Genomic DNA, 133,840 nt, shown 5'->3' with positions numbered 1-133,840 from the left:
CTCCTGTCTTCCTCCAGACTCTGGGACCTCGATTTCCAAAGGAAATGCAAAATTTGCATGGTTGGGTGATGGTTTGGGGTGCCATGTCATCTGCTGGTGTCGGTCCACTCTGTTTCCTGAGATCCAGGGTCAACGCAGCCGTCTACCAGCAAGTTTTAGAGCACTTCATGCTTCCTGCTGCTGACCTGCTCTATGGAGATGGAGATTTCAAGTTCCAACAGGACTTGGCGCCTGCACACAGCGCAAAATCTACCCGTGCCTGGTTTACGGACCATGGTATTTCTGTTCTAAATTGGCCCGCCAACTCCCCTGACCTTAGCCCCATAGAAAATCTGTGGGGTATTGTGAAAAGGAAGATGCAGAATGCCAGACCCAAAAACGCAGAAGAGTTGAAGGCCACTATCAGAGCAACCTGGGCTCTCATAACACCTGAGCAGTGCCAGAAACTCATCGACTCCATGCCACGCCGCATTAACGCAGTAATTGAGGCAAAAGGAGCTCCAACCAAGTATTGAGTATTGTACATGCTCATATTTTTCATTTTCATACTTTTCAGTTGGCCAACATTTCTAAAAATCCCTTTTTTGTATTAGCCTTAAGTAATATTCTAATTTTGTGACACACGGAATTTTGGATTTTCATTTGTTGCCACTTCAAATCATCAAAATTAAATGAAATAAACATTTGAATGCATCAGTCTGTGTGCAATGAATAAATATAATGTACAAGTTACACCTTTTGAATGCAATTACTGAAATAAATCAAGTTTTTCAAAATATTCTAATTTACTGGCTTTTACCTGTAAGTAAGATGTATTTGAGCGTGGTAAACAAGCTGCAGTCATTCACACACTGCAAAAACTGAAATCTAAGTAAGATGAAATATCTCAAACAAGGGTGATATTTTCTTTTCTGTCCGATAAGATAATTCTTCTCACGAAGCAGATTTTATGTTAGAGTGTTTTACTTGTTTTAAGGGTTTTGGTCCTAAATGATCTCAGTAAGATTTTACAGCTTGTTGCTGAAAAAAAAAGATCCAGTGTGCTTCCAGTTCAAAGATGGCTCACCAGGTCACCTGACCTACTCTCGCTCGGCACACAGATATCAAAACTAATTATGTGAACAGGCGTGACCTATATTGAGTAAAACATGCTTAAAACTAGAATATCAACTGTTGCAAAGCTGTGTCATCAACACTCACAAGTATAAAACTACTTTTTTAAAGTAATCATTTCTTATTTCAAGCATAGAAAAAAAAAAAAATCATGATTTTGACACAATTGTGTCTCATACTTAAAACAGTTGCCAGCCAAATGGACTTTGTTGTTTTATTTTTAATGAAACAATAGAAAACATGTACTCATTTAGTAGTACAGTTGGCACAGTAGAGTAAACTGACATTTGACATTTCAAACAATTTTGAACAGAAATAGTTCATGCACATTCAGATAAATTCCTCAAAATTACAATTAAAAAAATAGGTCTGTATATGCGAAACTAATTGACTGAAAGAGCACGCACTTGGCGCGATGATGTCATGTTATCCATGGAAAAATGCATTTTTAGACCATATGATTTGCCTGAGCGGCTAGGAAACGTGTTGCCTTTCCATTAAGAACAATGAATTAGTTTTTAGTATAAGTTTGCTGGTTTCAAGAAATGTAATGCCGAGCGCATATCATTATGTCAAGATAATGGCACTAGCATTTACTTCATTTAAGAATATTTTTCAACATATTGAGTAAAAAGGTCTCTTTTTTTTCTACCAAGAAAAGTGCACTTGTTGTTAGTGTGAATATACTTATTTTAAGGTATTTTTGGGTTCATTGAGGTTAGCTACGTAATTTTACTTGCTTTGGAAAGTTTTGACAAGCCAAATTTTCTTGTTCTATCGGCAGATAATTTTGCTTAATTCAAATAAAATACCCCTCATTTTTGTATTTTTTTTTTTTCTTGTTTTTGAACACTGACTTTTTGCAGTGCACATTGTGCCTCACTTGCACGTAATTCAATCAATTCATTTGTGCGACGCTTTTATGTAAACTGGCTTGTTTGGCGTTCATACCGGCACGACTAATGAGGTTTTAAAGAAGGAGAGTTGGGTGGAAATCAATTAACATATTTGACAGCGCATTCTTGGTACAATTATGTCATTAAATAAAGTAATTACAGAAAATTATAACACACGTATTCTGAATGTTTGTCTGGAAAAAAAAAAAACTCTTTAATGGGAAAGCAGTGGATTTGAATTAAAAAATATGGTTTCACCCCCTGCATGCTTATAAAGCACAGCGCTCCAAGTGTGGTGTGAGCTTCCACTCCAGCTGCACTCCTGCAACAGGTACGCTTTTCATTGCTTTGCGTCTTTTGTAAGCTTTATCAACGGGAGGACACGCGGATGATAAATCACTGAGATCAAACATGAGAATGCTTTATTAGACTCCCGTTTGCCTTTCGTCTTTAAACTCACTGTGCACATGAAAATAGCTAACAGTGTTTCCCACAGGACAGGCATCTATTTGTGGTGGTGTGGTCGGGGGGCGGGGGGTGACGGCGGCAGCGGCGATGACCAAGAAGAACGCGGAGTTGGAATATAAGTACAACACTTTATGTACATATTTAGCTCATTAAAATTACCGACAGGAAGGCGAGAAACACTTTATTTCAACAGACTCTGGCGCCGTACCTGTCGTCAAAACTCCAAAGACCGACTGCAACAGTTGCGCTAACAAAATAAGAGTCTCAGAAAGCTGGCATGCACAAGCTAGCAAGCTACAGAGTTTGCCGACAATGTATTTCTTGTAAAGTGTATACAAAGGAGTACAGACGCTGGACAAATAAGATGCCAAAAACCAACCACTTTCATGTGGTATTGGACAGAAAGGAGGACTTTTTTTCTCCTCCATTCGAAAATGCGGACGTTATCAGCACCACTGTCTGATTCCAATCAATGCAAGTCATCACAATCAGGTAATACACCAACTTATATTCTTGTCTTCATGAAAGAAAGGAATCTATATGTGTTGTATTATTTTTAAACACCTTTAACTTGTTAACAATATTAACTATATGTGTTAAACATGCTTGTATTATCTTTAAACACCTTTAACTTGTTAACAATATTAACTATATGTGTTAAACATGCTTGTATTGTCATTAAACACATTTAACTTGTTAACAATATTAACTATATGTATTAAACATACTTGTATTATCATTAAACACCTTTAATTTATTAACAATATGTGTTAAACATGCCTGTATTATCTTTAAACACCTTTAACTTGTTAACAATATTAACTATATGTATTAAACATACGTGTATTATCATTAAACACCTTTAATTTATTAACAATATTAACTATATGTGTTAAACATGCTTGCATTATCATTAAACACCTTGAACTTGTTAACAAAAACATATATTTTATAAATAAGTAAATATAATTTATATATATGAATGAGGTAGATCCCCACGACTTGATCAATTGAAAAGTAGCTCGCCTGCAGAAAAAGTGTGAGCACCCCTGAGTTACACCCATCTGAACAGGTCAGCCACCTGTTTAAAGCCCGATCACAGTTGAAATCTTGAAATGAAGGGCCTTTAATGGCCAAAACATTAACCTGGACAACATTTTATCAGCTGGTTGGCTCAGATTTTATTCTTTTCATTGCATTCACATGCTGCAGTGGACAGTGGACAATTTAGCTTCATTATTAATGCAGTATCTGAAGCACCGTCTCCACGTGTGTTTATTGACAACAGGGTTATAACCTGGACACGTTAGCTCGTCGGTATGGTAACACGTGACGTGACAACAGCGGCGGTGTTAATGAAGCAGCGTCAGGCTGCTCACCGTCAGTGAAACACTCAGTGAAATCGCGGATTAACGTTAAATATATGAAGAGCCGCGAGCGATGCAGCTATAACTTATCTACCTACAACCTATATTACCCTCGTATTTTGATCCGGTCGGTCCGTTCTTTTACTTCGTCTTCTTCTTCTTCTTCTTCTTCTTCTTCTTCTTCTTCTGGCCCACCAGGTGAATTAAGTGCTATTGGCGGAGTTACAATGCATAGTAGGCTACCGCCACCTACTGCACCGGAGTTGTAGCTACAAGCAACATTCACAGACAGTCCCATTGCTTTTATGAGCGGTCGAGCGAGTCAAAAGCCGAAAAATCCATTTGTGGCGGACGTAATTCTTTCGTGGCGGGCCGCCACAAATAAATGAATGTGTGGGAAACACTGGCTAATACTTAGGGGTGTAACGGTGCACAAAAATTTTGGTTTGGTACGTACCTCGGTTTAGAGGTCACGGTTCGGTTCATTTTCGGTACAAAAACAACAAAATATAAATGTTTTGGTTATTTACCAAATTTGTAAACAATGGCTTTATCCTTTTAACATTGGGAACACTATAATAATTCTGCCCACGTTAATCAACATTAAACTGCCTCAAGTTGTTGCTCAGATTAAATAAAATGACAAAACTTTTCTTCTACATATAAAAAGTGCAACATTAAACAGTTTCAAGTCAACTCATCATACTTAATTTATTACAGCATTTGGGAAGCCTGTAGTTGATTTTTATTATGTAAATGTTATATTTGTATCAACATGTGATAGCAGGGACCCTGCCATTCAAAACTAGGCTGCTGCATTACTAATGATTAATGTAACTATAGCTGCAAAAATGGTACAATAGCAATAGGAGAGAATATTCATCCCTGAACACCATGGCGTTCATGTAGGCTTAATGATGCACTTACATTATTATATCAACTATCAGAGATAGAAACTCTTCATTTAACATAATGTCCTTTTTTGCTGCTTCAACACAGCTCAACACAGAAAAAGGTAAAGTGAAATAACAGACAGACAGGGCTTTGCTGTCCGTAACACACACACCGCAAAATGAGCTAACATTATGCTAAAAGCGAATTAGCCTTCACCTCAAGCCAGGACTGCGAGCGAGCTGAGCTGCCGTTTATGTTTCTAGCAGGTCAACGGGCTCATAGTGATGTTACTAGTAGTTGACTGGGAGGTGTTTATTATCATTTGGGGAGTCCGCTGCCTGATGCTTACCTGCTAAACGCTAAGCACTGACTACATGTGCTCTGAATACGCACTGCTGATTGGCTGTTACCGCTCTGTTTGTAACCAATCAGATGGTTGTGTGGGTGGGACAATGCTGGGTGCTGTGTAGAGGACTGACAGAGACAGGCAGAAGGAAGCGGAGACGGCTACTTAATATGTTCTTGTGGAAACTCGTTCGGTACACCTCCGAACCGAACCGAAACCCCCGTACCGAAACGGTTCAATACAAATACACGTACCGTTACACCCCTACTAATACTGCAATAGTGCTTGTTCCATGAAGATGGCCGTGCCTGGTGGTTGCAGCGAGTGTCAGGTGTCTCTTTATGGGCTGAAGTACATCCTGAAGGAAGAACGGCCGCATTGCTACGAGATGCTGTGCTGCAACAACTGTGTGGCGTGCCACAAGCTGATCGGCCACACGAGCAAGGCAGGACCCACACACCCTCCTGCACACCCAACCTCTTACCCAACCTCTTACTCTGCACCGCCTTCGCCAGGATTTGTCTTTCAAGGACCTCCACTGGCACGACGACTGCTTCACCTGCAGCAAGTGCAGCCAACCTCTGGTCAATCAGCCGTTCGTCACCAAGGACGATATGCTGATATGCACGGCCTGCTACCGCAACCAGTTCTCGGCAAAGTGTTCCGCGTGTCTGAGGACTATACTGCCAGGTGAGAGCGACCTCTTTACGCGATTCCTTTCACTGACTTCAGTTCTCATGGGTCACTCGTCACAAAGCCCAGGCGGAGAAACTCGCACACGTGCGACAAGTTAGCCCCGCATATGTGAGTCTTGATTAAATTACCTGTTAGAATAATTGTTTCACCGATTCTGTTCATAACCTTTATGGACAGAATTTCTAGGCGCAGTCAGGGCGTTGAGGGGATCTGGTTTGGTGGCTGCTGGATTAGGTCACTGCTATTTGCAGATGATGTGGTCCTGATGGCTTCCTCCGGCCAAGATCTTCAGCTCTCACTGGATCGGTTCGCAGCCGAGTGTGAAGCGACTGGGATGGGAATCAGCACCTCCAAGTCTGAGTCCATGGTTCTCTCCCGGAAAAGGGTGGAGTGCCATCTCCGGGTTGGGGAGGAGATCTTGCCCCAAGTGGAGGAGTTCAAGTACCTCGGAGTCTTGTTCACGAGTGGGGGGAGAGTGGATCGTGAGATCGACAGGCGGATCGGTGCGGCGTCTTCAGTAATGCGGACGCTGTATCGATCCGTTGTGGTGAAGAAGGAGCTGAGCCGGAAGGCGAAGCTCTCGATTTACCGGTCGATCTACGTTCCCATCCTCACCTATGGTCATGAGCTTTGGGTCATGACCGAAAGGACAAGATCACGGGTACAAGCGGCCGAAATGAGTTTCCTCCGCCGAGTGGCGGGGCTCTCCCTTAGAGATAGGGTGAGAAGCTCTGTCATTCGGGGGGAGCTCAAAGTAAAGCCGCTGCTCCTCCACATCGAGAGGAGCCAGATGAGGTGGTTCGGGCATCTGGTCAGGATGCCACCCGAACGCCTCCCTAGGAAGGTGTTTCGGGCACGTCCAACCGGTAGGAGGCCACGGGGAAGACCCAAGACACGCTGGGAAGACTCTCTCTCCCGGCTGGCCTGGGAACGCCTCGGGATCCCACGGGAAGAGCTGGACGAAGTGGCTGGGGAGAGGGAAGTCTGGGCTTCCCTGCTTAAGCTGCTGCCCCCGCGACCCGACCTCGGATAAGCGGAAGAAGATGGATGGATGGAATAATTGTTTCTAAATTATCACAAAAAACTTTGTATTACATTAAGTTCCTGACAAGAAGACAAAAGCTGTCTTTGAAACCTACCAAGGGTAAGGCTCGTAAAACTCCACTGTGTAGGGGGAGGGAAGCAAGATGAAGGTGTTCCTGTTTTCTCTCATGTATGGTAATCAACAGAAAGATATTGTTCTAACCCAAGGACTTCAAAGCGGAGAGAACCAAGGATCTGCCCAATTTCCAGACGACCTCTTTTTGAAGTATTTTACGAACTCTCTTTGAACTATTTTATGGAACTCTTTTTGAACTATTTTACGACCTCTTCTTTTGAACTATTCTGTAACCAAAGGCAACGCTGTTTACGACCCACTTCCCTCTGGAAGTGGAAGCGGTGGTCGGAGAAAGTCAAATAAAGAAGGAGGAGTGCAATCTTTTGGAGACTGTACAAGAGTACAGTGTGTCCAGGCGTCCGAACTTCTTAGAGGGACAAGTGGCGTTCAGCCACGCGAGATCGAGCAATAAGAGGTCTGTGATGCCCTTAGATGTCCGGGGCTGCACTCGCGCCTCACTGAGTAGCCCAACGTGTGTCTACCCTGCGCCGACAGGCGTTGGTAATCCGATGAACTCCACTCGTGATTGGGATTGGGGATTGCAACCATACTTGCCAACCTTGAGACCTCCGATTTCGGAGGGTGGGAGGCGTGGTCGGGGGTGGGGCGCGGCGTGGTTGGGGGCGTGGTTAAGAGGGGAGGAGTATATTGACAGCAAGAATTCACCAAGTCAAGTTTCTAATACATATATATATATATATATATATATATATATATATATATATATATATATACATACATCCTGAAAATATGCAAACAAAGCTGTGTTTAGATAATTGATACTTCAAACTTGCATAAATAAATATTAAGGAATATAACATAACTTGGCTTCTGAGAGCTTCAAAATGTAATGAATAAAATGCTAAAGTTGTTGATAAACAAGCAATTATTTTAATAATTAAATATGGTCATTTTAAATGAATTATTATGACAATTTAAAATTAATTATTTCAAATATGTTTATTTTAATGTATAATTCTATGGCTGGATGTAATAAGGAGTCAGAAAAAATAAAAATACAATTAATTTTGATGTTTTTAGCAAAATATAGTAAAAATGTATTAAGTTATTTAAAAAAAAAAGAATAAATATATTTATTTTTAGGTAAGATAAACATAATAATACAATTTGTCTCTAGTCTGGATGATTTAGTTCTTGTCACCCTGTTGTCCTCCCGTCGTGAAAAAAGGCTGTCCTCACTCAGGTCCTCATGGAGCTGGAGGGGGCGTGGCCTCCAGCTCCGGCTGAAAATCGGGAGATTTTCGGGAGAATATTTGTCCCGGGAGGTTTTCGGGAGAGGCGCTGAATTTCGGGAGTCTCCCGGAAAATTCGGGAGGGTTGGCAAGTATGATAGCAACTGGGTGCGTTATGGACATTTTGGGCATCCCGGAACTTGCGCGGCCGGCGGCGGGACTTGTGGGACTCGAACCTGGGTAGGTATTTAGAAAATTTTGGGGACTTTTGACGACTTTTCTCACTTTTTCTCCCCGCCTTCCCGTGCAACTTTTCTGACAAAATTGAAAGAATGCAGAAAGTTGGGGTGCTTTATTAAGCCAGGCTTTTTAAATCGGTTCCTTTTTTAATTGAGACATTGGTAGCAAAGGTGAGTGAGTTCATGGAGATCTGTGAGTCTCGATTCAGCAAAAAACAGAAGTTTTGAACAACTCTTGCATGAGTACTCGCACGTCCGTATTCTATACTGTTTAATTAACCAAAGCCATTATTACTTTTATTGGCTGTTTCATCGCTCGGTTTTTATTCCTCGTGGCTTTTAGTCCAACCTCCTTCAGTACCTTGAAAAGCACTTAATAAATAAAAAGTGTACTACTCACTGTGTGTGACACACCCTCCAAGGCTCGAAGAAGATGGAGCATAAAGGCAACAGCTGGCATGAGAGCTGCTTCACTTGCAAGTCTTGCCAACAGCCAGTCGGCACCAGGAGCTTCGTCCAGAAAGACGCCAACGACTACTGCCTGGGCTGCTAGGAGAAGCACTTTGCCCTGCAGTGCGTCCACTGCAAGAAGGTAAGAGAAAACATGCACGTCATGAAATAGTGTTCGTGTCGTAACATGGCTATGGCTGACATCTGTCAGCCCATCACCACAGGCGGGGTCAGCTACTACGATCAGCCCTGGCATAAAGAATGCTTTGTCTGCATTGGATGCAAACAGCAACTTGCAGGCCAGCGTTTCACCTCTCGGGATGATTCCACCTCCTGCTGTTTACTAAGAAATGTGCTTATTGCACCACCCTTATAAGTGGTGAGTCAAGGAATTTCATCGAAATGCTTATCAACATACTTGCCAACCCTCCCGGATTTTCCGGGAGACTCCCGAAATTCAGCGCCTCTCCCGAAAACCTCCCGGGACAAATTTTCTCCCGAAAATCTCCCGAAATTCAGGCGGACTCAGGTCCATGCGGACCTGAGTCCGCTTTCCCACAAAATAAACAGCGTACCTGCCCAATCACGTTATAACTGTAGAATGATAGAGGGCGAGTTCTTGGTTTCTTACGTGGGTTTATTGTTAGGCAGTTTCATTAACGTCCTCCCAGACCCAGCGCGGCAACAACACACAACAACAGCAGTCACGTCTACCGTAAAGCAGTTTGTCTGCCGTAAACAGCAATGTTGTGACAAATAAACAGGACAATACTGCCATCTAGTGCATTTGATGAAAGCACTTGTGTGCGTGCCACACATCAATTCATCATCAGAGTTCAGCATGGTTATAAAAATAGAGACAGAGAATAGAACAAGGATGGACAATTCAACCCTTAACTCAACAATGAGTAGATGAGTGGTATGTGTGTGTATATGTGTAAATAAATGAACACTGAAATTATATATATATATATATATATATATATATATATATATATATATATATATATATATATGTATATATATATATATATATATATATATATATATATATATATATATATAATAAAATAAATATATATATACGTATATATATATATATATAATAAAATTAATATATATATATATGTGTATATATATATATATATATATATATATATATATATATATATATATATATATATATATATATATATATATATAGCTAGAATTCACTGAACGTCAAGTATTTGTTATATATATATATATATATATATATATATATATATATATATATATATATATATATATATATATATGAAATACTTGACTTGGTGAATTCTAGCTGTAAATATACTCCTCCCCTTTTAGCCACGCCCCCAACCACGCCCCCCTCCCCCCGAACACGCCCACCCCACCCCCCTCCCTCCACCTCCCGAAATCGGAGGTCTCAAGGTTGGCAAGTATGATTGTCATTCAAATTTGAACTTTACAGTACAGATAAGAACGACATTTCGTTGCATTAGCTCATGGTAGTGCAGGATAAAACAGCAGTAAGGTGCAGATATAAATAAATAGATTACTGTACAGATAAATATATTGCACTTTTGCATATGCATCCACGTTTATGAATGTATGTTATATTGTCTTTATATTCCAGCCAGTTAATCCGTTTTTGGAGGGGAGTTGAGGGGATTATTTTGATGCGTTCAAGAGTTTCACGGCCTGAGGGAAGAAGCTGTTACAGAACCTGGAGGTTCTGCTACGGAGGCTGCGGAACCTCTTTCTAGAGTCCAGCAGTGAAAACAGTCCTTGGTGGGGGTGGGAGGAGTCTCTGCAGATTTTCTGAGCCCTGGTCAGGCAGCGGCTTTTTGCGATCTCCTCGATAGGAGGAAGAGGAGTCCTGATGATCTTTTCCGCCGTCCTGCAGAGACTTCCAGTCTGAAGTAGGGATGTCCCGATCCGATATTTGGATCGGATCGGCTGCCGATATTTGCCAAAAATTGCGTATCGGCAAGGCATGGGAAAATGCCGATCCAGATCCAGTTTAAAAAAAAACTCGGGTCCGTGTTTTCCAACGCACCTATTTAAATAATACATTCCACTTTTCTGCTGCTCCGTAATTTCCGTTCCGCATTTTCCAGCACACCTTCAACACATCCACAATTCTCACGCAGTTGCTTTTAGCTGCTGGCATTACACGACAGGCTCTTCTCACTCTTTCCTGTGTCTCCCTCTCACAGACAGCGAGCGCACCTTCTTACACACGTCACATACTGTCAGGTCATACGTCACATACTGTCAGGTCATATGTCACATACGTATACGTCCTCTCCCAGCAGAGACGTAGCAGCATGGCTAACATTAGCTGTGATGCTAGCGCAGCCGCTAAGGTGCGCGCCTGCTCAAACGTCCTCTGCGCACGCCAAAGCTATGCCACGCACAAAATCAAATAAAAAAATAAGCGCATAACAATTTTCGACACACGGACACGACAGAGACAACAGTTTTCGTCATCATTGTTCAAATATTGTGACGTCTGTCGAGACGCTTATCTCCATTCGGTGCCACACGTCCACACCATCAAAATGGCAAAAATGTCCACAACACCGTATGAAAAAATTTGTGATTTTTTTAGTTGTGATTTCCTTCTCTGCATGAAAGTTTAAAAGTAGCATATATTAATGCAGTATGAAGAAGAATGTTTTAATGTAGACATGCAAGCCTTGAAAGAACATTTTGAAAATCAAGACTACATTTCCTGCAAATGGGTGCATTTCTACCCTATATTTTAACTTTAGATTTATTCTCATATCAAACTCTTTTGGCTGTCTTTTTGACACTTACATCCGGCGCCCCCTTCCACACCCTGGATTATAAATAATGTAAATAATTCAATGTGATTATCTTGTGTGATGACTGTATTATGATGATAGTATATATCTGATATTATATATCTGTATCATGAATCAATTTAAGTGGACCCCGACTTAACCAAGTTGAAAAACTTATTGGGGTGTTACCATTTAGTGGTCAATTGTACGGAATATGTACTTCACTGTGCAACCTACTAATAAAAGTCTCAATCAATCAATCAAAACACATAGAATCATCATACTGCTGTGATTATATGCATCAAGTGTTCATTCAAGGTTAAGGCAAAATATCGATATATATATCGTGTATCGCAATATGGCCTTAAAATATCGCAATATTAAAAAAAGGCCATATCGCCCAGCCCTAGTTCAATGATGCCATTTCTGTTTGTCATGTATAATTTTGTCTCTTTTGTGTTTATCCTTGAATAAACAGGTCAGTTTCTTGTTACCAACCATTGTGTATTATTCAAACTCCCCTAATTCAGCTGGCTAGTTGTTATCAAGAGTACTAAAACCCTTTTCAACATGATTCTGACAACTAAGTAGGCTAAATAACTTTAAACTTTAATACATGCTCGGATAGGCCAGTATCGGTCAGTATCGGTATCGGTCAGTATCGGTATCGGATCGGAAATGCAAAAACAATATCGGTATCGGATCGGAAGTGCAAAAACCTGGATCGGGACATCCCTAGTCTGAGGCACTGCAGGCTCCAGTCCAGACAGAGATGCAGTTGGTCAGTAGTAAAGGTGTTCCTGTATAGTATTTCTCCAGCAATGGTCACGTGGTGACATCAATGATGGTGTTTTGAGAGGTAATCTTTGAAGTCGGACATCACTGAAGGCCTAGGTGGGAAACGCACGGCCCGCCACTGTTATTATGTAACTAGTAAGTTGAGGGTGTGATGTCATTTTCTAATTGACTTGTGACATGAGAGCACATGCTTCCTTGTGGGCAAAATGTCAAATTAGAACTTAATTATATTACCCTGATCAGGAGATGTTTTTTCCCCCTCCACATTTTTATGCTTTTGTTACAGGCATCGGAGGCAGCAAGTACATTTCCTTCAAGCAGCGCCAGTGGCACCATGACTGCTTCAACTGCAAGAGGTGCTGCGTGTCTTTGGTGGGCCGAGATTTCCTGTCATGCAACGAGGACATCTTCTGCCCTGACTGTGGCAAAGACGTCTAGACAAAGACAAGCCCTATTATTCTTCAAACCTTCATATTTGCCTTTTTTTGTCTCACACACATTATATATATATATTTTTTTTTTTATTTTTTTTTTAGGGTTTTTGTTAGTCATTTTTAATTAAGGAAATACACTACAAAGATTGGAAAAATCTCTAGAAACTTGAAAGATTCTCAACAAAGTACAGAGTACAATAAGCAGCAACAACTGAAATATAGAGCATAGAACGATGTAATGTAAAGATATAAAGGTATAAATATATAGATATACACATCTATATATCTTTATTTATCTCTCTCCCTCTCTCTCTCTCTCTCCCTCTCTCTATATATATATATTTGTGCAGTATATATATATATATATATATATATATATATATATTCGTACCTATATAGATAGATAGATAGATAGATAGAAATGTACCAAAAAAATAAATATACATATATATATATATACATACACACATACATATACACATACACATATATACATATATACATATATACATATATATACACACACACATATATATACATATATATATATACATATATATATATATATATATATATATATATATATACCGTATCCCCTGGACTACAAGTCGCAGTTTTTTTTCATAGTTTGGCCGAGCTGCAGTGCGATTTATATATGTTTTTTCCTTCTTTATTATGCATTTTCGGCAGGTGCGACTTATACTCCAGTGCGACTTATACTCAGAAAAATGCGGTATATATATATATATATATATATATATATATATACATATAACATGAATGTGCAGGAAATGAGTGTGTGGTGAAAGCTGCGTAGTACATGCAAAAACCTAATTTAAATAGCTCCCGTTGACACCAGTTCCAACTTGTGGGGCCCAAAACGGGGCTCCAGTTCCAACTTGTGGGGCCTAAAACGAGGCTTAATTGAGAGAGGGCCTTCTCTGTTGTTGGCCCTAAACTTTGGAACGTTCTGCCCCCTCATCTCAGAATGGCCCCCACTGTTGAATGTTTTAAGTCTCGTCTTAAAACCCACTTTTATTCTCTGGCTTTTAAATCGGCGTGAGTCTTGTGGTCCTCTGTGTCTTTTTTTTTTTTTTTTTTTTTTTCAAATATTTTTATTGAATTTTGCAGACAGTACAGTATGATGGATCATGGCAACAGCAAGTTGAGGTATCTGCACATTTTACAATATGTAACATAGTAAGCCCCACCCCTTACAATACCCACCCACTTTAATTCCCAAGGTAATTGTCACCTAGTGCCCACAACAAATATAGACACACATGAATATATGCAAACTTAGATTCAATCTAAAAAAATATATTAAAGATAAACAAAAGATAAATAAGGTAAATAAGTAAATAAATACTAAATTTTAAATGTGCTCTATAAATAAAGTTGATTTGATTTGATTTGATGTGCAAAAAATAAATAAATAAAAATATAACGTAAAAGTAAATAAACACAAGGAATGAGGGTCGGGGGGGGGGGGGCTTCAGCGGTCAGCTCTGTCTAAGTTGTGTTACACATTATATTTTTAATGAATTATTCTGTATGCACTGACCCTCGTTCTAATAAGACATTTTATATTTGTGTCTGGAAAAATAATATATCTGGCTTCATATTCCCCTTAATAGAATACAATACAAAAATATTAGTGGGCTGGGTTTCATTTTGAGTGCATAAGTCACAAATATACAATAACTAGATATGTTGCACCCCTTTAAGGTGAGCCGAAGCTAGTAGGGATAAAGTGTTCTGATAAGATAAGCCATTAAGACAAGAAAAATAAGCCATATTTTAAACAAGTACACTTGGAATAATCTTTGACAGCTAAGATTTTTATTTGTATTTTTACTAAAAAATAAAATGTTACTAAATAACACGTGTTTTACGTTGTCAATAATGTAAACCGCATACAAATCGATCAATGAATACGCAAGTTTTGATTTATTGTCTATGTACAGTATTGCATTGTCTTATAAGCAGAGGTGGGTAGAGTAGCCAGAAATTGTACTCAAGTAAGAGTACTGTTACTTTAAAGATGTATTACTCAAGTAAAAGTAAGGAGTAGTCACCCAAATATTTACTTGAGTAAAAGTTAAAAGTATGTTGTTGTCATGTCTGTGTGATCATGTTTTTGTTTTGGTCATGTTCGTTTTGGTTTTTGGACTTTTTGTGCACTTTTGTTTTGTCACCATAGCAACCATTAGTTTTCACCTGTCACGTCACGCACCTGTTTCACATTTTGAGTCACGCGCCTGTTTTCGTTAATCATGTCTATAGTATTTAAGTTCATTGTTTTCAGTTTGTCGTTCTGACGACATCTCCACATTTATGCTTCTGCACATTCTCCACACAGCCTTAAGACCCTTGCTGCTATTTTTTCATGTCCATCCTTCATGCTGCTACTTGTGTCCAAGCCAAGTAAGTTTTTGTTTATTAATGCTATAGTCTTTTGGTTTCATAGTTTGTTCTCCGCCACTGTGCGTGCTTTTCGTTTGTACTTTTTTTGCTATAGTCTTTTGGTTTCATAGTTTATTCTCCGCCACTGTGCGCGCTTTTCGTTTGCACTTTTTTTTTAAATATATTAAATCATGTACCTTCATTCCCGTCTCGCCCGAGCCAACTTTCCGTTGCATCCCAGAAAAGCATACACCCAAGACCAAGTCATGACAATTGTGAAAAAACTACTCAAGTACTGAGTAACTGATGAGTAACCTGTTCGTTTAATGACGGCAACAAATAATGCACAAAAACATAAAAATAGCAATGAGCAAATTCAGAGCCAGGAATATCTCTTCAGCAACTAAAACAATAATATATATTAAATAATAATACATTAACATAAAAAAAAAATGAAGGCAAATTGAGCCACAATAATTTAACAGCACCATAGGTTCAGTAGGCAGAGATTACAAAGGAAAATAACAAGTTAGCCTTTACGCAAACCATAAACTGATAGGTGTGGGCTGCACCTGAGAACACACTGTGCACTTCTGATTGGTGTTTGTATGCATGTGTGTGTGTGTGTGTGTGTGTGTGTGTGTGTGTGTGTGTGTGTGTGTGTGTGTGTGTGTGTGTGTGCGACTGTGCGTGTGTGTGTGTGTGTCTCTGTCTGTCTGTCTATGAGGCTGCAGCAGGCCCGGCCCTAACCAATCTGGCGCCCCGCTTGTCCCTTTTGGGGTGGCGGGGGGTGCTGGAGCCTAGCTCAGCTGCATTCAGGCGGAAGGCGGCGTACACCCTGGACAAGTCGCCGCCTCATCGCACAGCTGCACAAATAATAGACAAAATGGAAAGTTTAACTAAATAAATCAGTGGTTCTTAACCTTGTTGGAGGTACCAAACCCCACCAGTTTTATTCACCGAACCCTTCTTTAGTGAAAAATATTGTTATATATATATTTTTTAAATTCAAGACAGTTATGGTTTTTTTACTGGTGCACAAAATTAACCGTGCATGAACATCACCTTGTTCCAAGAACAAAACCAACACAGTGCATGAACTCACAACAAATTACTGTCAGGTTCAAACACCGAACTATCTATTACACAAGACAAGAAGAAAGGAATCAAGCAGAGACAGAGTTGAATTTTAGTCATGAGGAGAGACGTATTGGGCTGTACACCCAGTTACAGTTTCACCCTACGCTCTAAGGTACAGTCCCACATGCTCCTCTATTTATTCGGGAGGTCCCTAGTTAACATCACTGAGACTGCTTCTGAAGGTAGGGGTAATGCATGCAGCCCCAGGAGACACACTACATGATTATTCAGAATGGAAATGTGCTGACACTCATGATTTTGCCCAGTCTCTGTTTTGTCTGCGTTGAGGTACTCGATGTCCGTCAAACAAACTGCTGACACGAGACAACTCGCAAAGCAAGATTACAAGTTGTGCCTTTGCACAGATAGAAAAGTACAACTTTAGCACAATTGATAATAACTATAGCAACGGCCTTTAAGCATAAGAGTTGTGTGATAACTATTACATGATTATTTTAACATTTACACACCTGCAAATCATATGGAAAATTAAAGGGAACATTGTTTTGGGGGCAGGGGCGCCGAAAAGGGGGGGGTAAAGGAGATGGATTCTAGGGGCCCATGATGGAGGGGGGCCCAGAGAGGCCCCTAATGATGATGAAATTATAATACAGAAAAAATAATGACACTGTGTTGGGGGCCCTGTAAAGACTATTTTCATGGGGCCCAAAATCCCTAGCGGCACCCCTGTTTGGGGGTATCCATAACACGGGATAGGGAGAAGTTTTTACTTACACGATGAGTCGGGGTGTGTCTTGACCTTCGCCGAACCCCTGAGACCAACTAACCGAACCCCTAGGGTTCCATCGAACCCAGGTTAAGAACCCATCCATCCATCCATTTTCTACCGCTTATTCCCTTTGGGGTCGCGGGGGGCGCTGGAGCCTATCTCAGCTACAATCGGGCGGAAGGCGGGGTACACCCTGGACAAGTCGCCACCTCATCGCAGAGGTTAAGAACCACTGAAATAAATCAAAGACTCAGTACAGTATCATAGGAAATCATATCATAGGAAAATAAATGAGCAATAAAAAAAACGTTGGTTTTTTTTGTTGCATTTTTTTTTACAAAATAAATCAAAAGACTCAGTACAGTATCATAGGAAATCATATAAAAGAAAAACAAAAACAAAACAAAAAACTTTTTTTTTTATTGCTTTATTTATTTTCCTATGATACTGCACCGAGTCTGTGATTTATTTTGTACAATTTTCCATTTTGTCTATTATGTGTGCAATTTCATTTTTTGAAGTTGTTCTTGGTTTATTGTTATGTCAATCGATTGAGCACAGCTGTGCCTATTTAAGGGCATCACTTCCTGTTGGAAATTGCACGCTGACGAAGACAGGTCTGTTTGTTAGCGCCTGCGCAGTTTGTATTGAAATTATTACGAAGGACACGAGTGTTGCTTTTTTCTTTAAGTACACGTTTTGCCGTGCACCTCTTTTATTTTTGTTTTATTACGTTTTTTGGAGAGTGCGTGGTTTTTTTTCTGTATTTTTGTACCACGTCATGTCCATAGATCAAACAAGACGCCGACAGAGGGGACGCAAGTTGAGTGACGTAACCAGGCTTTATTGTCATTGGCTGCTACAGCGCGCTGACGTAGCTACCCGTGTTTTTAATCACGTGTTACGCTGAGAATTAAAAAGGAATATATATGGGCGGATAAATGTTGCGTTTGTTAAAATTGGGAAAAGTAAATTAAAAAATATTGCGATCATTTCTGGTAAGTAAGAGTTGGGCCAGAATAGGTTGAAAAAGGTACGGAAGTGCGCATTTTGAAAGACAGCCTTTGTATGTATTATTCGAAAAAAAAGCACTAAACGTAATGTAAGGACGATTTCAATGACGACTCACTCATCATTTTTGCGAGTTTCTGCGTCATAAACGGGGAAGAAAGAAAGACGAACATGTACACAAATACGCGATCTTTGATTTTTCTAACCGGAAGCTCGCCTCTGAAGCCGCCGGAAGTGATTCCTACCGTCATTCCTCGGTCTATTCCAACGTATTTGCAGAACGAGAAGCAAGAGACGGTAATTTTTTCTAACATAAAGACATTTATAAAGCCTTATATTGCAAACATGTCATTTTCCTAGATCTTTTGGCTGTCTCCGTTGTTTCGGCGCTGTCACGTTAGCTAGCATGTTTAGCGAGGCGGCTACCCGCATTAGCAAGCATTGTTACAAATATTCGGCGGTTAAGCGGCTTCCCGACAGATTGAGGGCATCCATTTATTTTTTAAATGTCATCATTCTGTAATTCGAAATGAAATATACTGTACAATGTAATTTAAAACGGTAATTGTTCAATTTTTTTTTTTTTTATTTTATAAACCTTTTATTTATACATTTCAACATTTACAAACAGTTGAGAAATAATAATCAAAGTAAGTACAAAAAAAACCAGTACAAAACAGTAAATTCAAAGTAACTAAAATAGAATGCAAAATATTAGGGGTGTACCGGTACACAAAAATTTCGGTTCGGTACGTACCTCGGTTTAGAGGTCACGGTTGGGTTAATTTTCGGTAAGAAAACAACGAAATTTTGGGGTTATTTGTTTACCAAATGTGCAAAATCTTCCACCAAAAATATTTTTCTTAGTGGAATATTTGATGTGAAGTCCATCCATCCATCCATCTTCTTCCGCTTATCCGAGGTCGGATCGCGGGGGCAGCAGCCTAAGCAGGGAAGCCCAGACTTCCCTCTCCCCAGCCACTTCGTCCAGCTCCTCCCGGGGGATCCCGAGGCGTTCCCAGGCCAGCCGGGAGAGATAGTCTTCCCAGCGTGTCCTGGGTCTTCCCCGTGGCCTCCTACCGGTCGGACGTGCCCGAAACACCTTCCTAGGGAGGCGTTCGGGTGGCATCCTGACCAGATGCCCGAACCACCTCATCTGGCTCCTCCATGTGGAGGAGCAGCGGCTTTACTTTGAGCTCCCCCCCGGATGACAGAGCTTCTCACCCTATCTGTAAGGGAGAGCCCTGCCACTCGGCGGAGGAAACTCATTTCGGCCGCTTGTACCCGTGATCTTGTCCTTTCGGTCATGACCCAAAGCTCATGACCATAGGTGAGGATGGGAACGTAGATCGACCGGTAAATCGAGAGCTTTGCCTTCCGGCTCAGCTCCTTCTTCACCACAACGGATCGATACAGCGTCCGCATTACTGAAGACGCCGCACCGATCCGCCTGTCGGTCTCACGATCCACTCTTCCCCCACTCGTGAACAAGACTCCGAGGTACTTGAACTCCTCCACTTGGGGCAAGATCTCCTCCCCAACCCGGAGATGGCACTCCACCCTTTTCCGGGATGTGAAGTAATCACATCAATAGGTCAATAATTCATAATAACATTGATTTTGATTCAATTCAACAGTCTTACTGTTCAAACTGTGTGTAAAGTTACAGGGGCCAAAATTAATAAATATACTTGTGAAATAAAACCTGTGCCTTGCTTTTAATGGATACTTAGGCCTACTACGCTACTGTATTTTAATGTCGGACATTATGGTGGTACTTAGAGCAGCGGTCCCCAAACTACGGCCCAAGTAAAAAAAAAAGTTTTTAATATCCATCCCATCCGTTTTTTACCGCTTGTCCCTTTTTATTTTTTTAAAATCTGTCCTTTCTGATCCATTTTTGACCACTTGTTACTCTCGGTGTCTCCTAGCCGCTCAGGCAAATCATATTGTCTAAAAATGCACTTTTCCATCGATAACGGGACATCAAGTGCACACTCTTTCAGTTAATTATAGTGTGCAAGGAATATATATATTTATATATATACAGGTAAAAGCCAGTAAATTAGAATATTTTGAAAAACTTGATTTATTTCAGTAATTGCATTCAAAAGGTGTAACTTGTACATTATATTTATTCATTGCACACAGACTGATGCATTCAAATGTTTATTTCATTTAATTTTGATGATTTGAAGTGGCAACAAATGAAAATCCAAAATTCCGTGTGTCACAAAATTAGAATATTACTTAAGGCTAATACAAAAAAGGGATTTTTAGAAATGTTGGCCAACTGAAAAGTATGAAAATGAAAAATATGAGCATGTACAATACTCAATACTTGGTTGGAGCTCCTTTTGCCTCAATTACTGCGTTAATGCGGCGTGGCATGGAGTCGATGAGTTTCTGGCACTGCTCAGGTGTTATGAGAGCCCAGGTTACTCTGATAGTGGCCTTCAACTCTTCTGCGTTTTTGGGTCTGGCATTCTGCATCTTCCTTTTCACAATACCCCACAGATTTTCTATGGGGCTAAGGTCAGGGGAGTTGGCGGGCCAATTTAGAACAGAAATACCATGGTCCGTAAACCAGGCACGGGTAGATTTTGCGCTGTGTGCAGGCGCCAAGTCCTGTTGGAACTTGAAATCTCCATCTCCATAGAGCAGGTCAGCAGCAGGAAGCATGAAGTGCTCTAAAACTTAGTGATGACATGGCACCCCAAACCATCACCCAACCATGCAAATTTTGCATTTCCTTTGGATATCGAGGTCCCAGAGTCTGGAGGAAGACAGGAGAGGCACAGGATCCACGTTGCCTGAAGTCTAGTGTAAAGTTTCCACCATCAGTGATGGTTTGGGGTGCCATGTCATCTGCTGGTGTCGGTCCACTCTGTTTCCTGAGATCCAGGGTCAACGCAGCCGTCTACCAGCAAGTTTTAGAGCACTTCATGCTTCCTGCTGCTGACCTGCTCTATGGAGATGGAGATTTCAAGTTCCAACAGGACTTGGCGCCTGCACACAGCGCAAAATCTACCCGTGCCTGGTTTACGGACCATGGTATTTCTGTTCTAAATTGGCCCGCCAACTCCCCTGACCTTAGCCCCATAGAAAATCTGTGGGGTATTGTGAAAAGGAAGATGCAGAATGCCAGACCCAAAAACGCAGAAGAGTTGAAGGCCACTATCAGAGCAACCTGGGCAACACCTGAGCAGTGCCAGAAACTCATCGACTCCATGCCACGCCGCATTAACGCAGTAATTGAGGCAAAAGGAGCTCCAACCAAGTATTGAGTATTGTACATGCTCATATTTTTCATTTTCATACTTTTCAGTTGGCCAACATTTCTAAAAATCCCTTTTTTGTATTAGCCTTAAGTAATATTCTAATTTTGTGACGCACGGAATTTTGGATTTTCATTTGTTGCCACTTCAAATCATCAAAATTAAATGAAATAAACATTTGAATGCATCAGTCTGTGTGCAATGAATAAATATAATGTACAAGTTACACCTTTTGAATGCAATTACTGAAATAAATCAAGTTTTTCAAAATATTCTAATTTACTGGCTTTTACCTGTATATAACAAAGTGCAAAGCCATAGGCTCACTCAATTTAATGAAGTCAGTATTTTTCAACCACTGTGCCGCGGCGCACTAGTGTGCCGTGACATATTGTCTGGTGTGCCGTGGGAAATTATGCAGCTTCACCTAATTGGTCCAAAAAATATATTTTTTGCAAGTCAACAATTGTATGTGAAAGTTAAAGTACTAATGATTGTCACACACACACTAGGTGTGGCGAAATTATTCTCTGCATTTGACCCATCACCCATCACCCATCACCCTTGATCACCCCCTGGGAGGTGAGGGGAGCAGTGGGCAGCAGCGGTGGCCGCGCCCGGGAATCATTTTTGGTGATTTAACCCCCAATTCCAACCCTTGATGCTGAGTGCCAAGCAGGGAGGTAATGGCTCCCATTTTTATAGTCTTTGGTATGACTTGGTCGGGGTTTGAACTCACAACCTACCGATCTCAGGGTGGACACTCTAACCACTAGGCCACTGAGTATGTTGTCTGTCTATCTGTGTTGGCCCTGTGATGAGGTTGCAACTTGTCCAGGGTGTACCCCGCCTTCCGCCCGAATGCAGCTGAGATAGGCTCCTGCAACCCCAAAAGGGACAAGCGGTAGAAAATGGATGGATGGAATAATTATAATCTGCAAATAATGTGCCGTTGCTTAATGTCTGTGCTGTGTAGAACTCGGCAGGGTAACCACGTAATACTCCATGTCAGTAGGTGGCAGCGGGTAGTTCATTGCTTTGTAAAAGTTGGAATGTGTCGGGTGAGACAAGGATGATTTGTTGTGATCCCAATATGCAGACCGCAGCGGGAGGTAGCGTGTAGGGGGAAAAAAGGTGTGCAATGCTTAAAACAAAAATGAAGAAAAGGGAAAGGAAAAGACAATGGCTATGCAAAGCGAAAGTAAAACCGAACTGGCTACAAAGTAAACAGAAACAAAATGCTGGATGACAGCAAAAACTTACGGCGGCCACAAAGTACATCCGTACATGACATGACAATCAACAATGTCCACACAAAGAAGGATAGCAACAACTTAAATAGCCTTGCTTGCTAACACAAAGCAGGTGCGGGGAATAGTATGGCGTCACATTAGTGCCAAAAATCCGAGCGCATAAAAACTGTAATCGCGCGCTGATTCTCCACTTCGTGCGCGCGCGCGACACCCTTTTGCGCGGGCGCTGTGTACTCCTGGCATCTCTCCTCGCGCTGTCATGTTTCTTTTTGGCACTTTGGGGGCGGGTATGCTTAGACGGCCCCTCCTTTCTGATTGGCTGTGAGCATTTTACATATGACCAATCATTCTCCAGCGTAGCAACGTTGTAGCCATCTTACCTCGGACATCTAGCCTCAATCATTACATTGATGTCAATGGTACATGTACTAATTAAATTACCATAACTTGCTCGATTTTCGACCAATTTACAAACGGTTTGCCTTGTTACAAATCTTATTACCGTACATGTAGATATGACATAGGATGCTGTACCTGTTGAAATTACCTCTTTCGCTTTAAAAAAAAAAGACTTAATTGTGCAACATAGTTGTGTAGGGTCAGTGTTAGTCAGTTCTCTGATTATTTTAAACTGTTTCAGAATACATTATTAAAAGCTATTTTTAACATTTTAAAAACAAAATTCAAAGATTATTTCATTAATTTTATTCCTGAATCAAAAGAAATTCCATAAATTAGAAAACAAATGTTCAAGAAGAAGTGAAAATATAAAATAATGTTATGGTTGGATGTTATTGCTGGTGGACCAGTTCTGGCTGAAAGATGTGATTATGGTGTTTGTTGTCTTATTATTTATTTGGGTCACATTTTGTATTAGCCTGTATTGTGTTTATGTGGTATGAAATAACCTTCATCAGCGCGCGACATTTTTTTATCCACTTCTTCCTCTGTAAATCTTGATGCATATTGACGATGACTCGCCCTGCTATACCGTATTTTCCGCACCATAAGGCGCCCTGGGTTAAAAGCCGCGCCTTCAATGAACGGCATATTTCAAAACTTTGTCCACCTATAAGCCGCCCGGTGTTGTAAGCCGCATCTAACTGCGCTAAAGGAATGTCAAAAAAACAGTCAGATAGGTCAGTCAAACTTTAATAATATATTAAAAACCAGCGTTCTAACAACTCTGTTCACTCCCAAAATGTACGCAAATGTGCAATCACAAACATACGTATATCAACATGGACAGAGCTGCGTGAAAAAAGCCACCCGGCCTCTTCGCGTAAACTTAAACTTACCTTAACCACTCGCTCATCTTTTCTTCATCCATCCCTTCGAGTTAGCTTTTATGATGACGCCGGCTGGAAAGGTCTCTTTTGGCAAGGTCTTCCTTTTGAATATCACCATGGGTGGAAGTTTCTGGCCATTAGCATGGCAAGCTAGAACCACAGTGAAGGATGACTTCTCATTCCCTGTGGTGCGAATATTCACCGTACGTGCTCCCGTTGTATCCAGTGCGGTTCACAGGAATATCAGTTGCTGTGAAATAGTAATCCGTGTGCGGATGGAGAGATTGCGTCTTTTCATGAACCGGATCCCTGACGCTTAGTAGGAGCCATTTTGTGGTCTTTACAGATGTAAACACACAAAGGAAATGAAACGTACGGTATATCCGCGCGCTTTTTCTTCTTCTACGCGGGCGGGTGGTTGCTTACAGTAGAAGAAGAAGCGCTTCCTGTTCTATGGGGGCGGGTGCTTACCTTGGCGGTTGCTTGCGTAAAAGAAGAAGCGCTTCCTGTTCTACCGGGAAAAAAGATGGCGGCTGTTTACCGAAGTTGCGAGATCGAAACTTTATGAAAATGAATCGTAATATTAATCCATATATAAAGCGCACCGGGTTAAAAGCCGCACTGTCAGCTTTTGAGTAAATTTGTGGTTTTTAGGTGCGGCTAATAGTGCGGAAAATACGGTACTTCTGATTGGCTCTGAGCATTTTTCAGCGTTTTTCGCCTGACCAATCAGAAAGAAGGGGCCGTCTAAGCATACCCGCCCCCAAAGTGCCAAAAAGAAACATGACAGCGCGAGGAGAGATGCCAGGAGTACACAGAGAGCGCGCAGAAAGGCGTCGCGCGTGCGCAGAAAGGCACCGCGCGCGCGCAGAAAGGCACCGCGCGCGCACAGAAAGGCACCGCGCGCGCAAAAGGGTGTCGCGCGCGCACGAAGTAGAGAATCGGCGCGCGATAACAGTTTTTATGCGCTCGGATTTTTGGCACTAATGTGACGCCATAGAATAGCGCTCAAAGGAAGTCATGAAACTGCTACAGGAAAACACCAACAAAACAGGAAGGGCCACTAAAATAACAGCGCGAGGCAAGAACTAAAGCACTACACACAGGAAAACACAAACAAACTCAAAATAAGGCACGAAGACCTGGCGGAGTTAAAAAATGTTAATGTTTCCTGCTGGTGGGTGCCTCCGTATTTTTTAATGAAAAAAAATGTGCCTTGCCTCAAAAAAGGTTGAAAAACACTGCAGTAAATAACTTAAATTTGGAACACGGTGTCATTGTTTTCACAGCTTTTTGGTCGTTAGAGGTAGAGAGTGTTTTAATGTAGAGTACTAATTCTTTTTTTAGAGGCACAAAAAACAGGTCGGGTATTGAGAAACTTACATTTATGAATATAAAACTTAGCCAATAGTATAATGAGGTTGCAAAGGTATAACATTTTTTTCATACAGTAAATCCAAATAGCACATCTTTAAAACAAAGCACAAATTTGTCATGAATATTGTCCAGGATGAAAGGACAGATGCCCTGTCATAGTGAAGGAGTGCTTTCACAAGTCCAAAACAGGTGGTAAACAGTCTCTGGATGCATGTTACATAAGGTGCAGGTAACATCAATGTCCTTCTTGTATCTAACCATCACAGTCTTCATGAATGATTTAGAAGATAATCTCTTTGACTTTGTTGGTAAGTAAATACCTGTTAGGAAGGGACCACGTTTTGACCCAGCAGATGTCATTCACAACAATATTCCAGAGCGCAATTACATAGATGGTAATTGTTAAATATAACGTTCTGTAGTTTAACAATGACATATTTCCCTGTCCTTCCTTTTAGTAACGGTTATATTAATGGTATTGTTCTACAAAAAACAAAGTAGTCTTCTTACTTAGACAGGGTACACTCTCACTACCAGTATAGTACTTAGTAATATATTGTTAAAAAATAATAAATGGCCATTTGATGGTCTCCTGCTGGCCCCACTATGGACTGGACTCTTCACTATTATGTTAGATCCACTATGGACTGGACTCTCACAATATTATGTTAGATCCACTATGGACTGGACTCTCACTTTTATGTTAGATCCACTATGGACTGGACTCCTACAATATTATGTTAGATCCACTATGGACTGGACTCTCACAATATTATGTTAGATCCACTGTGGACTGGACTCCTACAATATTATGTTAGATCCACTATGGACTGGACTCTCACAATATTATGTTAGATCCACTGTGGACTGGACTCTCACAATATTATGTTAGACCCACTATGGACTGGACTCTCGCAATATTATGTTAGACCCACTATGGACTGGACTCTCACAATATTATGTTAGACCCACTATGGACTGGACTCTCACAATATTATGTTAGACCCACTATGGACTGGACTCTCACTATTATGTTAGATCCACTATGGACTGGACTCTCACAATATTATGTTAGACCCACTGTGGACTGGACTCTCACTATTATGTTAGATCCACTATGGACTGGACTCTCACACTATTATGTTAGATCCACTATGGACTCGTCTCTATCACACTATTATGCTAGATCCACTATGGACTGGACTCTCTCACCATAATGCCAGATCCACTATGGACTGAACTCTCACTATTATGTTAGATCCACTATGGACTGGACTCTCACACTATTATGTTAGATCCACTATGGACTGGACTCTCACAATATTATGCTAGATTCACTATGGACTGGACTCTCACACTATTATGTTAGATCCACTATGGACTGGACTCTCACAATATTATGTTAGATCCACTATGGACTGGACTCTCACAATATTATTTTAGATCCACTATGGACTGGACTCTCACAATATAATGTTAGAACCACTATGGACTGAACTCTCACAATATTATGTTAGATCCACTATGGACTGGACTCTCACTTTTATGTTAGATCCACTATGGACTGGACTCCTACAATATTATGTTAGATCCACTATGGACTGGACTCTTACAATATTATGTTAGATCCACTGTGGACTGGACTCTCACAATATTATGTTAGACCCACTATGGACTGGACTCTCACAATATTATGTTAGACCCACTATGGACTGGACTCTCACTATTATGTTAGATCCACTATGGACTGGACTCTCACAATATTATGTTAGACCCACTGTGGACTGGACTCTCACTATTTTGTTAGATCCACTATGGACTGGATTCTCACACTATTATGTTAGATCCACTATGGACTGGTCTCTATCACACTATTATGCTAGATCCACTATGGACTGGACTCTCTCACCATAATGCCAGATCCATTATGGACTGAACTCTCACACTATTATGTTAGATCCACTATGGACTGGACTCTATCCCTATTATGTTAGATCCACTATGGACTGGACTCTCACACTATTATGTTAGATCCACTATGGACTGGACTCTCACACTATTATGCTAGATTCACTATGGACTGGACTCTCACACTATTATGTTAGATCCACTATGGACTGGACTCTCACACTATTATGTTAGATCCACTATGGACTGGACTCTCACAATATTATGTTAGATCCACTATGGACTGGACTCTCACAATATTATTTTAGATCCACTATGGACTGGACTCTCACAATATAATGTTAGATCCACTATGGACTGGACTCTCACATTATTATGTTAGATCCACTATGGACTGGACTCTCACACTATTAATTAGATCCACTCGACATCCATTGCACCGGTCCCCTCCAAGGTTTCTCATTGTTATCCCATTGGGTTTCGGTTTTTCTTGCCCTGATGTGAGATCTGAGCCGAGGATGTCGTTGTGGCTTGTGCAGCCCTTTGAGACACTCGTGATTTAGGGCCATATAAGTAAACATTGATTGATTGACGTTGATTTTGTTCTTCAGATTTGACTATGAGTGCTGTTGTACCCAACCATCGACGGACTAAGCCTGGAGGTAATAACTTATTTCATGCATTTCCTGGTCAAAGCTAGCAATCATGATTCAAAATGTCAATTCTGTATCCATTGCAGGCATCAAGCCAGCATCAGCGGTCAGTGGCGCGGGAGGGCCGACGTCCCAGATCCCCGGTCTGTCCCAGAGTGCCGACCAAAGTGCCCCAGCAGAGAGGGTCAGTGGCCGGCGTGTTGGGATCTTTGCGTCAGACTCAGATTATACCAAGCTTGCAAAGCAAGGTGGCCACAAAGGTAGTCATTTCTCAGATCTATGCTATAACATGTTGCACAATTGTAATGTGTTGCTCTGCCCTCGCCCCTGAAGGACTGTTGAGCCATGATGCTGATGATGAGGACCAACCTAAGAAAGCCTACAGTCCAAATGACTGGTTTGCAGGTGATCACTCAAACAGGTAAATAAATCAACAGAAAGTCTGGTTTAGTACGGTTGTTTTGCCACATTTTGGCGCCTCACCGTTTCTATCTGGGAAAAAAAAAAAAAACAATACAGTAGAACCCGTTCATGTCGACCAATTCATTAAGTCCTGGTCCTCTTGTGTTTTTCCAAAAAGTGTCAGTTTAAGCGGACAAATTTGACAAACATTGTCGACCGCTTTTGTCGAAATAAAATATGAGACTCAAATGAGTCATTTCTATGGAAATACGTATGTTTTTGACGACATGTGTTGAAACTATACATATATATATATATATATGTATAGTTTCAACACATGTCGTCATATATATATATATATATATATATATATGTATATATATATTAGAGATGTCCGATAATATCGTACTGACAATATTATCGGCCGATAAATGCTTTAAAATGTAATATCGGAAATTATCGGTATCGATTTCAAAAAGTAAAATGTATGACTTTTTAAAACGCCGCTGTACAGAGTGGTACACGGACGTAGGGAGAAGTACAGAGCAGTTGCGTCTCCCAGTCGTACTTGCCAACCCTCCCAATTTTCCAGGGAGACTCCCGAATTTCAGTGCCCCTCCCGAAAATCTCCCGGGGCAACCATTCTCTGGAATTTCTCCCGATTTCCACCCAGACAACAATATTGGGGGCGTGCCTTAAAGGCACTGCCTTTGCGTGCCGGCCCAGTCACATAATATTTACGGATTTTCACACACACAAGTGAATGCAATCATACTTGGTCAACAGCCATACAGGTCACACTGAGGGTGGCCGTATAAACAACTTTAACACTGTTACAAATATGCGCCAAACTGTGAACCCACACCAAACAAGAATGACAAACACATTTCGGGAGAACGCCCGCACCGAAACACAACATAAACACAACAGAACAAATACCCAGAATCCCTTGCAGCACTAACTCTTCCGAGACGCTACAGTATGCTACCCCCTACCACCCACCCGACCGCAACCCCGCCCACCTCAGCCTCCTCAAGCATGTCCCAAATTCCAAGCTGCTGTTTTGAGGCATGTTATAAAAAAAAGAATGCACTTTGTGACTTCAATAATAAATATGGCAGTGCCATGTTGGCATTTTTTTCCATAACTTGAGTTGATTTATTTTGGAAAACCTTGTTACATTGTTTAATGCATCCAGCGGGGCATCACAACAAAATTAGGCATAATAACGTGTTAATTCCACGACTGTATATATCGGTATCGGTTGATATTGGAATCAGTAATTAAGAGTTGGACAATATCAGAATATCAGATATCGGCAAAAAAGCCATTATCGGACATCTCTAAAATATATATATATATTAATACTATGATCAATGTTAATTACAAACTAAATGTGGGATATAAATAATAATGGAAGTATAATTGTTTGTATATAGCAGGGGTGCTCACACTTTTTCTGCAGGCGAGCTACTTTTCAATTGATCAAGTCCTGGGGATCTACCTCATTCATATATATAATTTATATTTACTTATTTATGAAATATATGTTTTTGTTAATAAGTTAAAGGTGTTTAATGATAATACAAGAATGTTTAATACACATAGTTAATATTTTTAATAAATTAAAGGTGTTTAATGATAATACAAGTATGTTTAATACATATAGTTAATATTGTTAACAAGTTAAAGGTGTTTAAAGATAATGCAAGCATGTTTAATACATATAGTTAATATTGTTAACAAGTTAAGGTGTTTAAAGATAATACAGGCATGTTTAACACATATAGATTCCTTTCTTTCATGAAGACAAGAATATAAGTTGGTGTATTACCTGATTCTGATGACTTGCATTGATTGGAATCAGACAGTGGTGCTAAAAACGTCCGCATTTTCGAATGGAGGAGAAAAAAGTCCTCCTTTCTGTCCAATACCACATGAAAGTGGTTGGGTTTTGGCATCTTATTTGTCCAGCTTCCGTACTCCTTTGTATACACTTTACAAGAAATACATTGTCGGCAAACTCCGTAGCTTGCTAGCTTGTGCACGCCAGCTTTCTGAGACTTGTTTTGTTAGCGCAACTGTGCAGTCGGTCTTTGGAGTTTTGACGACAGGTACGGCGCCAGAGTCTGTTGAAATAAAGTGTTTCTCGCCTTCCAGTCGGTAATTTTAATGAGCTGGCAGCAGCCAGCGTCATCTCAGAAGACCCTCGGGTGCCGTGAATGTCAATCAAGTGACGAAAGTGACGTAATAGTGAAGATTTATGATCGCTCATTTTTAGGACTATTTTTTTAATGCCTGGCTGGTGATCGACTGACACACCCTCCGAGATCGACCGGTAGCTCGCGATCGACGTAATGAGCACCCCTGGTATATAGTATATAATTGGTACAAAGGTTTAACTAACACGTGTGCAAGGATATTTCACATGTCTTCACTGTGTATATAATTGAACAGTGTTTATGTTGTGTACAAGGTGTATTTATAATATGTTGTGCTAAGGAAATTTCATAATTTTTGGAAGCTCATCTTGTATTTGACATTGTTTATAGGGTTAGGCGCATTAAGGGTTCAACTTCAGCCTGAACCCTTTCGGTCTGCAACATTTTCAATGTATGAATGTACAACTGTTTGTTTATGTAGAACTGTTTGTTTATTTTGTTGACCACTGACCGAAGAAATAATAATAAACTAAGCTAAACGTGCAACAAAATTACCGCAGCAGGTCTGTTAGATAAAAGTTGGGTTGCGCGATACGTCTCATAGATCTAGTTTTGGCCAGCAATACAGCTACAGTATCAACACTGTTGTCATATCATGGTAGTACATTTCGACGACACATTCGAGCTGTGTTCCACAGAGAGGACAAAAGCATCCTCAGCACAATTTATGGTGTCAGCAGCTCATGTCTGTCCACAGTGCGAGTGACAAATCTTCACCTCTTTGGCGGTAAATAACCTACTTAAATTACAAGTTTCATCATTGGAGGACAAGGAACAGCTCAACATGCATCACTACACTCCGTAGGAGGATACAGGAAGCCATGCTAAGCTAGAGTTTGTGAATGTAAAGGGGTGGGTGGATCGATACAAATATTAACAGTAACAATACCAAGTGTAGAATAAGTATATGGTCAATAGTGATTAGATCGATACTTTTTACTATCACAAAATCTTTTTTTTTGTCATTGTTTACAAACTAGGGAAACAAGTAATCTGACTCTCGCCAGATCCTTGTAGTTCGCTGAGCTCCACTCAAGGATCTGGGACCGAGGGCAATGCAAACTCCTTCAAGATAGCAAAAAATAATGAACCAATGAGGATCGCCGGGCGGGATTTCATAGATGTGACGTAGCGCCGAAGCGACTGTTTGATTCAAACAACAATAGCAGCACGCAGAGAGGAGTCGTGTGCTGACGTTGATTCTGCTATTGCAACTCTTTTGTCAAATTTATCGAATATTTAATATAACATGATATATTTAATGTAACTTTTCGCTCTGTCGTTATCCAATATGTCAGCTGTTCTGTTTTAGATTTCCCAGCGTGGCTCTCATCAGCGTCACGGGTTGATTTCCATGTGAGTGGTTGAAGGAGCACCTCATTCAACATAACGGACAAGTGGTTTATCCAATCACGTACAATGATTTTTTTTTTTACAAAGCCCCACCTTCTGAAATACATCTCCTATTAAGAAGTCCCAGATCCTTGTGTGGAGCTCAGTCAACTACAAGGATCTGGCGAGAGTCAGGTTAGGAAACAAGTCCATGGACACAGTAAAAAACAAAGGATTGAAATCAGAGTTGTCGTAAATCAGTAGTTGTTGCTTATGTTAGCCATTTTTGCACTGTTGATAATATGCTGAGATAGGCTCCAGCGACCCCAAAAGGGATAAGCGGTAGAAAATGGATGAATGGATGGATGGATGGATAATGTGATACATTTTTAAAACAAAAACGAATAAGGAATTATTAAATTAACGTTGTTCTAAAGCCATACTGTGTGTTTAATTATAATTGTGATCAAAAATGTATTCATTCAATAATATTGAAAATTTAAAGTATAACTATTGGTATGGCCGATACTGCCCCTATAATTACTTGGTATTGGATCTAGACCAGACCTGGGCAATTATTTTGCCTCGGGGGCCAAATTTAGAGAAACATGTGTCTGGGGGCCGGTATATCTATTTTTAGGAACACTAATATGAAACCGCACAATAATGTCTGATTGAATGCTAAAAACGTTGTGACAGACCGCCTTAAAAAAAACACAATGGAATTTTAAAAAATTTTTACTGAATGAGACACCAAGAATGTACATGAAAATAAAGAATGTTGCAATATTAACTATGAAGGATAAAACACTGAATATTGACACCATATGAACGTCACACCCCTTCTCCATCGACATATTTTACAATCAAGCGAAACGCAACAAACACAGCAAAATACGAACGCGAAGGGTAAAAAAAACCTCATCTACAATCTGATATATGTGATATATCACTAAGCTTTAGAACTTTGTTGTAAAAATCTCCTTCCGCGTCGGTCCCTGACACCCACATTTCAGGCTGGCCTGTGTGGAAACGCTCCCCACCCACACCGCTTGGTGCCTCGTCTGAGCTGCTGTGACTTAGATTACCATAGTAACTAATTCGATTACCAAAGCACCAGATTCCAACCATTGAAATACTTTGTATAGTTGAAGACTTACGGTCATTAGAAAACATCACTGCACATCATAATGGCAGCTACACTTTCCATCTTAAAGATCTATAAAAATGTTTTGGGAATGTCCGGCGGGACAGATTGAAGAGCTTAACGGGCCGCATTTGCCCGGGTCTGATCTAGACCCACGTTTGTAGCATCGGCCAAAACTAATAAAGTTAAAGTTAAAGTACCAATGATTGTCACACACACACTAGGTGTGGCGAAATTATTCTCTGCATTTGACCCATCACCCTTGATCACCCCCTGGGAGGTGAGGGGAGCAGTGGGCAGCAGCGGTGGCTGCGCCCGGGAATCATTTTGGTGATTTAACCCCCAATTCCAACCCTTGATACTGAGTGCCAAGCAGGGAGGTAATGGGTCCCATTTTTATAGTCTTTGGTATGACTCGGCCGGGATTTGAACTCCCAACCTACCGATCTCAGGACGGACACTCTAACCACTAGGCCACTGAGTAGGTACCACTAGGCCACTGAGTAATGTTAAGTATCGAAACAACAGAACAATAAATGGTTACTGAATTTTAAAAGTGTATACCGTATTTTTCGGAGTATAAGTCGCACCTGCCGAAAATGCATAATAAAGAAGGAAAAAAACATATATAAATCGCACTGGAGCCCGGCCAAACTATGAAAAAAACTGCGAGTTATAGTCCGAAAAATACGGTATTTGTTTTTGGTTGACAAAATGTTTGCGGCATCACTTGATTGGATAGGAGAAGTATTTGTTCATACAATATGTTACTGCAATTTGCTTTCACGTAAAAAAACAAACATATTTAAGGTGAGGCACATTAATGTTGCCTCGGCGGTGCCGACGGATCAATGACGTGTTGTGGACATTTTAGGTCATATCACCCATCCCTCTAGATAAGAGTATAAAATATATGAAAACACAAGAGTCAAGTCGACTTAAGCGGGTTCCACTGTAGTGCAAGAAAGTGTCATCCTAAAACATCGATTAATTCCAAAAATGAGAAGCCCCAGAATGCAATGCGTGCGCCTCAATGTGGTTTTGTACTTGCAGCGGAAGCAAAGCAACGTCTCCCAACAGCCAGCTGAAGGGCGGCAGGCAGCCTTTGCTTGCACCGTTTGGCACTGATAACAGTTCGACCTGGGAAAGAGAGACCGATAGCTTTACTCATGATAAAGATAAGGTGAAGCCACCAAGAGTCACCATCTTTCTTTATTTTTTTTTATCCGCTCCCCCCTTTTTCTTGCATCACGTTCCATTTTTTTTTTTTTTAACTTTGCTCCATCTTTATGGTGTCATTACCGGCTGCTTTTCCATTAGAAGCAATTTTCATTTGTAGTCACATCATCATTTTGTGGTCCACTCACCACACAATGCATTCCGCTTTAAGTTCTCCCTTTTTTTGCCGTGCAAGTGTGCGCGTTTCTGAGACACTTAGTCACCTGTTGTCCTGCAGATGTCTCCTGACCTCACCGCCGCTGAGATGGAGCAGCTCTCTTTGAGCAACAAATATAAGAGAATGTGAGTACACCCCGTAGCGGCGCATGTGGTGGCGACAGGGTGGAGGTGTGGCTTAAGGCCACCCGCTGTGCTCTCTCTGCAGGTGTCATGATAAGCGGACCCCGCCGGTCAGCATGTCCAAGCTGCTGAGTCATGGCTACGTGGAGGACAAAAAGAAGTCTCCCAATGACGACGATGCCTCAAGTACAGTACTTTACACACAGACTTCTGCTATGTCTCAAGTTGCACATTAGCACCTACACTTTGTCTTTCAAGTGCAAACAGTAAGTGCATTCACACTGAAAAGTATGGGGAAGTTTGGAAATAATGACCATTTTTTGATGATTTGAGGTTGGACACCGTCCATGGAAATTACTAATAATAATAATAATAATACATTTTATTTATAAGGCGCCTTTCTGGGCACTCAAGGACACCATACAAAATCACAACAATAAAATCAAATTGGATAAAAAAACAACAAAGTGAAAAGAAAAGATGATTACAATGAATAAGCAGTCAGGAATAGGTGTGTTTTGAGTCTTGATTTGAAGAGGGATATTGAATCTAAGTTGCGAAGGTCTGGTGGTAAAGAGTTCCAAAGATGTGGGGCAGAGCGGCTGAAAGCTCGGGCACTAGAGATGCGCGGATAGGCAATTATTTCATCCGCAACCGCATCACAAAAGTCGTCAACCATCCGCATCCACCCGAAGTAACATTTAATCAAAACCGCACCCGCCCGTTGTTATATATCTAATATAGACGATGCAAGGCATTAGTGAGGTTATAAAGCTTTTGCCTGTTAAAGAAAGGAGACTGATCCAATGCAGCAGAGACATTCAATGCGTGCCACGCTGTCACGGCCCAGACGCACACCAGTGCGCAATCATCTGGGAGCCGCGCTGAGCGCACGTCCAAGCGCGTGGAGGTGCGATGTCCCTCGCACCCGCGGCGGCTCCACCCGGGCTCGCGCCCGAGGCTTCAGCGCGCACCGCGGCGGCCATCCTACTCGTCGCGGCCTAGCCCTCGCGGCTCTCGCTGCCGGCGACGGCCGGGTATGGGCCCGACGCTCCAGCGCCATTCATTTTCAGGGCTAGTTGATTCGGCAGGTGGGTTGTTACACACTCCTTAGCGGGTTCCGACTTCCATGGCCACCGTCCCGCTGTCTATATCAACCAACACCTTTTCTGGGGTCTGATGAGCGTCGGCATCGGGCGCCTTAACCCGGCGTTTGGTTCATCCCGCAGCGCCAGTTCTGCTTACCAAAAGTGGCCCACTCGGCTCACCAGGGTGAGCCCCACCCCTTTCGTGAGCGCACTGCGCGCGGAGTGACCCCTGTTACGAGCCCCCGGCCACGGGGGTGGCGCGCAGGTAAGCTGCTTACCTGCTGCGCGTGACGCCGGCCGCGGCGGGGTGTCGGTGGTGACCCTGGACGTGCGTCGGGCCCTTCTCGCGGATCACCTCAGCTACGGCTCCCGGTGGGGCCCTCTCGGGGGAAGGGGCCTCGGTCCCGGACCCCGGCGAGGCGTCCCTTCTCCGCTCCGTAAAAGTGTCCATCTCTTTTTTTTTTTCTTCTTCTGTTGTGGCATATGCTGCAGGTGCCTGCTCGTTTTTCGTATGTGGGTAACAACATTTAACTATGTATATACAGGTAAAAGCCAGTAAATTAGAATATTTTGAAAAACTTGATTTATTTCAGTAATTGCATTCAAAAGGTGTAACTTGTACATTATATTTATTCATTGCACACAGACTGATGCATTCAAATGTTTATTTCATTTAATTTTGATGATTTGAAGTGGCAACAAATGAAAATCCAAAATTCCGTGTGTCACAAAATTAGAATATTACCTAAGGCTAATACAAAAAAGGGATTTTTAGAAATGTTGGCCAACTGAAAAGTATGAAAATGAAAAATATGAGCATGTACAATACTCAATACTTGGTTGGAGCTCCTTTTGCCTCAATTACTGCGTTAATGCGGCGTGGCATGGAGTCGATGAGTTTCTGGCACTGCTCAGGTGTTGCCCAGGTTGCTCTGATAGTGGCCTTCAACTCTTCTGCGTTTTTGGGTCTGGCATTCTGCATCTTCCTTTTCACAATACCCCACAGATTTTCTATGGGGCTAAGGTCAGGGGAGTTGGCGGGCCAATTTAGAACAGAAATACCATGGTCCGTAAACCAGGCACGGGTAGATTTTGCGCTGTGTGCAGGCGCCAAGTCCTGTTGGAACTTGAAATCTCCATCTCCATAGAGCAGGTCAGCAGCAGGAAGCATGAAGTGCTCTAAAACTTGCTGGTAGACGGCTGCGTTGACCCTGGATCTCAGGAAACAGAGTGGACCGACACCAGCAGATGACATGGCACCCCAAACCATCACCCAACCATGCAAATTTTGCATTTCCTTTGGAAATCGAGGTCCCAGAGTCTGGAGGAAGACAGGAGAGGCACAGGATCCACGTTGCCTGAAGTCTAGTGTAAAGTTTCCACCATCAGTGATGGTTTGGGGTGCCATGTCATCTGCTGGTGTCGGTCCACTCTGTTTCCTGAGATCCAGGGTCAACGCAGCCGTCTACCAGCAAGTTTTAGAGCACTTCATGCTTCCTGCTGCTGACCTGCTCTATGGAGATGGAGATTTCAAGTTCCAACAGGACTTGGCGCCTGCACACAGCGCAAAATCTACCCGTGCCTGGTTTACGGACCATGGTATTTCTGTTCTAAATTGGCCCGCCAACTCCCCTGACCTTAGCCCCATAGAAAATCTGTGGGGTATTGTGAAAAGGAAGATGCAGAATGCCAGACCCAAAAACGCAGAAGAGTTGAAGGCCACTATCAGAGCAACCTGGGCAACACCTGAGCAGTGCCAGAAACTCATCGACTCCATGCCACGCCGCATTAACGCAGTAATTGAGGCAAAAGGAGCTCCAACCAAGTATTGAGTATTGTACATGCTCATATTTTTCATTTTCATACTTTTCAGTTGGCCAACATTTCTAAAAATCCCTTTTTTGTATTAGCCTTAAGTAATATTCTAATTTTGTGACACACGGAATTTTGGATTTTCATTTGTTGCCACTTCAAATCATCAAAATTAAATGAAATAAACATTTGAATGCATCAGTCTGTGTGCAATGAATAAATATAATGTACAAGTTACACCTTTTGAATGCAATTACTGAAATAAAAAGTTTTTCAAAATATTCTAATTTACTGGCTTTTACCTGTATATTTCCGAATTGGTTTAACTGCCACCCGCCTGAATCTATTTAAAATCTAATTTTTTTTTATTTCAACCGCCCAACCCGACCCGGTGTTCATTTATTTACACATATACACACAGATAACACTCATCTACTCATTGTTGAGTTAAGGATTGAATTGTCCATCCTTGTTCTATTCTCTGTCACTATTTTTCTAACCATGCTGATGATGCATTGCTGTGTGGCACCCACAAAAGTGCTTTCATCAAATGCACTAGATGGCAGTATTGTCCTGTTTAAGAGTGTCACAACATTGCTGTTTACCGCAGACAAACTGCTTTACGGTAGACGTGACTGCTGTTGTTGTGTGTTGTTGCCGCGCTGGGTCTGGAAGGACGTTAATGAAACTGCCTAACAATAAACCCACATAAGAAACAAAGAACTCGCCCTCTATCATTCTACAGTTATAACGTGATTGGGCAATTACGCTGTTTATTTTGTGGGAAAGCGGACTCAGGTCCGCATGGACCTGAGTCCGCCTGAATTTCGGGAGATTTTCGGGAGAAAATTTCTCCCGGGAGGTTTTCAGGAGAGGCGCTGAATTTCGGGAGTCTCCCGGAAAATCCGGGAGGGTTGGCAAGTATGATACTATCCTCTGGACCCCCTGTCAAAAGCTTCTTCTAGCTTATTTGGGGGACCCTTTCACGTACCAACATCTTTAAATGATGATATTTCACTACTATTGTAATTGTTATATGGTATTGTGAATAAACTTGAAACTAAACTAAACTAAAGGGTGATATGAAAAAAATTATGATCATTTTTTTTGCCATATCTTAGCCCAGCCCTAACTCAGACCTGTTTGTCTCCTTCTGTGCCTGTGAGACAGTTTGATATTAACTGTCAAAGAAATCAATCCAATCAACATTATATATGTATTTTCTATTAAATACTCTCATAGTTCAATAATGGCCCTTTGGTTGTGTGCATGTTAACGTCTGTTAGTCCCAGGATGTCCAAACACAGCTGATACACTTTGTGCTGTGGTCGCGCTCTTCTCTTCCACTCAGAGACGAAGCAACATTTTAATATCTGCTGGTCAATACAGAGTGGCATCATGGTCCTTTCATCTTCCACTCAATGGATGTTTACAAGTGTCTGCTGAGGCGATCAGATTACATTTGGTCGCTTTCTGGAAGTCTCTTCTATCATTTTATCAGGTGCAATATAACGTTACACCTTCCAGGAGCGTTGGACTTATTGCAGCCTCCAGAAGCCAATAAGAAAAAAAAGTACATGGGGAATATGCATAGACAGATTTGACTGGAAACACCCACATTTAAATGTTGCTGTACCCATACTTGCCAACCCTCCCGGATTTTCCGGGAGACTCCCGAAATTCAGCGCCTCTCCCGAAAACCTCCCGGGACAAATTTTCTCCCGAAATTCAGGCGGAGCTGGAGGCCCCGCCCCCTCCAGCTCCATGCGGACCTGAGTGACGTGTTGACAGCCTGTTCTCACGTCCGCTTTCCCACAATATAAACAGCTAATGATCGAGGGCGAGTTCTTGGTTTCTTATGTGTGTTTATTGTTAGGCAGTTTCATTAACGTCCTCCCAGCGCGGTAACAACACACAACAGCAGTCAAGTTTTAGTCCCCTCGTAAAGCAGTTTGTCTGCCGTAAACAGCAATGTTGTGACACTTTTAAACAGGACAATACTGCCATCTACTGTACATGCATATGTGACCCACCCATAATGTGTCACATTTTTGTGTTGATTTATTTATTTTATTTTGTGGTTTGAATTCGTTTTTGGAGCTGTCATTACACATTTATCAGTATTCACATTGGTCAGTAGGGGGCAGTAGGGCGTTTCTTCCCAATTGAATGCTATCACCTGCAGACCGGAAGTGTCTTGTCATTCTGATGAGCGCAACCAGTCTGTGAACAATTGAAACGTCCTGTGTCCTTTTTCCTCCTGTATAACAGGTTAGTTTTGGTGAATCAACTCACTGAATAATATCCATGTGATCTTTATAAGTTTAAGTACACATTCTGATGGTGGAGCCTAACTCTAAAGTGTTTGTGAGTTGTAGTTTGTATTTGTGAATGAATCCAGTGCACAGCTGCAGTAATCAATACAAAAAGGCGACGTGAGTGGCAATGTTTATATAGGAACTTCTGATCCTAATTCAGACTCCCAAATTAGAGCTCCTGTTTTCTTATTGATTTTATAATGTATATTTGTATAATGTGTGTGTTCTGAAATAGTGACAGAGAATAGAACAAGGATGAACAATTCAACCCTTAACTCAACAATGACTAGATGAGTGTTATGTGTGTGTACCGTATATGTGTAAATAAATGAACACTGATATTCAAGTATTTCTTTTTTATATATATATATATATATATATATATATATATATATATATATATATACAGGTAAAAGCCAGTAAATTAGAATATTTTGAAAAACTTGATTTATTTCAGTAATTGCATTCAAAAGGTGTAACTTGTACATTATATTTATTCATTGCACACAGACTGATGCATTCAAATGTTTATTTCATTTAATTTTGATGATTTGAAGTGGCAACAAATGAAAATCCAAAATTCCGTGTGTCACAAAATTAGAATATTACTTAAGGCTAATACAAAAAAGGGATTTTTAGAAATGTTGGCCAACTGAAAAGTATGAAAATGAAAAATATGAGCATGTACAATACTCAATACTTGGTTGGAGCTCCTTTTGCCTCAATTACTGCGTTAATGCGGCGTGGCATGGAGTCGATGAGTTTCTGGCACTGCTCAGGTGTTATGAGAGCCCAGGTTGCTCTGATAGTGGCCTTCAACTCTTCTGCGTTTTTGGGTCTGGCATTCTGCATCTTCCTTTTCACAATACTCCACAGATTTTCTATGGGGCTAAGGTCAGGGGAGTTGGCGGGCCAATTTAGAACAGAAATACCATGGTCCGTAAACCAGGCACGGGTAGATTTTGCGCTGTGTGCAGGCGCCAAGTCCTGTTGGAACTTGAAATCTCCATCTCCATAGAGCAGGTCAGCAGCAGGAAGCATGAAGTGCTCTAAAACTTGCTGGTAGACGGCTGCGTTGACCCTGGATCTCAGGAAACAGAGTGAACCGACACCAGCAGATGACATGGCACCCCAAACCATCACTGATGGTGGAAACTTTACACTAGACTTCAGGCAACGTGGATCCTGTGCCTCTCCTGTCTTCCTCCAGACTCTGGGACCTCGATTTCCAAAGGAAATGCAAAATTTGCATGGTTGGGTGATGGTTTGGGGTGCCATGTCATCTGCTGGTGTCGGTCCACTCTGTTTCCTGAGATCCAGGGTCAACGCAGCCTTGTGCATCTTGAATGAAGGCGCATAGTGACAGACTTCAGTCGAGGGGGAGAATGCATCGCCGACACAGTCTCTGTGCAATTGTGCAGCTGTTTTCCCCTAAGCACCCAGGATTATAGGGCCCACAAAGAAAAAGGTGAAAAGAAGCGGGTAGATATTGCAGTGGTGTGCACAGTACACTACAGCCATGGTTGCCAAGCTTTTTTTCTTGTCTGTTTATCTGTGTTGGCCCTGCGATGAGGTTGCGACTTGTCCAGGGTGTACCCCGCCTTCCGCCCGATTGTAGCTGAGATAGGCTCCAGCGCCCCCCGCAACCCCAAAAGGGAATAAGCGGTAGAAAATGGATGGATGGATGGAGATTTTATTTGTAAAAAAAGCACTTTACATTGAGTAAACAACCTCAAAGTGCTACAGTGTATTAATAAAAGAAAATACTTGGCTCTCCAAGTACCACCATATTAACATTAAAATAGAGTAACCTAGTAGGCCTAAGTTATGGGTTATACTTGTATAGCGCTTTTCTACCTTCAAGGTACCGTATTTTTCGGACTATAAGTCGCTCCGGAGTATAAGTCGCACCGGCCGAAAATGCATAATAAAGAAGGAAAAAAACATAAGTTGCACGTGGCGTGGTTGGGAGAGTGGCTGTGCCAGCAGCCTGAGGGTTCCTGGTTCAATCCCCACCTTCTACCAACCTAGTCACGTCCATTGTGTCCTTGAGCAAGACACTTCACCCTTGCTCCTGATGGGCCGTGATTAGGGCCTTGCATGGCAGCTCCCGCCATCAGTGTGTGAGTGTGTGTGTGAATGGGTGAATGTGGAAATAGTGTCAAAGCGCTTTGAGTACCTTGAAGGTAGAAAAGCGCAATACAAGTATAACCCATTTACATTTACACTGGAGTATAAGTCGCATTTTTGGGGGAAATTTTTTTGATAAAAGCCAACACCAAGAATAGACATTTGAAAGGCAATTTAAAATAAATAAAGAATAGTGAACAGTATGTTAACGTAACATATTATGGTAAGAGTCATTCAAATAACTATAACATATAGAACATGCTATACGTTTACCAAACAATCTGTCACTCCTAATCGCTAAATCCCATGAAATCTTATACTAGTCTCTTACGTGAATGAGATAAATAATATTATTTGATATTTTACGCTAATGTGTTAATCATTTCACACATAAGTCGCTCCTGAGTATAAGTCGCACCCCCGGCCAAACTATGAAAAAAAACTGCCACTTATAGTCCGAAAAATACGGTACATCATATAAAAAGATGATTCTTAGTTTTTATTCTAATTCAGGTCCAATAAGCCCAAATAGCAAAGAGAAATTAAAAAAAAGCATGTAAACAAACAGCTTGGGCCTTAAGAATTAAGTACCGTATTTTCCGCACCATAAGCCGCCCCGTGTTATAAGCCGCGCCTTCAATGAACGGCATATTTCAAAACTTTGTCCACCTATAAGCCGCCCCGTGTTATAAGCCGCATCTAACTGCGCTACAGGGAATGTCAAAAAAACAGTCAGATAGGTCAGTTAAACTTTAATAATATATTAAAAACCAGCGTTCTAACAACTCTGTTCACTCCCAAAATGTACGGTAATGTGCAAATGTGCAATCACAAACATAGTAAAATTCAAAATACTGCAGAGCAATAGCAATAACTTAATGTTGCTCGAACGTTAATGTCACAACACACAAAATAAACATAACACTCACTTTCTGAAGTTATTCTTCATTCATAAATCCCTCGAATTCTTCTCCTACGGTGTCCGAATTAAAAAGTTGGGCGAATACTACGGGATCCAAAATGGCCGGCTCCGTCTCGTCGAAGTCATCAGAGTCAGTGTTGCTGTTGTTTTTCCAGCAGTTACGTGAATCCTGCCTTCCGGAAAGCTCGGACCACAGTTGAGACCGAAATATCCGCCCAGGCATTTACGATCCACTGGCAGATGTTGGCGTATGTCGTCCGGCGCTGTCTCCCTGTCTTAGTGAATGTGTGTTCGCCTTCGGTCATCCATTGTTCCCACGCCGTTCGCAGTCATGCTTTAAATGCCTTGTTGACACCAATATCGAGCGGTTGGAGTTCTTTGGTTAATCCACCCGGAATGACGGCGAGTGTTGTATTTGTGTGCTTCACTTGTTTTTTGACACCATCTGTGATGTGGGCGCGCATGGAGTCGTATATCAACATGGACGGAGCTGCGTGAAAAAAGCCACCCGGCCTCTTCGCGTAAACTTCCCTTAACCACTCGCTCATCTTTTCTTCATCCATCCATCCCTTCGAGTTAGCTTTTATGATGACGCCGGCTGGAAAGTTCTCTTTTGGCAAGGTCTTCCTTTTGAATATCACCATGGGTGGAAGTTTCTGGCCATTAGCATGGCAAGCTAGAACCACAGTGTGTCGCTTAGTAGGAGCCATTTTGTGGTCTTTACAGATGTAAACACACAAAGGAAATGAAACGTAATACCCGCGCGCTTCTTCTTCTATGGGGGCGGGTGCTTACCTTGGCGGTTGCTTACCGTAGAAGAAGAAGCACTTCCTCTTCTACGGGGAAAAAAGATGGCGGCTGTTTACCGTAGTTGCGAGACCTAAACTTTATGAAAACGAATCTTAATATTAATCCATATATAAAGCGCACCGGGTTATAAGCCGCACTGTCAGCTTTTGAGTAAATTTGTGGTTTTTAGGTGCGGCTAATAGTGCGGAAAATACGGTACAAGTATGGAAGTGAGCAAAGTGAGAGACAGCTTGTGCGTGTTGTAATAATTTTTAAAACGTTTGCTTGTTTTGCAGGCGTGAGCTCGGAGCAAACGAGCACCGTGGCGACTGAGGACGTGGAAGAGCTGGAGTAGTCCTTCCCACATTCACTCTCTCCTTGTACATCCACTGACTGTTTGTACTCACGTTTATGCAGAGGTACGAGTCCTTCTTTTCATTTGCTTCGGTTTTGGGGGTTGGAAAAAAAGCATTTTATCGAGTAGACGTGACGCTGTTGTTTTTTTTGATTTTGTAACGCAATTCCTCGATTTGACAGGCGACTTTTGAGCAGGTTGGAAACTACTGTAACCATTTGGTCCTGTAAACAATGTTTCCATCTTGAGACAATTTGTGTGAAGATGGAGCAAGTAGACGTGTTTGTGCTAATGACTCTTAGTTGAAGTGACGTGACGTATGATTTGTTTTGGAGTGTGTCGGAGCTGCAGGTGGGTCCAAGCCCGCCGCTCTTACGGTTTACATATTTACCTTGTAATTGTGCAAATATTTCTGTTTTTCAGCATAAACACACTAAATACACACCATGCATCTTTCATTCGCTCGCACAGAAGGTTTCAGTGGTAAGCAGCGCTTAAACGTGTCAAATTGCAGTTTTAAAATGTGCCAAATGTTAAACGGAGGCCTCGCGTGTTTAATTGGAATCCTGTTAGATCGTTACTTTATTCAGTTGGTGAGGAAATGTTTTGCTGAGCTTTACATGCACGTCCAAACAGTTTGGACATCCGTCCTGCTGCACCAGTAAAAATACGACAACTGAAATGGAATACCCCAAACACACTTTTCACTCGACTCACATTCCTTTTTCAGCATCAGTGTTAAAAGCTGACAGTGATGAGAAAATACAATGACACTTAATGTTTTAACAGACAAAAACAAACCATTTTGAAGAGGGAAATGATGCAGCTATCACAGAAATTAACACAAAGGGCACTTTGTTATTAAAAACTTGTGTGATGTGTCTCTAAATGACAAGATTATGATATTGTTCGTTTAGGAGCACAGGTTTGTTTTTATTTATGGTTCATGTATTTCTCACAGTTGTACCAAAGTGGGGACCAAGTGTGGCTAGTTTGTCCGATACTGGGGTTTTTGTTTGCATTCAAAAGGAGGGAAGAAGAGGCAGCTTCAATCAGGCAAATGTAATATACCCCACACATATGTTTTATTTCAATAAATGAGCATGTGCATGTACTGCTGTTGTCTTGTATGTGATTATTTATTGGCTCATTAAACTGCTTTTAAAGCAAAAAAAAGCTCGGGGCAACTTCTTTCAAACACAGAACCCAAATAAAAGTAGTTAATTCTAAACAAATAACATGAATTTTTGAAAAGCATACAGTCATACTTGCCAACCCTCCTGATTTTCCCAGGAGACTCCCGAATTTCAGTGCCCCTCCCGAAAATCTCCCGGGGCAACCATTCTCCCAAATTTCTCCCGATTTCCACCCGGACAACAATATTAGGAGCGTGCCTTACAGGCACTGCCTTTAACGTCCTCTACAACATGTCGTCATGTCCGCTTTTCCTCCATACAAACAGCGTGCCGGCCCAGTCACATAATATATGTGACTTTTACACACAGAAGTGAATGCGAAGCATACTTGATCAACAGCCATACAGGTCACACTGAGGGTGGCCGTATAAACAACTGTAACACTGTTACAAATATGCGCCACACTGTGAACCCACACCAAACAAGAATGACAAACCTCCGAATTCGGAGGTCTCAAGGTTGGCAAGTATGCATACAGTACAGGCCAAACGTTTGGACACACCTTCTCGTCATTCAATGTGTTTTCTTTATTTTCATGACTATTTACATTGTAGATTGTCACATCAAAACTATGAATGAACACATGTGGAGTTATGTCATACTTGCCAACCTTGAGACCTCCGATTTCGGGGGGTGGGGGTGTTTGTGGTCGGGGTGGGACGGGGGCGTGGCTGAAAGGGGAGGAGTATATTTACAGCTAGAATTCACCATATATATATATATATATACATATATATATATATATATATATATATACATACATACCTGCCAACTACTCCGGTTTTCCCGTAATTAGTACGGTTTTCATCAACCTATTCCGGGTTACGGTTGCAGTGATAAAAAAATACGGTTTTTCATTAATTTAAAAAAAAAAAAGGGTGAAAACTACGCGAATTGCACCTTGTGCAGACAAGATTTTTCGATCAGACACGGAGGAATTAGCGATGTAAAAGACCACGTTGGGACAAAAAAACACAAGTCTAATGCCGTTGCTAGCGATACAAGTGGAAAACTTTCAACGTTTTTCTTCGCCCAAACAGATTCTTTGGATGTGATAAATGCCGAAGTTTTATTTACGGAGGCAATAATTGAGCATGGACTTCCAATCGCACTGGCTGATCACATGGGACAGTTAAATGTTTGTAATGCAACCTTTAAAAATCATTACGCGGTGATCGCGGTCCCAAAAATAAACTTTTCTTGCATGATAATGTCCAGAAAAACTCACGTTATATTACTATAGAGTCCTTTTAACGAATGAGTTTGATGGTTTATCACAAACCTTAAATGAAAGAAGTCCTTTGTTCTCCTGCACCATGCATGCGCTTTGGCCTTGCTTCGTGTTTGGTGTGCAATCCTGTCGGCTGTATTTCACAGCACGTCTTTGACAACTTGAAGTGGCATAAAACATTTAAAACAAAGGGGTTATAGGAACAATCACTTTCAGTGTTTTATGCCACTTCAAGTTGTCAAAGACGGTATGCTGGTGCCCGACTGCCACAAGTGGAACAAACATTTGAAACAAAGGGGTTATAGGAACAATCACTTTCAGTGTTTTATGCCACTTCAAGTAAACTTATCATAAAGTTACCATATCATTTTTGCAGTATGATCAATCTGATAGAATAAATTTGGATTTTAGCCACAAAAAGGTAATGACACCAATGTTATCAATTGGAATTGTTTAGTACTGTTATACTGTTAAAAGTGTTTATACTATTTATGCTTTCAAGTCCAAGTTGAAGAAATCTTGTTAAATGTTGACAGCATAACTACCAAAATACAGAAGTATGTCCTTAATATTTTTGCAGTGCTATTTCTGTTGAAAAGTTCAAATGATTACATTAGAGATGTGATGTGCCACTTTTCAAGTGTCTGATGGCTTAAATTAATTTTCATTCATTTTTCATATTTTGAATTCTTTTGAAAGGCTTACAAAAAAACTACATTTGAATTGTAATTCCATGCTATTGACAGGACTATTAATTTTAATGAAGTTAGCTTACCATGTTTACAGTATGATAATTGTGATAGAAATGTGAATTTTAGGCACAGAATATTTTTGACAATTGAACAAGGCAGTAGATTATACAAGCTTGGACAGAAAGTTAATAATGACACCAATTTTTTTTTTAATGGAATTGTTTAGTACTGTTTTACCATTTGTTTACTGTAAAAAGTGTTTATACTGTTTATACTTTCAATTACAAATTGAAGTCTTGTGAAAGGTTGACAGGATAACTGGCATTAACTGTCAAAATAATTTCAAACTATTGAAGTTAGCTTACAGAATAAACATGTCAATCAACCCATATGATTTTTGCTGTAATATTTTTGTTTTGAAAAGTCACTGTGACTGATAGAAAAGTGATGGTTTTAGCAACATTTTATCCTGTCTGAATCCTAATAATCATTTTGCGTCGGGGGGCGAAGCCCTGAACCCTCCACCAGGACTTTGTCCTGGACCTACCGGGGCCTGCGGCCCTTGGACCCTGGCTACTAGGTTTTTCTGATTTCAAAAGTTGGCAGGTATGTACATATATATATATAAGAAATACTTGACGTTCAGTGAATTCTAGCTATATATATATATATATATATATATATATATATATATATATATATATATATATATATATATATGTATTTTATTTTATATATATATTTTATTATATATATATATATATATATATATATATAAATACTTGAATTTCAGTGTTCATTTAGTTACACATATACACACACATAACACTCATCTACTCATTGTTGAGTTAAGGGTTGAATTGTCCATCCTTGTTCTATTCTGTCACTATTTTTCGAACCATGCTGAACACCTCTGATGATGCATTCTGTGTGGCACGCACAAAAGTGCTTTCATCAAATGCACTAGATGGCAGTATTGTCCTGTTTAAGAGTGTCACAACATTGCTGTTTACGGCAGACGAACTGCTTTACGGTATACAAAAACGTGACTGCTGTTGTTGTGTGTTGTTACCGCGCTGGGAGGACGTTAATGAAACTGCCCAACAATAAGCCCACATAAGAAACCAAGAACTCGCCCTCCATCATTCTACAGTTATAACGTGATTGGGCAGGTATGCTGTTTATGTTGTGGGTTAGCGGACTCAGGTCCTCATGGACCTGAGTCCGCCTGAATTTCGGGAGATTTTCGGGAGAAAATTTGTCCCGGGAGGTTTTCGGGAGAGGCGCTGAATTTCGGGAGTCTCCCGGAAAATCCGGGAGGGTTGGCAAGTATGAGTTATGTACTTAACAAAAAAAGGTGAAATAACTGAAAACATGTTTTATATTCTAGTTTCTTCAAAATAGCCACTCTCTTGGCATTCTCTCCATGAGCTTCAAGCACACCTGTGAAGTGAAAACCAATTCAGGTGACTACCTCTTGAAGCTTGAAATCAGCAGACTAATTAGGAGTCTTTGTTTACTTACTACTAAAAGACAAGTTGTCTAGTATGTTCACTATTTTATTTAAGGACTAAATTGCAATAATAAACATATGTTTAATGTACCTTAAGATTTTTTGTTAAAATAAAGCCAATAATGCAATTTTTAGTGGTCCCCTTTATTTGGAAAAGTATCGAAATACATTTTGATACCGGTACTAAAATATTGTTATCGGGACAACCCTACATTCTACTGTATTGTTTTTCAAACTATTTGTTACCTAAAAGTTTGGTTTTCTTTTTAAAAGGCTTGTTTCATGTTAAATGTGTGATGTTTTCGGGGGGGGGGGCAATGCAGGTAATAAACCAATAGAATCAATCAGAATCAGAATCAGCTTTATTGTCATTACGCAAGGTAACGAGATTGAGGCCATTCCATACAGTGCGATGTGTGCATGCTAGAAAAACAATGTGCAAATATATAAAAATATAAAAAATGTAGAAGTGCAATGATTATGGTGTGAAATGAATATATACATGAAAAAAACAAAAACAGGGTGGTTGGTGGAATGGGTTATTGCACCGAAGAGAAGGCAGTTATGAGGGACAATGGGGCAGTCCGTTCAGGATGGTTATGGCCCTGGGGAAGAAGCTGTTCTTTAGCCAGTTCTTTAGAGAGTGTATATATACAGTCATGGTCAAAAGTTTACATACACTTGTAAAGAACATAATGTCATGGCTGTCTTGAGTTTCCAATCATTTCTACAACTCTTTTATTTTTTTTGTGATAGAGTGATTGGAGCACATACTTGTTGGTCACAAAAAACATTCATGAAGTTTGCTTCTTTTATGAATTTATTATGGGTCTACTTGAAAATGTGAGCAAATCTGCTGGGTCAAAAGTACCTCTTGAAGCTCATGGAGAGAATGCCAAGAGTGTGCAAAGCAGTAATCAGAGCAAAGGGTGGCTATTTTGAAGAAAGTAGAATGTAAAACATGTTTTCAGTTATTTCACCTGTTTTTGCTAAGTACATAACTCCACATGTGTTCATTCATAGTTTTTGATGTGACAATCCACAATGTAAATAGTCATGGAAATGAAGAAAACATTGAATGAGGAGAAGGTGTGTCCAAACTTTTGGCCTGTACTGTACATCTATGCCTAGTTGTCTTCCTAAAGGTAAGAATCTTTCAGGCACAGTAGAAACAGTGCAGCAGACAGAAAATGCTGAAAGTACAGCATTTCATGTATTAGCCAGCAAAATTACTTTAGTCTGCATCAGCTGTAATATTTGTGGTTGTAACAATCCCTCTCAAAAAGTTGCTGTGTAACCCAAAACAAATTGAGCAAGTTTCAATCATACTTGTCAACATTTGCATTTGAAAATATGGGTTAAGTGTTCCGGAAAATAAGGGAAAAGGTGGAGTGCTGGTGGAAATACTTTGAATGCCTACCGTGCTGTGCTTTTATTTTGAAGGCCTTACCTGACTTTACGCTGGTGTTACAGGTGGACCAGAAGCTGTACTTACTTACTTAGGCCTTAGTATTCCCTGAGGAACATAGGCCGCCAACGAAAGCCTTCCATCCATTCCGGTCTTGTGCCCTTCGGTCAAGTTGTTGCCATGACAGCCCCTCAGACCTCATCTCCTGTTCCGTGCTTCTTCTCCAGGTTGTTCTTGGTCTCCCTCTGTTTCTTTTTCCCTGTTGGTTCCATGCTAGTGCCTGTTTGGTGATTGATTTTTGGGGTTTTCTGAGTGTGTGGCCTATCCAACTCCACTTCTCCTGATTTGCAGTTCCACTGGTTCTTGTTTGGTGAGTTCCCACAGGTTGGCATTGGTGATGGTATCTGGCCAGTAGACTCCTAGGACCCGACGGAGGCAACGGTTTACGAATGTCTGTAGTTTAGTGAGTATGCAGTAATTTAATGGTTTTCCATGTTTCTGATCCGTGCAGCAGAATGGATTTGACATTTGAGTTAAATATTTTCAGTTTGGTTTTGAGAGAAATGTTTTTTGCTCTCCATATTTTGTTTAATATGTTGAATGATGTTCTTGCTTTCCCTATTCTAGATTTGACATCTTCATCTGCCCCTCCATCTACACTGATTATGCTCCCCAAGTATGTCAAACGGACTACCTCCTCTAATTGATTATGGTTCATTGTTATTGGTGTATTGTTCTTGTTATTGATACGCATGACCTTTTGTTTTTTGTGAATTGATCTTAAGCCCAAGAAATGCAGCAGCTCTTTGTAGTTGTTGTGATTTGTCCTGCATCTGTTGGTGAGTGAGCCAGGAGAGCTAGATCGTCTGCAAAGTCTAGGTCCTCCAGTGTTTCGGTAAGGCTTGTTGCGTTTTGGACAAGTTGTTCCTCCCAGGGAAATCAAGTCACAAGTCGCTCCCAAGCTCTTTACGACACTAAAGCTGAGTAGAAAAACCACCAGAGACAGAATAGGTATTTTGTCGTATATTTTCAAAGCTTTGCAGATATACATTTGAGACCAGTCCAGCATAGAACATTCTATCGCGCCACCAAAATGGTCTACTAGTTACCGCCGATAGTAACGGCGTTACGTCTCCCCGACCCAAAGCCCTCTCCCCCTAAGTCCCTCTCCCCCCCCCCCCCCCCCCGGCAGTCATGTCTCCCTAGCCAAAACAAATGCTTATTATCGCTCTCTCTAACATTCCTCACTTCAAGGTTAAGCACACAGTTTTGCAGACAACCAAAAGACCACATTTGGAAGAAAAACACTAGCTGTTTTGTAATATGACAATGAAATAAAAAGTAACATTTTAATTCGGATATATGTAAATATCTGCCTCCGACAATTCCCCCTTCAGATCTTCTAAAAAGATCTTTATCACTAGTACAACACTTCTAAAATACGCCCCTCTTTGAGCAAGCTAGTAAAAATTTAAAAGCATAGTTACATGGGAGATAAACGGATGGAATCTATGTCATTGTCGTCACTGTCACTGAAGGGGGTCAAGCAAAGTGGTGACTTTCGAGAAATGCTAGTTTCCTTCCCTGACAGTGACGACAATGACATAGATTCCATCCGTTTATCTCCCATGTAACTATGCTTTTAAATTTTTACTAGCTTGCTCAAAGAGGGGCGTGTTTTAGAAGTGTTGTACTAGTGATAAAGATCTTTTTAGAAGATCTGAAGGGGGAATTGTCGGAGGCAGATATTTACATATATCCGAATTTAAATGTTACTTCTTTTTATTTCATTGTCATATTACAAAACAGCTAGTGTTTTTCTTCCAAATGTGGTCTTTTGGTTGTCTGCAAAACTGCTTAACCTTGAAGTGAGGAATGTTAGAGAGAGCGATAATAAGCATTTGTTTTGGCTAGGGAGACATGACTGCCAGGGGGGGGGGGGGGAAGAGGGACTTAGGGGGAGAGGGTTTTGGGTCGGGGAGACAGACCATTTTGGCGGCGCGATAGAATGTTCTATGCTGGACTGGTCTCAAATGTATATCTGCAAAGCTTTGAAAATATACAACAAAATACCTATTCTGTCTCTGGTGGTTTTTCTACTCAGCTTTAGTGTCGTAAAGAGCTTGGGAGCGACTTGTGACTTGAATTCCCTGGGAGGAACAACTGGTCCAAAACGCAACAATTTGGGGGCTCGTCCGGGCGACACGTTGAGAATTGGACACCTCTTACGCTCTTCTGGACAGACTCAATAGTGGCCAAACATAAAACAAGGTAAGCAGAGCCTTTTTCTAAAATCTGCTTTAGGAGTCTGTCTTGAAGTATGTAAGTCAAACACTGTTTGTACCCCAGACACAGAGTGGACATTTTGATGGATTGGTTGCATTTTGCCTTGTCCGCCATTGCATATGGTGGCCAACTCATGTCATTGCGTCTTAAATCTTTCACCTGTGACTAGAATGGTTGGAGGTTCAAGTCCTTTCGTATGTTATATTCTTGGGTTAGAGTCCGTTTGAATAATACGATAAAGATTTAGGTTCAAGGTCCTTTCGTATGTTATATTCTTGGGTTCAAGTCCGTTTGAATAATACGATAAAGATAGATTACCGTGACGAGCTGCTTCACTGACGAGTAAGCAGCTCGTTCCTAAAAGAGTTCTGGGTTCAAGTCCTTTTGTATGATACAATAAAGAGCACGGGTGAAGATTGAGAAAAAATAGATGAGATGGCCACGGAATGCCGGTATTGCTGTTTTTGGTTGTTTAGTTCATGGTCCAGTCAATACAGAGGAGGAAAAGGAAAGGCGAGAGCAGACATCCTTGCTGCACCCCAGTCAGGACCTCGAAGGCCTCCGATGGGCACCCGTCATGTAGGACACGACATCGCATCCCTTGGTAGGTTCTCTTGATGATGTTCAGAAGCTGTGCTATTTTTTTTTTTTTTATAAGACGTCAAATATGGGAACAATGAGCAACATGTGGGAGCTTCTGAAGGAAAACTGGAGGAATGACAGGTAATGTAGTACCTAGATTAAAAACATGAGCATCAAGGGACAACGGCAGATTTGTTTCGTCCTTGCAGTAAATCTTTGCCGTGTTACTTCATTCTACATGATTGTTCATCTTGTTCAATTTGTGAATGTCTCAATTCTTTCCCAGGTGTGACGAAACAATTTATCCCTAAAGCCAAAAGGGGGCCTACATTTTTGAAAAGGCTCAAAACATTTTGGATTCGTACTTTTTTTCTGTCTTTTGCACAAGTCCCTCAATTACAGACTACTGTCACCAAAGGGGGTGGGGGTCAATACCCCCCAAAAACACAATTTGGAAAATGTTACTCAACAGAAGAGCAACAATAATATTAATAATCATTAAAAAAAAATTGTGTTCATGAATACCGTATTTTTCGTAAGTCGCAGTTTTTTTCATAGTTTGTCCGGGGGTGCGACTTGTACTCAGTGTGAAATGATTAACACATTAGCGTAAAATATCAAATAATAATATTGATCTCATTCACGTAAGAGACTAGACGTATAAGATTTCATGGGATTTAGCGATTAGGAGTGACAGATTGTTTGGTAAACTTATAGCATGTTCTATATGTTATAGTTATTTGAATGACTCTTACCATAATATGTTACATTAACATACCAGTTGGTTATTTATGCCTCATATAACGTACACTTATTCAGCCTGTTGTTCACTATTCTTTCTTTATTTTAAATTGCCTTTCAAATGTCTATTCTTGCTGTTGGATTTTATTACATTTCCCCCAAAAATGCGACTTATATATGTTTTTTTCCTTCTTTATTGTGCATTTACGGCAGGTGCGACTTATACTCCGAAAAATACGGTACATCTCCTTAGCATCTGTGCGACTAACCGAAGCCAGTTCGAGAATAATGCTGGCGATCTGGCCATTGCTTGTGCTTTTAGCTTAGTAGTCAGCACGCTCGCCTCTCACACCGCCGCTCAGAGCAGTAGGAAAAAAAAACGAGAGTGCACAATTGCTACAGGAAACAGAGCTGTCTGGGATTGACAGCCATGAATACCAATCATTGCATTCCATCATCAAAATCGGGGGGCCCTTATTGGGCGGGGGCCCACGAACTTCAGCCCAGGTAAGCCTGGGCACGTTCATGGTATAGATGCCAAATGTTTGTATGCCCTTAAAGAACATGTGTTCTAACATCGAGTAAAGAAGTATAGAATATATTTCAATATTAATTTTTGACCCCATAAAAACATGATGTAATGAAAATGGTCTAACTTTTGCCATCATAAATATTTCAACATATAAATGTGTATTAACCCTTGTGTAATGTTCATATTGTTGTTACTCAGCCAGCGTTTGTGAGTCTGATGGACCCGTTGCATTTTGTGGCTTTTAATGCCTCACAATCAAACACTTATGTTCAAATACTGAACAGATGTTTACCTTATCCCAATAAACATCTGTTCAGTATTTGAACATAAAAGTGTTTGATTGTGAGGCATTAAAAGCCACAAAATGCAACGGGTCCATCAGACCCACAAACGCTGGCTGAGTAACAACAATATGAACGTTGCACGGAAAATTTCTCTGCCAGTTTCTGCATCCCACAGGGATTCTTTTTTTGTGTTTCTGCACCTGCGGTTCCCACACAAGGTTGCAACATTGTTTGTCAACACTGTCTGCTCTCATTTTCTCGCACATTTGACCCTCTGATGTTCTGTGTACCTACACTCTGTCCTCCTCCTGTGTGTGTGTGTGTGTGTGTGTGTGTGTGTGTGTGTGTGTGTACATCAATTTCCACACTATTAGCCTCGGGTCCAGTGGACCTGGTCATTAAATATGTATCTGATTAGGGATGTCCGATAATATCGGACTGCCGATATTATCTGCCGATAAATGCTTATCTGAAATTATCGGTATCGGTTTCAAAAAGTAAAATGTATGACTTTTTAAAACGCCGCTGTGTACACGGACGTAGGGAGAAGTACAGAGCGCCAATAAACCTTAAAGGCACTGCCTTTGCGTGCCGGCCCAGTCACATAATATCTACGGCTTTTCACACACACAAGTGAATGCAAGGCATACTTGGTCAACAGCCATACAGGTCACACTGAGGTTGACCGTATAAACAACTTTAACACTGTTACACATATGCGCCACACTGTGAACCCACACCAAACAAGAATGACAAACACATTTCGGGAGAATATCCGCACCGTAACACAACAGAACAAATACCCAGAACCCCTTGCATCACCAACTCTTCCGGGACGCTACAATATACACCCCGCTTACCCCCCCCCCCCCACCTCAACCCCAACCACCTCAAACTCCTCATGCATATCCCAAATTCGAGGCTGCTGTTTTGAGGCATGTTAAAAAAAATAATGCACTTTTGTGACTTCAATAATAAATATGGCCATACTTGCCAACCCTCCCGAATTTTCCGGGAGACTCCCGAAATTCAGCGCATCACCCGAAAACCTCCCGGGACAAGTATTCTCCCGAAAATCTCCCGATTTTCGGCCAGAGCTGGAGGGGGCGTGGCCTCCTGAGTGAGGACAGCCTTTTTTCACGACGGGAGGACAACAGGGTGACAAGAACTAAATCATCCAGACTAGAGATAAATTGTATTATTATGTTTATCTTACCTAAAAATAAATATATTTATTAATTTAAAAAAAAAAAAAAATTTACTATATTTTGCTAAAAACATCAAAATTAATTGTATTTTTATTTGTATTTTTTCTGACTCCTTATTACATCCAGCCATAGAATTATACATTAAAATAAACATATTTGAAATAATTAATTTTAAATGATTATAATAATTCATTTAAAATGACCATATTTAATTATTAAAATAATTGCTTGTTCATCAACAACTTTAGCATTTTATTAAGCTCTCAGAAGCCAAGTTATGTTATATTCATGTTATATTTATGCAAGTTTGAAGTATCAATTATCTAAACACAGTTTTGTTTGCATATTTTCAGGATGTAGATAATATATATATATTTGATATATATATATATATATGTCTTAATAAGGTTATCCAAAAAATAGTGCTCGATACCGTAGTAGAGCGCAATATATGTATGTGTGGGGGGAAAAAAATCACAAGACTACTTCATCTCTACAGGCCTGTTTGAAATCTGATGATTGAGGGAACCCCTCATGAAACAGGCCTGTAGAGATGAAGTAGTCTTGTGATTTTTTTTCCCCCCCACACATACATATATATATATATATATATATATATGTATGTATCAAATACTTGACTTGGTGAATTCTAGCTGTCAATATACTCCTACCCTTTTAACCACGCCCCCAACCACACCTCGCCCCACCCCCGACCACGCCCCCCACCCCCCACCTCCCGAAATCGGAGGTCTCAAGGTTGGCAAGTATGAATATGGCAGTGCCATGTTGGCATTTTTTTTCCATAACTTGAGTTGATTTATTTTGGAAAACCTTGTTACATTGTTTAATGCATCCAGCGGGGCATCACAACAAAATTAGGCATAATAATGTGTTAATTCCACGACTGTATTTATTGGTATCGGTTGATATCGGAATCGGTAGTTAAGAGTTGGACAATATCGGAATATCGGCAAAAAAGCCATTATCGGACATCTCTAATTCTGATATATGTTCTTCACAGAAAATGAGCCAAAGTCAAGTCAGTGAGTCTGTTTGAAAATATAATTGTATAATTTTTTTTTAATAAATAATGAAAACGGGTCCCACAGACCTGAACACCACACAAGAAAACAAAAAAACATTTTACTGACTCACATCGACATGAGATCGACGCTTGGATCAGAAGACAATCCATCGCCGCATGGTGACGTCACGCCGCCGCTCAGCATCACAGTGGCTGCGCGGGTTGGCGGGGCGGGCGGCAGATTTCCGCGCGGACGCCGCCAGAGGTTGAAGTGCATCCCGGCTGGAGAACGCACACGCGCGGTCACGTACGTGCGTACGCGCTCGTGCACGCGCACCCGCTACTCGCCGTTTTTTTTTTTCGGACATGTAGCGGCTGCCGCGGAGGAGGATGGACGTCTAACAAGAGGACAGCTGTGGCCTGCCTGCCTCCCGCAGCGACATCTGGCCCGCGGAGTCGCACCGACTGCCTCGGCGCGTTTCACCGCAGCGGCCGGTGAGTCGACGTGACCTCGTCCTTGCTTTCTATTGATCACCTGTGCAGCGTGCATGTGCGTTATCATTGGCTTGAACCACGTCACGTGACAGTAACAAACATGACGTGACGACCCTTGCAGGCTCGCACACAGCAGAAGCAGCGTCGAGGTGCGGGAGATGGAAGAAGGAGAGGGGCCGAGTGGCTGCAGCCTCCCACCCAACACCACCACCACCACCACCACCAACCTACTGGCGTCTGTCAAAGAGCAGGTAGGATGGCGACACACCCTCACTCTGACATGTCCTCCATCTCTAGTAACATCACATCTGCACTGCAAAAACTGAAATCTAAGTAAGATGAAATATCTCAAATAAGGGTGATATTTGCTTATTTTCTGTCTGATAAGATCATTCTTCTCACTAAGCAGATTTTATGTTATTGTTTTACTTGTTTTAAGGGTTTTGGTCCTAAATGATCTCAGTAAGATATTACAGCTTGTTGCTGAGATTTGATGACCTATATTGAGTAAAACATGCTTGAAACTAGAATGTCAAGTGTTGCAAAGCTGTGTCATCAACACTCACAAGCAGTGACGTGCAGTCACTAGAGGCAGGAAAGAAAACAAATGTAAAAAGAAAAAAAAAAAAATTGTTATATGTATCCAGTGATTATACTATAAAGTTATTTTCCATTTAACTTCACCAGTTTTAGATTATTTTTATTCAAAATCGCTGAATTTTCACATTTGCCGTCCAAATACAGTGCGGTGAACAGCAGCCAGTTGAGGCACGTCACTCAGTGCCTCAACATGGATTGCGGACTCGGCTAACTGCTGGCCTGCTGTGCAGTGAGACCGTATTGCTATATGAACTATATTATACATTTCCATAGTTTAGTTAGCTGAGGTATATAATGTACAGTGTATTTTTGTCAACAACTGTATGTGTGTAACGTATTTCTTGTGCTGAGCGATCATAAAACGGCTGCAAAAGACGCACTGGCTGAGGCTCCAGTAATCCCGCCTCCTGCACCCCCGCCGTAGAATTGTTATATCAACTAAAGCCCACACTTAAACTTTCCACGTGCAAGATTGAATCTATTTAAAAAAAGTTATTTCATAAGAAGCCAAAAAGTGCAAAAACAATAATGTTCGTGTTGGAGGAGTTGTGAATGACTGCAGGGCCACAACATTAGGTACACCTGCAGACTGCAGGTGTATCTAATTCACAACTCCTCCAACACGAACATTATTGTTTTTGCACTTTTTGGCTTCTTATTAAATAACTTTTGTAACCTATTTTCATGGGCTTTCCTCTTTGTGATGTTAAGTTCCTGTTATGCGCTGTTATACAGTATATGCCTTGAGCTCTTATTCTGAAGGCGCTAAGAGCGGAAGTGATGTCACGTTGCGGAGGTTTTTGAAAGAATGTAAATAAAGTGGTCCTCGTGTAAACTGGAGCCTCCGTGTTTGTTATTTTGTAGTTTCATACAGTATAGGCGACATTTATAAACCCTCGGTTACACTTTTTTAAATAGATTCAATCTTGCACGTGGAAAGTTTAAGTGAGGGCTTTAGTTGCGGCGCATGGACTTAATTTATAAGTAAAGGTAAGACCATAATAACGTTTTTTTTATTAAATGTGCTTTTTGTGTGCTACAGTTTGTATGTGTAAAGTTAAAGTTAAGTTAAAGTAGCAATGATTGTCACACACACACTAGGTGTAATGAAATTTGTCCTCTGCATTTGACCCATCCCCTGGTTCACCCCCTGGGAGGTGAGGGGAGCAGTGGGCAGCAGCGGCGCCGCGCCCGGGAATCATTTTTGGTGATTTAACCCCCAATTCCAACCCTTGATGCTGAGTGCCAAGCAGGGAAGAATGCTGGTATGAGCTTTTAAACATAACCCGTTAACTGCTGCCAATCAAATGGTGAATAAGATACTCTTTAGGGTTCATATGTTTGTAAATCTGACTGTGATGAAGTCAGTGCCTCACCAGCCATCAACCTCACCGCACGTCACTGCTCACAAGTATAAAACTACTTTTTTAAAGTAATCATTTCTTATTTCAAGCATGAAATAAAAAATCATGACTTTGACACAATTGTGTCTCATAATTAAAACAGATGACAGCCAAATGGACTTTGCTGTTTTATTTTCAATGAAACAATAGAAAATAGGTACTCATATAGTAGTACAGTTGGCACAGTACAGTAAACTGACAGTTAATATTTAAACATTTAACATGTGACATTTCTAACTATTTTGAACAGAAATAGTTCATGCACATTCAGATAAATTCTTCAAAATTACAATAAAAAAACAAATTTGGCCGGGGGCCGGGCTGTATATATGCGCACTAATTGACTGAAAGAGCACGCACTTGACGCGATGATGTCATGTTATCCATGGAAAAATGCATTTTTAGACAATATGATTTGCCTGAGCGGCTAGGAGACCCCGAGAGTAACAAGCGGTTGCCTTGTTGCCTTTCCATTAAGAACAATAAACTAGTTTTTAGTATAAGTTTGCTGGTTTCAAGAAATGTAATGCCGAGCGCATATCATTATGTCAAGATAATGGCACTAGCATTTACTTCATTTAAGAATATTTTTCAACATATTGAGCAAAAAGGTCTCTTTTTTTTTTTTTCTACCAAGAAAAGTGCACTTGTTATTAGTGAGAATATTCTTATCTTAAGGTATTTTTGGGTTCATTGAGGTTAGCTAATTAGGGACCGCAATGTCCCTTTGGGACAGAGGACCCTATTGTAATTGTAAGGTTTTATTATTATTCCGCCGCCTCTTTGAGCTGTAATTTGACCCCCTTAACATGCTTCAAAACTCACCAAATTTGACACATACACCAGGACTGGCGAAAATTGCGATCTGATCAAAAAACCTAGCCCCAAAACTCAAAATTGCGCTCTAGCGCCCCCTAGGAAGAAAACACAGACAAAACTGCCTCTAACTCCCAGTAGGAATGTCGACATGAAACAAAAACCTCTATGTAGGTCTCATTTAGACCTACCGTATTTTCCGCACCATAAGCCGCCCTGGGTTAAAAGCCACGTCTTCAATGAACGGCATATTTCAAAACTTTGTCCACCTATAAGCCGCCCCGTGTTATAAGCCGCATCTAACTGCGCTAAAGGAATGTCAAAAAAACAGTCGGATAGGTCAGTCAAACTTTAATAATATATTAAAAACCAGCGTGATGTGGGCGCGCATGGAGTCGTATATCAACATGGACGGAGCTGCGTGAAAAAAGCCACCCGGCCTCTTCGCGTAAACTTACCTTAACCACTTGCTCATCTTTTCTTCATCCATCCATCCCTTCGAGTTAGCTGTTATGATGACGCCGGCTGGAAAGGTCTCTTTTGGCAAGGTCTTCCTTTTGAATATCACCATGGGTGGAAGTTTCTGGCCATTAGCATGGCAAGCTAGAACCACAGTGAAGGATGACTTCTCATTCCCTGTGGTGCGAATATTCACCGTACGTGCTCCCGTTGTATCCACAGTGCGGTTCACAGGAATATCAAAAGTCAGTGGAACCTCGTCCATGTTGATAATGTTCTCTGGCCGGATCTTTTTTTCAGCTATCTTGTTTTTACAATATGCACGGAAAGTAGCCAGCTTTTCTTGAAAGTCTTTAGGCAGTTGCTGTGAAATAGTAGTCCGTGTGCGGATGGAGAGATTGCGTCTTTTCATGAACCGGAAACCTGTCGCTTAGTAGGAGCCATTTTGTGGTCTTTACAGCTGTAAACACACAAAGGAAATGAAACGTAATATCCGCGCGCTTCTTCTTCTTCTACCGGGGCGGGTGGTTGCTTACAGTAGAAGAAGAAGCGCTTCCTGTTCTATGGGGGCGGGTGCTTACCTTGGCGGTTGCTTGCGTAGAAGAAGAAGCACTTCCTCTTCTACGGGGAAAAAAGATGGCGGCTGTTTACCGTAGTTGCGAGACCGAAACTTTATGAAAATGAATCTTAATATTAATCCATATATAAAGCGCACCGGGTTATAAGCCGCACTGTCAGCTTTTGAGTAAATTTGTGGTTTTTAGGTGCGGCTAATAGTGCGGAAAATACGGTACATTTCATACATTGACATCTTTCAGCAGAAATCAACAGGAAGTTTGCAATTCCCCTTTCAAAACAAAAGTTTAGTAAAAACAGTCACTTTTGCCTCTTTGAGCTGTAATTTGACCCCCTTAACATGCTTCAAAACTCACCAAACTGGACAAACACTTTAGGACTGGAAACAATTGCGCTCTCATAAAAAAAAAAAACCCCAAAACTCAAAATTGCGCTCTAGCGCCCCCTAGGAAGAAAACACAGACACAACTGCTCCTAGGAAGAAAACTCAGACAAAACTGCCTGTAACTTCCAGTAGGAATGTCTTAGAGACATGAACCAAAAACCTCTATGTAGGTCTCACTTAGACCTACATTTCATATATTGACAACCCCCAGCAAAAATCAACAGGAAGTTTGCAATTCCCCCTTCAAAACAAAAGTTTTGTAAAACTCGGTCACCTTTTTGCAAACATTATCTCCTCTGAGCGCATTTGTCGTGTCGGCTTCAAACTAGCACAGGAGAGAGATTGTACCCTTCTGATTAAAAGTTGACGAAAGAGTTTTAATTACTGCTCCGGTTTGGATTTTATGTGCCGTCAAAGTCGGTCCCGTCCATCGCTGCTTGCAGCTTTAATTAGGGACCGCAATGTCCCTTTGGGACAGAGGACCCTATTGTATTTCGTGCGTTTTATTATTATTATTCCGCCGCCTCTTTGAGCTGTAATTTGACCCCCTTAACATGCTTCAAAACTCACCATATTTGACACACACATCAGGACTGGCGAAAATTGCCATCTAAATCAAAAAACCAAACCCCAAAACTCAAAATTGCGCTCTAGCGCCCTCTAGGAAAAAACACAGACAAAACTGCTGGTAACTTCCGGTAGGAATGTCGTAGAGACATGAAACAAAAACCTCTATGTAGGTCTGACTTAGACATAGATTTCATACATTGACATTCTTCAGCAAAAATTAACAGGAAGTTGGCAATTCCCCCTTCAAAACAAAAGTTTACTAAAAACAGTCACTTTTGCCTCTTTGAGCTGTAATTTGACCCCCTTAACTTGCTTCAAAACTCACCAAACTGGACACACACATCAGGACTGGCAAAAATTGAGATCTAATAGAAAACCCAAAACCAAAACTCAAAATTGCACTCTAGCGCCCCCTAGGAAGAAAACACAGACACAACTGCTCCTAGAAAGAAAACTCAGACAAAACTGCCTGTAACTTCCGGTAGGAATGTCTTAGAGACATGAACCAAAAACCTCTATGTAGGTCTCACTTAGACCTACATTTCATATATTGACAACCCCCAGCAAAAATCAACAGGAAGTTTGCAATTCCCCCTTCAAAACAAAAGTTTTGTAAAAATCGGTCACCTTTTTGCAAACATTAACTCCTCTGAGCGCATTTGTCGTGTCGGCTTCAAACTAGCACAGGAGAGAGATTGAACCCTTCTGATTTAAAAGTTGACGAAAGAGTTTTAATTACTGCTCCGGTTTGGATTTTATGTGCCGTCAAAGTCGGTCCCGTCCATCGCTGCTTGCAGCTTTAATTTTACTTGTTTTGGAAAGTCTTGACAAGCCAAATTTTCTTGTTCTATTGGCAGATAATTTTGCTTAGTTCAAATAAAATACCCCTCATTTTTGTAATTTTTTTCTTGATTTTGAACACTGACTTTCTGCAGTGTGCTCCCTCACCCAAAAAAAAAAAAGTCACACGGCTTTCAGGAGCGCAGTCAAGTTTGCAGAGCAAATCCAGCAGATTATCTGCAGCTCAGACCTGATGATGATGATTTCTGCATCACAAATTCTGCTAAAACTTGTTAGACATTGTCATCATTCTCCACTCTGAATAAAAAGATGGAGGAGCAGGATAACGCCAGCGACTATTGGAGACACTCTTTTTTTATAGAGCGGTGATTGTCAAACTAGGGCTCAGGCTCTATCTCGTGCAGACCTCGGCAAATTATGGCCCGCTTCACGGCCCGTTAAGATTTTCAACCCGGCCCGCCTGACGTCCATCCATCCATCCATCTTCTTCCGCTTATCCGAGGTCAGGTCGCGGGGGCAGAAACCTAAGCAGAGAAGCCCAGACTTCCCTCTCCCCAGCCACTTCGTCCAGGTCCTCCCGGGGGATCCCAAGGCGTTCCCAGGCCAGCCGGGAGACATAGTCTTCCCAACGTGTCCTGGGTCTTCCCCGTGGCCTCCTACCGGTCGGACGTGCCCTAAACACCTCCCTAGGGAGGCGTTCGGGTGGCATCCTGACCAGATGCCCGAACCACCTCATCTGGCTCCTCTCCATGTGGAGGAGCAGCGGCTTTACTTTGAGCTCCTCCCGGATGACAGAGCTTCTCACCCTATCTCTAAGGGAGAGACCCGCCACCCGGCGGAGGAAACTCATTTGGGCCGCTTGTACCCGTGATCTTGTCCTTTCGGTCATAACCCAAAGCTCATGACCATAGGTGAGGATGGGAACGTAGATCGGCCGGTAAATTGAGAGCTTTGCCTTCCGGCTCAGCTCCTCCTTCACCACAACGGATCGATACAGCGTCCGCATTACCGAAGACGCCGCACCGATCCGCCTGTCGATCTCACCATCCACTCTTCCCTCACTCGTGAACAAGACTCCGAGGTACTTGAACTCCTCCACTTGGGGCAAGAGCTCCTCCCCAACCCGGAGATGGCACTCCACCCTTTTCCGGGGGAGAACCATGGACCCGGACTTGGAGGTGCTGATTCTCATCCCAGTCGCTTCACACTCGGCTGTGAACCGATCCCGCCTGAGGTTTCCAAACAATTTTTTTTTAGACCTTTAACGTCAACACTGGCAGCACGGTGGAACAGGGGTTAGTGCATGTGCCTCACAATACGAAGGTCCTGAGTAGTACTTAGTTCAATCCCGGGCTCGGGATCTTTCTGTGTGGAGTTTGCATGTTCTCCCCGTGGCTGGGTGGGTTCCCTCCGGGTACTCTGGCTTCCTCCCACCTCCAAAAGAACATGCACCTGTGGATAGGCTCCTCCCACCTCCAAAGACATGCACCTGGGGTTAGGCTCCTCCCACCTCCAAAGACATGCACCTGGGGTTAGGCCCCTCCCACCTCCAAAGACATGTACCTGGGGATAGGTTGATTGGCAACACTAAATGGTCTCTAGTGTGTGAATGTTGTCTGTCTGTCCGAAAGGGACAAGCGGTAGAAAATGGATGGATGGATGTCAACACTATAGACGCCATTGATGTTTTCAAATGACCGCAAGTCTTATAAAGCAGAATGAACATTTCTGAAACGGCTTCTTTCATATGAAAAAAAAGTTATGAACATAAAACAACAAAAGTAAGAAATCTATCATCATAAATGCTCCTTTTTTGTGGCTTTTGGCTGGCTTTAGCAGTAGAGGAGCAATAAGTGGCTAACGTAAGCTTCAAGCTAGGTGAATGTTGTGATTTGACGGTGGTCTGTGGGCGTTTGCTTGCTTTGAAATGTTCCCGTTTAAGTGCTTTTGATTGGACTAAAATTGGTTTTAAAATGGGCTTTTGTTGCGTTATGTACTGTAGCTGGAGAGCTGATCATTATTAATATATTGCTTTGTAGCCATTGTGCACAAGAGCTAAGGTAAATATGGCCTTTCATTACAGTACACATCCATATTCTCCTTTGAACACACTCTATAAGACTAAAGTGTACAAATATCCAATTATAGGAGCGAAACAGAGCGTATCAGGTGTTCATCCATTGTGTTCCAGCCTGAATCCCACCGTCAGCCTGAAAGAAACAGCTTGATAAAGAATCTAAACCAGGGATCTCCAAACCTTTTGACCAGGGGGCCACATTGGGTAAAAAAATGTGGCCAGGGTCTGGGCTATATATATATATATATATATATATATATATATATTATATATATATTAGAGATGCGCGGATAGGCAATTATTTCATCCGCAACCGCATCACAAAAGTCGTCAACCATCCGCATCCACCCGAACTAACATTTAATCAATACCGCACCCGCCCGTTGTTATATATCTAATATAGACGATGCAAAGCATTAGTGAGGTTATAAAGCTTTTGCCTGTTAAAGAAAGGAGACTGATCCAATGTAGCAGAGACATTCAATGCGTGCCATGCTGTCACGGCCCAGACGCACACCAGTGCGCAATCATCTGGGAGCCGCGCTGAGCGCACCTCCAAGCGTGTGGAGGTGCGATGTCCCTCGCACCCGCGGCGGCTCCACCCGGGCTCGCGCCCGAGGCTTCAGTGCGCACCGCGGCGGCCATCCTACTCGTCGCGGCCTAGCCCTCGCGGCTCTCGCTGCCGGCGACGGCCGGGTATGGGCCCGACGCTCCAGCGCCATCCATTTTCAGGGCTAGTTGATTCGGCAGGTGGGTTGTTACACACTCCTTAGCGGGTTCCGACTTCCATGACCACCGTCCTGCTGTCTATATCAACCAACACCTTTTCTGGGGTCTGATGAGCGTCGGCATCGGGCGCCTTAACCCGGCGTTCGGTTCATCCCGCAGCGCCAGTTCTGCTTACCAAAAGTGGCCCACTCGGCTCACCAGGGTGAGCCCCACCCCCTTCGTGAGCGCACTGCGCGCGGAGTGACCCCTGTTACGTGCCCCCGGCAACGGGGGTGGCGGGCAGGTAAGCTGCTTACCTGCTGCGCGTGACGCCGGCTGCGGCGAAGGCGGACGAGGCGGGGTGTCGGTGCGGTGGGCGCGGTGGTGACCCTGGACATGCGTCGGGCCCTTCTCGCGGATCACCTCAGCTACGGCTCCCGGTGGGGCCCTGTCGGGGGAAGGGGCCTCGGTCCCGGACCCCGGCGAGGCGTCCCTTCTCCGCTCCGTAAAAGTGTCCATCTCTTTTTTTTTTTCTTCTGTTGTGGCATATGCTGCAGGTGCCTGCTCGTTTTTCGTATGTGGGTAACAACATTTAACTATGTATATATATTTCCGAATTGGTTTAACTGCCACCCGCCTGAATCTATTTAAAATCTAATTTTTTTTTTATTTCAACCGCCCGACCCGACCCGCGGATAAAATCTAATTTTTTTTTATTTCAACCACCCGGCCCGCGGATAATCCGCGGACTCCGCGGTTGTGTCCGCAAACCGCGCATCTCTAATATATATATATATATATATATATATATATATATATATATATACCTGTATGTGTAGTCTGTCTCATTACAGATTAGACAAACTGCATTTTCTTTACACTGAACAAAAAAAAAAGTCATACGTCCACTGATGTTTAAAATCTCTACACTCGGGAGTCTATTTTACGTTTCCCCAACGATTTTACCATTTTTTCCCCTCGTGCACTAATTGACTGAAAGAGTGCACACTTGCCGATTTGCGTTATGGATGGAAAAATGCATTTTTAGACTATATGATTTGCCTGAGCGGCTCGGAGACCCCGAGAGTAACAAGCGGTCGAAAATTGATTAGAAAGGACTAGGGGTGTAACGGTACGTGGATTTGTATTGAACTGTTTCGGTACGGGGGTTCCGGTTCGGTTCGGAGGTGGACCGAACGAGTTTCCACACGGACATATTAAGTAGCGTAACGCACGTTGTGTAAACAATGCACACCGAAGCACAACACATGGCATGCTAGCAGCTAACGGGCTACGATAGACTGACCATACGTCGTCTTTTCACCTGACATGTCCTCTTTTGCGGAGCTGTCAGGGCGGAGTTTCTTAAATGCCTCAAATGTCCGGCATTTTGAGTTAGGGTTGCGTGTATTTTCAATGTACGTTCAGGGTTAAGAAGGGGTTAAAAACAAAACAAATTGTGAAGGTGCGCAGCAGCATTGGTGAGGGAGGGGCAGAGACAGAGAGAGAGAGAGAGTTATGATAAACGCGCATGTGTCACCAGGCTCTGCTTTTTATACATAGATTTATCACATTTAATTTTTTATTACCTATAGCAGGGGTGTAAAAATTGTGCCCCGGAGGCCATTTGCGGCACACAGCTAATGTTTTAAAGGCCCACAGCACATTCTAAAAATACTATTAAAATAAACAAAAACATAACAAAAGTGAAATAAAAAAGGTTAAATGTAATTTAGAAAAAGTTGCAATGTTGACTAATAAAACAAAGCTGTTTTTTTTTTCTTTCAAACTGTCATTGCTCAAAACATAATATTGAATCAAAATCAATGTTACGAATTATTGACCTATCTAAAGGCGACTTGTCCAGGGTGTACCCCGCCTTCCGCCCGATTGTAGCTGAGATAGGCTCCAGCGCCCCCCGCGACCCCGAAGGGAATAAGCGGTAGAAAATGGATGGATGGATGGATGACCTATCCAAGGCTCCGATTACTTCACATCAAATATTCCACTAAGAAAAATATTTTTGGTGGAAGATTTTGCAAATTTGGTAAATAGATAACCCAAAAATGTATGTTTTTGTTGTTTTCTTACTGTACCGAAAATGAACTGAACCGTGACCTCTAAACCGAGGTACGTACCGAACCGAAATTTTTGTTTACCATTACACCCTTAGTAAGGACAGATTATAAAAAAAATGATATTACTTTTTTTTTTAACTTGGGCCTTCCCACGGACCGCTGCTCTAAGTACCACCATAATGTCCAACATTGAAATCGGTAGCGTAGTAGGCCTAAGTATCCATTGAAAGCAAGGCACAGGTTTTATTTAACAAGTATATTCATACTTGCCAACCCTCCCGGATTTTCCGGGAGACTCCCGAAATTCAGCGTCTCTCCCGAACACCTCCCGAAATTCAGGCGGAGCAGGAGGCCACGCCCCCTCCAGCTCCATGCGGACCTGAGTCCGCTTTCCCACAATATAAAGAACATCTACAGTAAAGCAGTCCGTCTGCCGTAAACAGCAATGTTGTGACACTCTTAAACAGGACAATACTGCCATCTAGTCAGCATGGTTAGAAAGATAGTGACAGAGAATAGAACAAGGATGGACAATTCAACCCTTAACTCAACAATGAGTAGATGAGTGTTATGTGTGTGTATATGTGTTTATAAATGAACACTGAAATTCAAGTATTTCTTTTATTTATATATATATATATATATATATATATATATATATAGCTAGAATTCACTGAAAGTCAATTATTTCTTATATATATATATATATATCCATCCATCCATTTACTACCGCTTATTCCCTTCGGGGTCGCGGGGATATATATATATATATATATATACACATATGAAATACTTGACTTGGTGAATTCTAGCTGTAAATATACTCCTCCCCTCTTAACCACGGCCTGCCCCAACCACGCCCCCCGCACCCACCCCCCACCTCCCGAAATTGGAGGTCTCAAGGTTGGCAAGTATGAGTATATTTATCAATTTTGGCCCCTGTAACTTTACACACAGTTTGAACAGTAACACTGTGTTTGAGTATCTAATTAAGTGATTCTTTGGCCTACCACTAGATGGAGCTGTACCACAGTTTGAGATCTAAACTGCTTGGGGTTAGATTTCTGGTTGGTTTAGCGAATAATGCTGTTTTATGAATCCTAGTGACAACAGTGCTGCTACAGTAAGTCTGTGGTTAGCATCATTGCTGGTGAGCTCGCAGCTGGTCCGGTCAGGGAGGTCAATCAATGTGATGATGTTGCCATCGCTTTCTCAGAAGTCAATATTTCTCTCTGCTCGGGGGAAAAGAAACTAAACAAGTTAATCTTCCTTTCTAAAGGAAAGGAGCAGTTTGCTTGAGTATGATCAGAGAGCTAGCATCAGGCCTGCAGGCACCAAAGCAGGGTCACCGTACAGGAAGAAGATCTCAAACAGGGGTGCTCATTACATCGATCGCGAGCTACCGGTCGATCTCGGAGGGTGTGTCAGTCGATCACCAGCCAGGCATTAAAAAAATAGTCCTAAAAATGAGCGATCATAAATCTTCACTATGACGTCACTTTCGTCACTTGATTGACATTCACGGCACCTGAGGGTCTTCTGAGATGACGCTGACTGCTGCCAGCTCATTAAAATTACCGACTGGAAGGCGAGAAACACTTTATTTCAACAGACTCTGGCGCCGTACCTGTCGTCAAAACTCCAAAGACCGACTGCACAGTTGCACAGTTGCGCTAACAAAACAAGTCTCAGAAAGCTGGCGTGCACAAGCTAGCAAGCTACGGAGTTTGCCGACAATGTATTTCTTGTAAAGTGTATACAAAGGAGTACGGAAGCTGGACAAATAAGATGCCAAAAACCAACCACTTTCATGTGGTATTGGACAGAAAGGAGGACTTTTTTCTCCTCCATTCGAAAATGCGGACGTTTTTAGCACCACTGTCTGATTCCAATCAATGCAAGTCATCAGAATCAGGTAATACACCAACTTATATTCTTGTCTTCATGAAAGAAAGGAATCTATATGTGTTAAACATGCTTGTATTATCTTTAAACACCTTAACTTGTTAACAATATTAACTATGTGTTAAACATGCTTGCATTATCTTTGAACACCTTTAACTTATTAATAATATTAACTATATGTGTTAAACATGCTTGTATTATCATTAAACACCTTTAATTTATTAACAATATTAACTATATGTTATAAACATTCTTGTATTATCATTAAGCACCTTTAATTTATTAACAATATTAACTATGTGTTACACGTGATTGCATTATCATTAAACACCTTTAATTTATTAACAATATTAACTATATGTATTAAACATGCTTGCATTATCATTAAACACCTTTAACTTATTAACAAAAACATATATTTCATAAATAAGTAAATATAAATTATATATATGAATGAGGTAGATCCCCATGACTTGATCAATTGAAAAGTAGCTCGCCTGCAGAAAAAGTGTGAGCACCCCTGATCTAAAAGGAATATGCACAGTCAACTAAAACTCCCGAGGGGATTCCTATAGAACACATCGGCGCTCGGGTCTTCGCTTGAACTGGGTCACCTGGTGTGAGCGGCAGGGTCGGTCAAACTGAGTCATGTCATCTGCCAGGATGTGATGCTTCCCTGACATCTTCCTGTCCTCTTGATAGGTCAGTCTTTGACGTTCAGCAGGTATCCAGTTGTAGTTTTGGTGGTTCAGCCATCCCTGGACTCAAAATGCACTTTTGTCCACGTTGGCCGAGCTAAATCTGTTGCTTCCCAACAAAAGGTGGGCGTTGGGAAATGAAATGGAACTGAGAGTGTTTGAGTGCATCAGTGGGGGCGGACCGAAGAGAGGGATGCTGGAACACAAATAAGGTGAACGTGGGCGACACATCTGCTTCTCCTCTCGGGAGTTCTCCCATTTTCCACTTTTATGAGCCGACTAACACAACAATCATGTTGTGTCAAATGTCTCACCACTGACACCTTCTTAGACCTTCCTCAATGGCTTCACCAGCTCATAGGCCCTGAGGAATTAATTCCTTCCTTCAAGATGGCAGACTGATTAGACACACCAAGGGCAGTATAGACGGGTCTAGGACATGCAGACCACGCACTGCGAGGTACAACTACACACATAGTGGCAGCTGCTTGCATCAGCTCAGTGCTCTTTTGTGTTCTTTAATGTTTCCCTCCTGTTTCTGTACCTCAAATAGCCGCCACGGTCCTTGTCCTCTCTCGTAGTTGTTGCGTTTTTATTTGTTTCTTGCATTGAACAAAGAGAGCTCAGTCTACCAAGTCAATTTCCTTATGTGTTGAACACACTTGGCCGAATAAACTCATTCTGATACGTACTGTTTCCCCAGTCAACTGATCTGTAGTCAGTGTGCACAAGTAGTGCACTTGACCACAAGCTGGTACATAAAGTCGTCTGGTACAAGTCCCCAATACTGTAGTCTGTGTCCTTATTGCCATGCTATCAAGGAGCAAGAGTGCTCCTTAACCATCTGTCCGCCACAAAACTAAATGGCAGGGTTTCTGTGGGGAGGATTTCTGAGGCCACAGGTCGCTGATGTTGGCTCCCAATCGCTGTTTTAGTTCATCGCAAATTGTTTGACGGACTGGAGGTCAGGGTTGTGTGCACGTTCTTCCACGTTAAACTCAGCCAAGCATGACTTTATGGACTTTTCATTTGTGCAATGGGGAACGGTCATCCTGTCATAGGTAGAAAATGGTCTAGACCAGGGGTGCTCACACTTTTTCTGCAGGCGAGCTACTTTTCAATTGATCAAGTCGTGGGGATCTACCTCATTCATATATATAATTTATATTTACTTATTTATGAAATATATGTTTTTGTTAACAAGTTAAAGGTGTTTAATGATAATGCAAGCATGTTTAACACATATAGTTAATATTGTTAAAAAATTAAAGGTGTTTAATGATAATACAAGAATGTTTAATACATATAGTTAATATTGTTAACAACTTAAAGGTGTTTAAAGATAATACAAGCATGTTTAACACATATAGTTAATATTGTTAACAAGTTAAAGGTGTTTAAAGATAGTACAAGTATGTTTAATACATATCGTTAATATTGTTACAAGTTAAAGGTGTTTAAAGATAATACAAGCATGTTTAACACATATAGATTCCTTTCTTTCATGAAGACAAGAATATAAGTTGGTGTATTACCTGTTTCTGATGACTTGCATTGATTGGAATCAGACAGTGGTGCTGATAATGTCCGCATTTTCGAATGGAGGAGAAAAAAAGTCCTCCTTTCTGTCCAATACCACATGAAAGTGGTTGGTTTTTGGCATCTTATTTGTCCAGCTTCCGTACTCCTTTGTATACACTTTACAAGAAATACATTGTCGGCAAACTCCGTAGCTTGCTAGCTTGTGCACGCCAGCCTTCAGAGACTCTTATTTTGGTAGCGCAGGCAGGATGAAGCAGAGCTTTTATTGTGCAACTGTGCAGTCGGTCTTTGGAGTTTTGACGACAGGTACGGCGCCAGAGTGTGTTGAAATAAAGTGTTTCTCGCCTTCCAGTCGGTAATTTTAATGAGCTGGCAGCAGCCAGCGTCATCTCAGAAGACCCTCGGGTGCCGTGAATGTCAATCAAGTGACGAAAGTGACGTCATAGTGAAGATTTATGATGGCTCATTTTTAGGACTATTTTTTTAATGCCTGGCTGGTGATCGACTGACACACCCTCCGAGATTGACCGGTAGCTCGCGATCGACGTAATGAGCACCCCTGGTCTAGACTGTTCTTCCCAAGGATGAAATATTACGATTCAAGGGGCCTGTGGGGATCTAGTCCAGCTCCATTCGCAAAAAAAAAAACCCTCTGATTGTTCTGTTTTCTTAGGAATATAAATACATAATATACATACAGTGGTGCCTTGGCTTACATGTTGAATTGGTTCTGTGACGCAGCTTGGAACACAAGATACTCATATTTCAACAGTGTTGGGTTAGTTACTGAAAACCAGTAACTAGTTACAGTTACTAGTTACTTTATTTCAAAAGTAACTTAGTTACACAAAAAGTAATGTGTTACTGTGAAAAGTAACTATTTAGTTACTCCTTTTTTTCTTTTTCTTTTTAGGCTCCCATTAATGCCCTTTTAGCCTTCATTTCAGTACTGTTATTGCACTGGAGAATAATACAATGTGTTGATCAACTTGACATGCATTTGCATCACTGAACTCTGCTAAGCAATGTGGTCTACATACAACACACAAAGACAAAGATATGTTTCAAAGGGCCAATTTGTTTCAGGCCAGAACAAATTGACAAAACTATTTTAAATAGCTGCAACATAACATACATAAGTAACAAACAGCATAGTTGTAAACCTGACTTCACCCAAGGAAGGCACACATGACATACACAAAGCCTATAACCAGGCATGTTTTTCTCTTAAGGAATTGTGAAATAAAATCATGTCTTTAGGAGATCAACACTGTACTGAAGCCCAGAACACTCTACGCATTTCCCCAGTTTTAGTTTGGAAAAAAGGAAAGATTGGCCTGGCCCACTAGGATCCCTCTTTATGTTTGTGAACTTTATAGTCTATACATTTAGAGTGATGTGATAATCAAACACTCTAGAAGTCTAGAATGAAAGAGTATATAAGAGAATTGACAGAGTGTGTACCTTCAGTGCTGAATGATGAGCAGAGGCAGAGTTTGGAGTATTTTCTTTAGCTCGCTTTCCATGTTTATGTACTCACTGTCCACTGTGTCCAGGTACGTGGAAAATGGTTTCCGTGCCATTTGCTGTTTGACGCCGGTATCATGCTAATTAGCTGCCTGAAAGCGGGTGACTCCACTGTAGAAATAGCCTGCATGTCTTCTAGCACATACGCTGCAATGGCTCTATCAATGTTGTCCTGGCTAGCAGTCCCTCCGTGAAAATCCTTAAATGGTGGTGGTGGAGGTGAAATGGCATCAGAGTCTGTGTCTCTCTTTACTAGCTTCGTCGAAGCATGTTGCTTTTGTAGCTGTTTCAGCAGATTTGATTTGCTGTTTTGCCCAGTAGATAGGATCTTTGATCCAAGACACAACTTACATTTAACTAAAATGTTCTTTTCTTTGTGCTCGACAAAAGAAAAGTAGTGAGAATATCTCCATGTTAAGAAACTCTGCTTCGGCTCCGCCATGATGTCTTGTTAGTCAACACAGACACGAGCCCCCGCCCCACACACAGCGCCTCTTCTCTTCCTTTTGACACAGGAAGAATCGGAAGGACGACACTGCAACTCTCCAATAAAACACACTCAGATCTTCTCAGTTTCTAACCGATACTATATAAAAAATAACGTAAAATAACGCAGTAACGCATCATGTAGTAACGGTAACTGAGTTACTGAATATAAAAAAATAACGCGTTAGACTACTAGTTACCGCCGAAAATCTCAACTGTGCCGTGAAAAAGGCCAGGTTTATTTAATACATGAGGCCCTTGGTCACCAAAGAGGTTGAACCTGCTGTCATGCAACTTTTTGAGCACAGCAGCTGACCCAAATACAGCAACACTTTTAGCAGATGTAAGCCAGTTTTAAGTGTCTTTTGTACTTTTTAAAAGCTTAAAACATCATCCGCTTACATCATTATTACAAAAAGGGTTGAGGTCAGTCACTCCAAAAAAAATGGATTTAATTCAGAATGGGGAAGGTTAGATCACATGGACTGTTTGAATCCCGCTGCGGATGGAATAATGTAGGAATGTACCCTTGGGCAAGGCGCCGAACCTGCCACCTGCACGTCTTCAGGTGAAAAGTAGTAAATATGACGTTGAAAAAGGAGGCTTACTTGTGTCTTCCGCAGGAGCTGCAGTTTGAGCGGCTGACGCGGGAGTTGGAGGAAGAGCGTCAGATGGTGGCGAGCCAGCTGGAGCGCTGCATGCTGGAAGCTGAGTCGCCAGCTGCAGACAGCAGTAGGTAGGTGTCTTCTGGAAGAAACTAATGCCATCCATCACTTCAGGAACACTGACATTTTATTTTCAAACAGCGAAATCTTGAAGGTTGAAGACGATTTGCTGGCTGACCGCTCAGTTGTTAGGATACAAATGACAAAAGGAAATAGGAGGAATGCAAATTAATGTGTTCCAGCACAAACATGATCACCATCTTAACTTAAGTGTCAAAGATGTACAGTAGAGGTTAAAAGTTTGGACACACCTTCTCCTCATTCAATGTGTTTTCTTTATTTTCATGGCTATTTATGTTAGGTTCAAACACTGATGACATCTATTAAACAGACAAAGAAGCAAGGAATTAACCAGAGACTGTCAGAGTTTGTAGGTGCCGAACCCCAAGATGCAGAGAAGGCGGAAGGCATTGTACGAGAAAACATGATTTAATTAAACACTAAGGCAAAACAACAAACAAAAGGGTAACAACAAAAGGCGCGCACAAGGCGGAGAACAAACTTGGTTATGAACTTAAAATAGCACAGAGGCTAACTTTGGACAAGAAACAAAAACACTTACTGTGACACGAAGGAACTAGGACATGAGCAGAGCGAAACAAAAGTAGACAGAGCTACATCGGCAAGTATTAAGACAGGTAGTAATGAAAATGACAAAGACAATCAATAATCCAGCAGTGACTGGAGGGTAGGGCAGGTATAAATAGCAGCTGGCTGATTGACACCAGGTGTGGCCAGGTGCCAATCAGCCACAGCTAAGGGGACACAGCACTCAGGGAGAAACAGGAAACAGAACCAAAACAAGAGCACTGACAGGAAATACTATACACACAGAGGGAAAACCAAAACACAACCAAACTGTCAGGGGCAAGCCTGACAGAGACAGAATTAAATTTGGCTCAATGAGGAGAAAGGCGTAGACCTGTACCCTTATACAGTCTCCCACCACGCTCTGACAAAAGATTGTACGCCGCCTCTTTTATTTGGACTTTCCCTGATTACATGGCAACAGCTGTTTCTAAGGGAGGGGGGTCGTAAACAGCCGCTGCCTTTGGTCACAAAACAGTTCAAAGAAAAGGTGCCTGGAGGGGGGTCAGGCCCTGCTTCCTCTCCGCTTTGTAGATCTCGGGTCAAGACAAAATCGTTCCGTGGATTACAATACATCAAAGAAACCGACACCTTCATGTCGCTTCCCATCCTACACAGTGGAGTTTTACAGGCTCGGTCGGATCAAAAACAGCTTTTGTCCTCTCGCAACTCATGGCAAGACAAAGTTTTGTGATAACTTAGATACAATTATTCTGACACTTTACATTGTAGATTGTCACATCAAAACTATGAATGAACACATGTGGAGTTATGTACTTAACAAAAAAAAGGTGAAATAATTGAAAACGTGTTTTATATTGTAGTTTTTTTCAAAATAGCTACCCTTTGCCCTGATTACTGCTTTGCACACTCTTGGCATTCTCTCCATGAGCTTCAAGAGGCGGTCAACTGAAATGGTTTTCACTTCACGGGTGTCATAGTTTTGATGTCTTCAGTGACAATCTACAATGTAAATAGTCATGAAAATGAAGAAAACTCACTAAAATGCGAAGGTGTGTCCAAACTTTTGGCCTGTACATAAATCAATATGACGTTTGGACTACAAATAAAGTAGCGGAATTCTTAAAAAAACAGATATGACGTATACCTACTTCCTGTTTAGACCACGCCCACTGCATGTGTCATCACCCCTCCCACTGACCCCCCTGGACAGGTGCTGCATTTAGAGCACGTCCTCGTTCCCCACACACACCCAAAGCCCCCCTCAGATATTACATAGTACTACTACCTTGTTGGGAATTACTTGGTTACATTTTTTTTGGGCCGTTTTCTTTTCACCCAGAATGTCTCCAAATTATAAACTGCCAGATAATTCAACTACAGATGTTTGAGTGACAGAAAACACTTTGTTGGACTGACTCTGTTTCTTCTGTCTTCTTGCTTAAGCTCGTCTGAGAAGTCGTTTGCTTGGATGACTGCCGGTAGGAATTCTCTCTTCCTGCACTACACATTTATTAGAGAAGATCGGAGGTTTGTGGAAGTGACTGCACAGACTTGCAGAGATGGACTAGTTTAGAGTGCCTATGGCTGGGTTTCAAAAGGGGTGGAAAGTTTTCGGGAAATTTCCGGAAATTTACCACGGGAAGTTAAGCTCGGGAAGTTTGGAAATATTGACCATTTTTTGCTTATTCAATCATGGGAATTAATTGGAATATATGGGAATGAATGGGGAATTACAATAATGATATATTATTGGGCACTTGTCTATATGCTGCTGCATCTTTGTAGCATTTTGGACTAAATGTTGACTAATGTTTTCCAGAAGGAGACTCCCAGGGCGGCGCCATACCTGGATGTCAAGCTGGGCGCCAAGGGGCCGAGGAGGGCCAGTACCTGCCTGAAGTGGACCGTGCATCTCTGCATGACAGTGAGGGTCTGTCTCTTCTGCACACATGGAAATGAAAATCAACCTCGTATATTCTGATCTCCCCAGTAGTAACTTTTGGAACGGCCTTTGAACGGATTCCAAAAAAGCCATTGATTTTTCAATACTTTCATAAGATCGTAGCATCGGGTGACCAAGAGTTTCACGACATGATAAGTCGTTACTACGGAGTAAAGATTTACGAGCTCTTACATATTTTCCTCGCTCTCAAAATAAAACATCCCCCACATGCTTTCTCCTCCTTTTGCCTGAGCAGAAAGTAGGCCAGTGATGATGAAGCTGTAAAGTCAGAAGTACTTACATTGAGATTTTTAGCACAATCCCACTCGAGAGTAAAAAAATATTCAGTCAAAGGCTGGACTCCAGAGAGGGGGTCCAGACTGAGGCCAAGGAAAAAAAAACCTCATAGCATAAACATATACATAGAATCAACAAAACTTGCAACAGAGGGGAGGGAGTGGGATCATAAACATGTACCTAGAATCAACAAAACTTGCAACAGAGGGGAGGGAGTCGGAGCATAAACATGTACATAGAATCAACAAAACTTGCAACAGAGGGGAGGGAATGGGAGCTACGGAGGCCAGCTGCAGCTGTATAAGCGCTACTCAGCCGTTCATAGCCCCTAAGGGGAATCAAGCAATGGTGAGGGTGGGAGGGTGTGCATATGCCCATTGTCCAGGGTGTAGTGTTGTTGTGTCTATAGGCCTGGAGCCGCTCGGCAGGCAGTGCAAGCAAAGTTCAACTCCCAGGTGTTACTAAAATGCAAATGGATTAAAAGAAAATCCGGCTGATTCACAAGAAGCACTTCCTCACCGACGTATCTCTCTCTCTCTCCTCAGGCTCGGGCGGCCACTCGGCTCACGTGACCTCCTATTCAGACAGCGGCTATCAGGACAGCAGCGTCAGTTACTACAGCAACCAGAATGTTGTGCGTTCGGAGCCCCGTGCGTCTCTGTCAAGAAGCCCGAGAGCTGAGGGTCAAGCATCAGGGCAGGTAGGATGGATCTGGAATCCCGGAGTGTACCGCAGACTCACGTCTTCTCTCTTGCACTCTCAGCCATCTGGTCGGGTCCTACGACGGATGACATCCCTACCCTCCAGGAGTCAGTCTCCCGGCTGCGCCACAGCCGGCACGGTCTCGCCTTCTCGCATCTCCCTGCGAACGTCCCAGGGCAGCACCTACGACTCACCTATCCTCTCGGAGCCCAAACCGCTGGCCGCCGTCTTCCCTGGGACCACCATGCCACCCTCCTGTCCGTCGCCTTCTTCCCCAGCTGACGGCACGCAGGCCTTGGGTGGCATGGGAGTGGGCGCCGGGGTCCGTCTGGGCTCCACTCTGTCCCTCATAGAGGGGAGGGGCATGTCGGGGTCACCGCTGCGCTCTGGAATGACCGCCGTGCCCCAACATTACGGCTCCACACTGCCCAGGCAGAGCCAGTCTCTGGCCTACGGAGCAGACCCATACGGCCTGTACCAGAGGAGCGCCCTGCCCCGCCCTGACAGCCTCATAGGTCAGTCTCCGTCTTGCCCACTCAAGCCAAACCGAGACACATTAAATCCAACAATGCTCTAAATCTTGGCAGAATTATGAACAATAACTCCCACAGGGACCAGAAACAAGAGAAGGAATGTATCTCCAATGGTACCTTAACTTAAGAGTCTTTTGAGATAAGTATCTGTCAGGTTCAAACACTGATGACATCTATTAAACAAGACAAGAGGCAAAGAATCAAACAGAGGCAGAATTCAATTTGGACTCAATATTGAGGAGAACATGTGTCGACCTGTAACCTCTTACAGCGTCACCCACGCTCTGCCAAAAGATTGCACTCCTTCTTTATTTGACTTTCTCCCCCCACCTGACCACAGCTGCTTCCAAAGGGAAGTGGGTCGTAAACAGCGTTGCCTTTGGTTACCGAACAGTTCAAATGAAGAGTTCCATAACATAGTTCAAAAAGAGTTCCATAAAATAGTTCAAAGAGAGTTCGTAAAATACTTCAAAAAGAGTTTGTCTGGAAATTGGGCAGATCCTGCCATCTGTCCGCTTTGAAGTCACAGTGGAGTTTTACGAGCCTTCCTCCTGGTAGGCCCCAAAGACAGCTCCCGTCTCCCTGCCAGGAACTCAATGTAATACAAAGCTTTTGTGATAATTTAGAAACAATTATTCTAACAGTATCCCTTAGCTAATTTCAACTTGAGTCACAAGCAACCCCGCCATTAGTTTGTGTAGCAAATGTCAAAAGTGGGAACAATTTCCCTTGTGGATCAATAAAGTAAATCGGTTTGCAGCCGAGTGTTAAGCGACTGGGATGAGAATCAGCACCTCCAAGTCCGAGTCCATGGTTCTCTCCCGGAAAAGGGTGGAGTGCCATCTGCGGGTTGGGGAGGAGATCTTGCCCCAAGTGGAGGCGTTCAAGTACCTCGGAGTCTTGTTCACGAGTGGGGGAAGAGTGGATCGTGAGATGGACAGGCGGATCGGTGCGGCGTCTTCAGTAATGCGGACGCTGTATCGATCCGTTGTGGTGAAGAAGGAGCTGAGCCGGAAGGCAAAGCTCTCAATTTACCGGTCGATCTACGTTCCCATCCTCACCTATGGTCATGAGCTTTGGGTTATGACCGAAAGGACAAGATCACGGGTACAAGCGGCTGAAATGAGAATCAGCACCTCCAAGTCCGAGTCCATGGTTCTCTCCCGGAAAAGGGTGGAGTGCCATCTGCGGGTTGGGGAGGAGATCTTGCCCCAAGTGGAGGCGTTCAAGTACCTCGGAGTCTTGTTCACGAGTGAGGGAAGAGTGTATCGTGAGATCGACAGGCGGATCGGTGCGGCGTCTTCAGTAATGCGGACGCTGTATCGATCCGTTGTGGTGAAGAAGGAGCTGAGCCGGAAGGCAAAGCTCTCAATTTACCGGTCGATCTACGTTCCCATCCTCACCTATGGTCATGAGCTTTGGGTTATGACCGAAAGGACAAGATCACGGGTACAAGCGGCTGAAATGAGTTTCCTCCGCCGGGTGGTGGGGCTCTCCCTTAGAGATAGGGTGAGAAGCTCTGTCATCCGGGAGGAGCTCAAAGTAAAGCCGCTGCTCCTCCACATGGAGAGGAGCCAGATGAGGTGGTTCGGGCATCTGGTCAGGATGCCACCCGAACGCCTCCCTAGGGATGTGTTTCGGGCACGTCCGACCGGTTGGAGGCCACGGGGAAGACCCAGGACACGTTGGGTAGACTATGTCTCCCGGCTGGCCTGGGAACGCCTCGGGATCCCCCGGGAGGAGCTGGACGAAGTGGCTGGGGAGAGGGAAGTCTGGGCTTCCCTGCTTAGGTTGCTGCCCCCGCGACCCGACCTCGGATAAGCGGAAGATGATGGATGGATCAATAAAGTTTGTCTAAGTCTAGGTAAACCCCCGTAAAATCCACGCTTAAAACACTCGCTAAAAATAACTTAGTTAGACTTGGTTTTCCATGCGTGGTAAGGAAGAAAGTGAGTTTGAAGGACGGTGCTGGGAAGAAAAGGCGGCTGATATTCATTGAATTAAATAAATAAATCATCTAAAACATGGCAAAGCAATTCTAGCACGTCACTGCTGTTCCAGAATGAGTCTGAAGGCTTGATTCATTGATTGATTGAAACTTGTATTATTAGATTGCACAGTACAGTACATATTCCGTACAATTGACCACTAAATGGTAACACCCCAATAAGTTGTTCAACTTATCAAGCCACGCTAGCCCAGACTGTTAAAATAATATTCAAACGGCGGACATTTATCCAATGAAAATATGGAGAAGCCGCGGATGGTGTGTTTGACGGAGAAGCAGCCGGTCGGATGTATAGGCTCACTCTCCGAAGTAAATGCCTTACCTCGTTGTTACATTACTTCATAAAACTATTGCTGTTTTTAGTAGTACTTTCTATTGTATCGTTTTTTTTTGTTCTTTTCAGTGGGAGACGTTGATTTGAGATACCAATTTAACTCATAAGTTGAGGTACTACTGAGCTTTTGACATACTTGCCAACCTTGAGACCTCTGATTTCGGGAGGTGGGGGGTGGGGGCGTGGTCGGGGGTGGGGTGGGGCGGGGCGTGATTGGGGGTGGTTAAGAGGGGAGGAGTATATTGACAGCTAGAATTCACCAAGTCAAGTATTTCATACATATATATATATATATATATATATATATATATATATATATACACATCCTGAAAATATGCAAACAAAACTGTGTTTAGATAATTGATACTTCAAACTTGCATAAATAAATATTAAGGAATATAACATAACTTGGCTTCTGAGAGTTTCAAAATGTAATGAATAAAATGCTAAAGTTGTTGATAAACAAGCAATTATTTTAATAATTAAATATGGTCATTTTAAATGAATTATTATGATCATTTAAAATCAATTACTTCAAATATGTTTATTTTAATGTATAATTCTATGGCTGGATGTAATAAGGAGTCAGGAAAAAATACAAATAAAAATACAATTAATTTTGATGTTTTTAGCAAAATATAGTAAGAATGTATTTATTTATTTTTAATTAATGAATATATTTATTTTTAGGTAAGATAAACATAATAATACAATTTATCTCTAGTCTGGATGATTTAGTTCTTGTCACCCTGTTGTCGTCCCGTCATGAAAAAAGGCTGTCCTCAGTCAGGTCCGCATGGAGCTGGAGGGGGGCGTGGCTTCCAGTTCCGGCTGAAAATCGGGAGATTTCCGGGAGAATATTTGTCCCGGGAGGTTTTCGGGAGAGGCGCTGAATTTCGGGAGTCTCCCGGAAAATTCGGGAGGGTTGGCAAGTATGGCTTTTGATTTAACATTTAAAGTTAAAGTACCAATGATTGTCACACACACACACACTAGGTGTGGTGAAAAGTGTTCTCTGCATTTGACCCATCACCCTTGTTCACCCCCCTGGGAGGTGAGGGGAGCAGTGAGCAGCGCTTGGGAATCATTTTTGGTGATTTAACCCCAAATTCCAACCCTTGCTGCTGAGTGCCAATGGGTAATGGCTCCCATTTTTATGGTCTTTGGTATGACTCGGCCGGGGTTTGAACTCGCAACCTACCCATCTCAGGGCGGACACTCTAACCTCAAGGCCACTGAGTAGGTTACTTTAAGGTCTCATCAGTGGGGCTGTCTGCATAGTTCTTAGTACTTCTTTAAAAGCAGCATCTTCACGAGTAAACTACTTCTATCAAGAACTCAACATTTTGTTCATCATGAGACCAAACATGACACATCTCCATCAGCTTCCAACCTGCTGATGCTGCGACAACACAGAGTCACTAAGCCTCTCCCACTGACCCACATAGCGAGGTTCCTATCACAAAGCCATCAGCTGATTATCATCTGGCAGCAGCCAAAGGCTTTTAGTCTGCCATCAGCATCTGCTTTATTCTTGATGCATTGCTTAAGTGCACACACGCTCTTGCAGCCTTTGTGCGCATTTGTTGTGCTTCCACATGGAAGAGTAGACTCTAGCATGTTTTTCAAAGGCACTGAACTACACCGAATATATCCTCTTCTCCAGTTAAGTGATTTTCTGCTACGTCGCCCAAAGTCCTCATTCCAAGTTATCCATCCCATCCAGAATAATCCCAGATTACAGGCAGATAATGAGCAACAGACACATATTTACATACCTGCCAACTTTTGAAATCAGAAAAACCTAGTAGCCAAGGGCCGCAGGCCCCGGTAGGTCCAGGACAAAGTCCTGGTGGGGGGTTCAGGCTTCGCCCCCCAACGCAAAATGATTATTAGCATTCAGACAGGTTAAAATGTTGCTAAAACCATCACTTTTCTATCAGTCACAGTGACTTTTCAAAACAAAAATATTACAGCAAAAATCATATGGGTTGATTGACATGTTTATTCTGTAAACTAACTTCAATAGTTAATTATTTTGACAGTTAATGCCAGTTATCCTGTCAACCTTTCACAAGACTTCAATTTGTTAATTGAAAGTATAAACAGTATAAACACTTTTTACAGTAAACAAATGGTAAAACAGTACTAAACAATTCCATTAAAAAAAAAAATTGGTGTCATTATTAACTTTCTGTCCAAGCTTGTATAATCTACTGCCTTGTTCAATTGTAAAAAAATATTCTGTGCCTAAAATTCACATTTCTATCACAATTATCATACTGTAAACATGGTAAGCTAACTTCATTAAAATTAATAGTCCTGTCAATAGCATGGAATTACAATTCAAATGTAGTTTTTTTGTAAGCCTTTCAAAAGAATTCAAAATATGAAAAATTAATGAAAATTAATTTAAGCCATCAGACACTTGAAAAGTGGCACATCACATCTCTAATGTAATCATTTGAACTTTTCAACAGAAATAGCACTGCAAAAATATTAAGGACATACTTCTGTATTTTGGTAGTTATGCTGTCAACATTTAACAAGATTTCTTCAACTTGGACTTGAAAGCATAAATAGTATAAACACTTTTAACAGTACTAAACAATTCCAATAGATAACATTGGTGTCATTACCTTTTTGTGGCTAAAATCCGAAAAAACGTTGAAAGTTTTCCACTTGTATCGCTAGCAACGGCATTAGACTTGTGTTTTTTTTGTCCCAACGTGGTCTTTTACATCGCTAATTCCTCCGTGTCCGATCGAAAAATCTTGTCTGCACAAGGTGCAATTCGCGTAGTTTTCACCCTTTTTGGAACGGATAATTATTCCCGGATAGGCTTTTGAATATTCTTCACGGAATGACTGCAGTTTTCTTTTCGGTTTAAGACTCGTTTGCGATTTTTCTCCGACTGATTCCATGATCGTTCGCTCGTTTGGAAACAATGGCAACTGGTGTCTCGTGCTTGGCAGCGGTGCTATAAATAGCCTCGCGCATGGCATTCGGAATGGCTCGATAGGAAGTTACGGGAAGCAGTGTCGATTGTCATTGTTGTTACGCGATTTCGTGAATAAAACTTAAAAAACAATTTTTTTTTTAAATTAATGAAAAACCGTATTTTTTATCACTGCAACCGTAACCCGGAATAGGTTGATGAAAACCGTGCTAAATGAATTATATTTTTATTTGTATTTTTTCTGACTCCTTATTACATTCAGCCATAGAATTATACATTAAAATAAACATATTTGAAATAATTAATTTTAAATGATCATAATAATTCATTTAAAATGACCATATTTAATTATTAAAATAATTGCTTGTTTATCAACAACTTTAACATTTTATTCATTACATTTTGAAGCTCTCAGAAGTCAAGTTATGTTATATTCCTTAATATTTATTTATGCAAGTTTGAAGTATCAATTATCTAAACACAGTTTTGTTTTCATATTGTCAGGATTTAGATATATATATATATGTCTTAATAAGGTTATCCAAAAAAATAGTGCTCGATACCGTGGTGGTATCCCTTGAGGGAACCCCTCATGAAACAGGCCTGTAGAGATGAAGTAGTCTTGTGATTTTTTTCCCCCACACATACATATATTGCGCTCTACCACGGTATCGAGCACTATTTTTTAGATAATCTTATTAAGACATATATATATATATATATAAAATACTTGACTTGGTGCATTCTAGCTCCCCTCTTAACCACGCCCCCAACCACGCCCCGCACCCCCCCCCCCCCCCCCCCCCCCTCACGAAATTCGGAGGTCTCAAGGTTGGCAAGTATGGCTAAAGTCTTAACAAGCTGCTCCACTTTTTCTGCCTCTGTCTCTGTCAGTACTCTACACAGCACCCAGCATTGTCTCACCCACACAACCATCTGATTGGTTACAAACAGAGCGGTAACAGCCAATCAGCAGTGCGTATTCAGAGCACATGTAGTCAGTGTTTAGCAGGTAATCATCAGGCAGCGGACTCTCCCCAAATGATAATAAACACCTCCCAGTCAACTACTAGTAACATCACTATGAGCCCGTCGACGTTCTAGAAACAAACGGCAACTCAGCTCGCTCGCAATCCTGGCTTGAGGTGAAGGCTAATTAGCTTTTAGCGTAACGTTAGCTCATTTTGCGGTGTGTGTGTGTGTTACGGACAGCAAAGCCCTGTCTGTCTGTTATTTTACTTTACCTTTTTCTGTGTTGATTGAGCTGTGTTGAAGCAGGACATTATGTTAAATGAAGAGTTTCTGTCTCTGATAGTTGATATAATAATGTAAGTGCATCATTAAGCCTACATGAACTCCATGGTGTTCAGGGATGAATAGCATACCTGCCAACTACTCCGGTTTTCCCGTAATTAGTACGGTTTTCATCAACCTATTCCGGGTTACGGTTGCAGTGATAAAAAATACGGTTTTTCATTCATTTAAAAAAATATTTTTTTTTTTTAAGTTTTATTCACGAAATCGCGTAACAATAATAACAATCGACACTGCTTCCCGTAACTTCCTATCGAGCCATTCCGAATGCCATGCGCGAGGCTATTTATAGCACCGCTGCCAAGCACGAGGCACCTGTTGCCATTGTTTCCAAACGAGCGAACGATCATGGAATCAGCCGGAGAAAAATCGCAAACGAGTCTTAAACCGAAAAGAAAACTGCAGTCATTCCGTGAAGAATATTCAAAAGCCTATCCGGGAATAATTATCCGTTCCAAAAAGGGTGAAAACTACGCGAATTGCACCTTGTGCAGACAAGATTTTTCGATCGGACACGGAGGAATTAGCGATGTAAAAGACCACGTTGGGACAAAAAAACAAGTCTAATGCCGTTGCTAGCGATACAAGTGGAAAACTTTCAACGTTTTTCGGATTTTAGCCACAAAAAGGTAATGACACCAATGTTATCTATTGGAATTGTTTAGTACTGTTATACTGTTAAAAGTGTTTATACTATTTATGCTTTCAAGTCCAAGTTGAAGAAATCTTGTTAAATGTTGACAGCATAACTACCAAAATACAGAAGTATGTCCTTAATATTTTTGCAGTGCTATTTCTGTTGAAAAGTTCAAATGATTACATTAGAGATGTGATGTGCCACTTTTCAAGTGTCTGATGGCTTAAATTAATTTTCATTAATTTTTCATATTTTGAATTCTTTTGAAAGGCTTACAAAAAAACTACATTTGAATTGTAATTCCATGCTATTGACAGGACAATTAATTTTAATGAAGTTAGCTTACCATGTTTACAGTATGATAATTGTGATAGAAATGTGAATTTTAGGCACAGAATATTTTTTACAATTGAACAAGGCAGTAGATTATACAATCTTGGACAGAAAGTTAATAATGACACCAATTTTTTTTTTTTATGGAATTGTTTAGTACTGTTTTACCATTTGTTTACTGTAAAAAGTGTTTATACTGTTTATACTTTCAATTAACAAATTGAAGTCTTGTGAAAGGTTGACAGGATAACTGGCATTAACTGTCAAAATAATTTCAAACTATTGAAGTTAGCTTACAGAATAAACATGTCAATCAACCCATATGATTTTTGCTGTAATATTTTTGTTTTGAAAAGTCACTGTGACTGATAGAAAAGTGATGGTTTTAGCAACATTTTAACCTGTCTGAATGCTAATAATCATTTTGCGTCGGGGGGGCGAAGCCTGAACCCCCCCACCAGGACTTTGTCCTAGACCTACCGGGGCCTGCAACCCCTGGACCCTGGCTACTAGGTTTTTCTGATTTCAAAAGTTGGCAGGTATGGAATAGTCTCTCCTATTGCTATTGTACTATTTTTTCAGCTATAGTTACATGAATCATTAGTAATGCAGCAGCCTAGTTTTGAATGGCAGGGTCCCTGCTATCACATGTTGATAAAAATATAACATTTACATAATAAAAATTAATTACAGGCTTCCCAAATGCTGTAATAAATTAAGCATGATGAGTTGACTTGAAACTGTTTAATGTTGCACTTTTTATATGTAGAAGAAAAGTTTTGTCATTGTATTTAATCTGAGCAACAACTTGAGGCAGTTTAATGTTGATTAACGTGGGCAGAATTATTATAGTGTTCCCAATGTTAAAAGGATAAAGCCATTGTTTTTAAATTTGGTAAATAAATAACCAAAAAATGTATATTATGTTTTCTTACTGTACCGAAAATGAACCTCTAAACCGAGGTACGTACCGAACCAAAATTTTTGTGTACCGTTACACCCCTACTGCTTACACACAGTAAACAACGCTGTCGTTGTGTGTGCACACCTGCAGGCCTTCACAGCACCTACGCCTCTCAGTCAGGACAAATCGACCCCGATCTGAGAGCGGCGTTGTCTCCTGATTGTCACATGACGCCAGTGTTTGACGAGCACACCTTCCACAGCCCGCTGTACCACAGCCCCTCTCACGACCTGCAGGGCTCCCTGTATGGGACAGGCGCAGGTACAGTATATCAGCTGCACTCACATTGCAGATTGTTTCTTGTAGATGTCGTCGTCTAAAGCAGTGTTTTTCAACCTTTTTTTTGAACCGAGGCACATTTTTTGTGTTGAAAAAATCCGGCAGCAGAAATCATTAAAAAACAAAACTCAGTAGACAGTAAAAAGTCGTCGTCGCAATTGTTGCATATCACTTTAAACCATAACCAAGCATGCATCACTATAGCTCTTGTCTCAAAGTAGGTGTACTGTCACCACCTGTCACATCACACCCTGACTTATTTGGAGTTTTTTTGTGTCTTTCTGTGTGTTGTGTTTTAGTTCTTGTCTTGCGCTCCTATTTTGGTGGCTTTTTCCTCATTAATTTTTGTATTTTCCTGTAGCAGTTTCATGTCTTCCTTTGAGCGATATTTCCCGCATCTACTTTGTTTTAGCAATCAATAATATTTCAGTTGTTTTTATCCTTCTTTGTGGGGACATTGTTGATTGTCATGTCATGTTTGGATGTACTTTGTCTTTGCTCCACAGTAAGTCTTTGCTGTCGTCCAGCATTCTGTTTTTGTTTACTTTGTAGCCAGTTCAGTTTTAGTTTCGTTCTGCATAGCCTTCCCTAAGCTTCAATGCCTTTTCTTAGGGGCACTCACCTTTTTTTTTTTAAGCATTAGATACCTTTTTACCTGCACCCTGCCTCCCGCTGTTTCTGACATCTCCAAAGCAATTAGCTACCTGCTGCCACCTACTGATATGGAAGAGTATTACACGGTTACTCTGTCGAGGTCTAGACAGCACCGACACTCAACAACAACACATCATTTGCAGAATATAATTACTGGTTTGCAAAAAATAACCCAAATAGGTGAAATTAGATAATCTCCCACGGCACACCAGACTGTATCTCACACAGAGGTTGAAAAACACTGTTCTAATGTGTGTCATTGTTCATGACGCATGTGCATGTATTTTCTTTTTTTTAAAAAGGGCTAAAAATGCATACATATATTTAAAAAAATTTTTTTAGAGCTTTTAATACTGCTGTTACAAAACCCAAAACCAGTGAAGTTGTCACGTTGTGTAAATGATAAATAAAAACAGAATACAATGATTTGCAAATCCTTTTCAACTTACATTCAATTGAATAGACTGCAAAGACAAGATACTTAATGTCCGAAATGAGAAACTTAGTTATTTTTTGCAAATATTAGCTCATTTGGAATTTAATGCCTGCAACATGTTTAAAAAAAAAAAGCTGGCACAAGTGGCAAAAAAGAGTTGAGGAACGCTCATCCAACACTTATTTGGAACATCCCACAGGTGAACAGGCAAATTGGGAACAGGTGGGTGCCATGATTGGGTATAAAAGCAGCTTCCATGAAATGCTCAGTCATTCACAAACAAGGATGGGGCGAGGGTCACCACTTTGTCAACAAATGCGTGAGCAAATTGTCCAACAGTTTAAGAAAAACCTTTCTCAACCAGCTATTGCAAGGAATTTAGGGATTTCACCATCTACAGCAGTGGTTCTCAACCTTTTTTCAGTGATACCCCCTGTGAAATTTTTTTTAATTCAAGTACCCACTAATCAGAGCAAAGCAGTTTTGGTTGAAAAAAGGAGATAAAGAAGTAAAATACAGCACTATGTCATCAGTTTCTGATTTATTAAATTGTATAGCAGTGCAAAATATTGCTCATTTGTTGTGGTCTTTCTTGAACTACCGTATTTTTCGGACTATAAGTCGCAGTTTTTTTCCTAATTTGGCCGGGCTCCAGTGCGACTTATATATGTTTTTTCCTTTTTTATTATGCATTTTCGGCAGGTGCGACTTATACTCCGAAAAATGCGGTATTTGGGAAAAAAAGATATAAAAATAACTAAAAACTTGTTGAAAAATAAACAAGTGATTCAATTATAAATAAAGATTTCTACACATAGAAGTAATCATCAACTTAAAGTGCCCTCTTTGGGGATTGTAATAGAGATCTATCTAGATTCATGAACTTAATTCTAAACATTTCTTCACAAAAAAATACATCTTTAACATCAATATTTATGGAACATGTCCACAAAAATCTAGCTGTCAACACTGAATATTGCATTGTTGCATTTCTTTTCACAGTTCTTTTTGACAGACATTTAAAAAAAATCTCACGTACTCCTTGGCATACCTTCAAGTACCCCCATTTGAGAACCACTGATCTACAGTGTGTGATATCATCAAAAAATTCAGAGAACCTGGAGAAGTCACTGCACTTAACATTGAGTGCCCGTGACCTTCGATCCCTCAGGCGGTACTGCATCAAAAAGCCACATCAGTGTGTAAAGGATATCACCACATGGGCTCAGGAACACTTCAGAAAACCACTGTCAGTAACTACAGTCGGTCGCTACATCTGTAAGTGCAAGTTAAAACTCTACTATGCAGAGCCAAAGCCATTTATCAACAACAGCCAGAAACGCCGCCGGCTTCGCTGGGGCCGAGCTCATCTAAGATGGACTGATACAGAGTGGAAAAGTATTCTGTGGTCTGACGAGTCCACATTTCAAATTGTTTTTGGAAACTATTGGCAAATCATTGTATTCTGTTTTTATTTACCATTATTTACACAACGTGCCAACTTGACTGGTTTTGTATTAAAACCACAACATGAGTGTAGCAAGTCCTTGTTATTTACAGTAGAGCAATTGTGAAAAACAGATCTGCTGATAAGATTAATGGTTTACAATAGAATTATGTAGTGCAAGGAGGACAATACTTGTTTACATACATATCTAGAGTGACTCCTTTTTGTTCAAAGTAATTCCCAACCACTGTGTCATGTCCATACTTGCCAACCTTGAGACCTCCGATTTCGGGGGGTAGGGGGCGTGGTCGGGGCGGGGCGGGGGCGTGGTTGGGGGCGGGGCTAAGAGGGGAGGAGTACATACCAAGTCAAGTATTTCATATATATATATATATATATATATATATATATATATATATATATATAAGAAATACTTGACTTTCAGTGAATTCTAGCTATATATATATTTATCTTATTATAAATATATATATATATATATAAATAAAAGAAATACTTGAATTTCAGTGTTCATTTATTTACACATATACACACACGTAACACTCATCTACTCATTGTTGAGTTAAGGGTTGAATTGTCCATCCTTGTTCTATTCTCTGTCACTATTTTTCTAACCATGCTGAACACCCTTTCGCAGGTACCCAGAAAGGTTTCGAGTACCACCAAAAAAACTGAAGCTCTGAAGACAGTATAAAAATCTGTGTTAAAGGTGTACAAATACTGTTTGTGTAATAAGCATGTTATTTATTACAAATGAGGGTTAAGAGTTCAGTACTAAAAAAAAAAAAAGAAAAGAATGTGGCTTAAGTACAGTTTTTAATTGAGCTGCTGCATTTTTTGGTTGGGTTGTTTATTTATTTTGAGTAAATTCTATACATTTCTAAAATCAATCAATCAATCAATCTTTATTTATATAGCCCTAAATCACAAGTGTCTCAAAGGGCTGCACAAGCCACAACGACATCCTCGGTACAAAGCCCACATACGGGCAAGGAAAAACTCACCCCAGTGGGACGTCGATGTGAATGACTATGAGAAACCTTGGAGAGGACCGCATATGTGGGTAACCCCCCCCCTCTAGGGGAGACCGAAAGCAATGGATGTCGAGTGGGTCTGACATAATATTGTGAGAGTCCAGTCCATAGTGGATCCAACATAATAGTAAGAGTCCAGTCCATAGTGGGGCCAGCAGGACACCATCCCGAAAAAAAGGGGAGGAATGTAATAGAGTGATCTATGTTTGTCTGTTGCCATCTCCTGGTGAATGTTGGCTATAGCGTACTGGGGTTACTTTTTGGTTGGCCAACGATTTACGCGGTGTTGCGCACCTGACGTCACTCAGGTCCGCATGGAGCTGGAGGGGGGCGTGGCTTCCAGCTCCGCCTGAATTTCGGGAGATTTTTGGGAGAAAATTTGTCCCGGGAGGTTTTCGGGAGAGGCGCTGAATTTCGGGAGTCTCCCAGAAAAATCCGGGAGGGTTGGCAAGTATGGTCATGTCACATAAGTGCACCGTGACAAATCCTCAGGTATTCCCACGGGAAATGATCCAATTTCACTTAATTGGTCCAAAAATAATGAAATAAATGATCGATGTATGCCAGTGAAGTGTATTGACAGATGGCAGAAGGTACTTAGGGTTTGGAGACGCCGGTCTATAGAAATGTGTTTAAGAGAACTTTGTGTGCAGCTCCTAAGGGACAAAAGCTCACCTTTCCTTCATCCTGGTTTGACTTCTTTCAGCTGTGGGGACCCTCCCTCGCACCACAAGCCACTGCAGCACGCTGCCGTACCAAAGAAGCAACTACGGACTGAATAACGCCACCGTGTACGTCGATTCCTTCAGGGTCCCCGGCGACTCCGTTTTCTCTCACCGGCACTCTAATCTGGTTGAGCGGATGGTCACCCGCACGCCATCCATAGAGAGCATCCACAAAGACCCCAGGTGAACAGGAAGAAACGACCTCTTGACTTCAAAAAAAAAAAAAAAGAACATTAATGAAGAGACTTCAGCAGAAACGAGATAAAGTCGAAACTCAATTAGTCTTCCCGCTCTTATTCACCCCCAGGGAGTTTGCGTGGCGAGACCCCGAGCTGCCGGAGGTCATCCATATGCTGCAGCACCACTTCCCCTCCGTGCAGTGCAACGCCGCCGCTTATTTGCAGCACCTGTGCTTTGGAGACAACAGGACCAAAGTGGAGGTAAAGGGGCAGACTGGGGGACACACAGAATGAAGTCCGTAGTCTAGTATTGATAGACAAAGGATTGATAGAGCCGTTAAGAGCCGTGCACACTGCAAAAACTGAAATCTAAGTACAAACCCTGTTTCCATATGAGTTGGGAAATTGTGTTAGATGTAAATATAAACGGAATACAATGATTTGCAAATCCTTTTCAACCCATATCCAGTTGAATATGCTACAAAGACAACATATTTGATGTTCAAACTGATAAACTTTTTTTGTTGTTGCAAATAATCATTAACTTTAGAATTTGATGCCAGCAACACGTGACCAGAGGTGGGTAGAGTAGCCAGAAATTGTACTCAAGTAAGAGTACTGTTTAGAGATTTATTACTCAAGTAAAAGTAAGGAGTAGTCACCCAAATATTTACTTGAGTAAAAGTAAAAAGTATGTTGTGAAAAAACTACTCAAGTACTGAGTAACTGATGAGTAACATACACACTCATATCATACATATATATATATATATATATATATATATATATATATATATATATATATATATATATATATATATATATACATACATTGATAAATACAGTATATAATTTATATTTATTTATTTTGCTGTTTTTGTTTACATGTTAAAGGTGTTTTAATGAATATACATGCATGTTTAACATATAGATTCCTTTCTTTCATGAAGACTAGAATATAAGTTGGTGTATTACCTGATTCTGATGACTTGCATTGATTGTAATCAGACAGTCGTGATGATAACGTCCACGTTTTCAAATGGAGGAGAAGAAAAGTTCCTCCTTTCTGTCTAATACCACATGAAAGTGGTGGGTTTTTGGCATCTTATTTGTCCAGCCTCCATATTCGTTTTTATACACTTTACAAGAAATATATTGGCGGCAAACTCCGTAGCTTTCTAGCTTGTTTGCGCTGGCTTTCGGATACTCTTATTTTGAAAACGCAGGCGCGACGGAGCGGCACATTTATTGTGAAGACAGGAACGTCCTCATGTGCGGTCAGTCTTTAGGCTTTTGACGGGATGTACGGTTGAAATAAAAAAAAGTATCTTTTTTCCTTCACACTTTTGATATCACCACATGGGCTCAGGAACACTTCAGAAACCCACTGTCAGTAACTACAGTTGGTCGCTACATCTGTAACTGCAAGTTAAAACTCTCCTATGCAAGGCAAAAACCGTTTTATCACCAACACCCAGAAACGCCGTCGGCTTCACTGGGCCTGAGCTCATCTAAGATGGACTGATGCAAAGTGGAAATGTGGTCTGACGAGTCCACATTTCAAATTGTTTTTGGAAACTGTGGACGTCGTGTCCTCCGGACCAAAGAGGAAAAGAACCATCCGGATTGTTATAGGCGCAAAGTGTAAAAGCCAGCATGTGTGATGGTATGGGGGTGTATTAGTGCCCAAGACATGGGTAACTTACACATCTGTGAAGGCGCCATTAATGCTGAAAGGTACATGCAGGTTTTGGAGCAACATATGTTGCCATCCAAGCAACGTTACCATGGACGCCCCTGCTTATTTCAGCAAGACAATGCCAAGCCACGTGTTACATCAACTTGGCTTCATAGTAAAAGAGTGCGGGTACTAGACTGGCCTGCCTGTAGTCCAGAGCTGTCTCCCATTGAAAATGTGTGGCGCATTATGAAGCCTAAAATACCACAACGGAGACCCCCGGACTGTTGAACAACTTAAGCTGTACATCAAGCAAGAATGGGAAAGAATTCCACCTGAGAAGCTTAAAAAATGTGTCTCCTCAGTTCCCAAACGTTTACTGAGTGTTGTTAAAAGGAAAGGCCATGTAACACAGTGGTGAACATGCCCTTTCCCAACTACTTTGGCACGTGTTGCAGCCTTGAAATTCTAAGTTAATTATTATTTGCAAAAAAAAAAAAAAGTTTATGAGTTTGAATATCAAATATGTTGTCTTTGTAGTGCATTCAACTGAATATGGGTTGAAAATGATTTGCAAATCATTGAATTCCGTTTATATTTACATCTAACACAATTTCCCAACTCATATGGAAACGGGATTTGTAAGATTAAATATCTCAAATAAGGGTGATATTTTATTTTCTGTCTGATAAGATAATTCTTCTCACTCAGCAGATTTTATGTTAGAGTGTTTTACTTGTTTTAAGGGTTTTGGTCCTAAATGATCTCAGTAAGATATTACAGCTTGTTGCTGAGATTTGATGACCTATATTGAGTAAAACATGCTTGAAACTAGAATATCAACTGTTGCAAAGCTGTGTCATCAACACTCAAAAGTATAAAACTACTTTTTTAAAGTAAAAATCTCTTATTTCAAGCATGAAATAAAAAAATCATGATTTTGACACAATTGTGTCTGATAATTAAAACAGATGACAGCCAAATGGACTTTGCTGTTTTATTTTCAGTGAAACAATAGAAAATAGGTACTCATATAGTAGTACAGTTGGCACAGCACAGTAATATTTAACAATTTAACATGTGACATTTCAAACAATTTTGAACATAAATAGTTCATGCACATTCAGATAAATTCCTCAAAATTACAGTTAAAATTTCTTTGGCCGGGCTGTATATATGCACACTAATGACTGAAAGAGCACACACTTGGCGCGATGATGTCATGTTATCCATGGAAAAATGCATTTTTAGACCATATGATTTGCCTGAGCGGCTAGGAGACCCCGAGAGTAACAAGCGCTTGCCTTGTTGCATTTCCATTAAGAACAATAAACTAGTTTTTAGTATACTGGTTTTAAGAAATGTAATGCCGAGCGCATATCATTATGTCAAGATAATGGCACTAGCATTTACTTCATTTAAGAATATTTTTCAACATATTGAGCAAAAAGGTCTCTTTTCTTCTACCAATAAGTGCATTTGTTATTAGTGAGAATATACTTATTTTAAGGTATTTTTGGTGTTCATTTAGGTTAGCTTGTTTTGGAAAGTCTTGACAAGCCAAATGTTCTTGTTCTATTGGCAGATAATTTTGCTCAGTTCAAATAAAATACCCCTCATTTTTGAATTTTTTTTTTCTTCTTGTTTTTGAACACTTGACTTTTTGCAGTGCAGTTTCTCAGTCTACAAGCCCCCAAAGTGAATTCTCTACTTTCTCTTTTTTGAGCCAACGCACCATCTGTTCCAACTAAAACTGATGAAATATTGGTGCCAAATGTGTACTCTTCTTATTACACTCCTTCCTGCGGAATAAATAACTGCAGCATTATGGAGCCGTTTGGTTAGTCAGGTGTCTTTTGTTGCTGTCTGGGCACACAACCATGAATTGATTAACGTGGACCCCGACTTAAACAAGTTGAAAAACGTATTCGGGTGTTGCCATTTAGTTGTCAATTGTATGGAATATGTACTGTACTGTGCAATCTACTAATAAAAGTCTCAATCAATCAATCAAAAACAACGCATGGCAATAGACGCAGACCTGTTCCTCTGTGACTGAATACAGAATCTGAGGACTGCAGTGTGGCTACAAGAATGTATCTGTGTTCTACGGCATGTTTAATCCAGGTCATGATTCTATAGGACAGTGTTTTTCAACCACTGTGAGATACAGTCTGGTGTGCCGTGGGAGATGATCTAATTTCACCTATTTGGGTTAAAAATATTTTTTGCCAACCAGTAATTATAGTCTGCAAATGACAAGGGTTTGTCGTCGTATCTAATGATCAAACCGAAAATAAACAAAAGGTGAGTGCCCCGAAGAAAAGGCATTGAAGCTTAGGGAAAAATAAAATCTAATTGGCTACAAAGTAAACAAAAACAGAATGCTGGACGACAGCAAAGACTTACTGTGGAACAAAGACGACGTCCGAAAAGTACATCCGAACATGACATAAACAAAAGGTGAGTGCCCCGAAGAAAAGGCATTGAAGCTTAGGGAAAAATAAAATCTAATTGGCTACAAAGTAAACAAAAACAGAATGCTGGACGACAGCAAAGACTTACTGTGGAACAAAGACGACGTCCACAAAGTACATCCGAACATGACATGACAATCGACAATGTCCCCACACAGAAGGATAAAAACAACTGAAATAGTCTGAACTAAAACAAAGTAGATGCGGGGAATAGCGTTTAAGGAAGACATGAAACTGCTACAGGAAATCACCAACAAAACAGGAAAAGCCACCAAAATAGGAGTGCAGGACAAGAACTAAAACACTACACACGGGAAGATAGCAAAAAAAACTCCAAATAAGTCAGGGTGTGATGTGACAGGTGGTGACAGTACATCTACTTTGAGACAAGAGCTATAGTGATGCATGTTTGGTTATGGTTTAAAGCAGACCTGGGCAAATCAAAGCCCATTAAGCTTTTCAATCTGGCCCGCCGGACATTCCCAAATAATTTTTTCAGATCTTTAAGATGGAAAGTGTAGCTGCCATTATGATGTGCAGTGATGTTTTCTAATGACCGTAAGTCTTCAACTATACTAAGTCTTTCAATGGTTGGAATCTGCACTTTTGCATGATATACTAGTTACTATGGTCATCTAATTAGTTACTATGGTCATCTAATTAGTTACTATGGTCATCTAATTAGTTACTATGGTCATCTAATTAGTTACTATGGTCATCTAATTAGTTACTATGGTAATCTAAGTCACAGCAGCTCAGACGAGGCACCAAGCAGTGTGGGTGGGGAGCGTTTCCACAGAGTGTTTCCGGAGCCTGAAATGTGGGTGTCAGGGACAGACGCGGAAGGAGATTTTTACAACAAAGTTTTAAAACTTAGTGAAATATCACATATATATATATATATATATATATATATATATATTTTGTTGCGTTTCGGTCTGTGGTAAAATGTCGATCAAGAGGGGGTGTGACGTTCATATGTTATCAATATTCAGTGTTTTATCGTTCATAGAAAATCGTAAATCCCACATTCTTTATTTTCATGTACATTCTGGGTGTCTTGTTCAGTAAAAAGAAGTCAAATTCAATTCCGTTTTTTAAGGCGGTCTGTCATAACGTCTTTAGCTTTCAATCATTATTGTGAGGTTTTGTATTAGTGTTCCATACCTGCCAACTTTTGAAATCAGAAAAACCTAGTAGCCAGGGTCCAGGGGCCGCAGGCCCCGGTAGGTCCAGGACAAAGTCCTGGTGGGGGGTTCAGGCTTCGCCCCCCGACGCAAAATGATTATTAGCATTCAGACAGGTTAAAATGTTGCTAAAACCATCACTTTTCTATCAGTCACAGTGACTTTTCAAAACAAAAATATTACAGCAAAAATCATATGGGTTGATTGACATGTTTATTCTGTAAGCTAACTTCAATAGTTTGAAATTATTTTGACAGTTAATGCCAGTTATCCTGTCAACCTTTCACAAGACTTCAATTTGTTAATTGAAAGTATAAACAGTATAAACACTTTTTACAGTAAACAAATGGTAAAACAGTACTAAACAATTCCATAAAAAAAAAAATTGGTGTCATTATTAACTTTCTGTCCAAGCTTGTATAATCTACTGCCTTGTTCAATTGTAAAAAATATTCTGTGCCTAAAATTCACATTTCTATCACAATTATCATACTGTAAACATGGTAAGATAACTTCATTAAAATTAATAGTCCTGTCAATAGCATGGAATTACAATTCAAATGTAGTTTTTTTGTAAGCCTTTCAAAAGAATTCAAAATATGAAAAATTAATGAAAATTAATTTAAGCCATCAGACACTTGAAAAGTGGCACATCACATCTCTAATGTAATCATTTTAACTTTTCACCAGAAATAGCACTGCAAAAATATTAAGGACATACTTCTGTATTTTGGTAGTTATGCTGTCAACATTTAACAAGATTTCTTCAACTTGGACTTGAAAGCATAAATAGTATAAACACTTTTAACAGTATAACAGTACTAAACAATTCCAATAGATAACATTGGTGTCATTACCTTTTTGTGGCTAAAATCCGAAAAACGTTGAAAGTTTTCCACTTGTATCGCTAGCAACGGCATTAGACTTGTGCTTTTTTGTCCCAACGTGGTCTTTTACATCGCTAATTCCTCCGTGTCCGATCGAAAAATCTTGTCTGCACAAGGTGCAATTCGCGTAGTTTTCACCCTTTTTGGAACGGATAATTATTCCCGGATAGGCTTTTGAATATTCTTCACGGAATGACTGCAGTTTTCTTTTCGGTTTAAGACTCGTTTGCGATTTTTCTCCGGCTGATTCCATGATCGTTCGCTCGTTTGGAAACAATGGCAACTGGTGCCTCGTGCTTGGCAGCGGTGCTATAAATAGCCTCGCGCATGGCATTCGGAATGGCTCGATAGGAAGTTACGGGAAGCAGTGTCGATTGTCATTGTTGTTACGCGATTTCATGAATAAAACTTTTTTAAAAAATTTTTTTTTTTAATTAATGAAAAACCGTATTTTTTATCACTGCAACCGTAACCCGGAATAGGTTGATGAAAACCGTACTAATTACGGGAAAACCGGAGTAGTTGGCAGGTATGGTGTTCCTAAAAATAGATATACCGGCCCCCAGACACATTCTCTAAATTTGGCCGCCCCGAGTCAAAATAATTGCCCAGGCCTGGTTTTTAAAGTCATATCCCATATAATGACTTTTACTGTCAACTGAGTTTAGTTTTTTTTAAGATTTCGGCTGCTGGTGTGCCTCCAGATATTTTCAATGAAAAAAAATGTGCCTCAGCTCAAAAAAGGTTGAAAAACATTGCTGTAGGATATTGTTCTTCATAGATTATCTGCCTCTTCTTTGATCTGTTAAGTCCCTGTTTTTACTGGACATCTTCAGTTATGGATTCAATCATGCAAGGATTCCAACACTCTGATTGGTCTATACAGGTGTGTCACCTGGGGGGTATCCAGCACCTGGTAGATTTGCTGGACAACAAGGCAGGGGAGGTGCAAAAGAGCGCCTGCGGGGCCTTAAGGAACCTTGTGTATGGAAAAGCCACGGACAACAACAAAGTGGCGCTGAGGAACTGTGGTGGTGTTCCTGCGCTGCTGCGACTCCTCAGAAAGACAACAGACAATGAAGTCCGTGAGCTGGTGACTGGTACGTCTCACACACTTAAAGCAGGGGGTCCAATTCGGATTTTTTTTTGTCGAATACGATCTTTTTATGTAGTCTTTTCACACTACAAATAAAATGCGATGTCTAATGTGAATGTAAAGTGACCCGCATGCAGACATGACATCACACTAGTTCTAGTCGGTCTCAGTCCTGGCGTATTTTTGTCAATCTCAAGGATTTTGTGCGATGAAAGTCAGCATTTTCTGAACCGAATTATTGCCCGTAGAAGATTATGAAGGAAGAAGGTAAGCATTTTGAAAAAACTCAACCCAATGGGATGACAATGAGAAACCTTGGAGGGGACCGCATATGTGGGGACCCCCCCCCCCCTCTCTGGGGTCAATGGACATCGAGTGGATCTAGCATAATATTGTGAGAGTCCAGTCCATAGTGGATCTAACATAATATTGTGAGAGTCCAGTCCATAGTGGATCTAGCATAATAGTGTGAGAGTCCAGTCCATAGTGGATCTAACGTAATAGTGAGAGTCCAGTCCATAGTGGATCTAGCACAATATTGTGAGAGTCCAGTCCATAGTGGATCTCGCATAATAGTGTGAGAGTCCAGTCCATAGTGGATCTAACATAATATTGTGAGAGTCCAGTCCATAGTGGATCTAACATAATGTGTGAGAGTCCAGTCCATAGTGGATCTAACATAATATTGTGAGAGTCCAGTCCATAGTGGATCTAACATGATAGTGTGAGATTCCAGTCCATAGTGGATCTAACATAATAGTGTGAGAGTCCAGTCCATAGTGGATCTAACATAATAGTGGGAGTCCAGTCCATAGTGGATCTAACATAATAGTGTGAGAGTCCAGTCCATAGTGGATCTAATGTAATAGTGAGAGAGTCCAGTCCATAGTGGATCTACAATAATAGTGTGAGAGTCCAGTCCATAGTGGATCTAACATAATAGTGTGAGAGTCCAGTCCATAGTGGAGCTACCATAATAGTGTGAGAGTCCAGTCCATAGTGGATCTAACATAATAGTGTGAGAGTCCAGTCCATAGTGGATCTAACATGATAGTGTGAGATTCCAGTCCATAGTGGATCTAACATAATAGGGAGAGAGTGCAGTCCATAGTGGATCTAACATAATATTGAGAGTCCAGTCCATAGTGGATCTAACATAATAGGGTGAGAGTCCAGTCCATAGTGGATCTACGATAATAGTGAGAGTCCAGTCCATAGTGGATCTAATGTAATAGTGAGAGTCCAGTCCATAGTGGATCCAGCACAATATTGTGAGAGTCCAGTCCATAGTGGATCTAACATAATAGGGAGAGAGTCCAGTCCATAGTGGATCTAACATGATAGTGAGAGAGTCCAGTCCATAGTGGATCTACCATAATAGTGTGAGAGTCCAGTCCATAGTGGATCTAACATAATAGTGTGAGTCCAGTCCATAGTGGATCTAACATGATAGTGTGAGATTCCAGTCCATAGTGGATCTAACATAATAGTGTGAGAGTCCAGTCCATAGTGGATCTAACATGATAGTGTGAGATTCCAGTCCATAGTGGATCTAACATAATAGTGTGAGAGTCCAGTCCATAGTGGATCTAACATGATAGTGTGAGATTCCAGTCCATAGTGGATCTAACATAATAGTGTGAGAGTCCAGTCCATAGTGGACCCAACATAATAGTGTGAGAGTCCAGTCCATAGTGAATCTACCATAATAGTGTGAGAGTCCAGTCCATAGTGGATCTAACATAATAGTGTGAGAGTCCAGTCCATAGTGGATCTAACATAATAGTGTGAGAGTCCAGTTCATAGTGGATCTAATGTAATAGTGAGAGTCCAGTCCATAGTGGATCTAGCATAATATTGTGAGAGTCCAGTCCATAGTGGATCTAACATAGTAGTGAGAGTCCAGTCCATAGTGGATCTACCATAATAGTGTGAGAGTCCAGTCCATAGTGGATCTAACATAATAGTGTGAGAGTCCAGTCCATAGTGGATCTAACATAATAGTGTGAGAGTCCAGTTCATAGTGGATCTAATGTAATAGTGAGAGTCCAGTCCATAGTGGATCTAGCATAATATTGTGAGAGTCCAGTCCATAGTGGATCTAACATAGTAGTGAGAGTCCAGTCCATAGTGGATCTAACATAATAGTCCGGGTTGTGAGATATGGAGGTGGGGTGTTTAGGTTTGGTTGATATCAACACTTCAGTCATCAACAATTGCATCATCAGAGAATTGGACATTGGAACAGTGTAGGTCTAACTTGGTAGGATATGTACAGCAAGTAGTGGACATAGTGAGAGAGATCAGAAAGCATAAGAAAAAGTGTCTACATTTGATTATTTACAATCCGAAGAGGTATGATGAGGAAGGGAGGGTGTTAGTTTAGGGTTGAAGTTGCCTGGAGGTGTTCTTTTAGTGCGGTTTTGAAGGAGGATAGAGATGCACTTTCTTTTACACCTGTTGGGAGTGCATTCCACATTGATGTGGCATAGAAGGAGAATGAGTTAAGACCTTTGTTAGATCGGAATCTGGGTTTAACGTGGTTAGTGGAGCTCCCCCTGGTGTTGTGGTTATGGCGGTCATTTATGTTTAGGAAGTAGTTTGACATGTACTTCGGTATCAGGGAGGTGTAGCGGATTTTATAGACTAGGCTCAGTGCAAGTTGTTTTACTGTGTCCTCCACCCTGACCCAGCCCACTTTGGAGAAGTGGGTAGGAGTGAGGTGTGATCTGGGGTGGAGGTCTAGAAGTAATCTGACTAGCTTGTTCTGGGATGTTTGGAGTCTAGATTTGAGGGTTTTGGAGGTGCCAGGGTACCAGGAGGTGCATGCGTAATCGAAAAAGGGTTGAACGAGAGTTCCCGCTAGAATCTTCATCCATCCATCCATCCATCTTCTTCCGCTTATCCGAGGTCGGGTCGCGGGGGCAGCAGCTTAAGCGGGGAAGCCCAGACTTCCCTCTCCCCAGCCACTTCGTCCAGCTCCTCCCGGGGGATCCCGAGGCGTTCCCAGGCCAGCCGGGAGACATAGTCTTCCCAGCGTGTCCTGGGTCTTCCCCGTGGCCTCCTACCGGTCGGACGTGCCCGAAACACCTTCCTAGGGAGGCGTTCGGGTGGCATCCTGACCAGATGCCCGAACCACCTCATGTGGATCCTCTCGATGTGGAGGAACAGCGGCTTTACTTTGAGCTCCCCCCGAATGACAGAGCTTCTCACCCTATCTCTAAGGGAGAGCCCCGCCACTCGGCGGAGGAAACTCATTTCGGCCGCTTGTACCCGTGATCTTGTCCTTTCGGTCATGACCCAAAGCTCATGACCATAGGTGAGGATGGGAACGTAGATCGACCGGTAAATCGAGAGCTTTGCCTTCCGGCTCAGCTCCTTCTTCACCACAACGGATCGATACAGCGTCCGCATTACTGAAGACGCCGCACCGATCCGCCTGTCGATCTCACGATCCACTCTTCCCCCACTCGTGAACAAGACTCCGAGGTACTTGAACTCCTCCACTTGGGGCAAGATCTCCTCCCCAACCCGGAGATGGCACTCCACGCTTTTCCGGGAGAGAACCATGGACTCGGACTTGGAGGTGCTGATTCCCATCCCAGTCGCTTCACACTCGGCTGCGAACCGATCCAGTGAGAGCTGAAGATCTTGGCCGGAGGAAGCCATCAGGACCACATCATCTGCAAATAGCAGTGACCTAATCCTGCAGCCACCAAACCAGATCCCCTCAACGCCCTGACTGCGCCTAGAAATTCTGTCCATAAAGGTTATGAACAGAATCGGTGACAAAGGGCAGCCTTGGCGGAGTCCAACCCTCACTGGAAACGTGTCCGACTTACTGCCGGCAATGCGGACCAAGCTCTGACACTGATCATACAGGGAGCGAACTGCCACAATAAGACAGTCCGTTACCCCATACTCTCTGAGCACTCCCCACAGGACTTCCCGGGGTACACGGTCGAATGCCTTCTCCAAGTCCACAAAGCACATGTAGACTGGTTGGGCAAACTCCCATGCACCCTCAAGGACCCTGCCGAGAGTATAGAGCTGGTCCACAGTTCCACGACCAGGACGAAAACCACACTGTTCCTCCTGAATCCGAGGTTCGACTATCCGGCGTAGCCTCCTCTCCAGTACACCTGAATAGACCTTACCGGGAAGGCTGAGGAATGTGATCCCACGATAGTTGGAACACACCCTCCGGTTCCCCTTCTTAAAGAGAGGAACCACCACCCCGGTCTGCCAATCCAGAGGTACCGCCCCCGATGTCCATGCGATGTTGCAGCTAGAATCTTCAAGGTGCTTTTGTTGACCAGAGAGGAGATTCTATATAGAAATCTCGTTCGTTGGTTGACCTTTTTGATTACCTTGGTTGCCATTTTATCACAGGAAAGATTAGCCTCTAGAATGGAACGTAGGTAGGTGACCTCATCTTTCCTGGTGATAACAATGTCACCCACTTTAATAGTGAAGTCACTGACTTTCTTCAGGTTGATTTGGGACCCAAATAGGATGGATTCCGTTTTACCCAAGTGTATGGATAGCTTGTTTGTCAGCGAGCCAGGTGCAAGTTCTACAGAGTTCAGCACTGAGGATCCAAATTGGCCCACTCAGAAACTCAGTCCACATTTGACTGACAGAAGCACTACATTGGATTTAAGACACAGACATTGTCTTTTTAAAGGATGTTCAACACCTGATTGGGTGTCCAAGGTCCAAAGTGGCAGTGTAGGAATGTTTGTCAGCTGTTCTGTGGGAGGTGAGAGTGGCAGTGGCTCAAACACTCAGTGGGCTGTGTAGAAACAGTGTGCTGGCATGGTGGTGGAGACAGATGCTCAGACAATGTGCTGCAGGAACAGGCTGCCACTGATGGCTCTGCAGCCACACAGCACATACTGTTTAATACCAGGAGACACCAGATGGCTGCGACTCTTCAAATGATTCTCAACACTATTTCGAGACGCGGAAAACGCTCCACGCCACATTCCGAAATAAAGCACAAACTCATCTACATTATACTTGAGTATATATTCAGCAACACCAATGAGAGCCGACACAAGAGCTATATGCAACATAAAATGGGCTTTTTATCTTGAGGGGGAATTATTGTAATGATCTCTCAGTCAAAATGCAATGCATTATGTCACTACAGGGGCAGCACGGTGGAAGAGGGGTTAGTGCGTCTGCCTCACAATACTTTGCATGTTCTCCCCGTGACTGCGTGGGTTCCCTCCGGGTACTCCGGCTTCCTCCCACCTCCAAAGACATGCACCTGGGGATAGGCCCCTCCCACCTCCAAAGACATGCACCTGGGGATAGGTTGATTGGCAGCACTAAATTGGCCCTAGTGTGTGAATGTTGTCCGTCTTATCTGTGTTGGCCCTGTGGCCCTGCCCTCTAGGAAGCGCTACAGGTGCATTAAAACCAAAACAAACAGGCTAAAGAACAGCTTCTTCCCCAGGGCCATAACCATCCTGAACGGACTGCCCCATTGTCCCTCATAACTGCCTTCTCTTCGGTGCAATAACCCATTCCACCAACCACCCTGTTTTTTTTTTGTTTTGTTTTTTTGTTGTTTTTTTTGTTTGTTTTTCTCATGTATATATTCATTTCACACCATATTCATTGCACTTCTACATTTTTTATATTTTTATATATTTGCACATTGTTTTTCTAGCATGCACACATCGCACTGTATGGAATGGCCTCAATCTCGTTACCTTGCGTAATGACAATAAAGCTGATTCTGATTCTGATGAGGTGGCGACTTGTCCAGGGTGTACCCCGCCTTCCGCCCGAATGCAGCTGAGATGGGTTCCAGCAACCCCCCCGCGACCCCAAAACGGAACAAGCGGTAGAAAATGGAAGGATGGATGTCACTACAGACTAGAGCAGGGGTGTCAAAGTCATTTTAGCTCAGGGGCCAGCATGGAGGGAAAAAAGTTAAAGTACCAATGATTGTCACACACACACACACTAGGTGTGGTGAAATTACCCTCTGCATTTGACCCATCACCCTTGATCACTCCCTGGGAGGTGAGGGGAGCAGTGAGCAGCAGTGGTGGCCGCGCCCGGGAATCATTTTTTGGTGATTTAACCCCCAATTCCAACCCTTGATGCTGAGTGCCAAGCAGGGAGGTAATGGCTCCCATTTTTATAGTCTTTGGTATGACTTGGCCGGGGTTTGAACTCACAACCTACCGATCTCAGGCATACTGTACATGTTTAGGAACAGCAGACAATAATGTACAAGCATAGGGAGAACATGCAACTTGCACAATATTTACTTATATTATGGTTACTCTAGTGCGGGCGTGTCAAAGTCAAGGCTATGATACTTGATTAGTATTAGAAGCGGCCCGCAGGCCACAGCCGCCTGCTGCTGTTTTGCAGGCACCAATACTCCATCAGTGTTGGCGCTAGGAATTGGGGTGGGGGGGGGTGTATATTGTAGTGTCCCGGAAGAGTTAGTGCTGCAAGGGGTTCTGGGTATTTGTTCTGTTGTGTTTATGTTGTGTTACGGTGCGGATGTTCTCCCGAAATGTGTTTGTCATTCTTGTTTGGTGTGGCGCGTATTGGTAACTTTGTTAAAGTTGTTTATACGGCCACCCTCAGTGTGACCTGTATGGCTGTTGACCAAGTATGCATTTGCATTCACTTGTGTGTGTGAAAAGCCGTAGATCAGGGGTGCTCACACTTTTTCTGCAGGCGAGCTACTTTTCAATTGATCAAGTCGTGGGGATCTACCTCATTCATATATATAATTTATATTTACTTATTTATGAAACATATGTTTTTGTTAACAAGTTAAAGGTGTTTAATGATAATGCAAGCATGTTTAACACATATAGTTGATATTGTTAATAAGTTAAAGGTGTTTAATGATAATACAAGCATGTTTAACACATATAGTTAATATTGTTAATAAATTAAAGGTGTTTAATGAAAATACAAGTATGTTTAATACATATAGTTAATATTGTTAACAAGTTAAAGGTGTTTAAAGATAATACAAGCATGTTTAACACATATAGTTAATATTGTTAATAGGTTAAAGGTGTTTGAAGATAATGCAAACATGTTTAACACATATAGTTATTGTTCACAAGTTAAAGATGTTTAGTGATAATGCAAGCATGTTTAACACATATAGTTAATATTGTTAATAAATTAAAGGTGTTTAATGATAATACAAGAATGTTTAACACAGTTAATATTGTTAACAAGTTAAAGGTGTTTAAAGATAGTACAAGCATGTTTAACACTTATAGTTAATATTGGTAATAAGTTAAAGGTGTTTAAAGATAATACAAGCATGTTTAACACATATAGTTAATATTGTTAATAAGTTAAAAGTGTTTAGAGATAATACAAGCATGTTTAACACATATAGATTCCTTTCTTTCATGAAGACAAGAATATAAGTTGGTGTATTACCTGATTGGGATGACTTGCATTGATTGTAATCAGACAGTGGTGCTGATAACGTCCGCATTTTCGAATGGAGGAGAAAAAAAATCCTCCTTTCTGTCCAATACCACATGAAAGTGGTTGGTTTTTGGCATCTTATTTATCCAGCTTCCGTACTCCTTTGTATACACTTTACAAGAAATACATTGTTAGCAAACTCCGTAGCTTGCTAGCTTGTGCACGCGAGCTTTCTGAGACTCTTATTTTGGTAGCGCAGGCAGGATGAAGTAGCGCTTTTATTGTGCAACTGTGCAGTCGGTCTTTGGAGTTTTGACGACAGGTATGGCGCCAGAGTCTGTTGAAATAAAGTGTTTCTCGCCTTCCAGTCGGTAATTTTAATGAGCTGGCAGCAGCCAGCGTCATCTCAGAAGACCCTCGGGTGCCGTGAATGTCAATCAAGTGACGAAAGTGACGTCATAGTGAAGATTTATGATCGCTCATTTTTAGGACTATTTTTTTAATGGCTGGCTGGTGATCGACTGACACACCCTCCGAGATCGACCGGTAGCTCGCGATCGACGTAATGAGCACCCCTGCCGTAGATATTATGTGACTAGGCCTGCACGCAAAGGCAGTGCCTTTAAGGCACGCCCCCAATATTGTTGTCTGGGTGGAAATTGGGGGATATTCGGGAGAATGGTTGCCCCGGGAGATTTTCGGGAGGGGCACTGAAATTTGGGAGTCTCCCGGGAAAATGGGGAGGGTTGGCAAGTATGACTTGGAGACGCAACTGCTCTGTACTTCTCCTTACGTCCGTGTACCACTCTGTATAGCGGCGTTTTAAAAAGTCATACATTTTACTTTTTGAAACCGATACCGATACTTTCCGATATTACATTTTAAAGCATTTATCGGCCGATAATATCAGCAGTCCGATATTATCGTACATCTCCAGTTTTTACTGTACACTCTTAGAAATAAAAGTGCTAAGTAGAAGCATATATGGTTCTTCGGCTCGTCCTCATAGGAGAACCCTTTTTGGCTCCAGGTAGAACCTTTTTATAAAGGTTCCACCTGGAACCCTTTTGGAGGGTTCTACCTAGAACTGTGTGTGTAAGGTTCCACCCAGAACCCCCCATGAGAGGTTCTACAAAGAACCCACGCAGGGAGTTCCACTAAGAACCCTTTCGTATTTCAAGGGTTTCATCTAGAACCCACACAGGGAGTTCCACTAAGAACCCTTTTGTATTTCAAGACTTTCATCTAGAACCCACGCAGGGAGTTCCACTAAGAACCCTTTCGTATTTCAAGGGTTTCATCTAGAACCCACACAGGGAGTTCCACTAAGAACCCTTTTGTATTTCAAGACTTTCATCTAGAACCCACGCAGGGAGTTCCACTAAGAACCCTTTCGTATTTCAAGGGTTTCATCTAGAACCCACACAGGGAGTTCCACTAAGAACCCTTTCGTTTGTCAAGGGTTTCATCTAGAACCTATGCAGGGAGTTCCACTAAGAACCCTTTCATGTTTCAAGGGTTTCATCTAGAACTCACACAGGGAGTTCCACTAAGAACCCTTTTGTATTTCAAGACTTTCATCTAGAACCCACGCAGGGAGTTCCACTAAGAACCCTTTCGTATTTCAAGGGTTTCATCTAGAACCCACACGGGGAGTTCCACTAAGAACCCTTTTGTATTTCAAGACTTTCATCTAGAACCCACGCAGGGAGTTCCACTAAGAACCCTTTCGTATTTCAAGGGTTTCATCTAGAACCCACACAGGGAGTTCCACTAAGAACCCTTTCGTTTGTCAAGGGTTTCATCTAGAACCTATGCAGGGAGTTCCACTAAGAACCCTTTCATGTTTCAAGGGTTTCATCTAGAACTCACACAGGGAGTTCCACTAAGAACCCTTTTGTATTTCAAGACTTTCATCTAGAACCCACGCAGGGAGTTCCACTAAGAACCCTTTCGTATTTCAAGGGTTTCATCTAGAACCCACACAGGGAGTTCCACTAAGAACCCTTTTGTATTTCAAGACTTTCATCTAGAACCCACGCAGGGAGTTCCACTAAGAACCCTTTCGTATTTCAAGGGTTTCATCTAGAACCCACACAGGGAGTTCCACAAAGAACTCTTTCATGTTTCAAGGGTTTCATCTAGATCTGACACAGGGGGTTCTAAAAACATCCCTTTTCAAAGGTTTTCACCGATAACCGTCTTGTCTTCTGAGGGTTCTATAAAGAACCATATTGTATTCTACAGATCAGTTTAGTTCATATTATATTGTGGTCATTTATCATGTTGACATTGAACAAACATTCCAAAAAATTTTTTAAAGATAGGCACCATTATTGGCAAATGTTATCAGGAAGTATGTCCCTGGTGACACAGGATCTTACCCATGCTTTCAACAATCCCTGAAGAACTCTTTCTTCCAAAAACGGTTCTCTGGATCAAAATAGTTCTTACTGGAACCCTTAGTGTTAGTGAGAACCCTTTTAAAACCAATTATTCAGAAAAGGGGTTTTAAAGGGTTCTCTGGATAAAAATGGTTCTTACTGGAACCATTAGCGTTACCAAGAACCCTTGAAAAACCCTTTCTTCGGGAAAGGGTTTTTCAGAAGCAAATGGTTCCAGTTAGAACCTCAGCCCTTGTAGAAGAACCCTTTTAGAAACCTTATTTCTAAGAGTGTAGTATCTCTAATTGGTGTACATGAATTATTTCTCCTCTGTACCCGCAGGTGTCCTGTGGAACCTGTCCTCCTGCGATGCAGTGAAGATGACCATCATACGTGACGCCATGGCCACACTGACCAACACAGTGGTCATCCCCCACTCAGGGTGGAGCAGCCTGTCACACCGTGATGAACACAAGGTCAAGTTCCAGTCCTCCCTGCTGCTGCGAAACACTACTGGCTGTCTCAGGTGAGACACACACCTCTCTGTCAGGACCTTGCACAAAAAAATCCTACTCACATAGTTGTGGACAAAGTGTATTCCATAAAAATCCAATGTGTGTTTGTGTGTGTGTGAGGAACCTGAGCTCTGCTGGCGAGGAGGCGAGGAGTCAGCTGCGCTGCTGTGAGGGTCTGGTGGACTCGCTGCTTCACATCCTTAAAGCCTGCGTGAACACCTCCGACTACGACAGCAAGGTGCTGCAAATGCAGATGTATTTACTCAATTAGGCTGACCATATTGTGAAACCCCAAAAAGAGGACACATATATGCGTGCCAAGGCCAGGACTAGGTGAACATTTGCCAATGATAGTCGAACTTGCTTTATAAATAATAGATTTATTTAAACAAAGCATTTTTTCTCCTCTGTTGACAGCAGTGTTGGCGCTAGGGATTTTTATAATGGGGTCCCAGGGACCCCATCAAGTCATAAAAATGGGGTCCCACAGTCAATTTTTAAGGTCCCACTTTTTTGTAAGCGTTTTGAAAAACAAATGATAAATGTATGCATTATCCTGTTATACAGTGGGGCAAAAAAGTATTTAGTCAGCCACCAATTGTGCAAGTTCTCCCACTTAAATTGATGACAGAGGTCTGTAATTTTATAAATAAGAATTTGGTCAATAACAAAAATTCAACTCAATACTTTGTAATATAACCTTTGTTGGCAATAACAGAGGTCAAACGATTACTATAGGTCTTTACCAGGTTTGCACACACAATAGCTGGTATTTTGGCCCATTCCTCCATGCAGATCTTCTCGAGAGCAGTGATGTTTTGGGGCTGTCGCCGAGCAACACAGACTTTCAACTCCCTCCACAGATTTTCTATGGGGTTGAGGTCTGGAGACTGGCTAGGCCACTCCAGGACTTTCCAAATGCTTCTTACGGAGCCACTCCTTCGTTGCCCGGGCGGTGTGTTTGTGATCATTGTCATGCCGGAAGACCCAGCCACGTTTCATCTTCAAAGCTCTCACTGATGGAAGGAGGTTTTGGCTCAAAATCTCACGATACACGGCCCCATTCATTCTTTCCTTAACACGGATCAGTCGGCCTGTCCCCTTAGCAGAAAAACAGCCCCAAAGCATGATGTTTCCACCCCCATGCTTCACAGTAGGTATGGTGTTCTTGGGATGCAACTCAGTATTCTTCTTCCTCCAAACACGACGAGTTGAGTTTATACCAAAAAGTTCTATTTTGGTTTCATCTGACCACATGACATTCTCCCAATCCTCTGCTGTATCATCCATGTGCTCTCTGGCAAAATTCAGACGGGTCTGGACATGCACTGGCTTAAGCAGGGGGACACGTCTGGCACTGCAGGATTTGATTCCCTCTCGGCGTAGTGTGTTACTGATGGTAACCTTTGTAACTTTGGTCCCAGCTCTCTGCAGGTCATTCACCAGGTCCCCCCGTGTGGTTCTGGGATTTTTGCGCACCGTTCTCATGATCATTTTGACCCCACGGGATGAGATCTTGCGTGGAGCCCCAGATCGAGGGAGATTATCAGTGGTCTTGTATGTCTTCCATTTTCTGATAATTGCTCCCACGGTTGATTTTTTCACACCAAGCTGCTTGCCTATTGTAGATTCACTCTTCACAGTCTGGTGCAGGTCTACAATTCTTTTCCTGGTGTCCTTCGACAGCTCTTTGATCTTGGCCATAGTGGAGTTTGAAGTCTGACTGATTGAGGCTGTGGACAGGTGTCTTTTATACAGATAAAGAGTTCAAACAGGTGCCATTAATACAGGTAACGAGTGGAGGACAGAAGAGCTTATTAAAGAAGAAGTTACAGGTCTGTGAGAGCCAGAGATCTTCCTTGTTTGAAGTGACCAAATACTTATTTTCCACCATAATTTACAAATAAATTCTTTAAAATTCCTACAATGTGAATTCCTGGATTTTTTTTTCCACATTCTGTCTCTCACAGTTGAAGTGTACCTATGATGAAAATTACAGACCTCAGTCATCATTTTAAGTGGGAGAACTTGCACAATCGGTGGCTGACTAAATACTTTTTTGCCCCACTGTATATGCGTGCCAAGGCCGGGACTAGGTGAACATTTGCCAATGATAGTCGAACTCGCTTTATAAATAATAGATTTATTTAAACAAAGCATTTTTTCTCCTCTGTTGACAGCAGTGTTGGCGCTAGGGATTTTTATAATGGGGTCCCAGGGACCCCATCAAGTCATAAAAATGGGGTCCCACAGTCAATTTTTAAGGTCCCACTTTTTTGTAAGCGTTTTGAAAAACAAATGATAAATGTATGCATTATCCTGTTATATCTCACATTCTATATTGTGTTTTGGAAAAAGGTTGACATAAACGTTACTTAATTCATTAAAAAAAATAATTTAAAAAAAGAAAACAAATGTGTATACATATGTAAATGTATTCAGTTATAAACATTCATTCACTTTCTTTTTTCCTTCATGGATCTAAACCAGGGGTGCTCATTACGTCGATCGCGAGCTACCGGTCGATCTCGGAGGGTGTGTCAGTCGATTAAAAAAATAGTCCTAAAAATGAGCAATCATAAATCTTCACTATGACGTCACTTTCGTCACTTGATTGACATTCACGGCACCCGAGGGTCTTCTGAGATGACGCTGGCTGCTGCCAGCTCATTAAAATTACCGACTGGAAGGCGAGAAACTCTTTATTTCAACAGACTCTGGCGCCGTACCTGTTGTCAAAAACTCCAAAGACCGACTGCATAGTTGCACAGTTGCGCTAACAAAACAAGAGTCTCAGAAAGCTGGCGTGCACAAGCTAGCAAGCTACGGAGTTTGCCGACAATGTATTTCTTGTAAAGTGTATACAAAGGAGTACAAAAGCTGGACAAATAAGATGCCAAAAACCAACCACTTTCATGTGGTATTGGACAGAAAAGAGGACTTTTTTCTCCTCCATTCGAAAATGCGGACGTTTTTAGCACCACTGTCTGATTCCAATCAATGCAAGTCATCAGAATCAGGTAATACACCAACTTATATTCTTGTCTTCATGAAAGAAAGGAATCTATATGTGTTAAACATGCCTGTATTATCTTTAAACACCTTAACTTGTTAACAATATTAACTATATGTGTTAAACATACTTGTATTATCATTAAACACCTTTAACTTGTTAACAATATTAACTATATGTGTTAAACATGCTTGTATTATCTTTAAACACCTTTAACTTATTAATAATATTAACTATATGTATTAAACATGCTTGTATTATCATTAAACACCTTTAACTTGTTAACAATATTAACTATATGTGTTAAACATGCCTGTATTATCTTTAAACACCTTTAACTTGTTAACAATATTAACTATATGTGTTAAACATGCTTGTATTATCTTTAAACACCTTTAACTTGTTAACAATATTAACTATATGTGTTAAACATGCTTGTATTATCATTAAACACCTTTAACTTGTTAACAATATTAACTATATGTATTAAACATGCTTGCATTATCTTTAAACACCTTTAACTTGTTAACAATATTAACTATATGTATTAAACATACTTGTATTATCATTAAACACCTTTAATTTATTAACAATATTAACTATATGTATTAAACATTCTTGTATTATCATTAAACACCTTTAATTTATTAACAATATTAACTATAAGTGTTAAACATGCTTGTATTATCATTAAACACCTTTAACTTATTAACAAAAACATATATTTCATAAATAAGTAAATATAAATTATATATATGAATGAGGTAGATCCCCACGACTTGATCAATTGAAAAGTAGCTCGCCTGCAGAAAAAGTGTGAGCACCCCTGATCTAAACTTTACCGCTGCTGGTAGTTTTTTTCCATGTTTTTATTGAATAAGTTGTAGGTGTATTTATTTCAGTATAAAAGTGTAAAAAGTGTTTTGCTTAGGTCATGAAATGATGATAATGATGTGCCAGGGCATACAGACATTTTATATTTAATGCTTAAATCTCTGGAGCAACTTCACATCTAACCCTCATTTCAAAATGTTTTCGGTTTTTTTATGTTGTTTTTTCGTTTGTTTGTTTTCTGCCCTTTTTTGTCAAACAGAACTATGTTTTTAATGGCAAACACACAAAATATGCAAAATCTTCCACCAAAAATATTTTTCAAAGTGGAATATTTGATGTGAAGTAATGGGAACCTTGGATAGGTCAATAATTCATAACAACATTGATTTTGATTCAATATTATGTTTTGAGCAATGACAGTTTGAAAGAAAAAAAAAAACAGCTTTGTTTTATTAATCAACATTGCAACGTTTTCTAAATTACATTTCACCTTTTAAGCTTTTTTTATTTCACTTTTGTTATGATTTTGTTTATTTGAATAGTATTTTTAGAATGTGCCGTGGGCCTTTAAAACATTAGCTGTGGGCCGCAAATGGCCTCCGGGGCACACTTTTGACACCCCTGCTATAGATAATAAAAAATTACATCTGATAAATCTATGGATTAAAAGCAGAGCCTGGCAACGCATGCGCGTTTATCATAACTCTCTCTCTCTCTCTCTCTCTGCCCCTCCCTCACCAATGCTGCTGCACACACAATTTGTTTTGTTTTTAACCCCTTCTTAACCCTGAACGTACATTGAAAATACACGCAACCCTAACGCAAAATGCCGGACATTTGAGGCATTTAAGAAACTCCGCCCTGACAATGTCCGGTGAAAAGAGGACGTATGGTCAGTCTAACTCAATGCAAATGTCAAAATGTTTACAAAGCCCTAAAAATGCAACTAAACGGGGAAAGAAAAAATGCAAAAAAAAGAAACAAGTACAATTAATACTAATTACAGCTTTGATTATTGCCAAGTTGTTCTTTAAATATATATATATATATATAACTTATACATATCTACGTCGGATTGGTTTACAAAATTAAAAATAGCATTCGCATGCTATTGGGATCCCTGATTTAGAGCTACATCATGAATACATTCTGCTTCATTCAATCCTCAGATTGTGGAGAACAGTGTGTGTGCACTGAGGAACCTCTCCTACCGGCTAGAGGTGGAAATGCCTTCCTCTCGTCTCCTTGGCAACCAGGAGCTGGACACTCTCCTGGGATTCTCCTCCCCGGCCAAGGAGCTGGACTACATCTGCTGGGGCAAGAGGAGGCGCGGGAGGAAGAGGAGCAGCTGGCAAGATGAAAAAGTAAACAGAGAAGTAACACAAGATTGTCACAGGAAAATAGTCAAGTCAGATGTTGCTAACGTTCAACTTTCATAGCTTCAATCTCACTTTTAAAGAGACAGCAAGCTGTGTCTCATTTTGTGTGCATGTGTGCTGTGCAGTGGGACGGCATGGGGCCCATTCCAGGGTTTTCCCAGCCTCTGAGGGGCGCCGAGCTGCTGTGGCACCCGATGGTGGTGAAGCCATACCTCAACTTGCTCGCTGAGAGCTCCAACTCCGCCACGCTAGAAGGGGCTGCTGGATCGCTGCAGAACTTGTCTGCCGGAAACTGGAAGGTGTCCTGAAATGAGAAGATGCAAATACATACCTGCCAACTTTTGAAATCAGAAAAACCTAGTAGCCAGGGTCCAGGGGCCGCAGGCCCCGGTAGGTCCAGGACAAAGTCCAAAGACGCAAAATGATTATTAGCATTCAGACAGGTTAAAATGTTGCTAAAACCATCACTTTACTATCAGTCACAGTGACTTTTCAAAACAAAAATATTACAGCAAAAATCATATGGGTTGATTGACATGTTTATTCTGTAAGCTAACTTCAATAGTTTGAAATTATTTTGACAGTTAATGCCAGTTATCCTGTCAACCTTTCACAAGACTTCAATTTGTTAATTGAAAGTATAAACAGTATAAACACTTTTTACAGTAAACAAATGGTAAAACAGTACTTAACAATTCCATTAAAAAAGAAATTGGTGTCATTATTAACTTTCTGTCCAAGCTTGTATAATCTACTGCCTTGTTCAATTGTAAAAAATATTCTGTGCCTAAAATTCACATTTCTATCACAATTATCATACTGTAAACATGGTAAGCTAACTTCATTAAAATTAATAGTCCTGTCAATAGCATGGAATTACAATTCAAATGTAGTTTTTTTGTAAGCCTTTCAAAAGATTTCAAAATATGAAAAATTAATGAAAATTAATTTAAGCCATCAGACACTTGAAAAGTGGCACATCACATCTCTAATGTAATCATTTTAACTTTTCAACAGAAATAGCACTGCAAAAATATTAAGGACATACTTCTGTATTTTGGTAGTTATGCTGTCAACATTTAACAAGATTTCTTCAACTTGGACTTGAAAGCATAAATAGTATAAACACTTTTAACAGTACTAAACAATTCCAATAGATAACATTGGTGTCATTACCTTTTTGTGGCTAAAATACGAAAAACGTTGAAAGTTTTCCACTTGTATCGCTAGCAACGGCATTAGACTTGTGTTTTTTTTGTCCCAACGTGGTCTTTTACATCGCTAATTCCTCCGTGTCCGATCGAAAAATCTTGTCTGCACAAGGTGCAATCCGCGTAGTTTTCACCCTTTTTGGAACAGATAATTATTCCCGGATAGGCTTTTGAATATTCTTCACGGAATGACTGCAGTTTTCTTTTCGGTTTAAGACTCGTTTGCGATTTTTCTCCGGCTGATTCCATGATCGTTCGCTCGTGTGGAAACAATGGCAACTGGTGCCTCGTGCTTGGCAGCGGTGCTATAAATAGCCTCGCGCATGGCATTCGGAATGGCTCGATAGGAAGTTACGGGAAGCAGTGTCGATTGTCATTGTTGTTACGCGATTTCGTGAATACAACTTTAAAAAAAAAAAAAAATTTTAATTAATGAAAAACCGTATTTTTTATCACTGCAACCGTAACCCGGAATAGGTTGATGAAAACCGTACTAATTACGGGAAAACCGGAGTAGTTGGCAGGTATGGACCAGTCCAGCATAGAACATTCTATCGCGCCGCCAAAAATGGTCTCCCTTCCCAACCCCAAAACCCTCTCTCTTGTCCCCTCTCTGTAGTCAAAATACATGCTAGTCATAACACATTCCAAAGCCTCAAGGTTAACACACACAGTTTACTTGCAGACAAAGCAGCAAGAGAAGAAATGGAAAACACGAGCTGTTTTCAAATATGACTATGAAATAAAGAAGTACAACTTAAATTCGGATATATGTAAATATCTTCCTCCGACATTAGAAAACCTCAAATAAATGCCCCTGCAGATATCAAAATACATTTGAGGGAGTTGATGACCAGTGTTGGGTTAGTTACTGAAAACCAGTAACTAGTTACTTTACTAGTTACTTTATTTCAAAAGTAACTCAGTTACTAACTCAGTTACTTACACCAAAAAGTAATGCGTTACTGTGAAAAGTAACTATTTAGTTACTTCTTTTTTTCTTCTTTTTTTTTTAAAGCTCCCATTAATGCCCTTTTTGCCTTCATTTCAGTACTGTTATTGCACTGGAGAATAATACAATCTGTTGATCAACTTGACATGCATTTTTATTTTCCTTTTAACATAATTAATGAAAAACAGTGCAACATAAAAAGGCATTCCTCCTTTCTTTAAACTTGGACCAATGACCATTAATAAAAAACAAGTTTAAGTGCAACATAAGAAGGCACATCATCTTCCTTGAAACATAGGTAGTGAAATAAAGGCTGACATCTGGAGTGATGCTGCTGTCTTCCACACTTGGAGCCATGGATTGTAGAATACTTGTTTTCAGTGGCATGATCATTGACACAGATGGTGAAGTTTCAGTGCTCAGTAGAGATGTAACACTTTTGAGGGGTTTAAGCACCTGGAGGACCACCTCTGCCACTCTCACATCATCATCAGACAGGGTGACATTTGTCTTCAGGGTGTTGTGGGTCAATGCAGAGTATATAGCTGCCTGCTGCTCCAACATATCATAAGTGGAGTTCCACCTCGTTGGGACATCATGTATGAGCAGGCAGCTTTAGCATTTCTTGCTTTGTCTTAAGCACATGAGCAGCTGTTGTGCTTGGGTGGAAGTAAGAAACCTTCCTGATCCTCCCAAAGAGGCGCTCCATCCTATTGACTGAGATTCCCTTCTGTGATGCCAAATTCACTACATGTGCAAAGCACCTATCTGTGGTCCCAGTCCTGCCTCATTCTCTGTAATTATTTGATTTTTGGCATTATCACGTGTGACTGGGATATCTTTATCTTCCATTCCTCCACTGCTTGTGTCAGTACCTGCGCAAGGTGACTCTCGTAGAGGGGGCGTGTCTTCTCATCTCCCAGTCTGCTGTGATGAAGTGAGCGCTTATAGTTCCGCTGGACGTCCACCCGTCTGTCATGAGCGCAACAGATGATGCTCGGGATAGTTCATCCACAACTTTTTTCTTCTCCTGCTCATAAAGATCTGGCACAATCTTATTGCTGAAGTGGGTGCGCGACGGGATGTCGTAACGTGGTTCAAGCACGTTCAGCATGTCTTTAAAACCCTCGTTTTGCACAACCGAGTCTGCACTTATAAACACACCGATTCAATGGCGGGGGCGTTCAAGCTCCTCCGTTACTCCGCTCGCCATGACCACGCTGTGTGTGGACTGAACGTGACAACTTTTTTTTTTTGTTTCATATATCAAACCGCGGATCACGTGTGTGCCTCATCCCCTCCCCCCACACACACACACACATAGACCGCGCCTCTTTTCTTCTCTCCGGCTTGTGACAGAGGAAGATTCAGAAGAACGACACCGCAGCGCTTCTGTTTCTAGCCGATACTACATCAAAAGTAACGTAAAATAACGCAGTAACGCATCATGTAGTAACGGTAACTAAATTACTGAATTAAAAAAAATAACGCGTTAGATTACTAGTTACCGCCGAAACTAACGGCGTTACAGTAACGCGTTACAAAGTCCAACACTGTTGATGACAGAGTATTGTTTATTCTTAAATGAATAAGTAGACTAAGGGTCTGCACATGCTGATACTAGGCGTTAAAAACATAGCAACATTTTTCAATAATTTACCTTTCTATTGCTGCGTGTCCAGTTCTCGGCCTACATCCGAGCAGCAGTGCGCAAGGAAAAAGGTTTGCCCATTCTGGTGGAGCTGCTGAGGATGGACAACGACCGCGTGGTCTGCTCCGTGGCCACCGCCCTCCGCAACATGGCGCTCGATGGCCGCAACAAGGAGCTAATAGGTGCGTACACACACACACACACACTATGAGCCCATGTCTACGCACTACCACATGCATGTGACATCCTGCAGGAAAGTACGCCATGCGGGATCTGATCAACCGGCTGCCCGGCGGGAATCCGTCAGTGCTGTCGGATGACACGGTGGCGTCCGTCTGCTGCACGCTGCACGAGGTCACCAGTTGCAACATGGAGAACGCCAAAGCGCTGGCCGACAGCGGCGGCATAGAGAAGCTGGTGGATATTAGCAAAGGCCGGGGCAAAGGGTGAGGACCAGCCGGGGCAAGCGAGCGAGCACGATGTAGGCCACACACATGAACACATGTCATCCTGTCACAGGTTCTCTATGAAGGTCATGAAAGCAGCAGCTCAGGTGTTGAACACGTTGTGGCAGTACAGAGAGCTGAGGATGCTCTACAAGCAGGTCAGCAGCTACAAGTCTATGATTATTCTACACATAATTCATTCTATACTAACACAGTCTGATTTTGGAATGATTCATGTGTGCAGGACGGATGGAACTACACCCATTTTGTCACACCGGTCTCCACTTTGGAGCGAGAACATTACCGTTCGCAGCCGACGCTCCCCACCAGTCCCATTCACATGTCCCCCGCCATCCAGTCAGGTAAACGGAAAAAACAGCAGTGTGGAAAAGGACATCGAATGGAAATCGAGGTTTTAATTAGTGAAATAACGTTTTTTGGTTTCTGAGCCCCAACCCGCATTTGAGTGAAAGACACGTTACCCAATCAGAATTGTTGAGCCTGTCAGGCTCAAACACATCTATTAAACAAGACAAGAAGCAAGGAATTAAACAGAGACAGAATTAAATTTGGCTAAATGAGGAGAAACGAGTGTGAAGCGACTGAGAATCAAGCACCTCCAAGTCCTAGTCCGTGGTTCTTGCCCGGAAAAGGGTGGAGTGCCATCTCCGGGTTGGGGAGGAGATCTTGCCCCAAGTGGAGGAGTTCAATTACCTAAGAGTCTTGTTCACGAGTGAGGGAAGAGTGGATCGTGAGATCGACAGGCGGATTGGTGCGGCGTCTTCAGTAATGCGGACGCTGACAGCTGAGCCGGAAGGCAAAGCTCTCAATTTACCGGTCGATCTATGTTCCCATCCTCACCTATGGTCATGAGCTTTGGGTTATGACCGAAAGGACAAGATCACGGGTACAAGATCTACGTTCCCATCCTCACCTATGGTCATGAGCTTTGGGTTATGACCGAAAGGACAAGATCACGGGTACAAGCGGCCCAAATGAGTTTCCTCCGCCGGGTGGCGGGGCTCTCCCTTAGAGATAGGGTGAGAAGCTCTTGTCATCCGGGGGGAGCTCAAAGTAAAGCCGCTACTCCTCCACATGGAGAGGAGCCAGATGAGGTGGTTCGGGCATCTGGTCAGGATGCCACCCGAACGCCTCCCTAGGGAGGTGTTTAGGGCACGTCCGACCGGTAGGAGGCCACGGGGAAGACCCAGTACACGTTGGGTAAACTATCTCTCCCGGCTGGCCTGGGAACGCCTCGGGATCCCCGGGGAGGACCTGGACGAAGTGGCTGGGGAGAGGGAAGTCTGGGCTTCCCTGCTTAGGCTGCTGCCCCCGCGACCCGACCTCGGATAAGCGGAAAAAGATGGATGGATAAATGGATGAGGAGACACGCGTACACCTGTACCCTTTTACAGTGTCGCCACGCTCTGACGAAAGATTGTACGCCTCCTCTTTTATTTGGACTTTCCCTGATTACATGGCAACAGCTGTTTCTAAGGGAGGTGGGGTCGTAAACAGCCATCGCCTTTGGTTACAAGACAGTTCAAAGAAAAGGTCGTAAAACAGTTCAAAGAAGAGGTGCCTGGAGCTTGGGCACCTAGAGAAGAATATGGAGAGCGGCGTGATGTGAGGCTGAAGAGAGAGGCAGAGGCGTGCGTGTGTGTTCAGGTGTAAAAATGCGTGGCTGTTGGCGGTTCTGTCGGTCAATCTCAGGATGGGGATGTCACTGATTTCTTATTAATACATTGTTTTTTTCCAAATATTTTTGCGATCGACCGCTAGGGTCCCAAAGATCGACTGGTCGATGGGTTGGCGACGCCTGATTTACGATGTTATTTACCTTCCAATTACAGTACAATGGTAAGCAATTCCACAGTATTGATAAATAAGTTTAAATCTTTTTAAATGGTCACTTGCATTATTACATACTATGATTACATTACATTATAAGCACTGTATAGTTTTTTTTAATGGATTATTTCTTCAGTTTAAAAGCATAATGTAGACCATGGATGTCAAACATGCGGCCCGTGGGCCGAACAGGTTCAGTCCGGCCCGTGAGATGAGTTTAAGTGTAAAATTGAGCTGCATTTTTAAATGAAAGAAGCGAAGCTGCTCTTCTAAATGTGTCTCGATGTCACAATAGCAATTCTGTTAGGCAAGCGAATAGTTTATATAAAGTGGGGCTGCAACTCCTCCCCCTCCATCTAAAGTAAAACAAACAGGAGTAAAATAAACAATTAAACAACAATTAAAATGCTGCATATTGACATAGTTTACTACTTCTGTGAAAATGTAAAGAAAGTGAGCAGTGGCATACTTGCCAACCCTCCCGGATTTTCCGGGAGACTCCCGAAATTCAGCGCCTCTCCCGAAAACCTCCCGGGACAAATTTTCTCCCGAAAATCTCCCGAAATTCAGGCGGACTCAGGTCCATGAGGACCTGAGTCCGCTAACCCACAATATAACCAGCATACCTGCCCAATCACGTTATAACTGTAGAATGATGGAGGGCGAGTTCTTGGTTTCTTATGTGGATTTATTGTTAGGCAGTTTCATTAACGTCCTCCCAGCGCGGCAACAACACACAACAACAGTCACATTTTTATATACCGTAAAGCAGTTCGTCTGCCGTAAACAGCAATGTTGTGACACACTCTTAAACAGGACAATACTGCCATCTAGTGCATTTGATGAAAGCACTTTTGTGCGTGCCACACAGCAATGCATCATCAGAGTTCAGCATGGTTAGAAAAATAGTGACAGAGAATAGAACAAGGATGGACAATTCAACCCTTAACTCAACAATGAGTAGATGAGTGGTATGTGTGTGTATATGTGTAAATAAATGAACACTGAAATTCAAGTATTTATTTATATATATATATATATATATATATATATATACATATATATATATATATATATACATATATATATATGTATATATATATATATATATATATGTATATATATATATATATATGTATATATATATATATGTGTGTGTATATATATATATATATATAATAAAATTTATATATATATATATATATATATATATATATAGAGAGAGAGAGAGAGAGAGAGAGAATTCACTGAACGTCAAGTATTTGTTATATATATATATATATATATATATATATATATATATATATATAAAATACTTGACTTGGTGAATTCTAGCTGTAAATATACTCCTCCCCTTTTAGCCACGCCCCCAACCACGCACCCTCCCACCCGACCACGCCCACCCCACCCCCCGAAATTGGAGGTCTCAAGGTTGGCAAGTATGAGCAGTGGAAATGACACATGAGGTAGTTGATACATGGAAGTGTTTTTATTTATGCTTTATTTACTTTTTTGTTCAATCCCAGATGGGCTGTGACTTAAAGTTGTATTGCTTAGTAGACACACTGAGATGAAGTCTAAGTTCATGCTGTTTTTGAAACTGCACCTATTTTTTCTTCAGATATTTCAACTAACTTAAAGTGTTTTGTCAAGAGAATGTGCTTGTTCTATTTTAAGTCGTAGTAATACAAAAAAAAACACATCTGAAGTTGTCGTAGTTGTATTTTTAAGTTATTATGCCATGATTTTACCGGTCCGGCCCACGTGGGAATAGATTTTCCTCCATGAGCTAAAATGAGTTTGACACCCCGGATGTAGTGGTTAGAGGGTCCGCCCTGAGATCGGTAGGTTGTGAGTTCAAACCCCGGCTGAGTCATACCAAAGACTATAAAAATGGGACTCATTACCTCCCTGCTTGGCACTCAGCATCAAGGGTTGGAATTGGGGGTTAAATCACCAAAAATTATTCCCGGGCGCGGCCACCGCTGCTGCTTACTGCTCCCCTCACCTCCCAGGGGGTGATCAAGGGTGATGGGTCAAATGCAGAGAATAATTTCGCCACACCTTGTTACTTTACTTACTTTAATCAAAAGTTCTGAGTCTGTCTGCATAGATTCAAATAATATTTTTGAAAGTAGCTGTCATGTCTGTGTAATCATGTTTTGTTTTAAGTCATGTTTTGTTTAGTTTCTGGCTTTTCACTCCCTTGTCTTGTTTGCATGATTACCCATTAGTTTCACCTGTTCCACGTTTGGACTCATTGTGCACTCTTGTTTGTCACCATAGCAACCATTAGTTTTCACCTGTCACGTCACGCACCTGTTTCACGTTTTGAGTCACGCACCTGCTTTCACTAATCATGTCCATAGTATTTAAGTTCATTCATTTTCTGTTGTTCGTCCTGACGACATCCCCGCATTTATGCTCCTGCACACTCTCCACACCCTTATGACCCTTGCTACTCTTTTTTCATGCCGGTTCCATGCCAAGTAAGTTTTTGTTTATTAAGCCACAGTTAGTGTTTTGTTTAATTGTTCATAGTTTCTGCCAATGTGCAAGTTTTGTGTTTATAGTCTAGTTTTGTACCTCCGCCCCTGTGCGCACCTTTTGTTTGATCCTTTCTTTGTAGTTATAGTGTTAAATAAATCATGTATTTACCTTCACGCCATGACCAGTCCAATTCACTTGCACCTCGGGAGAACAAACCAAGCCAAAGTCCAAGTCTTGACAGTAGCATTGTTTTTAATGTGTGACACCTTGAGACAGGAATATGTTAATTGACATTCTAAAAGTAACATGTCTTCCTTCACTCGTTATTTTAGCTGTTTTACGCATTTATATGGACAAAATATAAAAATCGCAAACCCAAACGCAATCACAAAGTTGTAGAGAAAAATTGCAATTTGTTTTTTTTTCCCCTCAAAATTGTGCAGCCCTAGATGAGGATATTGTGGACTTACTGTATATTCTTCTCCAGGTGGGAGCGCTACGTCCTCACCAGCGATGCTCGGGTTCAGGAGACACAGCTCAAACTACCCGAGAGCGCAGTCGTCTATGCAACTGGACACATACTATGGAGACAACAGTTTACACAAACGTCAGTACACAGGTTGGTGAGAATGCAGGAATGTTTAAGATAAACACACTTACTGTAATTGAACACAAACATAATGATCAAATATTGTAGACATATTTATTACTAAAAACATGCATTTTAAGTGCAAATAATTGTGCGGAAACTTCCACTGTTTCAAGCAAATATCTGACAATTTAACTTTTAATCAGAGGTGGGTGGAGTAGCCAATTGTACTCAAGTAAGAGTACTGTTACTTTAGAGATTTATTACTAGAGATGTCCCGATCCAGGTTTTTGCACTTCCGATCCGATACCGATATTGTTTTTGCATTTCCGATCCGATACCGATACTGACCGATACCGATACTGACCGATACTGGCCTATCCGAGCATGTACTAAAGTTTAAAGTTATTTAGCCTACTTAGTTGTCAGAATCAAGTTGAAAAGGGTTTTAGTACTCTTGATAACAACTAGCCAGCTGAATTAGGGGAGTTTGAATAATACACAATGGTTGGTAACAAGAAACTGACCTGTTTATTCAAGGATAAACACAAAATAGACAAAATTATACATGACAAACAGAAATGGCATCATTGAACTAGGGCTGGGCGATATGGCCTTTTTTTAATAATGCGATATTTTAAGGCCATATTGCGATACACAATATATATATCGATATTTTGCCTTAGCCTTGAATGAACACTTGATGCATATAATCACAGCAGTATGATGATTCTATGTGTTTTGATTGATTGATTGAGACTTTTATTAGTAGGTTGCACAGTGAAGTACATATTCCGTACAATTGACCACTAAATGGTAACACCCCAATAAGTTTTTCAACTTGTTTAAGTCGGGGTCCACTTAAATTGATTCATGATACAGATATATACTATCAGATATATACTATCATCATAATACAGTCATCACACAAGATAATCACATTGAATTATTTACATTATTTATAATCCAGGGTGTGTAGGGGGGCGCCTGATGTAAGTGTCAAAAAGACAGCCAAAAGAGTTTGATATGAGAATAAATCTAAAGTTAAAATATAGGGTAGAAATGCACCCATTTGCAGGAAATGTAGTCTTGATTTTCAAAATGTTCTTTCAAGGCTTGCATGTCTACATTAAAACATTCTTCTTCATACTGCATTAATATATGCTACTTTTAAACTTTCATGCAGAGAAAGAAATCACAACTAAAAAAATCACAAATTTTTTCATACGGTGTTGATGTGGAAATTGATGGTGTGGGCGTGTGGCACCGAATGGAGATAAGCGTCTCGACAGACGTCACAATATTTGAACAATGATGACGAAAACTGTTGTCTCTGTCGTGTCCGTGTGTCGAAAATTGTTATGCGCTTATTTTTTTTATTTGATTTTGTGCGTGGCATAGATTTGCTATGCGCAGAGGACGCTTGAGCAGGCGCGCACCTTAGCGGCTGCGCTAGCATCACAGCTAACGTTAGCCATGCCGCTACCTCGCTCTCTGCTGGGAGAGGACGTATACGTATGTGACGTATGACGTGACAGTATGTGACGTATGACATGACAGTATGTGACGTGTGTAAGAAGGTGCACTTGCTGTCTGTGAGAGGGAGACACAGGAAAGAGTGAGAAGAGCCTGTCGTGTAATGCCAGCAGCTAAAAGCAACTGCGTGAGAATTGTGGATGTGTTGAAGGTGTGCTGGAAAATGCGGAACGGAAATTAGGGAGCAGCAGAAAAGTGGAATGTATTATTTAAATCGGTGCGTTGGAAAACACGGACCGGAGTTTTTTTTTAAACTGGATCTGGATCGGCATTTTCCCATGCCTTGCCGATACCCAATTTTTGGCAAATATCGGCAGCCGATCCGATCCAAATATCGGATCGGGACATCCCTAGTATATTGTACATATTAAATATTGTTTTGAAGGTGTCTCTTACTAAATTATATACAGTATATACTTGCAGTATGTATATTGTACATATTACATATTGTTATGAAGGTGTCTGTTATTGCATTATATATATATGTTCCAACTTTGACCACAGCATCAGTTCCTCTGTAGGATGGCGCTTTCCATCCTTTACAGCAGACTGCATTGCAAAAACATTAACATAACATTATCCGCCCAGGAACGGGGCCACACGAATGCCTTCCCAACTGTAATCAACCTTTTTGAGCCGTTGTTATAGTCTAAGTTTGTATTTGTGATTATTCAGGGTCAGACAAGACGACACCTTATTTCATCGACACATACTGCTCACAGTCTGGAGACAAGCTGAGAAGGTCCCAGGTGAGAAGGCATAGAAGTCATAGTACATGCATGTCTTTTTTTTAAATCATAATACTTTGCCTTGCAAGCACCCGGAGCAGTTCTACGACGAACCCGACAGGAAGAACTACAACAGACTATACTTGTCGTCCCCGCACGGTTACGGCGTGGAGCACTTGGACGGCGAGCCGGTCCACCTGACCCCGTCCTCTCCTGACGGCTACAACGGCCAGGCGCTCCAGTTTAAAGCCAACACCAACTACGTGGACTTCTACTCCACCACGCGCAGGCCTTCAAACAGGGCCAACAAGTTTACCGGCTCCCCCGACTCCTGGGTGTAAAAAAACAACAAAGTGTTTGTCCGTGCGCCAAAAACTGTGTGCACCTTTTGGTGTTGAACTCGTGCTGAAAGGTCAGGGCTGGTCTTCCTTCATGCAGCTTTGAATACAAACCAAAACGGCGTCTTGTCTCGTGACCTTTTAAGAGAAATGGCGAGGACGCAGAGAGATGCTGAGTCAGTGAGCAACTGACTGAACAAAATGCTGATTTCATCAAAAGGTGCCAAAGACGGGAGGTCAAAGGTGTTTTAGTAAGCCGAGCCCTGACTTTAGTGTTTGTCTAATGCCATCCTTTATCTCTGGGGTACAAGTGTGCCTATTTGTTGGCTTCATCACGTGAATACGTCACACTTAGAATCACCAGAAGGGACACGGACGCCACAAACTGGATCAGCGTACCGTATTTTTCGGACTATAAGTCGCAGTTTTTTTTTTCATAGTTTGGCCGGGGGTGCGACTTATACTCAGGAGCGACTTATGTGTGAAATTATTAACACGTTACCGTAAAATATCAAATAATATTATTTAGCTCATTCACGTAAGAGACTAGATCAGTGGTTCTTAACCTGGGTTCGATGGAACCCTAGGGGTTAAGTGAGTCGGGCTCAAGGGTCAAGACACACCCGACTCATCGTGTAAATAAAAACTTCACCCTATACCAGGGGTCGGCAACCCGCGGCTGCGGAGCCGCATGCGCCTCTTTGATCACTCTGATGCGGCTCAGCTGCATACTTGCTGACCCCCCCGATTTTCCCGGGAGACTTGCGGATTTCAGTGCCTCTATCCGATTTTTACCCTTACAGTAATAATAAGGGCGTGCCATGATGGTACAGCATTTAGCACCCTCTACAATCTGTATAAACGGCATGTCACCCCAGCCTCTTGTTATATGCATCTTCTGCTTGCACACGTAAGTGACAGCAAGGCATACTTGCTCAACAGCCACACAGGTTACACTGACGGTGGTCATATAAAACAACTTTAACACTCTTGCTAATAATGCGCCACACTTTGACCCAAAACCAAACAAGAATGACAAACACATTTTGGGAGAACATCTGCACCTTAACACAACATAAACACAACAGAACAAATACCCAGAATCCCTTGCAGCCCTGACTCTTCCGGGCTACATTATACACCCCTGCTACCACCAAACCCCGCCCCCACCCCAACCCTGCTCCCTCACACATCAACCCCCCCTGTGCGTCGGTTGAGGTAGCGGGGGTGTATAATGTAGCCCGGAAGAGTTAGGGCTGCATGGGATTCTGGGTATTTGTTCTGTTGTGTTACAGTGCAGATGTTCTCCCGAAATGTGTTTGTCATTCTTGTTTGGTGTGGGTTCACAGTGTGGCGCATTATTAGTAAGAGTGTTAAAGTTTTTTTTACACCCCCACTGTTAGTGTGACCTGTGTGGTTGTTGACCAAGTATGCCCTGCTGTCACTTATGTGCGTAAACAGAAGTCCCATACAACGTGTGGCTGGGCCGGAACGCTGGTTGTAGAGGGCAGCTAAATGCTGTACCATCACGGCACGTTCAAGAGAAGTTTCATATTAAGGTGTGGGCCGCGTGTCTTGAGACTCTTGGTTTATACATAGCACAAAGCAACAAAAAAAACTTTGCATGCAGTGTTATTTCATTTTAAATTTCAAAAGATTTTTGTAGCTCCCATTGTTTTCTTTAATTTGTGAAACTGGTCAAAATGGCTCTTCGACTGGTAAAGGTTGCCGACCCCTGCCCTATACCAGCAGAAGTCAGACTGATTTGCAGGTGTGTAATTTGTTGTGAGTTTATGCACTGTGTTGGTTTTGTTGTTTGAACAAGGTGATGTTCATGCACGCTTCATTTTGTGCACCAGTAATAAAACATGGTAACACTTTAGTATGGGGAACATATTCACCATTAATTAGTTGCTTATTAAGATGCAAATTAGTAACATATTGGCTCTTAACTAGTCATTATTAAGTACTTATTAATGCCCTATTCGGCATGGCCTTATTATAACCCTAACCCTGGCCCTAACCCTCTAACCCTAACCATCCATCCATCCACCCATCTTCCTCCGCTTATCCGAGGTTTACTTTGAGCTCCCCCCGGATGACAGAGCTTCTCACCCTATCTCTAAGGGAGAGACCCGCCACCCGGCGGAGGAAACTCATTTCGGCCGCTTGTACCCGTGATCTTGTCCTTTCGGTCATAACCCAAAGCTCATGACCATAGGTGAGGATGGGAACGTAGATCGACCGGTAAATTGAGAGCTTTGCCTTCCGGCTCAGCTCCTTCTTCACCACAACGGACCGATACAGCGTCCGCATTACTGAAGACGCCGCACCGATCCGCCTGTCGATCTCACGATTCACTCTTCCCTCACTCGTGAACAAGACTCCGAGGTACTTGAACTCCTCCACTTGGGGCAAGATCTCCTCCCCAACCCGGAGATGGCACTCCACCCTTTTCCGGGCGAGAACCATGGACTCGGATTTGGAGGTGCTGATTCTCATCCCAGTCGCTTCACACTCAGCTGCGAACCGATCCAGTGAGAGCTGAAGGTCCTGGCCAGATGAAGCCATCAGGACCACATCATCTGCAAAAAGCAGAGACCTAATCCTGCAGCCACCAAACCAGATCCCCTCAACGCCCTGACTGCGCCTAGAAATTCTGTCCATAAAAGTTATGAACAGAATCGGTGACAAAGGGCAGCTTTGGCGGAGTCCAACCCTCACTGGAAACGTGTCCGACTTACTGCCGGCAATGCGGACCAAGCTCTGGCACTGATCATACAGGGAGCGGACTGCCACAATCAGACAGTCCGATACCTCATACTCTCTGAGCACTCCCCACAGGACTCCCCGAGGGACACGGTCGAATGCCTTCTCCAAGTCCACAAAACACATGTAGACTGGTTGGGCAAACCCTAACCAAATAACTCTAAATTAAGTCTTTATTACTTAGAATATGTTCCCCATACTAAAGTGTTACCAAAAACATATAACTTTGTCTTGAATTTGAAAAAAAAAAAACGATTTATTTTTCACTAAAGAAGGGTTCGGTGAATGCGCAAATATGAAACTGGTGGGGTTCGGTACCTCCAACAAGGTTAAGAACCACTGGACTAGACATATACGATTTCATGGGATTTAGCAATTAGATTGTTTGGTAAACGTATAGCATGTTCTATATGTTATAGTTATTTGAATGACTCTTACCATAATATGTTACGTTAACATACCAGTTGGTTATTTATGCCTCATATAACGTACACTTATTCAGCCTGTTGTTCACTATTCTTTATTTATTTTAAATTGCCTTTCAGATGTCTATTCTTGGTGTTGGCTTTTATCAAATACAATTCCCCCAAAAATGTGACTTATACTCCAGTGCGACTTATATATGTTTTTTTCCTTCTTTATTATGCATTTTCGGCCGGTGCGACTTATAGTCCGAAAAATACGGTAATGTTTAAAATGTCATCTGCCCAGGTTTTAAGACGTCTTTTAAAGGAGAACTCTTGGCATTTATGTCTGTTGACCGGAAGTGCAGTATATCATCGAGTACGTGCAACATATCTATTTGTACAGATGCCATGTTGAAACCGTCCTGTTGCATTGTTGTATTCCAGCTGTAAAACTTTTTATGTGACAGTGTGAGGAAGAGTTTTCTATGATTTCCACTCATTTTATCTGTGACCTGACCAAGATAGCAAGGCTATCTCTTCGTCAAATATTGCTGCTGCTGATTATGTATGCTATGTTACAAATGAAAATATGACTAGGGATTAAAGATTGTGTGATACAATATGATAAACAAAAATATTGTGTATTTATTTAAGTCGTTGCATCTGGTGTGGGTAGGGGTGTAACGGTACATGTATTTGTATTGAACCGTTTCGGTTCGGTTCGGAGGTGTACCGAACGAGTTTCCACACGAACATATTAAGTAGCCGCCTAAGCTTAAGTCTTAACAAGCTGCTCCGCTTCCTTCGGCCTGTCTCTGTCAGTCCTCTACACAGCACCCAGCATTGTCCCACCCACACAACCATCTGATTGGTTACAAACAGAGCCGTAACAGCCAATCAGCAGTGCGTATTCAGAGCGCATGTAGTCAGTGCATAGCGTTTAGCAGGTAATCATCAGGCAGCGGACTCTCCCCAAATGATAATAAACACCTCCCAGTCTTCTACTAGTAACATCACTATGAGCCCGTCGACGTTCTAGAAATATTAAAAGGCAGCTCAGCTCGCAGCCCTGGCTTGAGGTGAAGGCTAATTCGCTTTTAGCGTAACGTTAGCTCATTTTGCGGCGTGTGTGTGTGTGTGTTATGGACAGCAAAGCCCTGTCTGTCTGTTATTTCACTTTACCTTTTTCTGTGTTGATTGAGCTGTGTTGAAGCAGCAAAAAAAGGACATTATGTTAAATGAAGAGTTTCTATCTCTGATAGTCATACTTGCCAACCCTCCCGGATTTTCCGGGAGACTCCCGAAATTCAGCGCCTCTCCCGAAAACCTCCCGGGACACATTTTCTCCCGAAAATCTCCCGAAATTCAGGCGGAGCTGGAGGCCACGCCCCCTACAGCTCCATGCGGACCTGAGTGACGTGTTGACAGCCTATTCTCACGTCCGCTTTCCCACCATATAAACAGCTAATGATGAGGGCGAGTTCTTGGTTTCTTATGTGGGTTTATTGTTAGGCAGTTTCATTAAGTCCTCCCAGCGCGGTAACAACACACAACAACAGCAGTCATGTTTTATTCTACCGTAAAGCAGTTTGTCTGCCGTAAACAGCAATGTTGTGACACTTTTAAACAAAATGTGTCACATTTTTGTGTTGATTTATTTATTTTATTTTGTGGTTTGAATTCGTTTTTGGAGCTATCATTACACATTTATCAGTATTCACATTGGCCAATAGGGGGCAGTAGGGCGTTTCTTCCCAATTGAATGCTATCACCTGCAGACCGGAAGTGTCTTGTCATTCTGATGAGAGCGACCTGTCTGTGAACAATTGAAACGTCCTGTGTGCTTGTTCCTCCTGTATAACAGGTTAGTTTTGGTGAATCAACTCACTGAATAATATCCATGTGATCTTTATAAGTTTAAGTACACATTCTGATGGTGGAGCCTAACTCTAAAGTGTTTGTGAGTTGTAGTTTGTATTTGTGAATGAATCCAGTGCACATCTGCAGTAATCAATAAAAAAAAGGCGACGTGACTGCGCAATGTTTATATAGGAACTTCTGATCCTAATTCAGACTCCCAAATTAGAGCTCCCGTTTTCTTATTGATTTTATAATGTATATTTGTATAATGTGTGTGTTCTGAAATAGTGACAGAGAATAGAACAAGGATGGCCAATTCAACCCTTAACTCAACAATGAATAGATGAGTGTTATGTGTGTGTATATGTGTAAATAAATGAACACTGAAATTCAAGTATTTCTTTTATTATATATATATATATATATATATATATATATATATATATATATATATATATGTAATAAAAAAAAAATATATATATATATATATAGCTAGAATTCACTGAAAGTCAAGTATTTTTTATATATATATATATCTCTTAACCACGCCCCCCACCCCCCCACCTCCCGAAATCGGAGGTCTCAAGGTTGGCAAGTATGCTGATAGTTGATATAATAATGTAAGTGCATCATTAAGCCTACATGAACTCCATGGTGTTCAGGGATGAATAGTCTCTCCTATTGCTATTGTACTATTTTTTCCAGCTATAGTTACATGAATCATTAGTAATGGAGCAGCCTAGTTTTGAATGGCAGGGTCCCTGCTATCACATGTTGATAAAAATATAACATTTACATAATAAAAATCAACTACAGGCTTCCCAAATGCTGTAATAAATTAAGCATGATGAGTTGACTTGAAACTGTTTAATGTTGCACTTTTTATATGTAGAAGACAAGTTTGGTCATTTTATTTAATCTGAGCAACAACTTGAGGCAGTTTAATGTTGATTAACGTGGGCAGAATTATTATAGTGTTCCCAATGTTAAAAGGATAAAGCCCTTGTTTACAAATTTGGTAAATAACCAAAAAAATTTATATTTTGTTTTCTTACTGTACCAAAAATGAACCGAACCGTGACCTCTAAACCGAGGTACATACCGAACCGAGATTTTTGTGTACAGTTACACCCCTAAGTGTGGGTATAAATCATTCCTAGTCATTTTTCTCTAATCGGTCGTGTAGTTGTCATGGTGACAGCATCATAAGGACACTGGTTGAGTTGTTTAGCAACAAATTCAACAATGCTGACGCAACTCAGCCAGGTGCTACTGTAGCTAAATATGTTTCCTACATAAGCGATGAAAATGAAATAACGCATGTACTGCACATTTTGTAAGTGTACGCCTAAGGAAAAATATCATTAGTCAATGCTAAGCATTGATTTGTATTCGATTTAGGGAAACACGTATCTTGACAAGACTTAGTACTTTGTGGAAAAACCCTTATTGGAAAAAGCACAGAGGTCAGATGTTAAAAATGTTTTTGGTCAGAGAAACAACCTCAAAAGGAATGATTTTTCCGCATGAAATTACGTTGAGTTGATTTGATGCCAAAGAGCTTAACTTTAGTCCCGTCTAACCACATATTCTCCCAGGTAGTGATGCGTCGAGCTCATAGAGCAAAACCCTGTGTCGGTGCGCGTACCGCTTTTAGAAAGTCACGTGACCGATCATGAGCTGTTTTGGTCACGTGACCGATACGCGAACTGTGTCGCACTGACGCCTCCTCTGTGCCCTGTGAGCGGGTCTTTTCTACAGCCGGAGAAATAATAACTAAGAAGAGAAATCGTCTGAAATGTAATATGTCGGAAAAACTTTTTTTTTTTTTTTTAATAAAAATGTGTAAAAAAAATAAAATTAAAAAAATTCCCAGTCCACAATCATCCACAACACGTTCTCTTAGATTTCCATGTTATGATACATGTTCACATTATTTATTGACTGTATCTAAAAAAGATAAAAATATATTTTTATTCAAATGAAGATATGAAATAATCCTAAATGAAATACAATGACTTGGTTTATATTATTGTATATACTAGGGCAGGGGTCACCAACGCGGTGCCCGCGGTCACCAGGTAGCCCGTAAGGACCGGATCAGTCGCCCGCTGGCCTGTTCTAAAAATAGCTCAAAGAGCAGCACTTACCAGTGAGCTGCCTCTATTTTTTAAATTGTATTTATTTACTAGCAAGCTGGTCTCGCTTTGATCGACATTTTTAATTCTAAAAGAGACAAAACTCAAATAGAATTTGAAAATCCAAGAAAATATATTAAAGACTTGGTCTT

The 133,840-nt window shown here is 41.5% G+C and overlaps 2 protein-coding genes and 1 pseudogene across 7 annotated transcripts; all 3 read left to right on the top strand.

Moving 5' to 3' along the window:
- The first annotated feature begins 8,792 nt into the window (after positions 1-8,792).
- LOC133578331 (four and a half LIM domains protein 2-like) lies at positions 8,793-12,905 on the top strand (annotated as a pseudogene).
- A 4,852-nt stretch (positions 12,906-17,757) lies between these two features.
- lg38h7orf57 (linkage group 38 C7orf57 homolog) lies at positions 17,758-45,060 on the top strand. Of its 2 annotated transcripts, none has more exons than XM_061932322.1 (8): positions 17,758-17,965; positions 27,870-27,920; positions 27,998-28,171; positions 28,245-28,332; positions 34,068-34,197; positions 34,471-34,535; positions 34,618-34,718; positions 43,888-45,060. In XM_061932322.1, exons 2-8 carry the CDS (start codon positions 27,878-27,880, stop codon positions 43,944-43,946), a joined length of 660 nt encoding a protein of 219 aa, XP_061788306.1. In that variant the 5' UTR covers positions 17,758-17,965; positions 27,870-27,877; the 3' UTR covers positions 43,947-45,060. The 2 variants fall into 2 exon arrangements, with proteins under 2 accessions (XP_061788306.1, XP_061788305.1); XM_061932321.2 differs by lacking the exon at positions 17,758-17,965 and adding an exon at positions 18,328-18,450.
- An 11,824-nt stretch (positions 45,061-56,884) lies between these two features.
- LOC133578367 (plakophilin-4-like) lies at positions 56,885-127,412 on the top strand. Of its 5 annotated transcripts, none has more exons than XM_061932740.2 (22): positions 56,885-57,138; positions 57,260-57,389; positions 74,393-74,505; positions 76,490-76,524; positions 76,869-76,970; positions 77,831-77,985; positions 78,049-78,502; positions 87,160-87,330; positions 91,644-91,845; positions 91,970-92,102; positions 98,957-99,170; positions 109,324-109,507; positions 109,617-109,734; positions 114,513-114,707; positions 114,848-115,021; positions 118,568-118,718; positions 118,790-118,982; positions 119,056-119,140; positions 119,227-119,344; positions 123,811-123,942; positions 126,124-126,197; positions 126,266-127,412. In XM_061932740.2, the coding sequence occupies exons 2-22, from the start codon at positions 57,297-57,299 to the stop codon at positions 126,515-126,517; spliced, it is 3,348 nt and encodes a 1,115-aa protein (XP_061788724.1). In that variant the 5' UTR covers positions 56,885-57,138; positions 57,260-57,296; the 3' UTR covers positions 126,518-127,412. The 5 variants fall into 5 exon arrangements, with proteins under 5 accessions (XP_061788724.1, XP_061788723.1, XP_061788725.1 ...); XM_061932739.2 differs by having other exon boundaries at positions 76,866-76,970; XM_061932741.2 differs by having other exon boundaries at positions 76,866-76,976; positions 123,811-123,930.
- Positions 127,413-133,840: the final 6,428 nt, after the last annotated feature.

The sequence above is a fragment of the Nerophis lumbriciformis genome, linkage group LG38, assembly GCF_033978685.3.
Source record: "Nerophis lumbriciformis linkage group LG38, RoL_Nlum_v2.1, whole genome shotgun sequence".
Lineage (NCBI taxonomy): Eukaryota > Metazoa > Chordata > Actinopteri > Syngnathiformes > Syngnathidae > Nerophis > Nerophis lumbriciformis.
This window is presented reverse-complemented; position numbering and strand designations above follow the sequence as displayed.

Excerpts from the sequence above, each read along its gene's own strand:
- LOC133578367 (XM_061932736.2), top strand. The coding sequence starts at position 57,297 with ATGGAAGAAGGAGAGGGGCCGAGTGGCTGCAGCCTCCCACCCAACACC. Across the intron at positions 77,986-78,048 it reads AGGGTCAAGCATCAGGGCAG|CCATCTGGTCGGGTCCTACG; the intron begins GTAGGATGGATC and ends TTGCACTCTCAG. Across the intron at positions 118,983-119,055 it reads AGCAAAGGCCGGGGCAAAGG|GTTCTCTATGAAGGTCATGA; the intron begins GTGAGGACCAGC and ends ATCCTGTCACAG.
- lg38h7orf57 (XM_061932322.1), top strand. The coding sequence starts at position 27,878 with ATGAGTGCTGTTGTACCCAACCATCGACGGACTAAGCCTGGAG. Across the intron at positions 28,172-28,244 it reads AAAGCAAGGTGGCCACAAAG|GACTGTTGAGCCATGATGCT; the intron begins GTAGTCATTTCT and ends TCGCCCCTGAAG. Across the intron at positions 34,719-43,887 it reads CAATGACGACGATGCCTCAA|GCGTGAGCTCGGAGCAAACG; the intron begins GTACAGTACTTT and ends CTTGTTTTGCAG.